The 144,179-nt window shown below is 47.0% G+C and overlaps 1 protein-coding gene and 2 long non-coding RNA genes across 10 annotated transcripts in view; all 3 read right to left on the bottom strand.

Annotated features, from left to right (window-relative positions):
• Positions 1-5,908, bottom strand: part of LOC135982457 (uncharacterized) — a 16,169-nt gene extending 10,261 nt beyond the window's left edge. The window contains exon 1 of the long non-coding RNA XR_010599816.1: positions 5,802-5,908. This is a non-coding gene — a long non-coding RNA (uncharacterized LOC135982457). The remainder of the gene's footprint in view (positions 1-5,801) is intronic.
• Positions 5,909-37,850: 31,942 nt separating this feature from the next.
• VEGFA (vascular endothelial growth factor A) lies at positions 37,851-62,684 on the bottom strand. 8 transcript variants are annotated; one of them, XM_065589234.1, is made up of 8 exons: positions 61,682-62,684; positions 55,049-55,100; positions 49,751-49,947; positions 47,596-47,672; positions 47,081-47,113; positions 43,866-43,937; positions 42,616-42,747; positions 40,144-40,332 (listed from the first exon to the last, which is right to left on the bottom strand). In XM_065589234.1, the coding sequence occupies exons 1-8, from the start codon at positions 61,745-61,747 to the stop codon at positions 40,311-40,313; spliced, it is 651 nt and encodes a 216-aa protein (XP_065445306.1). In that variant the 5' UTR covers positions 61,748-62,684; the 3' UTR covers positions 40,144-40,310. The 8 variants fall into 8 exon arrangements, with proteins under 8 accessions (XP_005296366.1, XP_023966881.1, XP_065445306.1 ...); XM_065589236.1 differs by having other exon boundaries at positions 43,884-43,937; XM_065589237.1 differs by lacking the exon at positions 42,616-42,747.
• Positions 62,685-74,253: 11,569 nt separating this feature from the next.
• On the bottom strand, positions 74,254-99,802 carry LOC135982456 (uncharacterized). Its single transcript, XR_010599815.1, has 3 exons — positions 99,660-99,802; positions 75,997-76,168; positions 74,254-75,196 (listed from the first exon to the last, which is right to left on the bottom strand). It is a non-coding gene; the product is annotated as an uncharacterized LOC135982456 (long non-coding RNA).
• Positions 99,803-144,179: the final 44,377 nt, after the last annotated feature.

Below are 144,179 nucleotides of genomic sequence, written 5' to 3'. Positions count from 1 at the left end.
GAGGTGGTAGGAAACCAGGCAGTTTTCCCTTTGAAACCTGCCTGGTTTCCATCAGAAGATTTGACAAAAATCAACACATTCCTGTGAAACATTTTGACAAATGGGCATTTTCTGACAGAAAAATTCAACTACTCAGCTGACACAGGGACTTGAGAACAGGGCCTAGAAGGAAGGACTGAGGGAATTTGAATAGCCTGGAAAGACGTCATATAAGAGGAGAATAGCAATTCTGTGGAAATATCTACAGGGTGATAATGTAAAGGAGATGAAGGAATTGCTCATACTGGAGATTAGCATCACAGGGTGAACTGGGCCTGTAAGGGGTAAAGGTCCCAGGTCTGATCTGTGCCTGAATCAGGTGACCAAGGGTCCATGTGTGATGGCAGCCCAGAAGCAGCACTGACTATTAGAGGCTGCCCCTCTCATATAATGAGAGAGACCCACAGGGAGCAGAAAGTGTTGGGAGGCTCTCCAGCCATAGAATCAAGGGAAAGGACTGTGTTGGCCCCAAGGAGAGCCGGGAGGAAGGAACCTGCAAACCTAGCCCCTGTGACCCAGAAAGGACTAGGTCAAGAGGACTAGAGGGGATTAACTGGGAAACTCTGCTCACCAGAGAGAGAAGGAACTGCTTGCACTTCATGGGCCCAAGTGAATTATTTCATGTTATGTTTCAATAAACTAAGCCTCAAGAAGAGGGGAACCTGATTCAAACCTGTGGGATGGATGTGGTTAGCCCTTGGAGAGTCAGAGAACAAACAGGCCAGGATGACTAGATGCCTACCATTCCCTGGGTCTGATCTAAATGCCTCACTTGATACATCCCAGGATCTCATTTCCCTTTCTCACAGCCGTAGTTCAGGTTTCCACTTAACTGTATGGTGCTCTTCTAGTGTAGACAGGTGGACTTGAGACGGGATTAATCAGAACAGTGAAGACTGAGTAACACCCTGGATTATTCCACTAGCCTTCCACCTGTGACGATCCAGGTTCAAATTTAGATTTGTTTGATTATTTCAACACAATCTTTAATGGACATTTTATCCACATTGCAAACCATCTTCGTAACAGGGAGTCTGCTGAAGAGAGACCCCTAATGCAGGAATAGCTGGGAGCTGCAAATTAGAAGGGTGGTACAGCGTGATAGCCAAAGAGTGGAAGAGAGGAGTCCAGGGGAATGCTGGAGGTCAGGTTTGAAGCATTTTGGTCAAGCTCTGTACAAGAAGTTTACATGGCCCCTACCTGACTCTGTTTTTATTAGTCCTCCTCACTTCCATGAGCACTAGATTCATACTCATTTGCAAGGGAGAAGCAGATAACATACATAACTAACTGCCCATTTCCCCCTCTTTTATAATTCTGTAGTTCCTTCTTAAAATAACCATGTGAATCTGTGGTAAAGATCCCAGCTCACGTGGTTGGTTCTGTACTCGTAATAAAGGGGCAATAAAGGGAAATGTGGCACTTTAAAGTTTATCCTGTAAGGTTAGAGTGATGGTTATAAAAAGAAACTGACCTCTCACCTATACTATGTCCAGGTAGAAGAAAAGTGGTGCTGGTTCTTTAAGTGTGTGTGTCAGATGGGGGGCGGGGGGTGAGGATCAGTGACAGTAGGTTGGCCAGAGCAGAGTATTAGCAGAATTGCAGACTAAAGTCCAATGTTCTGCACCCTGGACCATACAAAGAGCATGAGCTGGGAGAAAAAACAGGCAAAGGGAAGGCACACAGGTGCTTTATTTTCACAGGCCAGGGCTTCTCAGGTTGTTCACAGCAAGTGGTTTTTTAGTGGTGCTGATCAAATAATCAAAAAGTAATCCACAGTATGTTAGTGAACAAGCTGGTGACAAAATTTTAACTAGCAAGGCCAGTGGTTCTCAACCTTTTCATACTGTGACCCCATGCTACAAAAGAAAGACGTTTAAGGACTCTTCTCCCATAAGTTCGAGTATGTCCCTCCCATATAGCCATAAAGAAAGAGAGGATGGTCGTGACCTCCTGAAACCTGTTCAGAACTCCCCTGTGGTTGCAATCTCCAGTGTGAGAGCCCATGATTGGAGTGCTGTACAGCCCTCCCCCCTCACCTCTTGCCCATAGTAAATGAGCACCTCTTAGACATCAGTGACTTCATCTTCTCAACACCTTGTAAGACAGGGAAGGATAGTTATCCTTATTTTACAGATGGGGAAACTGAGATACAGAAAGGTGAAACTTTCCTAAGGTCACACAGAGAGTCTGTGTCACAGCCAGGAATTAAAGCCATATCTGAGTCCTAGTCCAGTGCCTTAACTCTATGGGCTTCTGTGACGGGGTGGGACTCACCACTTCGGTGCCTGCTGCTGGCCGTGCTGGGAATTAGCTCTTGGTTGCTATTGCGCTTTCCTCTAGTGGTGTCTCACACCGTCACTTCTGCTCCATCTCAAAGACCCATGTCGCTCCCCAGACTGCAGCCTCCTCTTCTGGGCACAGCCCTTCGGCTGTGCCCCACTCCGCTTTCTCCCCCCTTCCGGGGAAACTGGCTGTCTCTAGTTCATCCACTTGCCGCTGTGGCCTACTGCAGACATCAGTCTAGCCCCTCACATCAAGGGGTAAACTGCAGTCTGAATACTGGTCACCCACTCTATAACAAGTGGGGGGAAAGAGGAGGGGGTGAGCCCGCCTGCTACTCTGGACCCCGTCCCCGGAACCCCATAGCTGGCGGCCACATGCTGCTGCTCCTCCAACTCCTGCCGCCTATTTGCCTGGGCCACTTCCCCATAGCCCTAGTCCCTGCCAGGCCCTTTGTATCAGGGGCATCAGTATGGCAGTCCTCAGGCTGGAGCTCCCTACTGCTCCATTCACCTTGCCCAGCACTGCTCTATCTATGGTACTCCTCTAAGGCAGCCAGTTCTTCTCCCTTGCAAGCCAGGGAGAGATTGCCCCTGCTCTGTTGAGCAGCCCTTCTTATATGGCCCTCCACCGGCCCTGACTGGCTGCTCCAACAAACCTTCCCCTGACTGGCTCTCTACAAGCCCTCCTCCCATTGGTTGGGTTTTGTGCAGCCTCCCTGAGGGCTGCTTTAACCCTCCATCTATCTGTGTGGGGCAGCCGCCCCACCACAGCTTCCTTTTTCCCCTATTCTTTTTCGGGTCACATTATTCATTGTTCAGGGGTATTTGGAAAACCACCAATTTGCGAAAATTTTCACAGTTCCCAACGCCTTCACCAATGTTCACAAAAGCGGATATTTCACTGACAATTTTCACAGGAAAGGGTGTTGTCCATTATTTATACAAGGCCTATGAGTCACTTACAGACTTGACACAGGATGTATGTGTTGCATAGGCCTTGTTTGGGCCCTCTGCACAGAGATGTAATCACTCTGCGGGCCCAGTCCTGCAGCTTATTTCCATGAGTAGCTCTGCTTTGGTCAGTTAGAAAGTGGGGAGAATAAATACAAAATAAACAGAACCAAACCTATACCTAAGGCTAAGATTCCTCAGACTCTCTTATCCAGACCCATCTTGAAGGTTCAGCAGGTAGGATGCTCCCACCTTTAACATGTTTGCACCTGTAACAGCATGGCTCGCTCCTAATCGGTGAAAGACTGGGGCTAGTCAACCCTGATTACAGAATGAGCCCCACCTGAGAGGAAGCAGGTGATTCCAGTATAAACGCAGCAGAAATCCTTAGGGAAAGGAGGAAATCCAGGAAACTGGGCCTATGCCTGTAAAGAGTAAGATGGCACCTCAGGACCCTGAGTTGTTATGTGGGAGGACAAACTCCAGGTGGGAAGTGCTGGGAGGCCTTATTGGAAATCCTTGGAGGTGTCCGCCCACATCTAAAGGCCCCTCCCCCAGCCTTGCGTGAGGGACCACTGGACCTGGGAACCAACCAAATGGGGGGGACAACGAATGAATAACAGGGTCAGGAGTGAAGGTCACAGGTTCAAAACTAGGGATCCAGAGGGAGACACCAAGCAGAGAACCCCGGACAGCGCCCACTGTGCCTCAAAGCTGTCCAGGGAGCCAGCAGACACCGCCCAGAGGAACTCTGCCCAGAAGCATGAGACTAGGGAGGAGCGGAAATAGGCCCCACAGTCGCAGAGCACTCCCTCTTCTAGCATCTTCCTCCTGGTGTTGAAGATGGCCACTTTGGCCGGGGCCAGGAGGAGGTTAACGAGGAGGTCTCGCGACTTCATGGGGCCATGGATCTGGTGTAAGAATATAAACAGGTGTGGGGAAAAGTGCAGCCAGAACCTCAATAGGAGGCTCGGGAGGAGCTGAATAGGGGCTTCAACCTGGCGCATTCGAGATAAGCATGCACCAGGTTCTCCCTCATGCCGCAAAAGGGGCAGGCATTGCGGATGGGGGTGAACCATGCCAGGTACACACCCATTCTCATGGCTCCATGAAGGAGCCGCCAACCGATATCCCTGGCGGGACCAAGGTGGAATAGAGGCTGGCCCACTAGGGTTCCTCACCCTCCACAGGTGCTGGGAGGGAGAAAGACAGATCCTCAGGGAGGAGTGGCTATGCCCAGATGAAACTGGGATGTGGACTGTGTGAGCTTATGTTCTGGTTTGAAAGACTTTGTGTTACTTTGGATTATTAGGAAAGATGCTGAACTGGGTTTAGAGCTGGAAGGCCAGTGGACCTGAGGGCTGAATAAATTAATGTTTAATTTCCTTTGGGCTGTGTAGAGTTTGTTTGGGAAGCCCCAAAGAAGGGCAAGAGAGAGGCAAGGCACTCCAGGAGCTCCCCTGGCCATGAGTGGTGTTCTAGAAGCAATAAGTGTTACAACGCCGATCAGTTCCTTGGGCCCTCTCTTCATCTCACCCTCTCCAAGTTCCAGTCCCTCTGTCTGTGACATACACTCTAGCAAAAGGACTTGCCCTCAGTCTTTCTAGGATCTCTGCTCTTTGTCATTCCTCCTGTACCCCGGGAGCCTCCCTCTTGGAACTTGAGCTTGGAGTATCTGGCATAAACATTCTTGCCTTGATGCATTTTCACATTGAGAGAGGCTGTTCAGGTCCCAAACCTATCCATGGTCTTGACTCCAAGCACAGTACCCATTGCATGTTTTGGTTTTATTTAATATGATTCCCTGGACAAACATACTGGTTTTTCACCTCCTAGGCCTTAACAAATATTGTTTCAAAAGTTCCTTTGAATTTGTACATATGGTCTTCTGTCTTTCCCCCACACAAAGATTTCCCATCCCAACTCCTACCCTTCTAAATAATGAGCTTTAATATGTGGACAGCTCTTCATGTCCCAGCCAAAATTAGCATCATTTCCCTCCTACAGTCCCCAGATCACCTCTTGTTAATTCTTACAGGTTATTGCCCTTCAGTCAGCACCTTGAAGTTCCTGTATTTCCAATAATTCCCTATTTCTCAATAATGCCAAATGACACATGAATTCATGAAAGACAGGGATCCGTCCTGCCTCACTGGGGTAACTAGGATCCAAGCTAAGGGACAGCCAACTGGTGTTCATTTCATTACATGAAGAATTGCAGCATTCTGCCATGGTGAATTATACTACAACAAGAGAATGTCAATATGAAGAGCTATAGAGCTTAGACAGAAGCAGTTACTCCATCTATCCTTCCCTGGAAAATTAGTTTCCAGTTCTGGAAACATTTCTGAAGAAATGCCGGAAGGACACGCTGAGATCGCTACTTGATTGCAAAGCCCCTGTGAAATAAGGAAGGGTTGGAGACCTCTAAACTGTGCCAACAGATATTTCTTTACCCATGAGCAGCAACAATAAGAATGGACTTAACACTATTATCTTTCCTGTACATGTTAGCTGCCTACATACCTTGAGCAACTGCACTAGAGCAAACAGCAAATAAGTGGAGCAGCAGCAGCAATCTGTTTTTCTTCTGTGCTAGTCTTCTGCTTGAGCTCACCTTTGCCCCCTCAGCAAATCCTTACAAACTATATGGCACTTGCCTGAACAGCTGAACTGTAAACATAAGGCAAGAGAAGACCAAAGGTGAGACAAACATGAGGCTGTGAAAAGCAAGCAACATATCCCAGCAGCTCGTAATGATCCAGGAACAGGAGACAGAGCTGAAGTCCAAGAACTGGACTGAAACTGATGTTTGCTTGCCCCTACGATCATAAAACACAGTTTGTTTTGAAGATCCACTCCTACTATGAAGTCTATCGAAAATTGACTGACTAGTAACAGCAAGGTTGGGAATGGGAAATAATTTAGATAGTTAATAATAGTATTTATTTTATGTTAAATGCATGGCCAGTTGTCATCCTGGCCATTTAACCTGTATGTTGTACCCCTTTTGTTTACCCTTTGTCTGCCTCTTTTATATTATAAGCTCTTTGGGATGGGGGCTGTACCTTCTTCTGTATTTGCATAGCTTTCAGTACACTGTGGGGGCCACTGGAAACATATAATAATAAATACTTATTGTATTTCTGAACATAGACTTCTGCATACTTTGCTGCTCTTGACAGCGTTGGATACAGTTGACCATAGAACCCTGTTATCCTGTCTTGGGGACATGGAAGGGGTTAGCAGATTGCACTAAGATAGCTTCCATCATTTCTCATAGGCTGCTCTCAGATGGCTATCTGCTGCTCAGCCTCCAGAGCTGTCACCTGTGGAGCCCACAGGGATCCATGTTCTTCCAACTTCAACCTCAGATGAAACAATTAGGGGAGACTGTGAAACAGTCTGGTCTAAAATTCCTGTGATATGCAAAGCTCTACATCAACTTCTCCTCAGAGGCAACAATACACCTCTGACAACCAGCGCTGTCACCTTCACATCACATCTACCAGCCCTCCAAGCGACTGGCTAAGAGCAGCGACTGAAGGAGAATCAACTGAAGCTAAATCCTGGAAGGGCGGAGGTGGTACTAAGAGGGAGGTGTTTTGAAGAACTTACCGTCTCTGTATCATCACCTTCCAGAGCGATCCTGCTTCCTCAGATGACTAAGACAGTCCACAGCCTTGGTGTTCACCTGGAGATGTCATTGCTTCTGGAGACCCAAATAGCCACATCTACTAGATACACCCTTTCCCACCAACCATTGATAACAAGACCACACCCCCTCTTGTCGGATTCAGACTTAGATACAACATTCCCAGCATTTATCACTCCCAGGCTTGCATATAGTGAATCTGTACCTAGGTATGAAAACACTGATCTTAAATATCCTCACTTGCTTCAGAACAACACAGGCCCCCTAGAACTCATCAGCCCAGTGCTCTATTGTTACCAGTGGCTCCTGGTCAAATTCTGGGTGAAATTCAAGGTTTTTGTCCTCATCTTCAAACCCATCCATGGGATTGGCTCTGGCTACCTGGGGGAACCACCTCACCCTCAATAATCAATACCTCTGATAACCACCACGGGCCACTGGAAAATGTCAGCTCGAGGGGAAGAGACTTGCATGCAGCAGATGGGAGTCTTCTCTGCAATTGGCTCACACTTCTGAAAGAGATAAGGATGACCACCTTAGCACCTTCAAAGCCAAAAGCAAATCTCACTCCTTCAGTCAGCCACCTCCCTCCATCACCCCACAGTAAACTACACTCACACCAAATACGGCCCCAAAGTCCAGTCCCTGCGCTGAGATGGAAGAGAAAGAGAAAGAAGGTATAGCTCATGTGGGCACCATAATTTTAGAGGCACCAGATACCATGGTGATGGGCACTTTAAAAGAACCCAGATAGGTAAACAGGGAGTGAAAAAAAAGTGGATCAGATCAGAAGTCCATCTAGCCCACTATCCTGTCCCAGTGGCCAATACCAGAAGCTTCAGAAGAATGTGTGAAACCCCCAGAATGGACAATGTAATAACCTGCCAAGAGGGAAGATTTCTCCTAGCTCTTGATTGTGTGGTTTATGTCCTGAAGAAGGAAGATTTATCTCTCTTGTAGATTTTCAGCTAACTGATGTAAGGATAGATGATATTTTTGTTATTCCTATAAGGCAAATGTCCAGTGTGTTTTTAGCCCCACAAAGCTTGTTGCCTCAATAATATTTTAAGGCAATTAGTTCCATGGGCTTCACAGTATATAAAAAGTTCCTTTACCAGTATTAAAACTGTTGTCTTTTAATTTCATTGTATGTAACTTTGTTTTTGTCAAAGGATAAGTAATAGTGTCCGATTCATCTTTTCTAGATCATTCGTTATTTTGTATACCCCTATTAGGCCCCCCACCTCTCCAAACTAAATGGTCCTAATCTTTTTCAATGAAGCCCTTCCAGACTCTAATCTCTTTCCTTTATATCCTTCAGATAGGGTGACCAAACCTGAACATAGTATTCCAGATGAGGATGCACCTTTGATTTATAGCAAGGTATTATACTATGTTCAGTATTATTTTCTTTTCCATCCTTTATGCACCCTGACATTTTGTTTGCTTTTTAACCACACTGAGCAGAGATCTGAATTCAGCCTGAAAGAGGCCTAAGTATTTTCCGGCATAAATATAGTTATTTCAGGACCCATCATTTTGCATGAGTAGTTCAATTTGATCCTTCCAATATGTGTCACCTTGTACTTGTCCATGCTGAAATTAAACTGCCAGTTCCCTGCCTTTACTGAGTCTTTCTCACAATTTTCCCCACTCTTGGCTGTTCTAAACAATGTAATTAAACACTGAATAAGAGGGTTAATGATACCGGGTCCTGTGGGAATGCACATCTCAGAGCCTTTTTATGAGGAAGAACAGATGCCAACACAACCCTCTGGACCCTCTGCAAAATCATGGCAACATCTCTCATGTATGAAGGTGGCTTGGAAGAGCTGGTATTATCAGGAAGGACAGTTGACCTCCATCCATTGCTGAGGAGATCATTGTCCAGCTCTGTCTCTATGCCACAAACAAGCCTCAAGACTGAGTGACATGGGTCCAAAAATTGGAGAACATTAATTGCTATTAGAGTTCTTAGATTCATAGTTTTTAAGGCCAGAAGGGACCATTAGCATCATCTAGTCTAATCTGCATAACACAGGCCAAAGATTATCACCTAGCAATCTCTGTATCAAGACTATTGAGTTACAGCATATCATTTAGAAAGATATCCTATCTTGACTTAAAGACTGCAAGATATATAGAATCCATCACATCTATAGGTAAGTTGTTCCAATGAGAGGGCCCTGAGCCCAGTGAAGGGTGTGTTTTGGTTGCTCCCGCAATGAGAAAAGGCAAAAGGACATGACAGGCTGGATCACGCAAGTTTTCCAGCCCCCATAGGACTTCCAGAATACACTTGAGGTTTCATGGGATTTGGACCATGATTTGGAGCCATGATAAGCGTCGTGTGCTCAGAGCCACTTCTCATTTGCTGGTTTGCAACAGTCAACCCACCCTTCCCCAGTTATCTAGGTCGCCGTGGGCTGTGTTAGTCACCTCTTTGGGGCTGGGAAGGAATTTTTCCCCATACCACCAGATTAGTCAAGGCTGGTTGGATTTTTTCACCTTCCTTGCAGTGAAATCTAGGGGTTGGGTATTTGGCAACCAGAGGGCAGGAATTCTTCCTCTCTTGGGGGTGTCCAGAGACCCTCCTAGTGTGATGGTTGGCTCCCCCCTGCAGTGGGAACCCCCAAGAATTGGCAAAGGATCAATGGGGTGTGAGTGACTGCACTGGCTGTCCCCTGATAGGAACCTTGTAATTTGCCGTATAAAGTTGCAGCCTTGTTAATACACATACCACATGCCTTTGCCTTTTTCCATGCCTTTTTCCATGAGGGCACAAAGTAATTACCCTCACTGCTAAAATGTGCGCCTTATTTCTAGTCTGCATTTGTATAGCTCAGTGGTTCTCCACCTATTTATCATTGTGGGCGGCATCTAATACTACCTGTATGGCCCTGAGGATGTAAGATGGCCTGCAACTCTGTGCTGATTGGGCAGCAAGCGGTCTGCGGGCCGCAGGTTGAAAACCACTGATCTAGCTTGAGCGTCCAACCAGTGGTTCTGCACTAAACAGAAAAGGACATAATGTGATTCAATGATTAGAAGCTCAATTCACACTAGAAATAATAGGCAAAGTTTTAACAGTGAGGGTTAAACCTTTGAAACCTCTTAGCTAGGGACATGATAGTTTTAGAGATTGGATGATAACTTGCAAGGACCTGAGTGTCAAGTGCTAGGTATGCAGAAGATGACCATATCGCTCAGCTAGGTCTGTCCCCTGATATGTATGCCTACTAGCTTGATAACAGAGCTAAGTAGAGTTGTTTCGATTTACTTGGCCGGATCCTCCATTGTTAGTAATCCGCATAGATCCAATTAATTCAATGAAGCTATGCCAATTTAAACACCAGCTCAGGATCTGTCCCACTCCACATTCTGGAATCCAGCCAGTTTGTCTGTTTTCCACAAATACCTGGCTAGCATTTTTTTTTCCCCCAGCCAGATTCCCTGCACATACCTCCTCTTGGAATCCAACAAACACCATATTCTCACTCACTTATTGTGCATGACATAACATCTCAGTGTTAACCCCATAAATAAAAGCAGCACACATGTTTTCACAACAGAGACCCATTAGCAAGTCAAAGCAACAGCTTGGAATGGTGGAGGCATGAACCTAAAGAATCTGTGGTATTTGTGAGAAATGCAGATAGCAGAGTCTTTGAGTTACTTCCAAATACTTAAGCAACTATTCTCCTAATTCATATGGCCTGCTCGGCCAATTGCAGGGCTTGATACCTACTGTACCAGTAGATGTATGTGTATGGAGCAATGGGGCGTTCAGGGAAAGGAGGGCTAGAAAGGTCTAGGGGCTTCTTATGCCTTAAAGTAAAACAGCAGTAATTCAGTCTTGTAAAGCATCTTTCCCCCAAGGATCTCTGAACACTTTACACACAATTATTTAAGGCTCAAAACATGCTTGTGAGGAAGCTAGTGTTATTGTAGAAAAAGAGAGGTTAAGTGACTTGCTTCAGGTCACACTGCAAGTCAATGGGGGAGGCAGGAATAAAACCCAGAACTCCTAAGTCTCAAGCCCTACTTCTACTCTTTATGCAACACTCCTCTCCCAGAGCTGGCAATAGAACCCAGGAGTCCTGACTCCAAGCACCCAGCTATAATTACTAGACCACACTCCCTCCCAAAGCCAGGAATAGAACCCAAGATTCTTCATTCCCAGGCCCATCCTCTAAACCAATAGACCTGTTCCTTTTTAAGAAAGCTTTATAAAAGAGCCATCCATTTGTTTGTAACTGTTAAAAAATCTAAGCCTCCGTTTGTTTTAAGACAATGCGGTGAACTGCAGGCCCTGTCTCTTTCACCCATTTCTTCTGCCTTAATTTGTTTTGGAAGGGATACCCGGGAGAGGAGGAACTCAGGCCTTCCAATGAGGGCTTGCTGAAATTGCCTGCCCAAACCAATGTATGGGTTGAATCACATACTAGTCACAATGAAATCACAATCCCTGCTTGCATTTGACTAGGGCATTTCAACTCAGCTCTCCCTCTTTGAAGAAAATTATCATTCCCACCCTGTTGGCATCTCCTGATCCTACTTTCTTTTTCCTTCTTTCACTCTCCCTTTGTCTTTTGCCTCCTCTCCCCGTCCCTTCCTCTCCTTCAGCAGCCATCCCCGCTTGTCAGCTTATCCTGAGTCCGGCAACCCCCGAGCTCCAAGAGCTGGGCTCCATCTTGGTTACTAGTAGCAAACGCTGTCACCTGCTGTGCGGCACCCCCCGCCCACTGCTCCAGCCCCTGCCCTCTTCGCCTAGCCAGGAGAGGGGCGGCTCCTGCAGCCAGGGGCCGGCAGTGCATGTGCAGAAATGCTGCACGCAGGCACGTGCTGGACTCTTGCAACATCAGCACTTTCCTAAACTCAGTCACAATTTCTCGGCTTGACGCAAGCTCATGGTGAGTGCTGGAATGGGGCTCGGGATGTGGCGCACGAGCCGCTGCGGGGCTGGCTGAGAGCAGAGAAGCCTTGGGGAGCAAAGGTGGGGGAGAGAGAACGGGAGCCTTGCCAGGGATGCTAGAGAGTGAGGGGGAGAACAGGGCTAATGTGCGGGAACGCGTTCATCCTTCCCTGCCCTTCAGTCACTCCCATCCTGCAGAGGAGACACGTGGGGCGGTCACATGCCCTTCCGCCCTCCAACCTTTACATTGTGCCCCCCACTCTCACCACTTATGTGTCAGCTCTGGCCAAACTCTTCTCTTTTTCCCCTTTTCTTTCTTTTCTGTGACTCTCCTGGTCCCTCTCCATCCTTATCCCTCCCTTCTCCACCTCTTTCTTTCTTCGAGTCCAATCCAGTGTCCACTGAGGTCATTGAAAGGACTCCCACGGACTTCAATGACCTTTTGTCCCCAGTTCTCTCTATCTATGTTTACCGCGGCTCCCCCTTCCTTCCTCACAGTTTGGGTCTGAAATTCCAGGTGGCTTCCGGGTCACACATGAACAATGCCATGAGGAGTGGAATTCCCTCCTTTTCTTTAGCTTGTCTGTAAATATTTGTCCTCCTTCCAATGTCTTTACATCATTACTATTTATGTTACACACGTGCTTAGAGACTCAGGCTGAGCTACTGTGCAAGGTGCTGAATACAGTAAGAAAAAGTCCCTGCCCTGGAGAGCAAGCACTCTTCATACACCCGGTGGGCACAGAGTTTTTCCCAAAGTCACATAACAGAGCTAGGAATAGAGCCCAGGTTCCCTGACTCCTACACCAGTGCCCTAGCTACTACACCATGAAAACTCCCACCTCTTGCTCTTTTTTCCCATCCCTCTCCCCTCCCCCGCAGCCACTGCCCTCCTCTCGTCTTTTATTTTAAGAGTTGACTCTACCGTTTCCCATCTATAAGGTGACAGACAAAAACTTTCTTAGACAACAGTCATAAAAGGAAGAAGCAAATGAAAAAGAAAGACCCGATGGAGAGCAGAAAATTACAGTGTCTGGGGCAGTATTTACAATAATTATAACTATTCTAAAGTACAATAGGCTGTAGAAACCCATAATTCTCCTGGTGCTTTCTGATTTTTAGCTCTATCTTTAGAACGTGCACGCCAGAGAAAGAGTCAGAAACGGAATGTCACTTTCCTCACTGTGCTGTAAAAGTGTTGGGGGGGAGGGGAATGTTTGTGTCTGCAGAGACACAGGGACAGGTGGCTTGGAAACGGGAGGCATGGCCATTGCTCCAAGTCACCGGCAAGGGTAAGTAAACAGCCTGGGTATCTCGATACAGGAGTAAGGCGTTGCATCTGATGGCGGCTTATACCCATGTGACCTTGCTCTAACAGCTCATTGGTCTGGATTTCCCTCACTGAAATCCTCCCTGGCTTTTTTTACAGTAGAAAACTAGGACTTTGACTTGTTCTTTGCGTTGCAGGTCACCTGGTAAACTGCAGCTCCAATGTCTCTGATAACTCTTTACACAGAGGGGATTTAATGTTTCTGACCCTCCCCACTTATCACCTCCTAGAAGCAAGGATTACTCCCTGTTTCTTGGGTCACTCTGAAGCCCTCTGTTCTAGGTTCTTGTACCGCCTTCATCACCATAGTACCTGAGCACCTTCCAGCAGCGCACTAACCAACATTACTAACACCCATCATGGGTGACTCGTTCTCTCTCTCCTCCTCTCCCCTGGGGCAGAATTGGATGCGCCGTGGAGGGGTTTGTTCTGGGCGGTGGGTTCTCCACATGTACACATTGCTCTGTGTTTGCGCTGGAGAAGGCAGGTTGAAGCAGTGCCCCTTGCACTTGGAGTGGAAGGTACTAGAGGTTTGTGATGGCCCTGAGCTTCTGGGGGAGTTTGTTCCACTGTCTCCTGCATAGACGAGCTTTCCCCTTGTGATATCCTGGGCTCTGGCCTTGAACACCTTGAAGAAAGAGACTGAGACTGAAGATAGTGACTTGACTCAATATTGTATGGCAGGGATCGGCAACCTTTGGCACGCCAGCACATCCCTCAGCCCACGCCACTTCCCGCAGCCCCCATTGGCCTGGGACAGCGAACCGCGGCCAGTGAGAGCTGCGATGGGCCGAACCTGCAGATGCTGCAGGTAAACAAACCGTCCCGGCCCACCAGTGGCTTTTCCTGGCAGGCCACGTGCCAAAGGTTGCTGATTCCTGTTGTATGGGAAGCCAGGAGGACAGGTGTGATGTATTCACAGTTGCCCATGTTGCTGAGGAGATGTACTGCAGCATTCTGTACTAGTTGACATTTCCTAAGGTTTATCTTCACGACACTCATCACTGTGGGATCTGAGCACTGTCCATAGCGCATTACTACTCCTGGGGGCATTCTGCGCCAAAAATTTAAAATTCTGTGCACAATATTTTAAAATTCTGCAAATTTTATTTGTCAAAATAACACTATGCAATCATACCAGGTTTCAATTATTTTGGTAATTTATTTCAAAATACCTATCAGCAACAATACAGACACACATAAAATTTCCCCCAAAAGTAGAGAGTTAAAGAAACCCCTATGACAACCCAGTTCCTGTTTCTCTGCCCCCTTCCCTCCCCTCCCTCCCCCGAGCCCAGCTGCAGGGCCTCCCCTTGCCCAGATACCCTCCCTTCCCCGTCAGAGCCCAGACGTGCCCCCCCCCAGCCCAGACACCCACCGCCCTCTCTCCTAGGGATCCAGAGGGAGAAACAGACTGATGCTCCATCCCAGGCTTGCAAGGAGTTTCCTGCGCGCTGCCTTCTCCTTCCCTCAGCGTGTGCTGGGAACTGCAGCTGTCAGGAACCCTCTAGCTCCCTCTCCCCACTCCCAGGCAGTGTCTTCCATGTGCAAGCTGGGCTCTGCTGGGCCCAGCAGCCCCTAGTGACAGCCAGCAGCACTGCAGCCCATTTCTGTGGGGTGGGGGAAGGAAATTCTGCGCGCACATTAATTTCTGCGAAATTCTGCATAGCACAGTGGCGCAAAATTCCCCTAGGAGTACGCATTACTTAGCAACGTGAATACCAGCTGACATGTGGGGGTCACTAAAGGCTGCTACAATGCTACTTCCTAGTCAACAGCAAGAATGGTACTTGAGATTCACTGGAAGAAGCTGTGCCTCCCTTGGGGAAAGGAGAGTCATCGTCTTCTCTGTCTATATAAAGCTCTTTGGGGTAGGGACTGTCTCTTACCATGTGTTTGCACAGCATCTAGCACAGCGAGGCCCTCCTCTCAACTGGGGCCTCTAGGTGCTACTGGAATACAAAATAATCACTTGGAATAATTGCCAGCACTAAACAATAATAAATCATCCTCACTTCTTGCAGTGCTGCCTTGGGGAAATGGGACTTCTGGTGATAACGTTGCAATATCTAAATAATTGATGTGCTAAAACTATGATGTCATTGCTAAAAGAGCCTGTTCCTAACATTGGCTTTCCCAGGAAAGATGTCAGAACATAGTGGGTAACTGGGACCTCGACTGGGTACCCAGATGTACGTGCTGGGATATGGTGTGATGAGAAGTCCAGGCAGACCTAGGTTCTTTCCTATGCTATGCAGTTGGAAGCAGACCCCAGTACATATTAACATAGCTGTTACTCCACTGATGGCCTCTGGGAACTTTATAAACAGCAAGAGCAAAGTTCGATTAGAGGTTCGTAAAAGAAATGAACCCTTTCCCTATAAATATATGATTGGGTGGTTTTATTTGAAATGTATGTGGGAAATAGGAAAACACATCCAGGCACGACACACATACCCATGCAGTTAATGTAGCACTATGGTTATCAATTATGGGCCAACTCTTCAGCTGGTTAGCAGAGCTATGCCAATGAACACCTGCTGCAGATCTGGCCCAAAATGTAGGAAACTGACTGGGTACAACAGCTGGGAAGGCAGATGACACTCTCTATTGTTTGGTCAATGTACTAGTGCAGTGGTTCTCAACCAGCGTGTACCCTCGGGGGTACGCAGAGGTCTTCCAGGGGGTTCATCAACTCATCTAGATATTTGCCTAGTTTTACAATGGGCTAAATAAAAAGCACTAGCGAAGTCAGTACAAACTACAATTTCATACAGACAATGACTTGTTTATACTGTACTAGATACTATACACTGAAATGTAAGTGTAATGTTTATATTCCAGTTGATTTATTTTATAACAATATGGTAACAATGAGAAAATAAGCCATTTTTCAGTACTAGTGTGCTGGGACACTTTTGTATTTTGATGTCTGATTTTGTAAGCAAGTAGTTTTTAAGTGAGGTGACACTTGGGGGGTACACAAGACAAGTCAGACCCCGGCAAGGGGTCCAATAGTCTGGAAAGGTTGAGAGCCACTGTACTAGAGTAAATATACCCTTCACTCAATGATTAAGTGTCAGTGTGCCTGTGAGCATGAGCATTTCTGTACATGATGTGCGTAAGTATGGACTTCTGTGATTGGCTAGCCCCATGTATGTGATGTGTTTGTATTGATCAAGGGAATCATGGGACCCACAAGCTTCACACAGAGTAGACAGTAATAGCCACAAGTGAACAATGTTTGCAATATTAATGGTCACCTGAAAAGTCTCTTCCTAATGTGAAATACAGCCTGGGCACAGAATCATAACTTTCCGGGTGAAAAAAGCCATGTGACTATGCTTCACCCAATCACATTCTGCCAGAATCATTACAACAGTGTCGCTTGCGCGTTGTTTCCACGGCTCTCTAGTGAACTGGCCATGACACCAGAGTGTTATATAATGAAGGGGATGGCAGTGTTATGTACTGAGTGGCATCAGGGCACTTAGTGCTGCACAAAACAAAATGGAATAACCTGCCTTGGAAGCTTGTAGTCTAAACCCAATGGACCACGTGTAACTTGTACATAACCATCGGGGTGGCTCGCTACTGCAAACACTTAGGGGTACGTTAGGGGTTCTCCCTTTTTGTACCTTAGTATTGTCAATGCCAAAAAGCATGAGTTTGTTTTAAAGACTATACTGTGGGTTTTGCTCTGTCTTTTGATTTTTGAGCTCCCCCTGCCCACCCCCAGTGTGTGTGTGAGAGACACAGTTCATGTTGCCACTCTCCCAAAGATACACACCATGGTGATTTGGGCCCTGGCCGCAGGCTGCCTGGTGGTGCAGGGCTTTCAGCTTCTCCCCAAACCCCAACGTCCCCCGGCACAACAGTTTATACCCCAAGTCCCACCTCTGCTCCTGCTGCAGCTCCAGGGCTCTTCACCCCCCTCTGCCAGACCTGGGGAGGCAGCTGCAGCACGGTCCCCTCTCCCCATTCTCATTCTCCCCATTCTCTCCCCATTCTCATGCCTGGGGCAAGGGACAACTCTGGGGGCTCTTCACTCTCCTCTCCTCCTTCCCAGGCCTGCCGTTGCTGGGATGGAGAGGGGGAGGGGGAAAGATCAGACTGACCCATAATTATTCACAGGAGGGGAGTGGAGAGAGGAGCTTTTTTTTCTTCCAGGGGAAGAGCTCTACCTGATTCTTGCAACAGCTCTGATTGGCTGCTCTTCCCCAGAGCTGTGAAAGTGGGAAAGGCAGCCAATCACAGAGGGCTTTCCCCAGGTAGGGCTAAAATTCCCAGGAGGGCTGGAGCTTCTCGCATCATTGCAAGACTGGCTCCGAAACCCCCACCAAAATTAAGCCTGATGGAATGACAAGAGTTGGAAGCAGGTTGTTGGGCACTTCCAATTCAACCATGGGCCGGGGTCAATGAGACACCAGGGCCAGGAGGACATGTTTAATTTTCCTGAGATTTTAAGCTAGATCAGAAAGTTCAGCTAGAATAGAGAAACCAAGTGAAATTGGCATCTGCTAATTTCAGCTGAGCTGCTTAATCACCTGCTGTACCCTCAGCCAATAAGGAACAAAAGCAAGATACCATGTTCCTTGCCACTGCTGACTTACTCCAGCCAACAAGCCTTGACTGCAAAATGCAAGGTGAACAGCAATTTAATACATATCTAAACGGGGCAAAAAGAGTTCACTACGTGATACTGCAGCCGGCTTACAAATACGTACACATCTAGTTGCTTCACAGCAGTGAGTCAAACTTGAACCAAGGCTGACTGAAGTGCTTTCAGGGTTTGGGTTGAGCAGTTCGTGAAGCTCTGGCATGCCTGTGTATGTGACAGTTTACTGGAATATGGCATGGGATTGTTGTGACTTATTTTCACATGTGTGCTGAATGCAAGTACATGTGAGAGTCTGAACACATGGGCATACCTATGACACAGAGAGACGGAAGGACACAACATGCACCAAGGGAAATAGAATCAGAGGACAAGATCACAAAGATCCTCCTGACAAAGGAAGGACATTTTGTGGGGGACATTTTCTTCCTTTCATTACCTTCTTTATTCCAACTGGCTTAACCGTGTAATGATGTCTATGGAGTTGTGTCTCCCCAGCTCAGGGGAAGTGGTTCATTTTGCATACTGAATTCCTACTCTGCCCATACTTTGGGACTCTCAAGAGAGGCAAACCTGGCAGCTTCCAGTTAATTGCCAGTATCTGGAGCAAATGCCCAGTTTGCTAAGCTGTGTGAAATAATGAATGAACACTTCCTCAGTCTTTTCCCTCTGTCTCAAAGGTCAGTGCCGTGTTCTTTTGCTGCTTCCCCTTCCTCCCAGGACCTTGGATCCCTGTTTAAAGAACTTGAAATGACAATAACATGTAAACTGTTTGGCCAGGGTGTGTAAGTAGAGGTCTTTGTGTATCATAAATACATAATAATGGGGCAAAGGAGAGGAACAGAATAGTAGTACTCTGTATTGGTAGAGTCTTTTTCTATGGACTCTCATTCTCACCTACTCACCTATGTGGAAAAGTCTGATGAGATAGGACTGGGTCCTCAGCTGGTATAAATCAGTGCAGCTCCATTGAAATCCACGGGCGACATACCCAGCTACTATAATCAAGGCAGCTCTGCTGAGGTCGATGGAACTACACTGATTTAGGAGGATGTGGCCCATACGCTGAAGAGAAGTGAGAGGAGAACATATTAAACTCCGTTGTTTTTATTAAAAAAAAAAAACATGCCCTGGGGATAAAGGGGGGCTGTCAGGGCTGTGTTACTGCACGAGCCCAGGCCTGGCATCCATTACAGTATGTGGGGCCTGCTCTAATTTATGCCACTGGCAGCAGCTCCTACAGGACCTAATGCTAGGAGAGGATCAGCAGAGCAAGCAGAGATCCCCATGAACCTACCCCCTCCATACCGCTCCTTCTCCCAACACCCCCCCCTTCAGTGGGGGTATTCTTGCTGCAGGAGTCAGCTTGGCTACTGTTACACCAGTGGGAGTTCCCCTCTGCCAGGGCCGAGCAGCACAAAGGAACTGGATTATAACAGAGGGTCTCGCCCTTGGTCCCTGTCTATCTAGGCACATCTATAGCCCCAATCACCATAGTATCTGAGCAATTAGTACAAGTTTTGACAACACAATGGTCTGTTTTGGTTTTTTGGGAGCTGGAACCTTCATACACAGTAACACTACATTTTGTATCAGTTAAAGTTGCTGCACACATCACATATTTAACACAAATCTCAAAAGCAAGGATTATACCTTCAACTCCTCTATCCAGAGACACATTCTTTTGCACTTGCACAGCTATTTATAGACTACAGACAATGAACCATAACCTTAACTCTGCCCTAGTCAGGATGCCAGCCTTCCAGCACATCCTTCCCCAAACTCCCCCTACTATTACCATCACAAATGGACCAGGCTTCCCCTTCTACTGTTCCTTCCGCACAGTTCCAGGAAATTGCGCTCCTGTTTTGGGAGTGGGGTGCTGGAAGGCTGGCTCAGTGGCAAGCCATCACTGGAATATGAGGCAAGTGTGCTGAGGAGGCAGTGTGGGCCAGTGGCTAGGGTTCCAAACCAGCACTCTGGCCACCTGGGGTCTATTTCCAGCTCTGCCGCTGACTGCTTTGTGACACTGGACAGTGACTTCACCCCTCCTTTCTGTTTTCCTTCCTATCCTTTGTCTGTCTGGTTTATTTAGACTGTAAGCTTTGCAGAGCAGGGACTGTCTTTCACTATACATTTACACAGTGCCTAGTACAGTGGGATCCCGGTCTTGACTGGGTCTGCTAGCCAAGACTGCAATACGAGTAATGAATATTCAATCAGGAGAGGCACGACAGGAAAAAGATGGCCTCAGTGAGAGCAGACAGTCTGTAATGATCTTTTGTCTTGTCATGGAGCAAAAGTTTAAAACTTTCACATTCTGGTTTAAAAGCCTAGTCTCGCCTCTGAAGAGTTTCCAGCTTAGGGGATTTTCTATATTTAGCACCATGAAAGCAGGACATCAAAGCTTTGCTTTCTCAGGTGCTGCAGGATGCAGCCACGAATGCTACCATGAAATAAGCAGCTCTGTGCTGAGTTCTGTGGACTTGCCTGAGAACACAGAGCTGAGATCCTCTGTCAATCTTTTGGGACTATAACACAAATGCCTTGTAATTTCCCAGAAGATCAGTGAAAGGCTTCTGGCTCCAAGCCTATCATTCAGGTAGTGGCACAGGAGAAACAGACAGAGAGTGACCCTGACATGGTTCTAAACAGGGGTGAGGGCCACTTGCCTGCGTCACTATGGAGATAACATCAGTCTGTTGGAGATGGCCTTACAGCAGCCTAATCACTCCTGCAGACAGAGGTGAAGCTGGACCCCAGGAGTAGCTCCCCTTTTCAGCTAATCTCTGGGCAGCTGAGGGATCAATGCAGGCGGGGACACTGTTTCACTGGTTTCAGCTCCACTAAGCCAGCCAGTCTCACAGGCTTCTGAAGATGCCACAGGTGCTCAGATACCACAGTGACAGGCATAGTGTATGTACTAGGGGGTCTAATGGATGGAGCGGCCCTTGGTTTTCCATATCTGCACTATGTGCACTATGTGGAAGAGTCACTGCTCAGTCTCTTGCTCCCTTCGGTGGGGAGGGGTGAAAGTGGGCTGGCAGTGCTGCAGAGGTGGCCTATGCTCAGCTTCTCAGGGGAAAGGGAGCACCTACTCCTGCCCAGCTTTAGAGAGGGGCTGAGCTCTGCAGGGTGTCCTTGGCCAAAATATGGGTCCCAGAGATAAGGGGCCTTGCTGGTGTCAAGGGTGCAAAAGAGGGGACCCCGAGGGCTCCCGAATCACACAGAGGACTGTCTCCAGGCCTTTGCTACCCTCATAATCCTTTAATGGTTTCTGCACCTTTCTGTGTGTGGCTCTGAAGCCATCACACCCAGAACATATTGAGGCTGATGCCATCACAGACCATGCCTACCTGAAATGCAACCCCAGCAGGGCGCAGCACAGAGCTCTGCCGAGTTCTGCAGAACTCCAAAATCAAGGTCTGTGGACCTACCTGACCCAGCCTTTCCCTGGTAAAATGCACACGCCCAGGATGTTTCCAGCATAACTCATTGGCCTTAAATATTCAGAAACCCACAGTTATGTCCTCTGGGACGTAAGCCAAACAAAAGAAACTAACCAAAAAAGTAGCAGGTTTTTGACTTTTGAGAGTTGGATGCTACAACCATTGGTGGCCTGAGAAGTAACATTCACCATTTGCAGAGCAAACCCATGGAAAGCAGGGTTTGTGTCAGGCTACAGGCTGCTGGGAGTGAAATGAGAGATGAACGGTACGCTTGCGTGCTGGATAAACATCCTCATCCTAAAGCCTTTTGCTGCCCACTGGTGAGAGGCCATGGGCACATGCACCGGCAGAAGATGCAACGGAACCTACTCTTCCCTGAGGCAGAGCCCATGCAATCCTGTGGACTTCAGTGAAGAATCTGGCCCATCATGAAGGCTGTTGAGCAGTGAGGGCTGGTGTGTTCAGAATACAGTCAATGGTACCCCAAAAAGGGTGGCTGGGACAGCACTTGCACACACACACACACACGCACACATACAAACTTGGTTCAGTTTCCAGAACCCCTTCCCCTCCCCCATAGACTCATCAAAAGAGTCTGGAAATTGTCTGAGGAAAAGCCCGGCTGGAACTCAGTGCCACAAGCTATCAGTGATGCCAAGAACTCCGTGGGATTCACAAATGGAGCAGAAGTTTAGCTGCATTGCAAGAACATCCAGCGTTACATTAGATAGGGTAAAAAAACAAGAGGTGTAAACTCTTGTCCTTTGGGACATAAGCCAGCCACTGACTGACAGGGATTAAGCAGAAACTTCCCTTATGGGCAGGTTATTCCAGAAGTGCCTACAGCTGGGTTTCATGCACCTTCCTCAGAAGTAACTGGTACTGACTAGTTTCAGAGTGGCTACTGACTAGTTTCAGACCGTGTTAGTCTGTATCAGCAAAAACAATAAGGAGAACTTGTGGCACCTTAGAGACTAACAAAAGCTTATGTTAGCATAAGCTTTTCTGGGCTAAAACCAACTTCATCAGATGCATGGAGTGGAAAATACAGAGGCAGGTATATATACACAGCACATGAAAAGATGGGAGTTGCCTTACCAAGTGGGGGGTCAGTGCTAATGAGACAATTCAGTTAAAGTGGAAGTGGGCTATTCTCAACAGTAGAATACCAAGGAGGAAAAATCACTTTTGTAGTGGTAATGAGGCCAATGTAATCAGGGTGGCACATTTCAAACAGTTGACAAGAAGGTGTGAGTAACAGTAGGGGAAAATTAGTTTTTGTAGTGACCCATCCAGTCCCAGTCTTTATTCAGGCCTAATTTGATGGTGTCCAGTTTGCAAATTGATTCCAGTTCTGCCGTTTCTCATTGGAGTCTGTTTTTGAAGTTTTGTTGTTGAAGAATTGCCACTTTTAAGTCTGTTATTGAGTGTCCAGGGAGATTGACAGACAGAGAGGACATTGAATAGGATGGTCTGCTGGGCCGATCCAGCCTGGGAATTTCTGTGGAGCAATGAAAGGAGTGGGAAGAGGCTGGGAAGGGGGAGATATGGAGAAGAGCTGAGGAATCTCTATTCCTATAGAGCAGTGGTTCTCTAACTTTTGTACTGGTGACCCCTTTCACATAGCAAGTCTCTGAGTGCGACTCGCTCCCCTTATAAATGAAAAACACTTTTTAATATATTTAACACCATTATAAATGCTGGAGGCAAAGTGGGGCTTGGGGTGGAGGCTGATAGCTTGTGGCCCCCCATGTAATAACCTCACAACCCCCTGAGGGGTCCCGACCCCCAGTATGAGAACCCCTGCTATAGAGTGTGGTCTCCTTCTTTCTCTCACTCTTGTTTTTGCCAAGCATGTAAAGCTTTGAAAAAAGAATTGCCTTCCTAGATAGAGAGAGAGAGAGAGAGAGAGAGAGAGAGATTTTTTAATTGTCTGCCCAAATGAATTCCCAGGTCAGCTGCCCCATGCTGTCCCATCCAGGGATGGCTGATCTTCCCCAAACTAAACAGACACTTGCAACAGCAACAATAAGCAACAGAATATTAAACACTAAATCAAAGCATGTCCGGTTCCTCCCCCATGGGGGTTATCATTCTCCTTTTGTCAAAGGATAGAAAAGAAATACTGCGGGAAATCTAATCTGAACCAGGTAAAGAAACTGCCTACAAGATATTTTTGAGAGTGAATTCCTCTCCAAGAGACTTTGTGTGGAAACCATGACTAAGGAAGGGGTGATCCATAACATGCCTGGCGCACCCAGGTGTGTAAATAAATAGACCCAACCATGCCTCCATGTTGAATGGCTGAGAACAGTGCACATCCAACTGCTGGAGCCAAAGGAAAGAGAGAGCGTTCCTCTGAGCAGCTAGCTTTGCAGCACAGGCAGCTCCATAGAGCTGGAGAGAGGCCATCTAAGTCAGATTCACTGGTCGTGAGGGGCATGGGCAGAGCTGTGTGTGGGGAGCTGAGTACTAGAATAGCAGGGAGTTGGAGATGGGGTGTTTCAGATCACTGTTACCTTCATTCTCCTTCCTTCCCTCTCATTTACGGTGTCTTGACTCAGATTATATTGTAAGCTCTTTGGGGCAGGAACCATGTCTGCATAAATGTGCAGCACCCAGAACAATGGGGCCTCCACCCTGATTGCCAATCATATATACATATAACTGAAAAGAAATCCCTCTAGAGCGGCACAGTTCCCCATCCAGGCATCTCCCCCTGCTCCCATCCTACAGTGGAACAGCAGTTAACGTCTGCAAACACAGTTCACTCCATCCTTCAAGCGGCATTTTGGCTGTGGCTCTGGGAAAGGGGAGACAATCTGAAATCAAGGAGAGATTAAGGTGCTCAAGCGTCTTCCCTTCTGCTCTGCCAGGCACCTGAGTAGGTGTGCCACCACTCATGACTATTGAGTCATGCTGGCCAGGGCTTCCTCTTATAAAATCTTTAACTGCCTTTGTGGGTGGCTGTTGATCTGCCCTCTGGTAATTCAGCATCAGGTGACTGGGGTAGCACAAGTGCCTGCAACATGCCTTTCATGCAATATCTGACCCATTTGCCAGAACAGGACCTAATCAATGGGTTTTGCTGCCTGTCTGCCATCTTATCACCGGCTTGCTTCTCCTCCCTCTATAAATCTCTATCCAACAACCATGTCCATTGCAATGAAGGGTACAAGCAACTGAATTCACAAGCTCAGCCTGGGAATGTAGGGCACTAGTACTTAGAGTCACACTGCATGCTGCTGAGATCATCAGGTTCCCCACCCCAGCACTCCAGTGCCAGGAGCCACACTCCCAGCCCCGGAGCACAGGAGCCACCCACGAGCACCGTGATTGATACTGTGCCAGAGCCAAATTCAGAGGTATACGTTGGTTAGACTCCTCCACACTAACTTACATTCCTACCTCCTCGGGTAGCTTTCCTTTTACTCCCTCACCAGACCCTCTCAGGGCTCGTCTACACTGAAAATGCTGCAGCTGCACCATTGCAGTGCTTCAGTGAAGATGCTACCTATGCTGACGGGAGGACTTCTCCCATCGGTGTAGGTACCCACCTTCCCAAGAGGCAGTAGCTTAGGCGGAAGGAGAAGCTGTCCCGTAGACATAATACTGGGGATTTGGTCAGTATAACCGTGTTGCTTAGAAGTATGGATTTTCCACACCCCTGAGCAACGTAGTGATACCGAGATAAGTTGATAGTGTAGACCAAGCCTCAGACCCACTTCCTGATCTATATTGGAGTCTCTAAGATGGTGTAGCTTGCACCTCAAGGACCTGGAAGAAAATATAGGTTACAGTAGGGCCTGGCCTACTTCAGATTACACTTCCTTGCAGCCTCCTGTAACCCACTAACCCCACTTTTTATCCTATGACTACAGGGGTGTTAACGGGCCACTTCTCCTTGAATGGTCCCTTAGATTATGCTTAACTATCTGTTCCACCTTGCATTTAGCTGTGATACTGGGAGTTCCTATCCCAGACCTGGAGAAGAGCTCTGCATAGTTGGAAAGCTTGTCTCTCTCCCCAACAGAAGTTGGTCCACTAAAAGCTACCACCTCACCTACCTTATCACTCTGATGTCCTGGGACCGACACATGGCTACAGCAACACTGTATATTACAGCCTCCTGTTCATTACTTTTCTTACTTCAGCCTTCTTTTCTGACCTTTACACCTGGTTAGTCTCCGAGGGCCAAATGCAGAGGTAATGGGTAAGTTGCGGAGGTGTAGGCTATACATTGGTAAATTATGCGTAAATGAATGAATCTAAGCTGGTGTGACATACTCTAACAGGGGTGGAAGTAGAGCAGGGTGAAATTTTTTGGCCACAACTTTTCTCAGCAAAAAATACAGATTTAGCAACACCAAAATGTTTCTTGAATTTGTTGTAGACAGTGTTGTAGCCATGTCGCTCCCAAGATGGCAGAGCGACAAGATGTGTGAGATAATATCTTTTATTGGACCAACTTCTGCGGTCAAAGAAGAGCTCTGGGTGGCTCGAAAGCTTGTCTCCCTCCCCAACAGAAGTTGGTCCAATAAAAGGTATTACCTTGCCCACCTTATCTCTCGAAATTGTGTCTGTCTCACCCAACTGTTCCTGTTGAAAACAAAATCATTCCAAAAAAGTTAAAACCTTTCATTTCAACGTTTTCTAAAGGTTCTAATTTTTCATTTTGAAGTGACTTTTTGGTTTGAAATTTCCTTATGCTATATCTTTTAAAAATGCAAAAATATTTTTGAAAGCTTCAAATCTGAATGGAACATTTTGTTCAACAAACATTTTTTTTAACTTTTTGATTCACCAAATGTTTAAAAATATTCATTTTCAGTTTGACTCAAAACAAAGTTTTTCTCTCCAGTTTTTCAGAATTGCCGGCAAACTGATAAAAAGCATTATTTGCATAGCTGTAGTTCAGGTTCCAGTACCCTGCATAAGACTACATGTCTCTCTGTCAATTCAGACTAATGCCAGCTGCCAACACCCCCCTATGTAGACATGCAGAGTTATGTTGCTGACTCTTGCTAGCTGGTGGATTCTCTTAGCTCAAATGCAGGATGTAAGAGTGTTTGGAGGATCTCTGTGAGGCACATGGAATTGGAGGAAAGTGTCCCGCATGAGTAAGTCCAACCTCTAATTTATGTTGTTATGGAAGTTAACAATAAAGGAAACCACAGATAAGCTTGGACCACATCTAATGTGTAGTTACTCTGTGCAGAGCAAGATGGGAACTCCACTGGGTACCACAAGCACACTGTGAGGGCTGGAGGAAGGTTACCCCAATTTAGACTCACAGCTGAATCTGGCCTTCAGTCTCTCAGTGGATCCACACAGCAGGGCACGGGTGTTCCAGCTTTATAAATCCCAAGGGCGGCAGATAGTGTTTTGTTAATAGCACGAGAGGTGTTTCTTGCTGAGCAATGGTCAGAAGCGTGGAGATTACTGCTGTTACATGCCAAGGTACAGACTGAGTTCCGAGTCATTTTGGAACTAGCTCATTCTTTCATTGCTATTGTTTCATTCTCCAAATGAGGGTCCCCCATCTTTAGAACAAGATGCAAAGTCAGGAGACGAGCAGATGGTAGGCTCTGACCCAATGGGAGGAGCTCCCTGCTGCCAGGTGATCGGTTTACAAACAGTGGCTCACCTGAGCAGTGAATACATTTTAATAGACAGGGAGGCTCCACTGACTTTGGAACGGTGACCTGTGTAACATACAGTAGCTCTGTGATAAGAGGGTGCAACACCTTCAGGCATCCAAAGGTGAGTATCTCCTTTATTGTAATTGCCCAAGATTGTAGACTGCACCAGGATAGGATGCTGAGGGATCTTAGCCATCATTATTGAAGGACCACCCGCTTCCCATGAGGAGTTGTGGGCCTTCCTGTAGTTGATTCTGGTCACAATGTTTCTCCTGAGACCAGCAATACTGCTGCTATTCCAACCCTGCAATTGCTTCTCACCCCTGACCTGCAGCCACCTGCTATTCCAGCCCTGGGCTCCCCCCACACAGCTCTGCCAGTGCCCCTCACCCCTGACCTGCTGCCCCCCTGCTATCCCAGCCCTGGGGTCCCCTCACACAGCTCTGCCAGTGCCCCTCACCCCTGGCCTGCAGCTCCCCTGCTATCCCAGCCCTGGGCTCCCCACACACAGCTCTGCCAGTGCCCCTCGCCCCTGACCTGCAGACCCACTGCTATCCCAGCCCTGGGCTCCCCTCACAGCTCTACCAGTACCCCTCACCCCTGACCTGCAGCCCCCCTGCTATCCCAGCCCTGGGCTCCCCTCACAGCTCTACCAGTGCCCCTCACCCCTGACCTGCAGCCCTCTTCATTCCCAGTCCTGGATTCCTGCTATTTCAGCCCTGGGCTCTCCACACTGCTCTGTTGATGCCCCTCTCTCCTCATTCCTGAATTCAGTTCTCCAAAAATGAAAGGCTAACCCTGAAACTCATTGCATCCTTGAATCTGTGCTTTTAAACCCAAAGATCCCAAAAGCCACTTTGGGCTCCATCTTGCTTCACAGGAAGAAAGTAGCAATAGGATGGATATTTCATCCTGAAACCACAGAAGAAATAATGTAACAAAACTCCCAAGCCTTAATCAAGGGAGAAACTTCCTTTCCAAAGCAACGTTGATGAGAGTAAAGGCTCAGGAGAGTTTATTAATTCAGGCAACAGTTGCACATCACATGCATGTGAGGCCGTTATCTTACTATGCTAAGAGTTTGCCCCTCTACATCATACGTGATCTCAAAGCATTTTACAAACATTATTAATTATGCTTTAACGATTATTCTTTAATTTTCCTTTTAACCCAGTGGGGTAGATTAGTATCACCATCCCCATTTTACACTTAAGGAAACAGACACAGAGTTGGGATGGCCCAGATCCTCAAAGCTATCTAGGCTTCTAACTTCCATTGAAATCTGCACCAAAGCGACTTGCCCAAGATGACACAGCAAGTCAGTGGCCGGAGCTGGGAATAGAGCTGCGGAATTCCGGTGCTGTCCTCTGCTCTAGCCACCAGCTCCTACTCCTTGCCTGGGTTCGAGGAGCCCACTGAAATCTTCTCTTTGTATCCAGAGACGGGATCTTCTTGGGTTACCTCAGTGCAAGTTTTCTTGTGCTGTTTTGCCATCGCTAGCACCCTTTTCTGAGTCAGAGGTCGCTAAGTGTATGCACCAGGCCCAGAGCTTGCACTAGTATGTGTGTAGTCATTCGGTGGTGTAGAACAGTGGTTCTCAACCAGGGGTATGTACCCCTGGGGGCACACAGAGGTCTTCAAGGGCGTACATCAACTCATCTAGATATTTGCCTAGTTTTACAACAGGCAACATAAAAAGCACCAACAAAGTCAGTACAAACTAAAGTTTCAATGATTTCTTTATACTGCTCTATATACTATACTTTGAAATGTAAGTACAATATTTATATTCCAGTCGATTTATTTTATAACGGTATGGTAACAATGAGAAGGTAAGACATTTTTCAGTACTAGTGTGCTGGGACACTTTTCTATTTTGATGTCTGATTCTGTAAACAAGTAGTTTTTAAGTGAGGTGAAACTTGGGGAACGCAAGACAAATCAGCCTCCTGAAAGGGGTCCAGTAGTCTGGAAACGTTGAGAGCCATTGATGTAGAGTTCTATCTGCTTTGCTACCTAGTCCCAGCTCTGAGACACCCGTGGGCTGATTTGGTCATTAACATTCTTGATGTTGTAATTTGAATGAGAATGAAGGATGCACTTCAGTCTGTGGGTATACATGAGCATATGTCCCAGAGTGAGCTGAGCATCACGGCACGTATATAGTGTGTGATTGCATGGACGTGGAGGCATGAAGTATTCGTACATTCAAGAACAATATCATTTGGTAGTGATCAAATATCATGACATTTCACACAGTGAGCTCACAGGGGACAATGCAATTAGTCTGGGAAATGTTCTGACACTGGATCTTGTGATACAGCAGAGTGACTAATGATAGGTTTATAGCTGCTTAATGTCACTGAAGAGGCACAAAACAGCCAGCGTGTACCTGTGAATTCTGCCTTGAATTATTTAAAGTAGAAAAATCTTGGTTCTGGTTCTCTTCTTACAGGCAATTAAAACTAACAATCAGTAAAAACAAAAACACTCTTTGTCCCTACTCTGCCTGAAGGAGTAATGAAATAGCTGTAATATTAATATGTGTATACACACACATTTCCTTTTCATTAACATAACAAAAAACAGCTGCATAGATTTTTGCTGCCACACTTGCACCCAGCTGCCCCCTCTTTAAAGTGCTAATCTTACTGAAAAGACTGAATTGGCAGCCCTAAATCAGTTCCTGATTCAGCTTGGTGGCATGAAGCAGCCCAGTTGGCTGAAGTAAACTGCAGTTTCTCTCTGATGCATCATCTCCAGCGCTTCTCTAGAAACAAACCACCGCTTCCTCTGCAGCCAAAACTCCAGCTCTCAGTAGTGCTAGATGTAGCTGGAAAAAGTAACAGAGGGTCCTGTGGCACCTTTAAGACTAACAGAAGTATTGGGAGCATAAGCTTTCATGGGTAAGAACCTCACTTCTTCAGATGTAGCTGGGCGGCTTAACTACATCAGCCTGAATTAGGAAGCACTTCAAGGCTTCCGATTCACCTCTTTAGGTGAGATTAATAACACATTATAGGAGCCTGTCTGTTTGCAACAGGGGCAGCTGTGTTTTCCATTGGCTAGCAGCCCATGCTGGTCATGTGACAGGATATTGACCTTTGTGACTGGGGCCAGGTTATAAAGTTTAGTCTCTTAGCAGTATTTACATGCGTCCTACCTTTAGTATATGGGATTATAGATTTTGTCTTCTTTCTCAGCTGTAAAGCCTGTATAACACTGTCAATAGCTAAAATTGGGGGAGGGAGATTCAAACCTTTTTATCTCCTCTCTCCTCCTTAGCTTTCCACACACATGATCATTAAGCACTGGCCCCACTGAAATCAGTGGTAGTTTTGCCCTTGACTTCCATGGGGCCAGGATTTCAGCCTGTGTGTGTAGGGATTGTTTGGGAAGTATCGCAGCCCTGTTGAGAGTTAATTGCGCCCTGCTGTGCCTGTGAACAAAAGGAGAAAGGGCTGTCTAACCTGCAGGCCCTATGTTGGAAAAAGTTAGTCAGATAGTAAATAAAACTAACCTGGTGGATGTGATTCACTTGCATTTTCAGAAGCTTTTTTATAGGACTTGTCACAAAAGGCTGTTAAGGATCATTAATAGCTGCTGGATGCGGGGCAGAGTCTTGTTGTACATTAATCACTTTGCCAGCTTTTAAAGAAAGAGTCCTAGTCAAAGGCTGGTCCTCGGAGCAGAGGGAGCCAAACAGTCAGGTTCCCCAGAAGTTTGATGGTGCCCCAGGACTGGAGTGTGATGACAGTTATTTAAAGTTTTTATTAACGCTCTTGCGAAGGAAGGGGCAGAATCTCAAGTAGGAGCAGAGAGGTTATTGTACCTTTGTATTTGGCACTGGTGCGACCGCTGCTGGAATGCTGTGTCCCATTCTGGTGCCTGCCATTCAAGAAGGATGTTGATAAATTCAAGAGGACTGGGGGAAGAGCCACGAGAATGATTAAATGATTAGGAAACAGGATGTATAGTGGTAGACTCAAGGAGCTCAAGCTATTTAGCTTAACAGAGAGAAGGTTAAGGGGTGACTTGATTCCATAAGTACCTACATGGGGAACAAATATTTGATAATGGGCTCTTCAGCCTAGCAGAGAAAGGTACAACACACTCCAATGGCTGGAAGTCAAAGCTTGTCAAATTCAGACTAGAAATTAGCTGTACATTTTTTTGATAATGAGAGTAATTAACCATTGGAACAATTTACCAAGCGGTTGTGGTGGATCCTCCAGCACTGACAGTCTTTAAACCAAGATTGGATGTTTTTCTAAAAGAGCTGCTCTGGGAATGATTTTGGAGCAGTTCTCTGGCCTGTGCTATACAGGAGGTCAGACTAGATGATCACAATGGTCCCTTCTTGCTTTGAAATCTATGAATCTGGGAACTTTATTGTTGGGACTCAGCTGTTTGAGCAGTTTGAAGTGGATTGAAAAGCACAGGGGACAAAGCAACATGATGCACTTTGAAATTCACCTTGGATAGGTGCAAGGTGGCATTCCCTGGCACAAAATAACCTATTTTTCTCCTATCTGCCAAAGTACTGTGAATTTCCTCTGAGGAAAAATATTGGTGCCTGCCCTGAGTATAGAATCCGCCCAAAAAATAAAGCAGGGGCTTGAGTGCATTAAAAACAGGACAGGAAATAAGCAAGAAATGTTTCTGATGGCACTAGGGTACATTGAACAATCCTCTTTTGTCTTTAAGAAAGCTCTAAGACTGACGATAGGCAAGACAGATGGTTAGAAGTGGAGTGAGATTACACATGAAGGGATGCAACAGGAAAACTAGAATTTTGTAGCCTGAAAAGGGTTGGATAGGATTTAGTGGAGGAATTTAAGAGTGTGAAGGAAGCTCAGGGTTGCCAACCCGAGCATTTAAAAAGCATGTACCAGGCCTCAAAATATTGTGGGATTGGCTTAATAATAAAAGTTGAGTTTTTTGTTTTTGTTTTGTTTTTTGCCTCCTGGCTTCTGAGCCTTCAGGGCACCCTGTGGTCACACTGTCAAGCTTTTCTCTGCAACCATAAGGGCTACACACTTTTTTTCCCCCTGACATCTAAGATGTTCATCTAATCACATGACTCCAGGAGATAGGGCTTTCAGAAGAACACCAAATAGCATGAGACTCACAGTAAAGTCATGAGAGTTGGCAACACTGGAAGCAGATCAGTGCCTGCTTTTATATGTAGTACCATGAGATAAGAACATGGGGTGACTCAGTGAAATCAATACCCAGGAGAGTGTCAGTGGAGAATCTGAGCGCATTTGGGACCTTCCTTTGAGGACTAGGTCTTGCAGATTTTGACCCAAGATATAATGTGCTGAGACTTAAAGGCGGCTGCCCAGTGCAGGCTCAAAGGCTGGTAAATGTCACTGAGTGCCTGGGAGTTCAAACATTCCTGCAAAACCTAACTGGCAGTTTCCAACTCTCAGAGCAATTTACTCAAATGATAGCTCTCTCCATGAGACTGGAAGAGATTTCATAACTGCACATGGGGTGGGGTTCCTTGTGCTTCACGGCGGACAGATTATCTCACGATCGCCACACCCCGCTTCTGAGACAGTCACCCTATGCCGTCTCCTCTCAACGTCACAGGTCACCTTTCTCTCCCTTCACCCGCCCTCTTTTTGTTTCTTGTCCCACCCCCCTCCCTAGCCAGGCCAGAATGGACTCGCCTGAACTGTATGTCACACAAAGGGGTTTGTCTCCCCTGCCATTTCCTCCCCTCCCTCTCCCTTTCCTGTCACCTACACTTCATTCTATCCGGGAAACCAGAGCGCAAGCATTAACCCCTGGACTCACAGTGATCACGCTAGTGGAGATTGCCCTGGCAACGCTGAGGACTCATGTCTCCCCTCCCACACCTGAGTCAGGCAGCAGAGCATCACCCGATCAGGGAGCAATAGCAATACTGTACAATTCCAAGGAATCACAATTGTGATTTACACACAAAGGCCCCAATCTGGCAATTTACAGGGCCTGGGCAGCCTGCTGCTCCTTCACAGCATCCCCATCCACATGTGTGCATTGCAGGACTGGGGCATAAATAGGCAGGATCCACTTTGCCCACCGCAGCCTCGTACGGGGTGGAGTATGCAGCCATTTGAAAGTGGAGCAGTTGCGGACCCAAAGTGCAAGCACATCCTCTCTGCAGCATGGAATCTGAGCTAGACTATGGCCACGCAATGGGAATTAACTATTGTGAAAAGTGCGGTGGCATCTTCAGTGATTACAACTAGCCAGGAGAGCATCTCTCTTGAAATATAATAAAACTAAGAATAAGCAACACAGAGCCTTTCATCGGAGCCTCGAAGTGCTCGGCTGAGGTGAGGATTAGTCTTATTTTAAGAAAAGAGCCTCCCACAGATAACATGCTCCAGATTTATCACACCCTTTTCCTGGTATCAGCAGGTTCCCACAGCTTTTTACTTCCTGTGTGACCCTGGATTGGTGGATTCCCAGTCACTTCTGAGTTTTCAGTCAAGACTGACTGGCTGTCTAAAAGCTATGCTGTAACTCGCCCAGAAGTGATGAGTTTGGTGCAGAGATTACTCAGGGAGGTTCTTTGGCCTGTGTTATACAGTAGGCCAGATTAGACGATCACAATGATCTCTTCAGGCCTTAACACTTATGAATCTATTAAGAGTTGATGGAACCATAACATTTGTTGACCCCAGGACCATTGCAGGGTACAGCGTACAACTACTGAGAGGAGGGAACCTCAGTGGCCTCACGCGGCCTCTCCTGAGCTGTTCCATAGGGACTGCAGCTAAGGGGCAGGAGCCTCCCCTTTGATTTGCATGTGCATCTTACACTCACCTTTGAGGGAGTTCTGTCAGGAGTGTGGGGAACTGCACCTTTAAGAGACTTGTGTTGTGTAATGTAGAGGCAGTTGACGCTGAGACATGAATGAAGCAGATCTCTATCAAACACTTTGTCTCTGAGTGCTTACTGCACACTGCAGAGAGGGGTAAAGGCCCCAAGGGATGTTTCTGAGACAGCCCTTTAATGCTCTATCTACCAGTTTGGCTGAGTCTTTGTGATGCTGCTGTCTGTATCAGTCAACATCAGAGCCTGGCACCGGTTTTATGTCACTCTCTCAGCTTGGCAAGTCAAGGGACCTTTGCCAAATTGGACCTTCCCATCCTCACCAAGAGGCCCAAAGCAGGTGAGGGAACCCTTGCAGTGCACATGGAAATAGTGCCAGGAAGAGCTGGGGGAGAAAGGCTTGAAATAGCAGAGCTGAGCCCTTTCCATGTCGTCATCAGCCCTGTACCTCAACACCTGGCATCTGCAGTCTGAAAATCACAGGTTTTGCCATCAGCCCAACGTGGAGTACGGTGGGAGTGCACCTTCCCCCATGCTGTACGGCGTATGCTGGGCTCACACCTTCAGACTGTAATCCTGGAGGTGTCTTCTGTCTATAGCATGTTGCGCCAGGCCACTTCTGGAGGTCGCATGTGATCTGGATGCCTGAGGAGTCATTCGAATCTTGTGTTTCTGATGACACATCCAAAAGGGCAGGGTTCACATTGTAAAAATAGACTCTTAAAGAGTTTCAGCCAATAAGATTACATCATGCAGGTAGAGTTGTGTAACTCAACCTAAGAGCACAGGTACTTCATAGTAAGTCCCCATGTGATGTAGGTGTGTCATGTACCCGGAACTACATATACACCACAATCATCAATCAGAACTGAACACTTCTGCCACCGTTCTGTTAGCTGTAAGTGGTAAACTTTTATAATCCCTGGGGCAAGCCCCTAGCAGTGACATGCGCTAAGCCAGTATATTAGCCAGGTTTGCCTGCATAACCTCATAAGCAGTACAGGTATCCTTACATAGGTGGGCTGCAGCTTGAGAAGGTGTCATAGCATCCGCCATGCCAATGCGTGAACCCTGCAGTATTGACAAAGAATCAGAGAGGCCATTAGTACACACAGCCTCAGAGTGCATGTTCCTTAGTCCTACAGCTTGGCATCAGATCCCAATCCATGTCCCCTCCATGGTGCAAAGCCTCAGGACCATCTCAGTCTAACCAAGGTCCATGCTCATTGAGCAGAAAGCAAATCCTGAAGGAGGGTCATTCAAAATACTACTGCTAGGGTCACCATCACTCTGACCTCATCCTCTGCCCCTCTGAGGATCCCTCCCTCATTTCTTCAACCTTTTCTGCATCATACACAAACTTCTTGTTCTTATCTTCTAGGCCTTTTACATTTTAGCCCATCATGTCTATTTGTCCTGTTACCTTATAGTGACGGTCTTCTATTTAAGGCACTGGACTGGGACACAGGCTATTTGGCCAGCATTCAGTCCTGAAAACTCCCTGTGTGACCTCAGGAAAATCATTCATCTCTTTGCCTCAGTTCCCCATCCTTTGTCTGGCTTGTTTATTTACACAGTAAGATCTTCAGGGCCTGGACTGTCTCTTCCTCTGGGTTTGTACAGTGCTTCGTGCAATGGGATCCTGAATTTGGGCGGGGAGAGGGGGGTGTCTAGGTGCTACTCCAATACAAATAAATAGTAATAATAAATTCATTCCCGTGCAGAGGGCCAGCATAAGGCCTATGAACTACTTAAATCCTAATGCTTAAATGGGACTGTAGGGCATAGGTCTTGTGCCTATGCACTAAATTTACCCATAGTGAATAGGAATTTGCTCATGGGCCTGATCCCTTTCTCAGCAGCACAGTGGAGGGGCAGGGATCACTTGTGCTATAACGTCCATCCTAAATCTGGTACCATGGTCCTAGTCGGTTCAAGGTCATCCCAATCTAACCTTTTACCAGCACAGGGCTCTCTCCTTTCTTCCATTCAAGGGTGGGCAAGCTGCCCCCAAAGGCCAGGGGTTAGCAAAGTCTAGTCATTGTCCAGTGGTTAAAGCAGCTTCAGGGTGGCAACCAAGGGAAGATTGTGAATGAGTTTAAAACATCTCGGCATCAGCGTGATTTTGTCACAAGTCCTATGCTGGATGGGCCCTTCCCACCTTCTTCAGGTACCTCATCGCCTTTAATACTGCTGAGTAAATGAAAGGGGCGTCAAATGCATGGACAAGCTCCATGATGCTGCACAAAGGCAGCCTTTAATTTACTGGTGAGCACCATACGGAGTCCTCAAGACAAAATCCCATTGTGGGGGATGAAATATTGTACGCCTAAGTTTGAGTGCAAACTCAAATCTAGCCTCCCATGCATAGTCTTTACTTAGGGAGTCACCCGACTGAGCTGCGCGGGATCAGGCTTGTACCAATGGGGATAAGCCATCCCAAGGAATGGGGACTTTAGCTGCACTCCGAAGGGCACCCTGATGGCGCCACTCCCTCAGGGGTCTCGTATCTCGTGAAGGGATCATTCCTCAGCCACACTATGGCTGTGGCATAGTCTCTGAGCATGTGTGCATCCAAGGCAGCTGCAAAAGTTCTTTTGCACCCAGCCTCGGAGAAGACGCAAAGGAGACTTCCAAAGAGCAGAAAACCTTGGTGGGAAGATGTGGGATCTTACCAAACAGAGCCGGTTCGCTCAATGAGCAGCAGGACACCGACCAGGGCCGGCTCTACCATTTTTGCCGCCCCAAGCAAATAAATAAATAAATCCGCTCGGACTGCCGAAGCACAAAAAAAAGGCACCCGGACTGTGCTGCCCCAAGAATGGACAGAATGCCGCCCCTTAGCATGTGCCGCCCCAGGCACGTGCTTCCTCTGCTGGTGCCTGGAGCCAGCCCTAACACCGATGTCCCCTAGCTTTGTAAACGTGTTAGTTCTCCAATCCCCTAGTGAAGTTTAACATTAGGGGCACGTTCCCATTCCCCTCCCCACCAGGCCCCGTGGTGCACAACCAATGGCTAATGAAGAGCAGAGTGGGTAACAGTCTGGGTTTGTCATGCAGCTTCCCTGAGGAGAGCTTTAGTTCTCCATCTTGGAGAAAGCCAGTTGGGTTCCTTCGTGTTGAGATTTCACTTTCAGAAGTGCCCCTAGGAGCAGCGTGGAAGCATGACAGAGGGCACCTTCTTGGCTTCCAAAATAGTGGCAGCCAGGCAGACAGTCTCTGCATCTTACACAGATGGGAGCATCCACCGCATTGCTGGATGTACAAGATACTTGTGAATGAAATCAGTACAGCCTCCTAAAATACTTGCTCCCCTTCCCCTCTGCAGCACAATCTATGTTCAATGGGCTCTGTTAATATCCAGTGCTAGCGCGTCATGTCAAATATGCCAACATTCATGGGTGACATCCAATACACTCACCTCCAGGACAACCAGAGGATTAAGTCCATCTGATACGCCCACCTCCATGACAGAGGAAGAATGGAAAAAGGATGCTGGTGGTTTAGCCCATTACTTGGCACCTGCTAAGTGCTTTTGATCGGTGGATACCAAAGGTGTGTCGGTATCATTCTCCCCATTTTACAAAGAGGTATAGTGAGACACTGAGAGGTGCCAGAACATGACGGCCATGGCTTGGCTGAACCATTGCTGATAGTGTTGTGTTGATGTAATACAATACAACTTTTATTAAAATGTGCACAATGATCGGCTCCCTCTCTCCTCTACTTTGTAGGGCTCTCCTCTTCTTAGATAGTAAGTCCACTGAGGACCATTAGGGTCACATCTGCATCTATGTTTCTACTCCACCAGTACAATGGGGCTTCAATCCTGATACTAGTGGCAGAGTTAGAAGTAGACTGCTGGTCTCCTGCCGCCCAGGCCTGTGCTCTAACCATTTAGACAACACTCCTCTAACAGAGCCAGGAAGAGAATCTAAGAGTCCTGACTCCTAGTCTCCTTTGCTCAAATCCACCAAACCACAATCTCCTCTTAAAACTGGGAACAAAAATCACAGAGTCTAACCACTGAATCCCAGGTGCTCTCTCACCTTGAGGCAATACTAGAGGGGGGTATGTTTACACACTGGAAGAACAACAGGCTGCAAAGCAGAAGGAGAAGCCAAAGAAAATCAAGATCAGAATTAAATTCTTTAATACAAAAAAAAGTTTGTTTGTCATCGTTGTCGTTGTTTTTAAAGATATATCTGTACTTTTGTGTTGGTTTGTTTAAAAATAAATATGTACTACGGAATATCTTGAAAAAATTCACTAGACACAATATGTATTGTTAATATCTTTTTCCCCGCAATTATTACAGATAAACAGTAGCACCAATAAATAAAATGATAACAAATATTAAAATTAAAAAAGGAGAAATTCAGGATGTAGAATTTTCTATTGTTCCTTTTTTTTTTTTACATATATAAAAAAAATCGTAGCGTCTATTTAATCCGAATCACACATATACATAGACATATATATATATATATACACACACACAGCCAAATATATATATAGTATGTAGATGTATATCTAACCCTTGTCTCAATAGGAATGTGTAGGGGTGTCTGTTAGAGAAACTCAATTAAATAACTACCTAGAACATGCTACTGAGTCTGCCAACAATTGGGGAGATGGGTTGGGGCATAAAAGGGTTAAACTTATACACAATCAGTTAAAAAAAAGGAGGTATGGTTTATAAATAGTTGAAATTAAATATTAACAAGAAATACTGAAAAATCCCTACTCTTTAATTAAATTATGTTTAATTTCTAATTTAAAAAGGGATATTAAATAAGTATATAAAACACTTTCTCTTCCCGCCTTGGAAGCTTCTGTCTTAAGCATGACGCAGCGTGAATATATACATGATGGATGCAGGCACACACCCGCGTGTTTTCCTCCTCCTGAAAGCCATCAGTTGGCTGGGGAATTCGTAGTGGTTAGTAGTCACTTGTGGTGAGTCTGTTTTTAGACTGTCTTGTCTTTTGGGACGCTTTCATTTGGTACATTATTAGGCGTTGAAAGTTCAATTGCAGGTGGTGGCTGGCAGCATTCTGACACAAACCAAGTATCCTTTTGATTATTGTTTTTTTAATCACAGAACTCGATTATATATATCCACATAGACATACAAACACTCATTGGTGTGCAGGGGTGTGTGTGTGTGTGTGTGTGTGCATACTGGCGCATATTACAGATATAGAGAGAGATGGCCAAGATTTTCAAAAGAGACTAGTGATTTGAGGTGATGGGTACCCAACTTGAGCCTCCTTAAAGAGGCCTGGTGTTTCGAGAAAGGGGAAAAATCAGGCCTCCTTAGGGTATCTCATATGAAGCACTCAAACAATGAAAGCATCCTAAATCACTAGGCACTTTTGAAAATCTTTGCTGTATATATATATATATAAAATAAGTACAGATAATTAGATATACAGACACACAAACACACATACACACACACCCCTACTGTGTATATACTTTTGATTAATATCCCTTTCCAGAAATCCGCATCTTTGACGCTCTTCAGTGGCAGCGCTGTGCATGAGGAGAGCAGACCGTGCTGTCTGGCTATGCACGGGTTCCCATTCTTGCTTCAGCGCCCTGCAGGCCCATCTGTCGTTTTGCAGCCACCAGGGTGAGAAATCGAGTTTCTTGTGATACCTTCTCAAGGGGAACGGTTCGTGCGTCAGCTGCCCACCATCCTTAAGGCCAGACTCTACCCTCAGCAGAGTTTCTACAGCAAGTCAAATCAATACAAAATGTACACTGACATCCCGTGTCCCAGCAAGGCAGGTCGTGAGACGAATAAGGGCAAAGGTTGGAGGGAAGGAGGGGGAAAAGAATCCTCAACCACGTAGAGGGCCCAGCGTGCCAATCCGTTTCCTTGACCTTTGACCCATAACACCCCAAGGCACCGCTCTTTGGAATCCCCTGCCCCTCCTCTCTGGTTCCTCTCCTCCCCGGCACGGGGAAGAGAAGGTGGTTTGTGGAACAGCCCACGCAACAGAGAAACAGCGGCGGCCGCACAAGTCAGTCAGAGTTAAGAAGGCTACACCCAGCGCTTTCCAGTCTCAGCTTGTTTCTTATGCCCCAAGTAGCCCACTTGTGTCCACAGCAGTCGAGTATATCCAGTGAAGACACCAATAACATTAGCAATGTTAAAAAAATTCAGTGTGTGTACGTACACACGCGCGCGCACACACACACACACATACAGATGTGGTTAAAATATATACACATATATAAATGTATGTATGTATGTATATATATTTATACCTACATATAGGTCTGTATGGGAATCCCATAAAATACACCCCTATAGTCTTCCTGGCTCTGTTATTTAGCAGCATGAAAAGAAAAAAAAAATAAAATAAAACAGTTCAAAACCCAAAGGTGAATCCTGTGCGGCGGGTGCCTCGGGGAATGTTCCTTCCGGAGTCCATCGTCCGTACTGAAAGTGCTGTGCTCTACCGATCCTTCATTTTAGGGTTCATTTGGATTAGGGTTTGTTTTTTTCTTTCTTTCTTTCTTTTTCCATCCAGGCGAGAAATCAAGCTCCAGAAACAGGGCTGTTCCCCCTTCTTCTCCGCTGCTCACCGTCTCGGCTTTTCACATCTGCTGGGGAGGAGAGGGAGGAAAGAGAGAAAAGAGGTTACATTTGTGTGGCAGGGAGGGTGCTGACAAGTTTAAGACCGTGTTGAGGCTCTGCGGGGACAAGCTGAAGGCACCGCAGGGACCCAGGTAGTGATTCTTCCCGTACTAGAAGAGGGAGAAAAATCACTGAGAATATCAACCCAGCCAAATCACATCCCCCTGGGTTCTTAGGTTGTGGGGTGAGTTAGGAACAGAATTACAGCTGAAAAGCACCCCTTCTCCCTCCTCAACCTTCAAACCCACCCTGCTTCCCATCTGCCCCTTCTCACACTCACACACCAACTCATGCATAGGGACTGACCAACCCATGCAGAGACACACACACACACCCCCACCCCAACTCCCAACTCCGCCTGTGGTTCCCATTGGAAGCAGTGCAGCCAAAACGGTCTCATGCAGGCAAGAAGATGAAAGGAAAGTGCGTCTCATTCCACTAGCTGCTGCGAGCAGGGGTTAGTGCCAGAGAACAGTGACAGCCGCTTGTGGAAGCAGCAGGAGAAACGAGAGCTGGCCCTGCCCCATAGGGCCCAACTTCAGAAACTCCAGCGGGGAGAGAGGGAGGAACTTCAGCTTAACCAGCTTTAAATCCGGAAACAGCTAAATCACCCGCTCCCATGGCTCCATCCTGCACTCCCGGCCAATGCACTAGCTCTGGAAACCTCTAATCATGCCACTCACCCCACCACAGGGAGGGCTTGGCAAGAAAGACTAATAATCCCTCAAGCCAGGAAGTTTTTTTTTTTTCACTTGGGAATATTTCCCACCCTTGAATTCTGAGGGGATGATTTCCAGCTGCTCCTGGGAGGGGGGAGGAGGTGGCGGGAGATAAAGGTCAAGGGCAGGGAGCTGTCTGGTCTCACTCTCTGTAACTCAAGAAGGGCTGGCTTGGCTCTGCCCACAGCACCAATCACTCTCCCGCTCAGGTTACACCTCCCCCCTCCCCCCAAAATTTCCTCTGCATTCACAAGCCCTGGCAGCGCCAGAAGTCTGGGCTTCCCGGGGTTTGGCACAAAGCAGGATGGCACGATGCTTTCGGAGTGTGAGCACCTCGCTCCCAGGGATGGCTGTAACACACGGACGCTGATCAACCACAAAACTACCACCAGGCAGGGGACGAGATGCCTCAGCTTCCAGCCGCTGGCCACGCAGGACCCTCGTTTTCATAGCCGCTTGCCCTCTTCGCCCCCAGCAGAAATAGCCTGACACCCTCTTACGGGAACTGAATCTTTGTGAATCGAGGCTGGAGTTTATAGCCACAGGCTGGTCCTTAGCAGTTCCTTTTACACATCTATACAGAGATTCTCTCACACACAGCAGCAGGCTCCTCAGCTGGTGTCAATCAGCATAGCTCCATTGAATTCAATGAGGTGACACTGATTTTCACCAGCTGAGGATCTGGCCCACCGTTTCTATGCAGGTCTGTCTCCAGCTATAGCTATGACTGATAGAGAAGACGTAAGTAGGCTGAAGACACGCACACAGGATGAACGGCTGGACAAACCGCACTGTCTCTTTGTAGTCCCATCACACATGCAGCCAGCAAGAGTGTCCCTGCCTTGTGTACACTATGGACAGACACACACATACCATGTCTCGTGGCAAAGCCTCACGTGCTCTCATTTCGTTGTTAGGGCATGTAGGGAGCTGTGTGCACACCACAGGGCAAGAGTCCCCTCCCTGGCATTTAGGAGCATGAGGGCAAAGAGAACTGCCGGCTCTAGGGGTGCGTGGGGGAGGGCTCGGGGCAAGGGAGGACTTCCTGGACTGTTTCCCGTCTCCCCAGAGGGTGTGAAAGAGTCACCCTCCAAACATACCAAGGGATACATTGTCTATGCAAAAGGGGGAGTGTAATCAAAGTGCGATAGAGGAGCCGTGTGCCTTTCCTAAACCAACCAATGGGCAGTATGTACACTGGGACATATATGGGGTTACAGGCTTGTTCCCTGCTTAACACAGCAACACAAAATCCACCAGGGTGTCCTGCTAGTGGGTACACTGGCCCCAAATGCCCCGTCTGTGGAAGCGTCCCATCCGATCCCTGCCAGCGCATTCGAAGCTCACAGCAGACAAACGGTAAACGCTGTCCCCTTCCCATTGCAAGGTGTCCCTCTGATCCCTGGCCCTTAGTACAGAGGAAAGGAGCGACCACAGAGCATTGGTGCCAGAAGCCAGCAGGAAGCAAGCTCCCTCTCTCTCTCTTTCTCTCTCTTTGTGTGTTTCTCTTTCATCCTTCAGGACACAAACCTGCAAGTGCGCTCGTTTAACTCAAGCTGCCTCGACTTGCAACGTGAGTCTGTGAATTTGCAGGAACATTTACAGGTCTGGGGATCTTGTACAAACAAGTGCTTTCTCCTCTCTGAGCAAGGCTCACAGTGACTGCAAAAAGGCAAAAGGAAAGAAGTCTAAGCTACAGCGCTTCAGCAGGAAGAAAATACACATGCAACACCCTACACATCCAAGCAACCCCAAGCCCCCTCCCTGCAGCTCCCCACGGCCCCATTGGAGCGTCACTGGCTGACGGACTCGCACGGCAGCGCTCCGACAGGCCCGGAACCTAGTCGCGACAACACCCACTTGCGTTAGCGTAAAGAGACAGAAAACAGGCTCTCAGCATGGTATTCACCAATCCCGCATTGGGGCCAATCCGCACGGGGGCAGGGAGGTGAGAGAACCACCCTGACTATGGCTGGGTTAGCAACGGGCCCCTGAAATGGAATATCCAAGCTACAAAGAGGCCAGCAGGTAGTCGGTTAAACCCCCGTGGTCTCTCCTCCCCTGGAGAGGCAGGCAGGGCTCATCTGTGCAGTGAGGGCAGAGAAGACCCCTGCCCCTTTCTGCTACAGTTGAGTTTTGTCTTGTCCTTCCTTGGGCACTGGGGGATTTAATTCATTCTTTAAGCCCCCAGCCCACTCCAGACCTGCCACCTGAGAGACTATTAGGAGAAAGGGTGTGAATTTACAATGCAGAATTGTGTGAATCAGAGTGAGAGAAAGAGAGAGAGAGAGGGAGAAGCCACCAAATACAGCAGATGCAGAGAGCCCCCTTAAGACACCCAGCCTTCCACTACTCTAGGCTTGTGTTTTCATCAGACACACACGCACATGCACACACGCATGCACAGCTGAGGCCAGTCTCCTGTCGCCCGCCTTGCAGCAGGGACTGGCGGAGGACGGAAGCCGAGATGGGAAGGGGGATTGCACAGGCGCATTATAAGGAGTGATTAGAGCGCAATGAGCCCGCCCGGCCACCACATTCCTGTGCCCTCGGAAACGACTGCAGCCGCTCGTCATAGAGAGGAGATGCCAAGCAAGCAAAAGCCACCTGCCCTGAGCTGCGCTACCCCTGCCCAGTGCCAGAGCTGTGCCACCACCAGTGCTGCCCCGCAGGGCTAGGAGCCAACCATTGATTCGGAGGCGAGGGGGGAGATTTTGAGTGTGCTGCAAGCGGGCTGATTGGTTTGGGACAGAGTCTATGAGCACATGACACAAACGTACAAGCTGAGCGGTTTGTACCGGCTTTTCTTGCGCTTTCTCTTTTGCCCCTTCCCCTTTCCTCGCTTTGATTTTCTGGAAGAAAAACCAAAAAAAAAAAAACAGAAAAAAAAGAGAGAGAGAGAGAGGAAGAGAGAGAGAGAGAAAAAAAACGGAAGAAAACGGAAAGGAAAAAAATACAGCCGTGTGTGTCCATTTGGGGGAGGGGGAAACACCCGGGGCAGGGCCAGGGAACCGGTCTCTGGGATGATGTGCTCATCACACCATTCACACTGGCCTTCTCTCGCTCCCCACCACAACCACAGGGCAGAGAGGCCTTTAGATCAAAGGCAACCTGGACCAGTCCCAATAACAGCATCCTATTGCCCTGCTGCTACTGCCTCAAGGGTAGGAGGGCTTTGCGGGCGGGGCGGTGGAGGGGGGAGGTGGGGAAGGGTGCAGAGAGACTCAGCAAGCGTGGCCCAAACTCTGGGAGGGCCGGCAACAGAGCGTCCGTCACTGACGGACAAGAAGAAACCAGAACAGAGAGACTCCCCTCCTCCTTGATAAACTAAAGCGCTGGGCCCAGACATGCCCAGGTGTGCAGGACAAGCTGCAACACCAGCGCTGCCCCATGTGCCAGATGCATCGCCAGTATTCCAAAGGGAACGTCGGTGCTGCAGAGAATTCCACCGCCGTGACCAGCCAGGCCAGAGTTAATATATGCTGGGACAGAGAGTGGAAGCTGCCCTCTGTGAGGGCGGCGGGGGGGGGGGGGGGGGGGGGCGGCGGGGCGGGGGAGGAGTGTTAAATCTTTGCCACGGGAGCCTCGCTACTAAGGGGTAACGAGTTGAAAGCGTTTGGTCAAAGCTCTCCCAGCCCTTTGCCCCGCACCCACTGCCCTCGTGGCAGCCTGGGGCAGCTTGGCATAGGCAGTGGCCCGCTCACTTGTGGGGGGACGACCTGCAGCGCTAGGCACATCGGGCACCCAACCTGTTTCCCTTCGCTGCGGCGGCTGCATGGGCAGATCGAGTGAGTGATTCCTGCAGGCAGGTGAGCAGCGGGGCAGGAGGAGTCAGAACCTGAGTGACTCACTCGCTCCTCCTTGCTGCTGGCTGGCTCCCAACTGTCAGCCCATGGCTGGGAGCTCTAGGGATCCCACCCACTGGCAGCTTCCTACCTGCTCTGCATGAAGGAGGAAGAGGCCTGACCTAGTTCTGACACCTGGGAGGGGAAACAGACCCCTCTTTGCCAGCCAAGCAGTTTTCAAACCCCCCCCCCCCTCCACCTGGTGCTGCCCAAGAGAGGAGCGGACGGAGCCAAGAGACTGACTCATTTTACACCTTCTTCTTCCAAATCCATCCATCGCTTCTGATTGGCAGGCGGGTCTGGGAGGAGCCGGCACCGATCTGGCTGCCAATGGCAGAGCAGGGGGACAGCCTGCTCTACCCTCTCCAGCTGCACTAGCACCAGCGCAAGGGACACACGGGACAGAGACAGCAGACAAAGTCCCAGGGTTTGTCAGTCGAGTGAGCCCTTGCACCAAAGCCCTCCTCCTCCCCAGCTCTGCCTCCTTCCTCCCTTCCCCGGCTCAGTCCACCTTGGCTGGGTGGAGAAGGGCGAGGAGAGGGGGCGGGAGGACCCTGAGGGTAACTGGCAGGGCGTTTCTTGGGCCCTGTTCAAGCCTGTTTGCTGGCATCAGCAACTGAGCGTTAATTTCCTTCCAAACTCTCTCCTAGCTGCAGGCAAAGAGAGCGTCCCAGGAACACAAGGAGAGTTATGGGGTGGGGGCGAAGGGAGGGAAATGTCCTTTGGGGGAGATTTCCACGCCTTGCCAACTACAGAGAGACGTTAAGGACAAATGTACTCAGCGGGTGGAGGTGGGGACGGAAGCAGCAAGCACAACAGAGACTTCAGTCCGACCCAAACCAAACTGTTGCTAGCGTGCAGGAATGGCATAGAGAAGGGGAGGTGCTGCAGGTCAGGTTAGAGGAGAGGGAATGTTGCACAAACAGAGGGGAACAGGCTGGCTGCTTCGCCCACCCCCCACGGCCCCAGCGCTCACACGGCCCCAGCTCTCTCACACCTTCGAAGCACAGAGTCATTCGGACTGATCCACCACTGCACACACTAGTCCAGAGAGGAGGAGCCTTGGGCTGAAGCCTCGGGAATGATGGCCTGATGGAACCATGAGCCGAATTCCAGGGAAGGCGGGAAGCAACTCTGGCTGCACAGCTGACCAGGAGGGCGTTCTCTCTCTTTCTCTCTTTCTGCCTCATCTCCCCATGCCCCAGCTCCATCACTTCCCTAGCTGGCACTGTGCATCCAAAGGGCAGAGCCGCTAGCCCAGCCATGCGCAGTCCAGCTCTCCCACTCCCAGGGAGGGGTCACACTTTCCTCTTTATGGATTGATTTGTGCTGGGTGAGTGCAGGATCCTTCGTTCCTCCCTCTCTGTTATCGTTGCCGTGAGCAGATGGCGTCAGGGTAATTTTCGTGACCATTTTTGGAAAAGTTCTACCCTGACCCCTTCCATGTCACCCGAGCAAATCCACAAGTTTGACCGAGATTCTACCTCTTGCTAAAGCCTCCGCCGGGAACGTTCACACATGCCGCTAGGCGAGCTAACGTGGCTCCTTTCCTTCTCCCACCCGCCTCTCAATGAGCAGTGTCCAGCCCCATATAGTGTTCGCCTTGCCTCCACCGGGCCTCGAGTGCAACCTCTTCCTGATGCCAAGCACGGCTCTTGTTCAGAGAGAGAGGCCCTGCCAGGAACCAAAGCTGAGATGGATAGTCTGGCTGCTGAAAGAGAGTCTCTGCGCAAGCTGATGCAAAAGAAGCCAGCAAGCTCTCACCAAAACAGCGGGGAAAAAGAAAGGCAGCAATTGCCAGTGACCACAGCAACACCCGGGTGCTGCACCAGAATCCATTCCTGAATGGCACCGAACTCCATTCCAAGATTTCTCTGACACTTTATGTAATGTGTCAGGGAGCCACTGTCATGTGGGGTCAGGCAGGGAGCAGACTCCTGCAGTCCAGAATAAGACGGAAGAACCCTCGGAACTGGATTTCTGTGCTCTTCTGGAATGGATTCAGGGTATAACCTCCTAACAGCACCACTTGCTTATTAAAGAAACAACGCCTAGATCTGAGCATCTCCTGCTGTCAAAGGAGCAAAGAGGGGGAAATAAACCACCAGCCAACCACCAGAAGAAAAAGGAGGAAAAGGCTCGTCACTTACTTTTCTTGTTTAGCTTTGACGTCTTTCTTTGGTCTGCGGGGCAAGAGAACAAATGCTGGCTTAGAAGGGAGCCAGTGGCAAGCCCTTACTCTACTGTCCTCCCCTTCACCAGCCCAGCCCCCCCCTCCCCAAGGATAGCAATCCCACCGCTGTGCCCTGGGCACTTTGCACATAGGCCCCATCTATCCCGACTGGCTGAGTGACCTCCCTGGAGGGGTTTGTCCTCCTTTTGCAACCCGTTGGCAGCCAAGGGGCTCCACGGGACAAGGGCTATCATCGGCCCTCCCCGTACTCTCCTCCAGCCCCCCGGCAGTCTCTAGAAAGGTGGTGACGTCACCAGCGAAGGACCCTTTGCTCCCCAGCCCCTCTGTGAACCAGCTTGGAGCAGACCTGCAGTCTCAGGGCAGGGTCCCTAACCCCCAATGCCAGTAAAAAGGAAAGGCCAGCTCCCCGTGGGCAGGTGCATTCTGAGGGCAGCTGGCACCCTGGAGATCCCAGCGTGGCTCCATCCTCACCTGCATTCACATTTACTGTGCTGTAAGAAGCTCATGTGCACTATGTGCTGACTCTGATGGGGTTTAATTCTCATTATCTGGAAGGAAAGACACAGAGAGAGTCACAATCATGGGCCAGTTGGGGCTGATCGGCATCTCTGCCAAGGAGCACAGATAGAAGAAACATTCCCAGCCCCCACTGTCTCTCTGAGGAGGGCACCAGAGCTCCTAGTGGTACTTCCAGGCGCATCCCCATGGTCAGTGGAGCCCTTTGCACGCTTGGCAGGAAGCAACACCAAAGCTCAGCCTAGGGCTTTATTTTTTCAGATGTGAAGTGGAGCTGGTGCTGGTGACAAGTGCAGAGTGACAGCCCTGGACACTGGTACAGGAGCAAGGGCAGCTGTGCAAGCTTCCCCCATGCTGCCCTGTCCATAGACTCCCTCCCTAGTGACATTTCTAAAGGCCGACACTTGCTTCATCAGTACCAGGCCCCTCTAAGACTGACAAGAGAACAGCTGATTTCACAGCCGCCACAAAACTGCCCTCAACTGGAGACGAACTTCAGTCCCTACCAACACGAGTGGCATTTAAACCAAGATTCCACAGCCCACTCCTGATCACCTGCCCCATCCTGGATTCAAACTGGTGCTTTCCAGGTGTAAGGCTCTGGGAGCAAACTCTTGATCCCCCGAGTCGCCCAGGCCGCTCATGCAGAATGAAAGCCGCTGCGTAGCAAGACATGGGACCCATTCAGTGCTGCAGAGCCACGATTCCTGCACTCAGCACTGGAATCATCCCTGTAGGGCCAGCTCTTCAGCTGGTGTCAATCAGTGCAGCTCCAGCAAAGTTACTTGAGCCACGGATCAGACCCTCTGTATTTATATTGCACTCATCACGGCGGTCTCTGAACCCAGCTGGGACGCTAGCACTGGTGCTTCCAGCAGAGATCTGCTGATGTGCTCCTGCTCCCAGTGCATGTGCACACCGGCCAGCTACGGTGAGTCCAGTGTGAAGGGGCAGGAAGAAATGCGTCCCTATTTACAGCACCTTGCATAATGGGTCCCCGATCCTGATCGGAGCCTGAGCTGCTGCTGCAATATAAATAATACTGCAAGGTTCTCAACACACAAAGTCAAATTTGGCTCAGGAGTGTGTTTAGTGTCAACATAGTCCCATGTGGTCTCTTGTCCATACCACAAAGCCACTGCAATATTTACAGTCTCTGCTTGAGGGGCCCCGGGCTGGAACGGGGGTGGGAGGAGGCTGCAGGTCAGGAGTGAGGAACTGTGTATGGGGAACCCAGGATTGGAATAGCAGGGGTAGTGCTGGTCAGGCTCAGGGGCATCAGCATTGCTGTGGGGGTGAGTGGTGGGAACCTGGCCAGTGTGGAGGTACAGTGGCTGATCTATATGGGAAACGCTTTCACAGAGAGCCTCTTGCCAGTACGCCTGGCCTTCGCCAGCCTCTGACTTTCCTGAGCACTGAATTCAGCAGTTTCAGAACAAAAGCGAGAAAGGCACAGAGACTTTTCCACTTGACACTGCAGCAGCTGCATTTCTTAGAGCCCCTTCCCACCCCTGCTGGGCCATTGGAGCTAATGGCCCAAATCCCCAGCTCTGCTGGTAAAGGCTGACCTGACATGCCCTCCAGGGGAGAGTTCAGAGAGGGCATCCTCTTTTACACTACACTCAGCCGCCACAGGAGCACGTGCTGCCTGATACAAGTACCAGAGCAAGAGTTAATGTGGAACAAGGGGCTGGGAAGATTCCCTACCCGGCCTCCGAGATAACACCGGGAAGTCATTAGAAGTGCTCCCTTTATAATGCAGCTTCTCTGTCTGTGGCTAGCGAGTTAACTCCACTGACCCAGAAAATGGATTCTCCCCTTAACCGTAAATGGAAGCAACTCCTGTTAAATCCACTTGGTGCAGCCATTGGAGATCAGACCCCCAAAGCAATGTCTCATCACACCAGCCTATGGCTAGAAGTGAGACTTGACCACCCCCCTTTCTCCTCCATAAGACTCCAGAGGAGGCCCATCTGCCTTCTCTGTAGAAGTCTCCCTCCTTCTTCTCCTTGGCTGCCTCAGAGTGAGCAAGTTACAGTGACAAAGGGGATGGCCGAGGGCAGGAGGCATCATCCCCTTGGCCATCCCCATTCTCCAGCCATGCCCTCACCTCCATGGTGACGTTGTGCACCTCCATGGGGACGCATTCTAGGCCCTCGTCACCACAGCAGCCTGCACACCTCAGCAGGGGTACGCAGGACGGCTTGAAGATGTACTCCACCTCATCGGGGTACTCCTGGAAAATGTCCACCAGGGTCTCAATCGTCCTGCAGAAGCTGCGCTCATAGACCTCCAGGAACCTGATAACTATGAGGTGGGAGGGAGGGAAGGAGAGAAAGAGAGGGAATGAATTAACAGCAGCTCGGCCTGGGAACACTCACACCTTCCCCTTAAAATGAGACAAGCAGTTGCAATTACTGATCCCTCTGCCCTTTGCTGGGGGCCCTGCTGCCCTGATCTGCCTCTGCAGTACAGAATCCCTCATCTTCACCCCACCAAGCTGAGGGGGCCCCCATTGGTGCAAATTAACTTCCCAGATATCCTGTTAACTCCTTAGGGGAAGGGGGGCTCTTGCCTGAATTAGCTGCTGCTTCTGGGTAGCAGAGGAAGGATGGAAATGGGAAGATAACTGTCTAGGCTGATCTAAGTCACCTGGCCCCGATGCCTCCTCTACCTGCCTTCCTACCCCTGTTATCTGACACACTCCATCGGACTCCCTGCCACTAAATGCCTTAGCTCAGCCAAAAAGCACCTGACGCTGACACGGATGGTTTTGGGTGGGGGTGAGTCATTAGTAGGATTTATCTTTCACCCCATTCAAAGTGTCAAATTCTCATCCAATGGACATGGGGAATGCCATACTCTAAAGTGGGAAGTGACTCCCAAAAGGTCAGGACAGAGGGGACAGACTCCACCACTGCTGATCTTTGGGAACAGAAGCTCCCTTGGGGTGAAGGAGAATGGGTTTGAATCTTTAAAAGTGCATTCCCACTCTTCCGTGCTGTCCCTCCCCCATTCTACTTTCCTGTCCACCCACCCAGAGCCTGCCTGTCAGATCCAGAGCATCCATTCCAATATGCCACCTTCTGCAGCACTACACTGCCTGTTAATGACATTTGCCAGAGGATCAGTCCCTAATTCCCCGGATTCTCTCAGCCAAACCACGGTTTCTCAGCCCAGGAAATCCAGGGTCAGCGGAGTGGAGGAATCAAAGCCACCCCTCAGCATCCAGGGGTAATAACTGGGCCACATACTAGAATGAGACGGAGTGGGGTGCAGATCTGCCTTTACTTCCTCCCTTTCACTCTGAGTACCCAAACAAACTAAATATCAGGTGCTGGGACCCTCTCTGATTTCACAAGTGTTTCCCAGATTCATCTCACTGCTTGGGCAAGGGGTGGAGAGATTTAAAGAGGTGATAGATGAATACACAGACAAAGCCCTGTTCTGCGGATAGCAAATGCACGGCACCCTACAGTCCAGCATGCGTTCTAGAGAGGAAGTTTCAAAGAGCAGAGGGAGAGTGTATGCATAGGGAGACAGTGGCTGGCCTGTGCTGTTCCACATTAGAATGACACGCCTGCACTGTATGCACACAGTCCTGTAATGGTGAGGTCGATAACCCCATGTGATAAGCACAAACTGCTTGCATCATGGAAAAAATGGTCTCTACTAAGCGTTTCTGGAGCGCCCTGAACCTGTGACAAACTAGCATAAAGGTTACTTTGCCACAAAAATATAAAAGCTGCAGGGCTCTGAGCTCAGGGCCCACAGTTAATTGTTGAAAGTTAATTCTAGGTCATGCAGAGCTGACAGTGTCACAGTACTACCGGCAGCGGGTGCGAGGGGGAGGAGCATCTGTTTGGGAATTGAAAGTGTCAGAGAGCACAAGCACCTATTAAAAAGGGAAAGTGGCTCAGGGAAGGGAAATGTGACCTGCAAGACAGGGACTGGTTGCTAGCATTCTTCCTCCAGAAGAGTCATTCCCCCTCTCCTCTGCAAGCCTGCCTCTCATCTCCTTCCCTGTCTTGTCTGTGTCACCTCCTTCTTCTTGTTCCCCTTCAGGGTGACCTTAACCTTAAAAGAGACTACCTCTATACAGTAGATTTAAACAATTTAGCCCGTGGGAAATTACACAGGTCCAGAGACAGCCATGGTGGCGCACTGCTGATTATTCACACCCTCCCAGTGTTAAGGATCTGGGAACTGTCACAATATAAATAAGTCTGGGATAAAAATGCGGATAGATCCATGCAGGGGTGGAATCCCTACATGCGCAAACTAAACACTATTGCATGTGCTAGTCTAGTCATGACAGGCAGAAACTGAAACTGACTAGAAACTAAAGTGAAACTGACCAGCCTGCTTCCATTGTCCAAACTGAGTGTGTCAGAAGGGAAAACCAACTGCATAAATGGTGAAAAAATACATTTGGCTTTTAAAAATTCATTTTTATTTTTTTATAACCTAAGGGGTGATTAGCAACATAAGGAAGGCGATTCCATTTCTAAGGCCAGATTTATTGGTGGATTCCAAATACATTGCTTTGCCAGAACAGCACCAAGCAGCTGAATCATGCCAGTGACTGTGGTCTATAGTTTGGTTTCAAAACTGCATGTGCAGTTTCCTTTGCAGAGTCTTTTGTTTCATTTGTACAGTCTCCGGTCCTTACACGTTCAGCAGTGCCCTGACCATAGTGCTGGGGATTCATGCTGCCAAACCCAGAATGTCCCCATAGGAAATCTCCAGTAGAAGCTGCAGCCTTTACTTGCTGCTGTTTTTTTGTGTTTGAATATGAAAGATTATTTTCAGGACCATGTGTCAGCTTCTGAAGAGGGGGAGGGGAATCTGTACCCAAATTTAAATCAGAATATCCTGCCCACAAAGGGGCAGATCTCGCCAGATGCATTGATTTATTTGAGTTTAAGGTGCTCAGTACTTAGCAGGATCAAGCCCAAATTTGGAGCTGAGTGGTGGAGAGACACCATGCTAGAAAAGAGGGTGGTGCTCACAGAATGGGTCTGTGATTGGTTCACTGCTGTGCCCATCACTGGCTGAGCAGCTATATATACATACTGTTCTTTTAAAAATAAAAAGCGCAATCACAAGAGCTGGTGGTTTCCTTTATTTATACCAGAAAAATCTTTTCTCGTGGAGCAAACAAAGAGTGTTTGTCTGGCTTCTCTACAACAGCCTGTGCCACAAAACCACATGGAAGGATCTCTGAGCAGCAGGGGGGCTAGGTCTACAATTACAAATAGTCCCCAAATTGGATCAAGTCCATCCCAAATGTAATCCTGGCTGAAGCGGGTGGGTCAGTGAAGAGGCCACAGAAACAAAATGACCTTTCGTCCCAGGACTTTTATAAAGCATGAAGCTGTATGACTCCCTTGTGGAGTAGCTGAGTATTATCACCCCATTTCACAGAGGGGGAAACAGAGGCATGGGGAGGGGAGCAAGGGGGAAGGAATGGGATCTGACTTCCCAAGATCTCGGAGCAAATTAGAAGCCGAGCCAGGAAGATAACCCATGACTCCTGATTTCTACTACCCTGAGCTAACCATAGACATATTTACATCGCAAAACCAGGAATAGAACCCATGAGTCCTGATTCTTAATCCCTCTGCTCCAATCAATAGACCAATCTCTCTTCCCTTCCCATCGCCATTCTTGTGATGTGGAACCAGGAGTGGGTGGAAATTAAGAACCCTTCAGGACAACGGGCACCGTTCAACTCCTCCTCTCACCAGTAAGATGGATGGGAGCACAAAGGGGGCACAGACCAGGGTATTAGCTGCTACTCGTTTCTACCACTAGCAGAGGAACTGGGTACCAAAATAAGCCTCGCAGCGGGCTCAATCCTGCTTCCTCTGAAGTCAATAAGCCTTTCACACTGTTCACGGGGCAGTCTGCCAGCAAACCAGAAATGGATGACAATGCAAAATGGACACCTTGTAACAAATCTAGCCTGCTGGAAATCTCTGGCAACACTCCTCTGGCTTGTCATGCCAATAAAGTTATTGAAATTGAAACTGAGTGTGGCAGGGAGGGGTTCAGTCCCTAGGTGCACTGCTAGAGCCCCCTGCTGCCCTGCTGTGGGAATAACACCGAGGGTCACAACCTGCCAGGCCTTGCCACTCAAGATGAGGATAAAGACAAGCTGGGGCCGTGGATAGCCATTGCCAGCGTGACAGTGGCTTTCTCCAGCATGAAGGTGGAAAAGAACGGTAACCCTGTCTGAGATGTGGCACAGAAGGTCACCTCACCCTACTGCTCCAAAGTCCACAGTGCTGTAATCCCCAGTCTGAATCAAGAACTACAGAGAGAAAGCTGAGCCATTAAAATATACGAGTTCCCACAAGTCAGAAGAGGGCTACCAAGGCTTGCCATCTGATAGCTTGGTGCCTACTGCGGTTCTAGTCTATACCCAGATGTATTCAGCCCTCCGTCCAAACACCTGATTTACTACCCATTATAGTCGTTGAGCAGCTAGCGTTATCTGAGATAGCAATGACTTGAGAAGCACCAAGGTCTCACTTCCTTTTCATCTGGTATCCCCATAGGTACTAGACTGCCAGCAATGAACTGAATCGAATCAACTGGGCTATGGTACCAACTAATACACTCTCTAGGCCTGCTACCTCAAACAGAGCAAAATGGAATGTGCTTCAGGTCTGTCACTATATAGTGCAACCCTCTCCTCCTTCCAAGAGTTCTGGCTGAGAGTCTGGAAAATTAGCCCTGGCTTCTTCTTCTTCTTTTTTTTTTTTTAAGATGAGCTATCTGACTGGCTCAGGAAGATCCAGGTGCTGATTGGTCCTTTGTCTGATGATCAGATCTTATCACTGAGCAGGGCACAGGGAGTGCGCATGGGAAAGAGGAGAGGGAGACAGGCAGCAAAAATGACAAACTCCTTCCTGTGACATTAGGGAACTACTCATAGCCACTCAGCTTCTGGTAAATTGTTTTTTCCCCCGGCATTCTGGGAAATGGGCAATGGGTTCATAAGGATCTCTGCAATATCTTCCATTGGATTGATACAGCCTGTGTCCCTCTATCTCTCCAGAAAAGATGAAGGAAGAGAAAAGCCTGCTCTTCAGACAGGCCCACCTGTTTCACAAAACAGCTTTCCAAATTAAAGAGCAGTTCTGACTAATATGAAGCCACAAAAGGGTTAAATCTGGTGTCTCACATTTCAAGTCCTAGTCTCTTCCCCCCCACCCACCCCCGCCCCGCACACTTTGCTCCTGCTTTCCAGAAGGTGGCAGTATTGGTCCTCAGGTTCTTTCCAGCAGCTTGGCTCAATGTCTCCCCCAAAGCACCCCATTCCCCACCTCCCAGAGATTCTGCTCTTCCTAATTGCTTGTAAGCCCTGTAGCTGTTGAGAAGAAAGAGGCAAGCCGCTTACCTTCATTGGGTTTCCTCTCCCCATCCCCCAGGGTCGGAGCTGCCTGCGACAACTGCAAAGATAATAGAAAATTAGTCAAAACACAAAGTCATTATCCTGTCCCCAGGGGCGGTTAGGGAGCTGAGCCGCTTCCCAGGATTCCACCCTCAAGTTCCAGAATGCTGCGGTAACAATGCCACTGGAAGCAACAGTGTTTCGGAGCATTATTGTAGCATTCGGATGCATTCCAGCCCCCCTAGTTCCATCCCAACCCTCTTCTCCCCTTGGAAAATAAAGCCGCCACAAAGGAGCATGTCTGACTTCCCTGTTACAACCTTACAGGGAGAAGTGTTGCATGTGGGGAGAAGTTATTAGTAAAGGCTTTTGCCGGCTTTAAGGGGAAGTGTTCTCCCCCCCCTCCTGCCCCATGTGACTGCAAGACAAGCACAGAGAAACCTTTGTCTTCTCTTTCCTCCAGAGCAGAAGAAAATGAAATAAAAATAACACCTTTGGCCTGGGCTTAAAAGGGGAGGGGGGCAGAGACACAGCATCCAGGCAAAGGCAATTCACCCCAGTGTGTGTATGAGAGAGAGCCAGAGAGGGCACTTGGGAGTGGAGTGGAGTGGGTGGGGATCTGGTTTAATGCAACATCACTTTAAAAAAGAACACAGAGAAATTAACTGCTCAAAGGCATTTCGAATTATTAAGGTCAAAAAACAGAGCGGGAATCTGGGCGGGGGAGAAAAACAACATTGGTGACCTTCTAACGCTGACATGACAAATACACTAGGAGATTTGTCCACGTTCATGCTCCAAGGAAAGTTAGTGGAAGGTATTTCAAAAAGGGGCCTAGGTTACAAAGCAGGCTAGCAAGTGCAGACGGATTGGGTACTGCTTTTAAAGGGACAACAGCCCTTTTTTTTTTCTAGCTTCCCTCTCGCTCCTAAATTAGTCTCTGTTATAAAGGTAAATCATTTGAGCTGGCATTATGTGGCGGGGGGAGGAGGGTGAGAAAAGTCTCATGGTTTGAAAGGTCATCTCTGCTCTTACCATGTTTGCCGCTGAGTGGTGGCAACGGTTGGGTGTCGATATTTAGCTTTATGTCAGAGTGATTAACTGTTACGTCACTCCCTCACATAATAACTGCCCAAAACTACCCTTGCTCTCTCCCACTCCCCCGGCATGAAGGGCATTGCGCACCACAGTACAATGGGGCCACAGATCTGGGCCAGAGCCTCTGTGCTGCAGAACCAAGTCTAGGCCCCTCAGCTCCCTCTGTCACACTTTCCTAACCAAAAAAAAAACCCACCCCTCCTGCTCTTTTTGTAATGACAAGAGACACTTCTGAGTAACTGACACAAGCATTAATGGAATTAACTAACCTGCCCCCCACCCAGAGGGAGAGATGGAGAGAAAGCATTACTGTGTTTTATCAGAGAACTGTTTTAAATTTCAGGTGAGACCTTAAAAACCCATCTCCTGTCTGCTCGGTGTGAGCATTATAGCTCTGATTGCCTTTTCCATAAGGCAGACTTCACCCTGCTGTCCTTGACCAAAACCATCCACTCACTCGCTATTTGTGCAATGTGCTGCCATCTGCATGTCCTCCACCCCAGAGACAGCTGCATTTCAGAGGAGCTGTATTAAAGTTCTTTGGGATGAGTGATGATATATAATGCAATATATTATTTATCACTGATCATATTAGGCTTTTTAAAACAATAATCACTGTCATCTCACAAATGGCCAGGTACGTGACTGGAGCCAGCCAGCCCAGGACAGTGTGAGGCCTGCCAAATAGATCAGCTACCTATATGCTTCCACACAGACCCACACACAACCTAGCACCACCAGCTTTAAGAGGAGGGAGGAGATGGAGCTTCCAGAGCAGGAGAAGAAACCCCTCTCCCAATTATTCCCCACGGCCGGTGTATAGTTCCCTCTAGCTAAGGTTCCCCTGATCTGCCTCCCAACGCCACTAAAGCACATAAGCTCCCGGCCCTAGGTATAACATGCAAATCCAACCTTCAGTCATCCAGTTAAGGGCCTATTCCCCCTGGGAAGAGAAGCTAACTGCCCTCACTCTGTGTTAGGGCTGTGATATCAGCTTTAAAAGAGGACTCCCAGGAACACTTTCATTCCTGAAGGGTGAAGGTCACTGCAACAGCACAAACAAAATGGAGGAGGAAGAGGCTGCAGCAGCCCTCCAGAACCAGCCCAAGCCTGAAGACCAAGGGCCAAAAGGGACAGAAAAGCATCAGCTGTGCCCTAGCGAAGGAAGGAAATCACCAACCAGATCAGTCTGTTCAATCTACAAGGCCCAAAAGTACTGTTAGGGTAGTGCTCTGAGTCAGGCACAGCATGACCATTGCCCGCTACTGAGAACTGGCTTGGAGACATCTTTACAGCTCAGCTGTGCCTACTCACTTTCTGGGGCCACTAGCCTCCCCTGCCACATGCCCCCCACCTTGCCGGCAGGTGTCAGGAAACAGGTGTAAGCAGCTCATTTTCACTCCTCACCTGCAACACAGCCCATACCTCGTTCTTCAGCAGAACCCACCGTCTCACAACCAGCACCTGGCGCAGCAGCTAGAACCCATTCTAGGAAGTAACCAAACTCTAACCCGTGATTTTACTGCTATCAAGATGTGTGAGTGCGTGTGCAAACTGCTAGCTAACAAAGTCTGCAAGCGTGTTAAAAGTCATACAACAGTCTGGGAAGTCACCTGAACTGGATTGCGGTGCCTGCCTGAAATCAACCCCTCATGCCATTCCTGACTCCCAACTGGCCCGAAAAGAAGGTGATTTCACACCAGGCTTCTGGAATGATTAATAATACAAGGTCTCCCTAGAGGCCCTGCTCCACTAGCATATTTCTCTCACTCCTTTTCCCTTTCCAATCACTGGTACCCACGGAGCCTGTGTGTTGAGGCAGCATTGCTTGGATGGAAGGGACCTTGCCTCACATTAGACCAGGCGGCTATGTATCACAGAAGACGCAACTGAAAAACAAAAACGGAAGAGCCCTTCAGGGGACAAGAAGGCCCAGTGCCCTTCGGTGGGAGCCTGAAGGTCATGCTGCCTGGGCTCTCTCTCCTCTACTGGCTTTTGGAACTACTCATCACTTCCGTAATACGATTGCTTTCCATGTTTTTCTATGGCATGGATGCAGTCCCCGAGCTAGTGGCAGGTAAATCGCCTTGGGGTAGGGGCTGTACAAGAAGAAGCTTCTTTTGTGCTCTGTGCTCTTTGCAGGTTGTTGAGAATTTGTGGTTTGAAATCAGATAAACACTCCCCAACACAGTCAGCTCCTGACTCACCCTGTCTGTATCTGCACCTTCTCTGTCCCTTGTCTGATTGACTGAGGGATCCAGTTCTAATGCGAAGCAAGTTATTCTCTTGAGGAACAGAAAAGGTTAATTCAATCGTTCCCCCCCACCACAACCCTTCTCTTCCTTCCCCTCCCCCTAATCTCTGCAGGCTCATTAAAAGAGCTTTGTAACTGTTTGGGGCTGGAACAAACAATCCAGCCACTTTGGGAGGGACTCTGGGACGGGAGTTACGGCACTTTCAGTCTTAGGCGCTAGAAATTCTTCTCAGAGGTTTCTACGCAAGGAGGAGGCTTTACTGCAACCTTTCCCCATTGTACATGCAGAGAGAGGTCAGTAATCCTGCAAGCCGCTGGCAGACAGCATGGGGACCTCTGAGACAGAGTAAAAAGGGGCAAGAGAATCTAGGTTTGTCCAAGAATTAGAGATCCTCTGGGATGGCAGTGCAGAATCCCCCTTTTTGCTCCCAAGACCTGCTCCTGTTAGTTTGTTCTCAGAGCAAGAGCAAGAAGCAGCTTTGGGGAAGGTGACCCGCTGTGGCTTGTCTACTCAGCGTGGAAGAGGCTGGGGAAGTTAGTTCTCCTGGCGTTTCCAATGTGGCCTGGCTCATAGACACACCAAAAGCAGGAGCCTGGTGGGTGTGAGATCATTAACAGTCTAGTCACAGGCTCTCTTTCCCTCCCTCCCTCAGTGTCTGATCACTGCCGGATCCCTATGGCAATACAGCTGGTGTACCCAAGTCTCTCCACATTCCACGGCAGGAAGGGAAGAGCTCGGGCTCCCAGGATAGTCTCACCCTGGGGTCACTCCCAGGAGGCTGCAGTTTAGAATCAAACCCAACAAACAAAAAAATGATGGGGCTGGCCTGTGCTTCCTTGCTTTCTAGGGAAAAGGGGCTGTCGGAAAGTCAACTTACCCTCTCCCCAAACCCACCAGCCCCACCTGACCCTGAGAGGAGTGAGGACAGGGTGGCAGGGCAGGGCTGGCTAACATTTGGGAAGGGTGGTATTCTAACTGCATTCTCCTTCCACCCTCCCCCTCATTACAAAGGATACTCCCCACAAGTAGACCGGAATACCTGCAGCAGCATCGCCCATCCCAGGCCACCAACTCACAATTTCCCACTGTCCCAGCCTCCCAGCAAGTAGTGATAATAATAGTAACAGCCTCAACAATGAGTAATTATAACTCTGCCTTTACTAAAGCGGCATTGTAATACCAGCCCCTCTCCTCTGCATTTATTAAAGCAGCATTGCATTACCTGTACCTTGCTTTTCCCATGAGACCTGGGCCAGAGCTTTATTTAATTCTCCCCAGCGTGCCTGGCTAGGCAGATAAGTTTATTCAGCACCACTGCTTGATAAACAGTGGAGGTAAAATATTATCATCAAAGCGCGAACCTCGGGTCCCAACACAAAGAGTCATGTTTTATGACATGCCCACGGTCATCGCCATGCTGCCTACGTGAGATCTGTCTAGCACCAGTATTTCTAATGTTCCCACCACCATAGTATCTAGGCGACCGACATACAAATAAGGGCAGAACTCACATCTGTCTGCAGGAACCTGGCGGTCTGTCTGTCTAGGCACTTATCTGGCCCCCATCTCTGTACTATCGGAGGAGCATCTCACAATCTTTAATGCCTTAATCCTCACAACACTCTGTGAGGCAGGGATGCCTCTTCCCTGCCACTCTGTTATTCCTCCTTATTTGTTCCTACCTTTTCCCTCTGTCTCCTTCGTACCTTGTCATTATCCTCCACTGGTGAGGAGAGACTTTTGCAGAAGGCTTTTTGCACTGTGTTCTGAAAACGGCCAGACTTGGATTCTGTCCTATCTGCCGGTTTCAAAGTTTTTTGGTTGCTGTTTTTTTTTAAACCACCTTAACATGAGACAAGCCAAGGACAGGCCAGTGATATCACCATAACTTAACACATGACACTCTCCAATAGGAGAGAAGCCTGGTTTTCTATCAAGTGCAGGCTAATTTGCTGCTGTCACTAAGAAAGTGGCAATATAACAGGCTAGCAACAAAGCGTGTGATGCCTGCCAGACTTTAGTTACATCTGAAATGGCTTCTAATTGAGGAGTTACCTTCTAGTGTCAGTGCTGAGCAAACAATGTGAACAGCAGTTTAGTTTACAAATTAGATTTATTTTCACACTGGAGGGCCTGGCCCTCAGTGATGGCCTCCCCAAATTCCTGAAGACAAATAGCAGAAGAAAACTAACTTATTCTTATCCCTCCAATTATAATATATGCCCACCTAGCCAATGTACACCACAGTCACCTGGACGCTCAATCTAACCCGTTTAAAATCTCTTGGCAACACATCCCCCTTGACTCCCTTAAAAAGAGACAGGTTTGTACAAAGAGGTGTATTTTTTTAAGGAGGCCAAACCGATTTCGGATCCTTGGGAATACCAGGGAGGCTAGGGAGAGAAGGGGGAAATCGGAGTTCTGAAATCTCAGCGGGGACATGTATTTTGCAAATCAGTCTGGATGAAATACAGAATCCATTCTGTCCCCTTTGATCTCTATTTGTTTTTCCAGCGAGGTGTTCTCGGAGCGCCAGGCAGTAACATGCCCGAGAGATCTAACTAAAGACAAATAGGGCAAAACAGCCCTTTGCAATGTCAGGAGACAGAGGACGAGGCTTACAGCCCAGGCACGGTGCTCCCAGAAGCTGATGCAAGAAGTCAGCGTGCCGCTTACATGCCCGGGAAGCGATGACGGGGCCAACACGGGGATCATGTCCGCCTTTGGATTTCAAATAAGGCTCCCAACTTCTACGAAACTCCACGGGCAACAGATCCGTCCCATTCCCAAGGAAGAGGAGAGTGGAGACGGGCTGAACAGCGAGTGGGAAACCGGGACTCCTCCAGGAACTCATAAAATCCCGGATCTCTCTCCCCATCTCGCCCCCCAAGTACAAGGGTGCCTGCTGGCCATTACACTCAAAGTGCATCTGTGTGTGTGTGTGTGTGTTCACTGTAGCTCACGCACCTTTCTCGGTGTTTATCTGAGGGCGTGCGGCGTCTGGGGGGCTACTTCTGAAGGAGATGCACGGCACCGCACACACAGTCGTGCCCTTGCACACGCACGCAGAGACAGCTGCATATGTGACTTCCATGCCCCTAGCCTGGGCGCGGGGCAGGCAAGGGGTGCTCGCTCTCCCCACGGGCATCCAGGAGTTCCCAGCCTCGAGGCACAGTCGGTGGCAGTCGCAGGCGGGGGGGGGGGAGGAAGACCACGCCGGGCAGGGGGAAGGCGCCCCCTACACACACACACAGACACACACACACAAAGCCCCCCCCCCCCTTACCTTGGCGTTGTGAAGATAGAGCAGCGCCGCCAGCCCCCAGTGGATCCAAGTGAACAGAAAGTTCATGATTCCTGGAGCAGGTCGGGGGTGGCTTGCTGAGCTTTTGCTGTCTCTCTCTGGCCGCCTGTCTCCTTCCCTTTCTCTCTACTCCTCCGTGCCCTCGTCCTCCCTCTCCTGGAGCCGCTCCCCTGGGCGATTTCTGCAAAGCTTGCGGCCAGGGGGGAACTCTTCAGTCTCGGGTTTCACCCCTCCATGAGCCCGGCTCTCTAACCGCCAAAGGAACAGACACCCCCCCTTTTCTTCCCTCTCTCTCTCCCTCTCTCTTGTTCCCTGCACAAAGCTCAGCCTTCTCCGTCCGGCCCGGTTCCGATCCGACCCCCGGAGGGACAATCCACGCTCCAAACGGCACCGATTTGTAACAGATTTCCCCTCGGAGAGGTAAGAAAAACCCACGCGCGCGCACACAAAAAAAGTTTGCCCGAAAGTTTCAATGCATTTTCCAGTCTTCGGGTTGGTTTCCTGCGGCTGCTCCCAAACTGGAGTTTCCTTTCAGGGGAGGGGGGCTGATCCCCGCTTTGGATCCCTGGCTCAGCCCGGTTCTGTTCTCCTGCAGCTGGGAGGGATCGGGGGTGGGGATCGGATCCCTTTCCTTCTTTCCACCGCTTTCAAAATCCAAACTGGCCGGGGAGTGGAGGGAAAATCCAAGCCGGTAAGAGTGGGGGCGGGGGGGGGGAATAAATTAATGATTGGGTAAAAATAATAATTAATAACAAATCCCAGCGCACAGGGAGAGCTGCTCCTCCTAGTCTGCTCTGCTCCCTCCTGTGCTGCTCTGGCTCGCTCGCTCGCCTTTCTTGGCGGAGAGTCTGGCTGCACTTTGCTGTCGCTCGCTCGTGAACGTCAGGCAAGAGCCACAGCCCAGCGCTCTCTTTCTCTCCCTGCCTCGCTTCGCCCTCCCTCTGCAACTGCAACTGCACGGCTCAGCCAGCGCCGCTCCTGACTCAAAGAGCTTACTAAGCCCCGCCCAGCTCCACCCTCTCCCCTCCCTCCTCTGGCAGGGGGCCAAATTCTGCGCGGGGGGGGGGGGGGGCGAAGTTCCAATTCGCACACAGCCTGCTCCTTCCGAACGCTCTCCGCAGAGTCGTGTGGTGCTGGCAATTGCTTGCAGCCAGAGGAACTGGGGATCCGCTCCAGTGCCCCCAGCCTCTTTCACTTTCCTTCCCCCCCCCCAAGTCACGATTGTGTTCCCCCTTTTGCCAGCCCCTGTGGGCACGTGTTCAAAAAACCAGAATTCACCTTGTGAATGGGGCTTGCTCCAAACCAAAGCAAAAGGCATGGGGGGGGGAGCTATATCCTCACCCGCTAATCCCCAAAGGACCTCTGACCCCAACATCCTATGATCTCTTAGCACCTAGGTAAGGGAGCATTCGCTCCTCCTGTGTATGTTTGACTTCCCTCCAGCCTGTGTGATTTCGTGTCAGCTCAAAGGACCTGTGGGTGCACACTGGTGTGCTGTGGGGACCATTCTGTCAGACAAACCTCAATCCGCTTCCCGGGGGTTAAAAATCTGTGCAGACGAAATGTGGACCCCACACACATTCCCCAATCAAGATCCTTCACTCCTGCCACCCACAATATTTCATCCTTTGGAGAATACTGTTTTTATCCCTTCCTTTTTCTTGCAATAATTTGCATGTGTTAAAATAGAGAGAGAGAGAGATCTCCTGCCTTCTGGCCATCGGGTAGATTGCACGTTCAACCTGAGCAAATTCCTTGAGTTCACCACAGAGTGCTGAAAGGGGAAGGGGGTGGAAATGGGGAAGGGCATATTCTCATTAGAAAGCAGTTTATTTCCAGCACAGTGCCACTAGGCCTGCGATGATACAGAGAAGCATTGACTCTATAGAGGCACCTGCTGGTGGAGGAAAACACACACACAAAAATCATTTTATTTCCCTTCGTGGTTCTTCGATTTGCTCTTCTTTTTGTTGGCTTATCTTGGAATCCCTTTTGTGTTGCCATCTGATGCAGCATTCGCCAATGGGGGGGGCTCAGTCTTGCTGATCCGGTCTAGGACTTGGCCTGAGTAAGGACTGACTCACTTCCAGCAACTGCAGTGGTGGGCTCCTTGTGTGCACTGCAGGATTTGCAGCAGAGGGGAGAGGTCAGAGCTTTGTAGAAGCCTGAGGAGGGTCCGTGGTCCTGCTTGCAACAGGGCAGGAGGGTTGTTCAAACATTGCAAAAGACTCCCTCCTTTTTTCTAATTGTTACAAAGACTCCTTCTGAGGCAGCAAATTACTGGACTTTCCTTTAAATGTCACTGCCAAAAATTGCCTCAGGGCTGATAGGCGCACAGGAGGGGGGTAGGATATTTCTCTAAATAAAGCTAAAATAAAAGGTCCCACATTCTGGACCTTTTCCAACAATGTTTTGTGCAGATCCCTATATGCAGTCCAATCCTCCTGTCCTGGCCCCTGCATCTCTCTCCATGGGCAGCAGACAGCTGGGCCTATGGGGAGGGAGAACTGCACAGTTTTCTTTATTCCGTGTAAAGTCCAACAGACTTTTTTTAATTAGTTTTTTTATGAATGAATGTTGTTATGAATCAAATAATCCATAACTTTAACAATCCTGTGTCTGGGTGAAATTGACAAGGCCTACGCATCACAATAATCTATCAACATAATTTTCAATCCACCAATGGGTCATATCCCCATAAAGCTACAATGTACTGTAAATAATGTACAGCATCCTCACTTCTAAAATTACCCCTATAACATTGCTCACCTGGTCTTATGTTTCACCTGGATCTTTATACCGGCAAACATCCTTTTACCAAAAAAGCAGCCAAACTGAAATCTGACCAAATGTTCATGTAGCTGCATGAATTCAGGCACAAGTGAGAAGACTCATGTGCCTTCCCATGTTAAGGTTCTACTGCAGCTAATGTGAGGCAATAGCTGTGAGCATTTCTATGGTGCCTAGAATGTTTATTAGAGGTGCCATACATCAACAAAGAAACTAAACAAACGTTCATGCCATATTTCCTGTATGGTTCTTATTCTTTTACTCACGATAACAAGTCATAAGTAGCTGGAGGATGGGAGGAAGAATTTAATGGCCAAGATGTTAAATAATGGGTACCTAAAAATCCTAAACCCATATTTAGGCTCTTAAGTAAGTGGCCTGGTTTTTAAAATGTCTGAGCAGTGACTTATTTGGTACCTGCTAGGTGCTGAGTACTTTTAATAACCAGGCCATTTAGGACTTATTCTTGTACCATTGAAGTCAATGGGAGATTTTCTCTTGACTTCAATGGGCACAAAATCTAGGTGCTTAAATATTAATTTAAAGTGGTCTGAAAAAATGGGGGTGTCTATCATAATCTGGGAGCAGGAGTTTCACTAAGACAGTGCTTGAACTGCATCCCTCAGTGATCTGGCTCAAATTTTAAATATTTATTTTTGCCAGATCTGCGACTCCCTTCTTCACCCCCCCCCCCCCCCGCTCACACATACACTGTAAGCACTGAATTTCTAAGCCTAACCTTGGGCCTCCATTTTTGGAAATCTTGACCCACGCTAGTAATATTCTTCAGTTAATCACTCGATTAACCCTGAAAACATGCAGAAATATCAAGCCATTTTCAGTAACATTGCACTAATTGGAAGAGCTGGCCGTTTGTAGGCTGGAAAGCCAGGTTTCCAAGAACTGTATTCTCATTGTTTTTTTTCTCCCCCTGCTTTCTGACCCCTGAAGGAACAACCGAACAATTCTAAGGGATCCCTAAGCAAATTTCAAAATGGAATGGGAAGTCTGAGAAAAGTGGACATTAAAAACCAAACAAAAGAGTGTTTTCTTAGAATTCCATCTTGTGGGCAACTCTGATTGAATCTGGATTTGGATAATCTAAATTGGGAGAGAAGTCAGGGAAACAAAAAATTATTTTAAACATTTTAGTGCCAGAGCTATTTCTTAATACACAAATCACTCTCTGATTTCATATAAAGTCCCCCAGTGCCAAGCCTGGAGCATAGCACCAGAAAAAGATGTAGCTTGGTCAGTTCTCCCATCAGATCTGCAAAAAAAGCCAAAAAACAGTATTGTACCATACTGGGAAAAGCTGTGAGTTGACAGGTCTGAATCCTAATGATTCAAATATGTTTCAGTTGATTATTTTTCCTTGAGAAATCACAGCTATGCAATATATAGTAGCTTGAGTATGGTATAGTCAATTGCTAAACTGTGGGTGCGTGGGGTAGATAGATCAGTGAATCGTTCAATCCTTTTTTTTTTCTTTCTTCACTTGCACTAACAGAAGCAACTCTAGGTGTAACAAAAGGTTTTCTTTCTGCGATGCTTTGCCAACGCTCCCTCTGGTGTGGTATAAATAGAATACAGGCAGCGGGCAATGTTAATACAGTTTGTATTTGCAGTCATTAGAGATGCCCATGCACCACCCACTGGCAGCTTCACTTGCCTCTGTCATTTGGGAGTTTATGTGGAAATTCTCAGTTTCTGGAAATAAAAAATGCATGGTACACTGTGCACCATCACACATGTTGTCACTATATATTACTTTTACATCTTGGGTGGCTTTTTTCCACTGTCAGATGCTAAATCGGGCACATCTGGAGACCCAAAGAAGAGCTCTGGGTAGCTCAAAAGCTTGTTTCACCAATAGACATTGATCCAAAAAAAGTTATGACCTCACCTGCCTTGTCTTTCTCATGCACTGGGACCAACACGGCTACAGCAACACTGCAAACAACATTTACAGATAACAGCTTTAAGTTTCTTAGGGCTTTTAATCACAGACTGCACACACTCCAATGAGTATCCTAATGAAACTATGTTTAGGACTGTTTAAATCTAGGGAGCTTTCTTAATGATGGATGCCTTCTCCATGTGAACTTGATAGGTTCTCATACACACATGCATATATACAGCCACACTGTAAAAACCATCAGATTAGGAAATTAAATGCTGGGATGCTTCCCAGTTAATAAAAACAAAAGATACAAGCAGAAAAAAGGAAAAATGAGATACATAAGATAACGGGATTGTAAACTCTTCAGCTCTCAGCATCTTCTGCATGACCTTTGTTTTTCCTGGTGGGTGCTCCTTTCCACCTCCTCCCCCTTACAAGCTGCGGGCAGGGCCTCAGGGAGAAGAGACTGAGCAGGGATGGGGCCTTGGGGCGGAGAGGTGGGTGGCTCCTCAGGAAGACACCGAGTAGGGGCTTGAGCCCCGGAACACTCATGGAGTCAGTGCCTATGGTCTTCTGGACTCTCAGGATACATCTACACGTCAATTAAACATGTGTGGCTGGCCCATGTCAGCTAACTTGGGTTTGCCCATCTAGGGCTGTGTGGCTATAAAACTGCTGTGTAGAGGTTTGGGCTAAGGCTGCAGGCCGAGCCCTGGGACTCTGCAAGAAGGGAGGGTCCCAGAGCCCAGGCTCCAGCCCAAGCCTGGATATCTACACTGCAATTTTTAACCTCACATCCCAAGCCCTGCGAACCCGAGTCAGCTGACAGGGGCCAGCTGCGGCCACGCCACAGGGCTTTTATTCCAGTATAGACATACCTTCATAAAGTAGCAGCCTGAAATTGTAGTCAACAGGGTTTTCTGCTGCCACAATGGAACTTTAGTGGAACTTCAGGTGCAAGGAGAAACTGATCAAAGTCTGGCGTAGCCTGTTTGTTGATGTCGTGACTTCCTCTCCCCAAGGCAGCCGGACTTGGAGATTCTGGAAGGTCAGTCTTCCCCCAAATGGCTCATTGACCCAAAAGCCGAGCTTCTGGGCCTTTCTGTTGATCCTTATAGTATGCATACTACAATTGCTCTGTCTTATAGCCCCTCTCTTCAATGTCTTCAGTCCAATGAGGTTCAAATGAGGTCATCTTTAGCTAGTATCGGTTCTGGAAAACTCCACTTTAAATCAGTAATTCAAAAGGATATTTGGATGTTTGCCTGCTGGCTGCCACAGAAGCTGAAAGTCCAAGTCTCATACAAAAAAATGCAGACATGCCACTTTTGAGGAAGTTGGCATAGTCTTCTCTGGGGAGAATATTTTAAGCTGTCATGCCACCAATTTTACAGGAAGGTCAATGTAAAAGAAACTCTATAAAAATAGCTGAATAAAAAAACATCCGGGCAACAGCTATTCACCCAACAGTCATCTATCAGCAACAATAAAAATAAATTCAGACTTATGATCATCTTTTCCCTTTGTTTTCTACTAGTCTAAAAATAGACTAATGTTCTTTCTGGAACTAGGCTATAGGTGAAACAGCTTTACCTTCCAAAATCTACATCTTGATAGAGAAAAGTTACTTTAAAGCTTACCCAGTGAACACCCATTAAAAAATATAAATGTTATATTTATATCAGGTCTGTATTCCCATATACACAGTTTTTCACACACAGGGACTACAATAACTCTTCCAAAACTAGAAGGGTAAGAGGAAAGGGACTTTGGTTCATAGAATCATAGAACCATAGGGTTAGGAGGGACCACAAGGGTCATCTCGTCTAATCCCCTGCCGTGATGCAGGATTTGTTGTTTTCACTATGTGTACAGCATGTTAAATTCTACCTGGGAGTAAAAATGAATGGAGCTTTGCCCCATTCCCTTGCTGCATGTTTCATGATGGTTACAGTGTGGGTGAGCTAACATTTTAACTACCCAAATCATGTATATAATGCAGTGCGTCCATGCACGTGCACACAGAGATTCAAAATCCCCTGAGAGAGTAGGGCAATGGCCTGTTGTTGTTATTATTTATTGTGGTAGCCACCCAAATGGGCTACGTGCTTTCCAAGCACAGAGGACGACACAGTCCCTGCCATAAAGAATCAATCACATTCTGACAGAATATTTCAATAAACATCTGGATGTCTGCTTTGCTCTCTAGGGAGTTGTACGCTACACTTCCACTGACGCATATTATGTCTCTGATTGTTTGCCTTCCTCCCCAGGAGAGTTTAGCCAGTTTGTAAATGCAATAGAGAGGACGTTGGGTAAGATGTAATGAAGCTGCCGTCACAATTTTGAAATGAAAGTACCCCATTTTCATTGAAGCATAAACACCCTTCTGCCCTCTTTCACACAAAACAGTTTTCAAAAGTGCCCAACCTACCATCTCAACCAGAGGTTAGGTTCATAGGCCACTCAATGTTATGAAACTTGAAGATTCGGATCCTGAAGTCTACTCCTGTCCCTTTAAAAGTCATTACTCTACTTTGGGATGATTTAGTTGGGAATTGGTCCTGCTTTGAGCAGGGGGCTGGACTAGATGACCTCTTGAGGTCCCTTCCAACCCTGATATTCTATGATTCTATGATTCTATGAACCTTCCACGATTGTCCTGGAGTCTCTAGGAATTAAAGATTAATCTTTAATTAAAGATTATTGCATGTGATGAAACCTCCAGGACTATGTCCAACCAAAATTGGCAACCCTAGAGTTGGGGCGGGATCATTTTCTCTGCCCCACCTTTGAGATTTATATCACTGATTTGTATTGGACTTGTTTTTATGTGTCTCAGTAGCAAGGCATGACACCCAGCTCCGGCCTGGACAGCATTGCCATAGGAACAGTCCAGAGTCAGAGGCAGGACCAAAACGCTCCTAGAGAACATTGTGTGCTCGTTTCAACTGCTAGGTACCGGGGCTGTCAGATACACGACTTTCACCTCACACATGATGGGCACAGTGGCAAAATAATCCAGGCAGGCTTTTGTTCCCGGCTAACGTGAATTTCACAATCTAGTGCTATCTAAAAAAAAAACCTGAAGCCAGCCTCATTGCACATACCGGTAAGTGTATGTCACATAGAGGCACCCTCATATCAATCACATTGCCTAGGGGATTGGGAAACCTACTCAGTCTGCACCGCGAGGTACTGTTTCTAATTCCCTGTTAACATGCCAGGCTGCCTGTACTTTCCTGGCAGTTTTGCTATACCACTCTTTGGAGATTTCTCTCCTGGTTCTGGGTGTGCTCAGCTAGATGGATATTGCGATATCTGCAACTGACAAAAGCCTCTCTTGAGATGGAGTTTTTCTTTATGTTTCAAAAAACAGATTTAAGAGCAGCCTGTCATCTTGGAGGTCGGCATTAATTGTTTGGAAGGAAAACATCTTGTGGTGACTGGGAGGTTTATTTTGTACCTTATCAGTTCATTTATTGATTACCATATAGCTAGGTCTCTCTGTCCAACAGTCCCTGCTCGGTTAATGTTCATGTACTGTGGAGCACCAGATTTGCCCTGGGTAATTATGGGTATACCATGGGGACAGCGCTACCAATCAGCTTGAGCGTGTAACATTTCACTCTGCCACATCACACCAATGACCCTCGGAAGCCCCTGAGTGTTGAGTGGATTCTGCTGTGCAGGTGCTTTTGTCTGATATTTGAACTATACAGACTCTCTGTGGTATTCTTGGAAGGCCTACCTAGCATCAAAGGGACCATCTGAAGAGCAGGGTGTATTCCTGGAAGATTTGGGGGCCTCTACAGGCTCTCCCTTGTTTAATGATGTATGCTAGGTCCAAGATGCAGTTCTGCTTTGATGTTGGATTGCATCCTCCAGTGCATGGAAGTTGGGACTAGTGGCAGGCAGGGCCGGCTCAAGCATTTTTGCCGCCCCAAGCACACACACACACAAAAAAAGCCGCGATCGCAATCGGCAGCAGCTCTACCGCTGCTTCATTCTACGGCGGCAATTCGGCGGCAGGTCCTTCGCTCCGAGAGGGAGTGATGGCCCCGCCACCAAACTGCCATCGAACGGCCGGACGTGCCGCCCCCCTCTTCACTGGCCGCCCCAGGCACCTGCTTGCTACGCTGGTGCCTGGAGCCAGCCCTGGTGGCAGGTTTATTCCTTCCTGCACGGTTTCGTTTGAAGAAGCTGCCTTTTATTTCTTTATGAAGTGGGCGGTACGAATGGAGTATCCTCATTAGTTCACAAGACTCTGGGATGCAAGTTATTTGGGCCTGCTGACAAAGAGACCATCTACTGGTAAGCAAAGGAAACACAAAGTATATGATGCTTATTCCTGGCTGCTCCGGTGTCTCTCAGCTGCAGTCAGACAAGACCAGAGAAGAAGAAAAAACTCAAAGGAGGGGGGATCTAACAGCACACAATCCCTTTCCCCCAAACTCAACAGCATGCAAACAAGCCAAGCCAAAGTCCATCCAACCAAGAAGAAGCAGACCCTTCTGCCAGCGCTGCTGATAAAATGAGATTCTTAACACCATCATCTGCAGCAGACCCAGAGACTTCCAGACATCCGCAATACTTCAGCACTGAGATACCCTTCTCTACAGAGCAGCAGATTATATGACAGGAGGAGTGTTGCTGCTGCATATTGTACTTTGACTTGCTTTGACAACACCTAGGTTGAGCTAGAAGTAAAAACCACAATAGTTCTTACATCACAGTTGCAATAATGTGTGGCATGCAGGCCTGGTCAGAAAGGGGTGATGAGAGGATTGGATGAGGGCACAGTCTCAATGTCCCAGGAGAGGCAGCTCTCGCAGCAGAAATATATTCTATATTAGACCTCATCTTGACCAATCGAGGAATTCGTCACAGAACTAAAAATTAGTGATTGCTAGGGTGCAAAGTCCCAACTGGTCATATATATATGACTTTATTCTATATAGATATAGATTAGATTTGGTGCTTTAAAAAGGCCAATTGCACAAAGCTGAAAACAAGTCTGAGCCAGGTGGAATAAAGTCAAGTCAGGTGGAATAAAGAAAGAATAGAATAAAATAGAAAAATGTGAATGATATTTGGGAACTATTTAAAAACACTTTACTAGATGTTCAAAAAGCCATAATCTCAAAATTTGAGAAAGAAGGCCACACTTATAAAAAATAAAATAAAAAATAGCCTGGCTTAGAGGGGAAGCAAAAGGAGATAGAAAAAAAATGGGAAAAGGGGAACGTTTAATAGCAATGAATATAAATCAGAAGCTAGGAATTTTAGAAAATTTGTAAGGAAAGCAAAAGGACACATGGAGAAACCCATAGCCAACAGAGTTAAGGACAATCGGAAGGAGGGTTTTTTGAGCATATTAGGAACAGAAGGAATCCTAACAATGGTATAGGTCCATTATGAGATGGAAATGGTAGAATTGTCAATAATAATGCAGAAAAGGCAAAAGTGTTCAATAAATATTTCTATCCTGTGTTAGGGAAAAAGCCAGATGAAGTATTTATATCATATGTTGATGAAATACTTTCTATTCCTACAGGAACTAAGGAGGATGTTAAATAGTAGCTACAAGAGACAGACATTTTTAAATCAGCAGGCCCAGATAACTTGCATCCCAAAGTTTTAAAAGAGCTGGCTGAAGAGCTTTCTGGACCATTAATATTGTGTTTTCAATAAGACTTAGAACACTGGGGAAGTTACAGAGGACTGGAAGAAAGCTAATGTGGTGCCAATATTTAAAAAGGATAAATGGGATATGACCCGGGTAGTCATAACCCTGACTGCTTGATGTCGATCCTGGGCAAAATAACAAAACAGTTCATATGGGACTTGATTAATAGAGAATTAAAATGAGGATAAAAAAATAATGCAAATCAACATGGGTTTATGGAAAATTGATCTTGTCAAACTAACTTGATATCTTTTTTTATGGGATTACAAGATTGGATGATAAAAGTAATAGTGTTGATATAAAATAGTAAGACTTCTGTAAGGTATTTGAATTGGTACTGCATGGCATTTTGATTAAGAAACAAGAACAATACAGAATCCACATGGTGCACATTAAATTGATTAAAAACTGGCTAAGTGTTAGGTCTCAAAATATAATTGCAAATGGGAAATCATCATTAAGGGTATGTGATTCTAGGGGTGTCCCACAGGGATCACTTCTTGTCCCTACATTATTTATCAGTGATTTTATGTTTCCTTCCAGGTCATTAATAAACATGTTAAAGTTTGCAGATGACACAAAGATTGGGAGAGTGGTAAATAATGAAGAAGGCAGGTCACTGAAGCAGAGCGATCTGGATCTCTTGGTAAGCAGGCTGGGGTGGGTATGGGATTTCAATATGGAAATCAGACTTCAATATTAGGGTTTTGATTAACTATCGGTATAGAAAAGTATTGGTAAGTGTAACAGGATACCATCCTAAAGGAGTTTTAACTGCCATTCTGGCTGACACAAACTAACAGCAGGCAGAAAATCCAAAGTTGGGGCTGAAACCTATTCATCTCACAATGACACTGTGAAGCATAGCATGCTGCTCTGATAGTGAATTCCCTGACTGGTCTCAGGCTGTGTGACAGCCTTAGCGGGTTTTTGTGCCCAGGGTGTGATTGGAATTCTCATAATTCTATCTAGGTACTTATATCCTCCCCCACATCCCCTCCTTGTGATAGTATCTGAGTACCTCACAATCTTTAAGATAGGGAAGTACCACTATCCCCATGTTATAGATGAGGATCAGACCACTGGAGCACCTCTTGACTATAGCACTAGCTCAGACTTTCACGCTGTCTATATTTCCTTCTGCCGGGGGTGCAGCGGTTGAGACGAGATACTCGGCATATGATCAAATCTACACTAGGACATTCCCCAGGGGACTACCCATTTGTGATTCTGTTAGTTTTTCTCGTTATCTTTATTTATAGAAGCTAGATATAGAAAAGGCCCATGAGATCAGCTGACACCCTTTCCCACCCCCAAGACTGCAGGAATAAAATAGCCTTCACACCCACAGTTAGACTGAGTGTGAATTTGAGCCTTGATGAAGGTAGCTATTAGGATTGGCTACTTGTTTGGTCAATGGCATGAGAAAATAGGGACTCTTTGAACTTTGCCTTCCAAACCATGTAAGCCACTGCCTGAAAACTCAATTATAAGACAGGCCCAATGGGCAGAGAACTATACCATCTACCTGCTTCTTGCAACAGGGTAGCTATGGAATGCCATCAAATAGGGATGTGGATTGGAAACATCATTAATTTACTGGGAATCAGGGATGTGAGTGTTCTTTGGAATGTTTACACACACTTCGCAATGGCACGTGGCTGGAAGAGGGGTGTGATTCCATGACTCGAGTGCCCTGATACCATGCTGATGGGTGCTGCAGAAATGCATCAAGAAGAAGCCAAATCCTGACATTCTTACTCAGAGGAAACCCCACTGAAGTTGAAGGGAGTTGTTTGCTTGAAATATGGACTGAGAACAAATGAGTGAGGATTTCAGGATCTGGGAGAGTTATTAAAACTTCATAATTAAGGGCATGTTATTTGACTTTTCAAGGGCATGTGTGCTAGCTGCTGTGGATGGAAACACGCCCAGGTGAAATGTACCTCATATTTCCTACACCCCCAAAATCACACTGTGCAGCCTGTTCTAGTAAAAGCTGTATAGGGCCTTATCCAAAGCCCAGGGAAGTCAATGGGAGTATTCACATTAACTTCAATGGGCTTTGGATTAAGCTTATACAGGGCTGTTAAGCACCCTATCAGAAAAAAGGTACCACTCCCCTGGTTTCTGTTGCAGACAGCAGGGAACATAGTAAGTCTGAAAACACTCTTGAATCCCATATCTTTAATGCAGTACATTGTGCCAAAACAACCCTGCCATGTATGGCTCAACTCCCCACACCTCTGCTCTCTTTTTCAGCAGAACTTGGTACAATTGCCTCGGCAGCATTCTCCGTCTTTCATCCAGAAGTGTCCCAAAGTGCTTCACAAACTGTATACTGTATATACTGTGAGAAATCCAGCATCCTCTGGGGTAGAGCTGCATTTCTGTCACACACAGCCAGCAACGCCACACAAACAGGGGAGGCAAAGAGCAACAACTCACAACTGAGAGTTTGACGTGTTTATATACAAATAATAAAAAAGGCAGGGACTTTTGCTATCATTGTTTACTATTGTCTATGCAGCAGGTATATCTATAGATAATGTAAGCAAAATAGTGGAGGTCATACAGGCCTACAGATTCGGGGGTATTTATATGGGAAGAGATAGTGCAGTGAGGAAGGATAGATAAGGCAGTGTAGGAGGAAAAGAGACAGAGGAATTTTGAGCAGTATATTTGAGAAGACCTTGGGAGTGAAGTTAGAACCTTTCAAGACAATATTTTAAATAGCCCTGAAAATGAGAACAGATTTTTCTGCAGAACAATTGTCTTTTTTTTTTCCAGGTAAACATAGACGAAGGAAGGATAAATTGACAAAAACTCGATCACGTTAACAAATATATGTAAAAATACCAAACAAATCCTAACTGAACATCACATTCCAGACCCTCTCTGCAGCCCTAAACAGCCTGAAATGCACAAGGGTAAAGAGAGTAAAGGGCCTCTAGTAATTCCAAAATCCAGTCTCCTGTGATTACCGGCCAACCTTTAAACAAAATGCCTTCACACACTGTCAACCGTAACTGTAATTCCATTGTCTTTACATGCTGGCCATTGAGCTCCCAGTTGAGAAAACAGTCAAGCAGAACACAGTGTGTAATACAGAAATCTAGAGGAGACAAAGAGAAAGTCCATCAGGGAGAGAGAAATATTGTTCAGTACAGATCACCAAGCAAAATCTACACAAATTCCAGAAGATAAGAATTGTTAATAATTTCCTCCTCTGAGTGGTCGGCCCTGGCCTCTTCTGCAACCTCTTGTTCCCATGAAGATAACATTTTTGAATTAAAAAAATCTTGGCACCATTCATGTATATCCATATATATATGATATAAACTATTGCAGAGTTTCCCTGGATAAAACACTGGAACATTTCCATCCCTGTGCTAGAAATCTTTGACTTTAGACAATCAAATTTCTATTATCTATGATGGGTTGTATGGGACATTTGAGGAAATATGGACATGTCTGAAAAGTTAAACTTTCTGCATTTTCTTTCAAGTAAACTCCAAGCTCTGTCTCCAACAGACATACCTACAGTACTAAGTGTTCTTGGGATCGGAAAGTGAACCATTAATTCCACCACACAGCAAACACCTGCAGCTGCTCCTGTAATCCAAAATACTGGTTAAGGTCCATCACATTTTTTTCTTTTAAGGATCTGATTAAGCTCCCAGTGGGGGCTAAATCAAGCCCTAAAATAGTATCTGGACCTTCCAGAGGATTCCATGCCATTTAAACTTTTTTGCACATTCCACTACTCAAAGGTTTGTAGCCCCAGTGTTAATTTCCAGTATTTCCACGATTGTATGTGTTTTGGTAACAATGTATTTTCTTAAATAAATTGCTTTTCAGGGACTGGGTTGTGGCTCTCCATCTCTGACTGCAATGTCCTGGATCTGTACTCACTGTTTGCAGACTTTTCGGCACACAGTTCAGCAAATCATCCTTCATGTGCTCAATAATCCTGGAATAAAAGCATCAGTTCCACTTTTGTCAATTCTTTCCATTGCCTGGTGCCGGAAACTTCATCCTCAGAGACAGCCCCCAGCCAAATCACCAATTTCAGAAGTGGACTTGCCTGATATGAAGGCAAATGGTAAACTGCTTGCATCTCCAGATATGGGAAATGTGACCAATAGTGTACAGAATAATATCATAATCACAGAGAGTGTTTGGCTTGTGGGCTGCAAAGGAACTGTAAAAATGGGCATTTCTTACTGTGCAGCTCTGGTCCCTTTGTATATTTAGATTCATAGTTACTTACTCTACTAACTAAAACACATGTGTATTGCTTTTTGCCTGAGTTAGCTGTCCAGGAGCCATACAACTCTGAGAGAGCAAGCTGGAGTCTGTTCACAGAATTATCAACTTCATTCCAGCTTTATTACTGTCATGAATCAGAAAGAACCCAGCTTGACAATCAGATCCCAGACTGAGATTGCAGGGCTAACACTTACTGTAAATAAACCATTGTTTTACTTGTAAACTGAAAAAAATTCATCTGGAGTCAATGGTAACATGGGGTACCATGGTACCATTTTTAGAGGCACCTTTAAAAAGCAATATAAACAACTTATCCTCTCTTGGAAGGGAAATAGGAAAAGAACATAATCATAATAACGTTGCATATCTATAGCTCCTTCAATTCCAGGATCTTTACAAATATTAATGAATTAAGCTTTATAAGCACCCTCTATAAAAGGTACCATTATCTTCATTTTGCAGATAGGGAAACTCAAGCATATAGAGAAATGATTTTCCTAAAGTCATCCACAGAGTTTGTGGCAGGGCTGAGAACAGAACACAGATCTTCTTGCTCCAAGTCCTTTGGTTTTTAACTGTAAGAGCATCCTTCCTCTCATATTTTATACTGTAGTTTATAATTCATATATAAAACATCTAGGTAAAACAATTCTTTCTATCTGTCTGTCTATCTATCACATTTATATTGTTTCTCCTTACAATAGCTGGATAGCTAATTACTGCAGCAAAAATCAATAAGAAATATATAGCTATATATAAGCAGTCTCTACTGATGTTCTGTTTGGGGCAAGTGCCATTAAAACTCAAGTTTGAAGAGGTGGAAAGAATGTGGTATCTGTGTGATGGCAGATCAGAGAGGAAAGGGAGGTTGCAGAGAAGAAAGGAAACAAATTTTTTTCAAGTACTCAGCGAGCATGTAAGAAAGCCAAATCTCTCATGGAGTAACAACACATGGCTCCTTTATTGGTATGAGCTGATAAGGGAAGTGTGTTCTTTGCTTGCACACCATCTAGTACTGTCTCTGTCGAGGAATGACATTTGTTCACAAATCCCAAGCCTCTAGCCCCTTGGCCATGTTTATTCCAAAGGATTTTGCTTCTCTTGTGAATGAGGACAGAGAGTCTTCACTGGAGCCATGATTTTCTTTTCTTTTGGAATACCATGTTATTTTCTTCTTATTATTTTTTACAGCATCCAAAAGTGTGCTAGATACATCACACGTAACAGTTCGTGCTGTAGTTTCAGAAAACTGGAAGTTTTCAATAGATAATGTGATGACCTAATTTACATATGATTCTTCAGAGACAATAAAAAAAACTCCACCTTAGATGCAACGAGCCGTTTGTGCAAAATTATACAATTGAGGCACAGTGGATTTTTCTCCTGATCCCCAAAAACATGATCAGCTCAAGCCTTGAAACATGAGGATAAAAATCTGTGCCCTTGAGAGAGGAACACATATAACTTTTACATGAAATATTACCTCACCACATTGCTGATAAATGCCTACAATGATCAGCATAAGTGTGTTATTGTCGCCTACTTCATATATATATATATATATATATATATATATATATATATATATATATATATATATATATTGTATATGTACACACCCATGCACCCGGGAAGTACAAGACAAGACCTAGATTTGTCATGTAAAGAACCATCAGAAACAACCTTTTTAAAAAGTGTGATATTTCCTATTAAGGTGAGATTTCTGTGAAACTATCCTCCTTCTGCTAAGGAGGATAGTTTTGCACCTCCCTCTTCCATGAGGAGGAAACCCAAGACTTACTCCTAACACACTGAGGGACAGATCCAATCTTTCCATTGACCTCAGTGGAGCTGGATAGGGCCCTAACTTAGCAGAAGGAGGATAGTTTCACAGAAATCTCACCTTAATAGGAAATATCACACTTTTTAAAAAGGTTGTTTCTGATGGTTCTTTACATGACAAATCTAGGTCTTGTCTTGTCTGGCATTCTATGGATGGCTGGAGATCTACTGGTATTATTACCTCACAAGAAAGTGAAAAATGCAGAGAGAGGTAGAGATCTTTTTACTCACAGTGTTTAAAACTTTTGGGGTTTTGTTTGTTTTTGTTAACACCTAGAGACAGCAAAAAAAAAAAAACCCTAATAAACACTTGGGGGGAACACCTGAGATCCCCACTTCAATTAAGGCATTAGAAAACTCTCAAAACACAACTGAGACATCGATGAAGATTTCCTCCAAGGAAGACCAGACTATTCTGGAATCCCTGCTATTTCTAAGGTAAGAAACAGGCTTCAAACACTTCCTCTTCCCGTTTTTTTTTTTTTTTTTGGGGGGGGGGGGGGGTTGTTTTTTTTAAAGCCCACTTTTCAGGCTTTTTTTATGCAACATAAACAAACAAAAAGGCTACAAACCCCATTTTATTTTTCATTTGCAGGGCACCTGCAACATATTTGTTATTACTCCTACATACAGTACACATACAAACCCCAGGTCATGGAGCACTTCTGGGAGTTCATTGGGTCATGGGGGATTCATAGTCAAATGTGTTGCTCTTTTTTTTATTCCCTGCAGTTTGATGACATCTTTCTGATATCAGGATGCCCAAAGCTGTACACAATATACTAGACCTCACCTTCCAAGTGCTTCTGAGGGTGCTGTGCTGCCAGGGAGATCATTGCAGAGGGGAAGGCTCTCCCTGCGGAGGCTGAGGGATCAGTGAGCTTAGGGGCAAAGTTTCCCACAGATCCCCAGGCTACATGAGTTTAAGTGCTCACATGTCTCTTCCGTGGCCCCAGTGTTCTCCCCCCTGAGGGGAGAATTTGAGGAGATTTTGTGTGGTAAATGTCATGAAGTTTCCTGGAACCCATGGGAGAATTCAGTATGGCCTTTTGTAATCTGAGCATTATCTAGAAGGATGTGTTCTTTATAATGCCCCCATGCTGCTTACACTGAAGAGTCCTGTCTGCGGTAGCATAATTACCGATTGTTGAGAAAAGGTGCGGCTGAACCTGGTCTGAACACAGCCAAATTGCAAGAGCAGGCCAAGATGAACTGTGTTCGGTACCTTTTCAGGAACCACAGCTCACCTTTTGCTACAGGATAGTTCTTTGTTCTCATTATTCCAGTTGGAAGTATAGGCCAGATTTTTTTTTAACTTAAGCAAAAATTCTCTCTTCTCTTGCTACCTGTTCAAAGCTCTAACAAGCCCTGACGATTTGGAACCTCATTTAACTAGAGACTGTTTCATCCAGACATTTGCCTGTTACTGCAGAAGACTCTGATGCTCCATGAATCCCAAACCTCTCTGCACCTTCCCTACATCCATTCATTGGTCTCTGTCATGTACTTCTAGTACACTCTAGGTTGCAGGGCTGCTAATAGCAGGTTATGCTCTTGTACCAGATATGTACTGGCTACAGATATTCCTTTACAGAGAGAAATACTAAAGATTTGTCCCTGAGATCTTTTAATGCACTGCTAGGAATGGCTGTTGTGTGCTTAAGTATACTATAATAGTATAATACAGTATAATTAACATTATAATACAGTTTAACATTTTATTACATCTCCCTCATTACATTTTAAGTTCCTAGCATTTACAAAAATAGACACTATCATGCTATCTTTAAAGTTCAGTACAGATCAGTCTGCTAAGTGTCTCTGAATCACACTGGTTTTCTAATTGCACAGCCCAAATATGTAACAACTTGGTCATCTGGCTGTCCATTAGTTGCAACCACTGCCTGTAGTCAGTTTCGAATCTTTAAGTCATTGTCTTCTTCTTCTGCACCAGCCATTTGTAGAGTTTGCTCTGTTGATTGTTCTTTCTGAGAAAAAAAATGTAGCTATTGATGGTTTCTGTGAACTCTCCACCATCAGTCTTGATCACATATGATCTGGGCACTGCATTCTTTTTCTTTATGACAGCTGGCATTCTCCATCCATTTTCCTCCATCCAGTATGACACAAACATGGTCCCCAGGTTCTAGACCCTGAACTATATTCAGTAGCTGTTATTGGTGTTAATCTGTAGTTCAGAAGAGCAAGGAATGGAACTTCCTGCTGTAGGATTTTCTTGGCTGTCTATACAACTCTCCCAGCCTCTCCATTTGCTTGTGGGTAATGTAAGCTGCTAGTAACATAATCAAAATCATATTTTGTTCAGAATTATTTAAATTCTGCTGCAGTGAATTGTGATACGTTTTCCATCACTAGTTGTTTGGAATACCAAGATGAGCAAAAGTGCACTTCAATTTCTCAATAATACTGCAAAATGTTTTGTCTTTCAAGTACCTTATTTCTATATACCCAGAAAAATAGTCCAGTATGATCAGGTCATGATGTCCTCTGAATTTGCATAAATCTGCAGCTAGTCTCTTTCAAGGTCTGTCTAGTAGAGGTATTTGTATGGTTCATCATTGTCTCTTGAGGTTATTTGTACTAGATCTCCTTTCAAAAGTCCAGTGTCACCAAATTCTCCATAGAGTTCTTCCACTTTTCTCACGAGGCCCATCATGGCTTCCATGCTGCAGCTGAGAACGATGTTGGCATTTGAGTTTTTGATCACATGTACTCTGAATGCAAAGCTTTCGTCTTTGTAAATTGTTTCTGTGGTGAACTGGTCCATACAGCTCAGAATACCTCCAGGGCTAATCCGGGCTGTGTCAGGTGATTTCAACTCTGGGAGGGTTGAAGGTAATTGTCAATCCCTCCTGAGATGACTGTCATTTTTGCTCCTGAGTCAATTTTAAAGACAACAATCTTTCTATGAATACTCGGTTTCACTCTCCAGGCAGGCTCTGTGTCATCATGTGTGATAGTTACCAGAAACAATGGCCCTTGATTGTCTGTAATATTAGTCAACTTCCTGACTGCCTTGATATGGTAAACACCTCCAAAATGTCCATATTTTGTACATTTATTACACCTTGTGCCTTTGGCTAAATATTCATCTGTTGGGCTATGAATTTTTCCACATCTTGTATATTTAGAATGAAAGGTTTTGTAATTTGCCTTGGACTCCCGCATAGATTCAGGGCTTTTATGGTAATGACTTTTAGCTCTCATGTTGTGTCTATTTACAGCTTCTAAGTTAGTTTCAGGTTTTTCAAGTTGCTCCGGCCTTTTGAGCCAATGTATGCAGAGCTCTTTCAAAAGATTCAACATTTTATTTTGGTTCTTAAATTCTCTGATGAAACCATGCTCTTTCATAAACCACATTTCTCTGAGGTATAAAGTGTGCATCAAACACCCAGAACCCTTTCATAGTCCTCTTTGTGACTGTCTTCAGTAAAGGCAAAAGATTTAAAGATATGTTCTGCCTGCTTCCCCAGAACACAAATTAAAGAAGATACCTGAATATCTCTAATTTCGAGGTGGAGTTTTGTAACAATGCAAAATCTTGCAAAATACTTTTACCAGTCTGTCCATTCTGAAGGTGTATCAAAGCTGAAGGTCTCTGGGGCATTGAACAGCAACATGTTCATGAGCTCTGCATCCTTTGTTGCTTTGTTCCTGCTCTCCACTGCCAACAGTTAGGTTGCCCTTACTTCTGACACCATGTCATGTACTCCTTGTATACAGTAGGTTCCATGGCTGCTACTAGCAGATCATACTCTTGTACCAGACATGGACTGGCTACAGAGCTTATTTCCTAGAGAGAGCTACACCAGATGTCTTCAGTGTAAGATCCTTGAATGCACTGCCAAGAATGCACTTGTTGATGGAAGGATCTCAGACATTATTCCTTGGAGTCCATGTCCAATTCTCTTCCCAGGTGTCACAGGGTCCGCACAGGTTCCCTCCTTCTCGCCCTGTGCCCTGTGCTTAGGCTGGTAAAATAAGAGTTCTCACGCCTTCTTCCGGTGTTTCACCCTTGTGCTTTATTTTACAGTGTCACCATGTAGTCCCATTTATCCCCCAATAGTTATCCTCTTTCTAACCCATTCCAGGGTCTCTTGGCCCTTGAGGCTCCCTTCCTGTGGTGAGGAGACAGAGCTGTAGCCTCCTGTCCCCACCCAGGCTAGCCTCCTAACTGACTTTTGTTCAGGGATTTTATAGCCCTCCTAGCCTTTAGCCCAGCTGTCGTTGTTTAGCTCAGTCTATTGCAGTGAGCCAGCCCTCATTAGGGCCCACAGCTGGGCTCCCTGCTGGCTGCTTTGAGCCTCTGCCCCTGGCCCCTCTGCCCGAAAGCAGGGCATAGCAAGCATTTTAGCAGGGCATTCAAGGGGTTTTACCCGTGCCCTGCCACACCAGGTCTTTGATTTTATCCCTTCACCCATTCCCCTGAATCTATACCTCTGGCCTTGGCTCCTAGGAAACAGCATACAATCCTGTTTGGATTACAGGATGTCTCTCTTCTGTAGAATGGTTGGCTTGGTTGGGTCAGCATAAAGAGGCTTCTTTGGAGCAGAATGTAGAGAGGGCTTTTATTAGTGGAAAAGTGGGTGTGGACAGATCAGCCTAGGCTGTGCACTTGTGGCTTGGCTAATGTGGTGTATCAAGAGGCAGAGCAAGAGTTATGCCCCTGGAAAGTGGCACATGGTTTCATCACAGAAAGAAGCACCATTAGAGTAACACTCTAAACTCATTTTTATTACACAATCACAACGCTTTCCCTGAACCCAATGTTCCGGTGGTGTGCTTATGAGCACAAATCTACTAGTTCCTCTTCCTTAGATTATTATGTAAGCGTGAATAATCATTTTCAGAAGTTACAGTTGAGCACATCATTACTGAGAGACTGAATCAAACAGGGGCCCAAATGAACTTCAATCACGTCTTCAGCTTCCACACATACACAACCACACTCTTTCTCTTCCTCCATTCTCTCCATCTCCCCTCTCTCCCTCCTCCTTGCTTTCCCTCTCAGCCATCTCCACTCTCTCTTTCTCAGTTTCTCTTCAGATCCCATTTCATTTTCTGCCCTATTCTATGGCCCTCAGCTCTTACCAGCCTGTCCCCTATCAGGCTCAGCAGTTCAGGGCATTGTCACTCTTCCCTCCACTGATTTTCAAATATACCTGAACAACAGTATACTGATGCCTTGTCTAAATCATACCAGAGCTACAACAGAGACAGCAGGGGGTTGCTCATGGGGGAAAAAGGGCCACATAAACTCAAAAGCCACTAGAACAGATCCTGAAGCCCTATTTTCTTTGATGGCCATGGGTGAAAACCAAGCAAGGACTGCAGGATTTACCTCAAAAGGCCTGTAGCTCGCTATTAGAGAAACTGAACCTGTGCCACCAAGCAAGCTAAACTAGGACTGTTAAGTGGGACATTTTCCTATCAATCTCCCATGTAAAACCCTCCTTCTAAGTTTGTGAGTGACCTTGAAGTAGATTGTTAGAGTTCCTTTTGGAGAATAAGATCAGCTGGGTGGGGGAAGGTCAGGGAAGACCCATAGCTGGTGGCTCCTTGTTTGCCTGCCTCACTGAGCTTTGTGATGACCACTTTAATCACAGCTGCACTGACCCAAGTGTCTGGTTCATCAAAAGAAACCCGAGCTCAGTGTCTATTCTGGGAAATTCAGTGGGAAGGGAAGGGGGTGGAGGTGGGGGGTGGGTGGGAGTCTGACAAGAAGATACTGTTTCCATGGTTTCAGGCCTCTTTCTTTCTTAGTGCTCCCTCTCTCCTCTTCAGCAGCTAATTCCTCCTGCCCAGGCCTCAGGCCCAGCTCTCTTCCTTCTCACTGGGATTCACCTTTCCAGGCTAGGCACTGGCTCACAACACAACTCATCAAATCCTTCACTGCTGGAACAAGGGGGCAAATTCATCCCTGGCATTGACATCAATGGATTTGCATCTGCTTACACCAAGGCTGATTGTGACCCCGCCCCCTCCTGGTGTATATTATTTGTTGTTCTTCCCACTGAGCTTTCAGGTTGTGCTGCCTACTGCCAGCCTTCTCTTTCCCTCCAAATTGTGCTGCCCTCTCACATGGGTGAGGCCTGGCTAGATACACAAATTCACTGCTCAGAGACTTGCAAGAATATGGGGGGAAACCACTCCACCACTAGCATGGACAAAGCTGCCTCTCCCCTGCTCTTTCTCTTGGGGCAGGGGGTTCTCCAAGTTCACTCCATTTCCCTCTCTGAGCTTCCCCTTCAAAGCCCCCCCCCCCCCACTACATCAACCGTCTCTCTATTTTGGAGGAGAGCTGGACATGGATCCAGCTCTGCTCCAGGTCGCTGTGGTGGAAATTCCTTCCCAAGGAACTGAGTCTCAACAGAGCTCCCAGCCCCTGCCAGGCTGGAGAGCTAGTGACCAGGTGCAGGTCATTCTCTCTCACTCTCTTTCTCTCATTTTCAGCCCCCCCCCCCCCAGCTCCCATTCCAAGCAGGTCCTTTCCACAGAACACAAGAAGCAGCAGAATTCCTCGCTGGAGACTGTTACGGCAAAGAGTCGATGCAAAGATATCTTTTCTGTTGCCCCAGGGTCTAGCCTTTTTTCACTGGGAACACCCCCGCCCCCTTTCCCGTGAAGGAGTGAGCACAGCAGAGCTTAGAAACAGGCTCATGGATACAAGTCCCAACACAAGAGAGGGGGAAACGGGCCTGTAAAGCAGGCTACCCTGTCATTAAAATATGAAAAGGATTAAGCTTATCGTCTGCTTAGGAAACAGAGGAGAAGTGGGAAGTGGCAGTGTAAGGGGCCTAAAGCTTAGCTAGCTTTGTTTGTCTTTTATCCCTGGTGGGGAGAACTAAGCAGTGTTTACAAATATGCTGACAACCCAGCCCAGCCCATGCTCCAAAAACACAACATCTCCGCTCCTGGCCTGCAATCAAGCCTCGGCATCGCCTCCCTGCAGCCAGCAAGGAGTAATAAATCAGAGCAGCGATCCAAACCATGACACAACTTTTGAGTAACAGTTTGCTGTGCCTGGTGGCACAGAGCAGACTGGTGTCCACACATCCCACTGGCAATTGCTCCGGTAACAAAAATATTATTGTCTGTTCTGCAGTGGGATATTAAAGACCCCAAGGCACTTTGTGTAAGAGTTGGGATTTAGCCAGAGCTCTGTGTTCCCTGTCTCTAAATGCTGTGATGCAATAACTCTGCCATGGCCTGGGCACCCATTAGCCCCCATCCAGTAGGTATTTAGACCCTGTAAATGAGCATGATGCATGAGCTGGCCCCTCTGCACAGGGGTGAATTACACCCAGAGAGCGCTTTGAAGTCCTTTGGGATGAAAGGCGCTGTATAAATCATTACAATTTGTTATGATTAAAGATAAACTTTCCCTCTCCTCTCCTTCCCATGTACTCATCTTGTGTCTTACTTACTGGAAATTCACTCCTCCCACTGCCATTAGTTCCTAAGACCTGTGTATTTTGATCTCTAGAGGGTGCTAGAGAGCAATGTTTAACTTCCCTGACTAACAGACTATTTACTTGTGGTCCCTGTTGAGCGTAAACTAAGAAGTACCTTGGGGTAAGGGTCCCATTACACAGGTGGCTCTCTCATTCCTCGTCACTCTCAAACTGAACACAAGTGGGGAATAGCCAGGGGCAGGGAGCGTGCCACATGTGTACAGTGCAGCAGCATTCCACACGAGGGTACTCTTTGCCAGTCAGAGACCATGGGGACCTGGGATGAGAGTGGAGGGGCCTTAGCACAGACACCTGTCAGCAACATCCAGACTCTACATGCTGTTAGTGGACCCTTTAGTATTGCCCGCTTCAATCCCTCTGAAACACATATGCCTGGAAATTAGGTGCTTGGGTGCCAGGATGATGGGTGCGGTATAAGACCCAGAATACAATAGGGGACAAGAAACTATTTTGTGTAATTGTGTTCTTCCAAGTCTTGGAGCAATGAACGGCTGTATCCAGCCAGGCAGGGTAGCATGGAGTGAGCCTTCGGTCACATCTACACTGGGATCTGGAGGTGCAATTCCCAGCTTATGTAGACATATCTGTACTAACTCTGATTGAGCTAATGTGCTAAAAATAGTAGTGTAGTTGCAGTAGCATGGGCAGCAGCAAACAGCAGCGTGGTCTAACCACCCCAAGAGGACACTCACCTGGATCCCATGGGTATGTACTCGGGGTGGCTAGCCTGTGCCAGCACTCACCACTGCCTGTGCTACCATGGCTATGCTACTGTTTTTAGTCGCTAACTCAACGTCTACATGAGCTGGGAGTCACACCCCCAGCTCCAGGTGTAGATGTAGCCCTAGCATGAACACACACACACACACACACACACACACACACACATACTGCCTGTAATCTTATCCATGAATTGGATCATTCCTGAACCCAACTAGGAATTTATGCAAACTTCAGGCACTTTGCAAGTTCAAACATAAAAGAAACATTTTTGCCCTTTGCACTTCCCCGTGATGAGAATGAACAACTGAGACCAGGCAGAAATGAGGTAGGGTTCACCCTGCCAAATTGATTATTTGAAAAATGACCAGTCCTGGTGGCTTTCATTCTCCTTTCTGTGGCAGGACCCAGGTAGAGTCGTGAAGCTTAGGAAAGCCCTTCTGCTTCTAGTAAGAGGTGTTCCTCATTTTATTCCTTCACACTGTGTTTCCTGAAGGACACGGGTGCCCAATATTGGCCACGCTAAGGGTATGTATTGGCATTTTTCCAGACCCTCAAGGCCTGCATGTTAACTACATATAAATGTACATAAGGTTTTAATCAGAGCTAAATGTTCATAGTTGTTATTTTTTATTTGGACAGTAACAGCACACTGCCCCTTCCAAAATACAGAGGAGAACAAACTAGGCTTTGAGAATGGCAGGGGAAGTTGTAACAGGAGAAACTGGCCCAGATTCTCTGGAAGCAACTTCATCCCCACTTTTACCTTGGGGTGGTGACACGCATTATGCACTACACAGTCAGTTAAAGAATCCATTTGGGGTCCTGTGACCCTAAGAGCATCCCAATACTGGAGGGCAAGGGGCTCACTGGTATCTGGTGGTGAGTTTCTGCTGGCCTGACCAATTCAACGTACCCCAATTCACCTATGTCATAATCTGTATCTAATAGGTGTCATGTAAGGTATCATTGGAAAACCAAGAGCACATTGATCATTAATATTCTTGCATGGTGTATGTATGATAAACGCCCTAAGGACTGTACAAATGTGAAAGAAATATGGGATTAAAATGTGTTTGAACCAGAAAATTCTGGGGAGTGGGTAAACCATTTTTTTCCAAAGGAAAGGCTGATGCCTCCATCCAAGTGCCATCACAGACAAATGGCAATCACAGTCCAGTGGCCATTCAGTGGCCTATCAGCAGCTGCAGGCACAGATCAATTTGCAATGTAGAAAGCACCAGTGGGGAAGAAATCCACATGGAGCCTTCTCTTTCATATGCCATGGCACCTTTCCTCACAGCAGGGGCAGTGAACTTCGAGAAAGATACATTTCCAAAGTTCCCTGGAGTGAAAAAGAGAGGGGCAAAGAACCCAAGTGATCTTTCACCTAAGAAGACAAAGGGCCCGAGCACTTTGGACTTTGTGGAAGATCCTGATCAAACGGGTGGTCAGCCATCTTGCTGGAAGGAGATGCAGTAAGACTCTTAACATGAACCAAGACTGGACTTTTGTTATGTCTTAGTCACTAGAAAGTGTTTTTCACTTTTGTTTGTTTGTAACCATTTCTGATTTTATCCCTTATACTCAAACTCACTTAAACCAACGCACTATCTCTTTTTGATTAAATAAACTTGTTTTACTTTTATTCTAAATCAACCCAGCACTGGTTTGACTTGAAGTGATTATTATCTCCAGTTAAAGCATATGTGCTTTTGTCTCTTGAAAGGGGCACAGGACCTAATTAGACTTCTGAATGTTCTAGGAGAGGGCTAGGCATTTCAGGGCAGGCAGGTTTGGGGAAATTCGGGCCTGGGGTGTGTCAGGGTCACTTGGCTAGTAGTAACCAAAGCTGGTGGAGACTAGAGTGTGACTGTGGAACAAGCAGGCTGCTGGAGTCAGAGTTGCTGACCCAGGGCTGTCCAACACACCGAGATTCAGCATGTGCTTGTGGGCTGGCTGTGAGCTTCCAAACAGGGAGCTCCAGCAGCAGAGCATTTTAAGGCATTCAGAGTTACAGGACCAATTGTGACAAAATCTCTCACTGGCCTGATGCACCACAATCTGTTCCCAGAGCAACCAGCGGCAGAGCGTAGCAGAGGGTGGCGAATTGCACAGTGAGAGAGCTCTGTCGATGCAAGAGCACTAACTGTAGATGCACTCTGATGACAGAAGGAGCGTTGTGTGGATGTGCACAACCGATGTAATTAAAGCGGCTTATGATCGTCGACATAACTTACATCGATTTAACTCTATAGTGTGGACGTGGCCTCAGGCAGGGGCGGCTCCAGGCACCAGCGCACCAAGCGCGTGCCTGGGGCGGCAAGCCACGGGGGACAGCCTGCCGGTCGTCGTGAGGGCGGCAGTCAGGCGGCCTTCAGCGGCATGCCTGCGGGAGGTCCGCCGGCCCCATGGTTTCGGCGGCAATTTGGTGGCGGGTACGCCGAAGCCACGGGACCGGCGGACCTCCCACAGGCATGCCGCCGAATCCGCGTTACCAGCGGACTTCCTGCAGGTGCGCCGCTGAAAGCCGCCTGACTGCCGTGCTGGGGCGGCAAAATACATAGAGCCGCCCCTGGCCTTAGGTTTGTCTTTTACCTGTAACCTTATATTTCTAAACCCTTCTATTGCTTTTATTTGAATCTTTAACTCAAGCTCTGTTAAATAAACTTCAGTTTGGTTTTACTATAGATATGTCAGAGGGCAGGTCTACACTACCGCTTAACTCAATCTAACTTATGTCGCTCAGGGGTGTGGGGGAAAAAACCAAGTGAAGCAAGTTTTGCATTGTTCACACCAGCACTGTGCCGATGAGATAGCGCTTTCCTATCAACATAACGTATCTTCACCAGACATGCTGCAGCCGCAGTTTTGTTGTATAGACTTGCCGTAAATGCCTTGTGCTAAGGAGGGTATTGAACTGACGTGAAATCAGTGAACCGGGGTGCACTGCCTCCACAGAGGCAGTGGATCGGTGTATGTTGTGGGTGTCCAGAAGACAAGGGACTGGGCACTGGAGTGTTACAAAGTGAGGTGTATAAATTGCTAGCTACCAGAGAGAAAGAGTGGGGCTTGAAGAGTGGAATGCTTGTGTTGGAGGATTTCTCAGGTAGGCACAGACAAGATCCTCTCATCATAGAATATCAGGGTTGGAAGGGACCTCAGGAGATCATCTAGCCCAACCCCCTGCTCAAAGCAGGACCAATCCCTAGACAGATTTTTGCCCCAGATCCCTAAATGGCCCCCTCAAGGATTGAACCCTGGGTTTAGCAGACCAATGCTCAAACCACTGAGCTATCCCTCCCCGCATAAAATATATGGAGATATACCTATCTCATAGACCCTGAAAGGTCATTGAGTCCAATCCCCTGCCTTCACTAGGCAGGACCAAGTACCAATTTTGTCCCAGATCCCTAAATGGCCCCCTCAGGGATTGAACTCGCAACCCTGGGGTTAGCAAGCCAATGCTCTGATTTACCCCAGAAACCTCAGGTAACTCCAAAATGTGTCACAGCTACCATTAGAAGGAAATATCACTGTTTGACGCAGACAGACCCTTCTTTGTCATAATGTAAGCAGCTACAAGGATCACCTGGAGGTTCTCCACAGACCTCCATTGGTGTATGAACCACTGATGAAGAATCAGTTTGTTAGGTAACTGCTATTTTGATTTGTTCAGTTTCATAACAGAAAAAGTATGTTCGCAAATCAAAGTAATTTCAAAGACTCTTACACAAATATCAGTCCTCGTGTAACTCTGAATATCTGTCACTCAGCAGGCATTTATAGAGACGCATTAAGTGTTCTCCATCACAAAACCTCAGTCCAATTTTAGCAGAACATAGGCTTCAGGTTCAGCTGGAAATGGGTCTGCAAACAAGCTGAATGTTTTGTCCCTCTGAAAGTCTTTGAATGGTTGAACAAATTAATCTTGATGTTCCTTGATCTTTTCAGCATGGGGATTGCTGTAACTTTGGTATTTCCTGAGAACTTGTTGGAAAAAAGGAAGGGTCATTCTACTGAAGACGTCCATGAAAAAGCGACCTCTGTGTTTGGAAGACTGTCACCTTGCATGCAAGAGCAAGGAATATCTACTTCTGGCCTTGAATTTGGAGATTCAAGTTACTATAGGAGTGTGCTGCTGTCCATGATAGAGGCAAGATCACAGAACCCTTTGCAATCTTCAAGCACATCAACACTTCAGCCTTCCTGATTAAAAATGCCTCCATCTCTTTCAGAGAAACAATAAACCTTACCAAAAAACCCTCCCCCTGCTAAGCTAGCGGAATGCCAACCAGTGCAGTAGATCATGATATTTACCTTTGATTTCTTTCAGGAATGCCTTAAATTGGGTATGTCTTAGGCTATGTTATCTAATAAGCCCACTGGAGCAACAATAGTTGAGGCCTTATATCTTCCCCCCACAAGTTTGCCTGCCATATGATGCCAATGGCACTGAATTCATTTCTCTTCACACTCACCCAGCTGAGCAATGAGATCACTGAGGAGACACCAACTCTTGTGATGCCAGCAAATAGTCATAAATCAAAGCCCAGAGATTCTGCATGTTCCAGCAGATTTTTAAGAAGCACAGCCCCCATAAAGAAAAATAAGTATTTGGGTTACAGAAGCACAGTCAGTACATTTGTTTTTTAACATGGATAAGTAGAGAAATTCCCTCGTAATGTCCTTGAGCATCTCTACAATGTTATGAAATACTGTCAATCTGTTCCTCTTTATTGAATTGTTATTTGGCTCAAACTCAATTCATCATTGGCTAACTTTATTCAGGGCAACAGTTTTTACTTAGATTCATATCTTGGGAGGCCAGAAGGGAGCATTGTGATCTTCTAGTTTGATGTCCTGCATAACAAAAGTAGGGCACTGCCAAATTCACGGTCCATTTTGATCAATTTCACGATCAGAGGTTTTCAAAATTGGCCGATTTCACGTTTTCAGATGTTTACCTCTGGTATTTCAGGGTGTCGTAACCATGGGGGTTCCAACCAAAAGGGGGTCGCAAAACTGATGTAGGGGGGTCGCGGGATTGCCACCTTCATTTCTGTGCTGCCTTCAAAGCTGGGCTCTGAAGGGAGCAGCCACAGAGCTTCCTGCAGCAGGGGAGATTCCCGGATGTGGGTCTGATCTCTCCCTGAGAGCAGCCATGCAGGGGAAGGGGAAGAGGAAGTCCTGTCCCTCCCCAGCCTGGTGGACTTGCAGCTGGTGCCCAGCGAATGGTGGGGGCCCCCGGCTGGAGCGCCCCAGCCCTGCCCATCCCCCACCCCTCTAATAGCTAGATTGCACTGGGGAGATTTGATTTCACAGTCCATGACATGTTTTCATGGCCATGAATTTGGTAGGGCCCTAAACATTAGGCCATATAATTTCACCCAGGCCTTGTTTCACAATATGCACGCTGATAGCAGGGCTGGGAAAAGTCAGAAGATTTTCTTTGCAAGCAGGACACTAATTTAAAAATAAAGAAAGTCAGAAATCTTAAATTCTGCAGAATCTGAGGGGCACAAGGATGTAGTGATATGGGGGATTCTGCATCACTTGCAGTCTTCCTAAAATATATGCTCCTAACTCGACCAGAAATGATGGGCTTGATGCAGGAATCACGGGGTGAGTTTCTATGGCCTGTGTTATGCAGGAGGTCAGATTAGATGATCATGATGGTCCTGACTGGCCTTAAAATTTATGAATCTAAGAAAAGAAGTTCCTTAGTGGGCTCTGGTTTTTCTACCACAGCTCTAGAGCTTCTAGGCATCTCTACAATAGAATTTGTCTACCTAATAACACATTTTCAGCCTCTCTTCCATTTCCTATGTGTCCCTCCTCCCAACCCCATCCTCACTTTTAGGAAGGCCAAGGGATCTGGTAGCCTGTGAAACATCAGAAATAACATCATTTTAGAAGTACCTGTCATGACCCTACAAGTCTTGAACCTGGGTCCACAGTCAATTGTTGGTTTTCTCCTCCTACTGCTACTAATCAATTGAGCTGGAGAAGCCATGAAACCTGAAGTTATACCAGGGATGACTTCCCAGGGCCTGATTGGAGGAACACTGGGAACTCTGATTGGTCAGGCCTTCCTATTTAAACCCGAATTGAGGCACAGGAAGTTATTTGCACATCTGGGCTCTACCTGGTTGCTACGTTGGATCCTGCCTTCTTGCCTGCCTCCTGAACCCTGATTCCCTGACCTATTCCTGGCTCCTGCTTTATTCCTGATCCTTGCCCCTGGTCCCTGAATCTGGCTCTGACCCTTGGCTTGACTCTCCAACTCTGAGCTGTGGCTCGACTCCTGACTCCAACTCCAGTTCCACTCATTGGTTTGACTTTCCGACTCCAGTTCTGAGCCTTGGCTCAACTCCTGACTGTGACTCTGGCTCAATTCCTTGGCATGAGCCTCTAACTTCAGCTCTGCCCCTTGTCTTGACTCCCAACTCCAACTCCTGCCCCAACCACTAGATCTGGCCACCTACCTCTTGGTCCTGACAGTTTGTGTGGACCACTGCCCCAAGAGGTGGGCCCAGGAAAAGATTGAAGATGGAGCCAATCAGTCAACCTCAGCTTCAAGAAGAACCAGGCTTACCCTGACTGCCCTCAGGTGGACAACCAAGCACTATATCTCAAAGTGCACAATTGACCACTAAGAACCAACTGTTGTGGGAGCAGGTGAGCCAACGCCATAACAAGAACACAACACTGTGGGCACAACACTGTGGGCACAACCCACAGTTTCTGCCCCAGAACAGGGTCCCTCAAACCCCTGCCAGAATGGTTTGACAGAAGTTATTGGGATTCCGGGGGGGTTATGAATCAACGCCACCTCCACTTCCCAGTCCATTCCCAGGCTTATGCTCCGGACAAGGCCAAAATAGGCCTGGTAATTAGTCTATTGACGGGGGAAGGTTTGGATTGGGCCTCCCCTTTGCTGGAAGGCAATAGCCTGGTATTGTCAAACTGGGACACTTTTCTTCAGTCAATATTGTCAAAGTATGTTGACCTTCATCATGCCCACTTAGCAGAAGCTGCATTAAGGAAGCTTCAGCAGAGACAGGGCATCACCACCTCTTACATGGCGCACTTCCACCGGTGCATTGCAGACATTCAGTGGAATGAGGCAGCATGATGATACCAATTCCAATGAGCCCTGCAGGAGGAAATTAATGATGAGTTGGCCCAGATAATGAATCCTGCAGGTCTGGACACTTTCATCAGCCTTGCTATGAAATTGATGCTATTGCTGAATTGATGACCAATTGCAAGAGCAGAGAGAGGAAAAGAAGGGCTCCCTCTAGTCCCGTTGTCCCCGTGCAAGTCCATCAACACATACCCTGCCTACTGAACCAATGTAGATAGATCTAGCCTACAGGCAGCTTGCCCCCAAAAAGAAAGAATGGCACAAAAAATGCCACCTATGTTTTTATTGTGGTGAATCTGGTCAAGCTGTAGCTGCTTGTCTCATACAAATCCCAAAGAACTCAGGAAATGAACTGGCCCATGGCACTGGTTGTCTTCATTAAGAAGAAAGATGGCAGCCTCCGTCTCTGTGTATATTACCTATCCTTGAATCAAATCACAATCAGGAATCAATACCCTCTGCCCCTAATTCCTGAGATATTGGATTGTGTAGGGATTGCCCAAATATTTGCAGAGCTAGACCTTCAGGGGGCCTACAATTTTGTGCAGGTGATAAATGGAAAATGGCATTTAGGATCCATTATGGCTGCTTCCAGTATTTAGTAATGCCATTAGGCCTAATGAACACCCCAGCCACTTTCCAACATTTCCTCAGTGATGTGTTACAGGATATATTACACTACAACATTTTGGTCTATTTTGACAACATACTCATTTTTCCAACAACCCAGAGAAGCACAATTTCCACATCAGGACAGTCCTAGAGAGACTAAGGCAACATGGCCTTTATGCTAAATTAGAAAAATGCACTTTTGATCAAACCACTATTGAGTTTCTGGATTTTATCCTGGCTCCTAAAGGAATTAAGATGGATACATACAAGGTTCAGGCTGTTCGTGATTGGGCCATTCCCTGAAATGTCCATGACCTGCAATGCTTTCTAGGCTTTTCCAACTTTTATCATTGGTTCATCCCAAATTTCTCAAAGCAGATCATACCTCTCACAACACTACTTGGCAAGAACATTCTGTTCCATTGGCCCTCTGAGGCCCAAACTGCTTTTGAACCATTAAGCTACCCTTTACCACTGCTTCTATATTGGCTCACCCAGACATCCCACAGGATTTTGTTGTAGAAGCAGATATCTCCAGTATGACGACTGGAGTGTGATTCTCACAAAGACACTGGGCTGAGCATATTTTACATCTCTGTGCCTATTTCTCTCAGAAACACACCCCTGCAGAGCAGAACTATGAAATCCTGGACAAAGAACTTCTACCCACCAAAATAACCTTCCAGGAATGGTGTCATTACCTCATGGTGGCCCACCATCCAGGCCAGGTTTTTATTGACCATAAAAATTCAGAGTACTTGCACAACGCTAGTGCACTGAATCAGTGACTACTTTGATGGGCCTTGTTCTTTTCACAGTTCAACTTAATTATTTCCTAGCATCCTGGAATTAGAAATGGCAAAGCTGATGCCTTATCCCGGAAGGGAGAATAATACACCACCCAAAAAGGTCCAAGCCAGGAACCATCTCATATATTTTAACCCCATAATTTCATGAATGCTGCCAGCTGATAGAATTTATTTTCTTTACTCTATTCTGCCTCTGCTTCAGGAATACCTTTCAGTGAGTTAGCTGCAATAAACAAAGAGGCACATGACACTCGGGAGGGAGTCACATTTGTGAAGGGCCATATCGACATTCCCTCTGGTCCTCTATGCATGATGGCACTACAATTACCACACAATAAACCCTCCTTCAATGCCTGGAAACCCCACCTAGGCCTGGGGCAACTATCACATTAAATTTTATTGTAGAACTTCCAGAGTCCAACAGGTTTACTATAATCCTGACAGTTGTAGACCACCTTACAAGAATGGCCTCTTTTGTTCTCAGTGCCCACCTACCCTCATCTGAAGAAACAGCCTAATTATGGACAACCTATGTTGTCCGTCTCCATGGTCTCCCAGACTACATTATCTCTGCTTGTGGCCCACAATTCATCGCTTGGTTCTGGTGGGAGGCACTGTAAATTGTGGGGTCCACATACATCTCTCCTCTGTATACCAACCTCAGACCAATGGCCACATGGAGAAAGTAAACCAAATCTTGGAGCAGTACCTACAATGCTACATCAACTACCATCAGGATGATTGGGCCTCATTATTACCATATGCAGAATTTGTATACAACAGTGCAGAGCCCTTTCTTTGCAAACTATGGGTTCCACCCAGAGTTACCTGCATTCTCCTCCAACCCAGCTACATCAGATGGAGTTCAACAAATCCATCAGACCCAGGAGAGACTAAGGGACCATCTCGAAAAGCAAAACTGCATTATGAAAGGCATGCAGACCAGCGTCATAAACCAGGTCCCCCTTATTCAGTAGGTGATAAGGTGTGGCTTTCAGCAGAAGGTCTTTGTACTGATAGACCTTCCTGCAAACTGAACCACCAGTTCCTGGGTCCCTATCAAATCAGATGAGAGATCAACCCAGTCACCCTCAGGATCCAGCCTGCTTCAGTGCTTAAACCATACACAGAAAACCCCTTCCTTCATTGGAATAAACCACCGCCTCTGCCGGTACATGTGCAAGGTCATGAAGAGTACATTATCCATGAGCTCCTAGACTCCAAGATTCAGTGGGGCAAATTCTGGTACCTAATCAAGTGAAAAGGATGTGGCCCAGAGGAACATATTTGGGAACTGACAGAAAACATTCATGCCCCTGCTCTTCTCAAGGCATTTCATAAAAAACACTCACAGAAACCCAGTTCTGTAATGCCCTGAGGGCACCTCCAAGGAGGGGGGTACTGTTACGATGCCGCAGGACTTGAACCTAAGTCTAGGGAGCTCCCAGCCAAGTAGTGCTGCCCTGCTCCCAACAAGCAGCTCATTACTAGCTAGTTGAGCTGGAGAGATCATGAAACCTGAAGTTACATCAGGGACGGCTTCCCTAGGCCTGATTGGAGAAACACCATGAATTCTAATTGGTCAGGACTTCCTATTTAAACCCAGGAAGTTGTCTATGTAACTGGGCTCTACTTGGCTGCTATATTGGATCTTGCCTCATTCCAGCCTTCCTGACTAGTTCCTGTTCCTTGTCTCCAAAGCGTGCCCTGACCTTTGGTTTGACTCTTAGACTCTGGCTTGGACCCCTGGCTTGAGTCTCCCACTCTGACTCTGGCTCTAACCACTAGACCGGACCACTTACATCTCAGCCCTAGCAGTAACTAAAGAAACTTAGTACTAATTCTTCACACTCTCTTCTTGGGGCTCTTTTCCAGGTCAGTCATTAGCTGCTATTCTGAAGGAGCTCACAGAATTGCTTAGATCAATAAAATCCCAGAGCAGGGAAGGCGCAAACACAGCTTGGAAATGACAGTTTATCAGAAAACGGAGAGGAATAGGAGAGTAAAGGGAGGAAGGGAGGAAGAAAGGAACAATGAGACAAAAAAGAGTGAAAGGGAACGAGAAAGAATAAAGGAAAAGGAAGGAGTGAAAGGGAGAGAAAATGGGAAAGAAAGGAGAAAGGGAGAAAGGCGAAGAGCAGGAATAAGAGAAAGACGAAGAAGGGGAGAGGAAAACTGAGAAGGAAAGAAGAAGAGCAAAGAAAAGCTTGCCAGAGAAATAATAATAGTTTGCATGTCCCAGTCTGGGTACAGAAATATTGCCATGTGACTCAGGAGACCAACCAGAAAGAACAGGAAAGGCCACAGTGTAGCTGGTGCCTGTACAAACCGGAGGGTGAAAGTCTCTACCCATGGAGATCATTAGACAATCATAGACAATGAACCAATTTGTAAAAATTGTGGGAATTCACAAACAGAAAAAAGGAATCATCCGGGCAAAGATTCACAGTGAACAATGCCATAAGCTTCAATTCTCCCCCCTCCCTATTGGTCTGGCATCAGCTCCCTGCCTCACCAATGTATTCCCAGCAAACCTCCCTTCCCTTGTCAAGAAGAGCTGTGAGAAGACCAGGACGACTTCTCCTTGAATATTAAAGTGAAATAGAAAGGGAATGATGACTTACCATATTCTCAGCCCTTTTGCGTTCACTTTTCACCAGGGGTGGTGTGAACTGTTTTATTGGTACAAATGTTCATGGCCAAATTCTTGTGGCCAAAATTCAGTCTGAGTAGAGCAGGTTGAAAACCAGAATTGGGGAAATTGGGATATTTGCAGTGGGAAATTGCAATATTTGGACATTTGTTTTCATCTCAAATGAAAAGTTGAAATATCAAAACCGTTCACAGAATGAAAAGCTCCAAAAAATTTCCATTTGTTTGAACATTTTCAATTGAAATGAAACATTTTGACATTTCGGAATCTAAATGTTGTGATTTTTGCACCCAACATTTCAGCTCCCATAGGGGAAAGACTGTGCTGCATCATACAAGATGTAGGAGCGTAGGGGGTAGTTCTCAATACTGTACTCAGCAGTGAGTACTTGCCTTTCTTCCTCAGTCAGGTTGCCCTACAGAGACAGCTATGTCTGTGTAGCAGATGGCTGTGGCCTGCCTCTTCCAGAAGTCTCAGGTTGTGAAGCGGGAGCTATGGGTGGGGCCCATGTTATGGTTTTCCTCTTGGGTGGGGCCTACTTGGCAGAACACTTTCTCCTTCTACTGCCGCTTCTCTCACTCACTGTGTGTGCCGATGACCGGTAAAGGAAGTAATAATTGACATAACAGAGGGACAGGCTCGTTGAGATGCTCCTCAGAGATCTGAAACGGAAACTATTCCAAAGAACTTACTGTGCCTTTCCCTCCAGGACAGTGGATGTACACCCACGCTGCAGTTATTAGCGGTTAGATTGCGCAACCCTTATTGAGCACTTACACAAGTAACCACCCGGCTTCTTTCTGTGAGTGCTCCCCAGAATAAGTAAGGGCTTACACAACCTAGCCTTCACTTTGTGACAAATGGGACAGTGACAAATGGGAGGAATGGAGACAAGAAAATGGGTAGCTCTGTGAAATGTTACTGCATAGGGGATAAGGCACAGTAGTTAACACAGTAACCTCCTTAAGGACTGTGTTCCTCAAATACCAGGCTGGAGCCTTGGTACTAATCGAGTTAAACAACACAGACAAGGGTACGTACCCACACTTCTCAGAGCTGAGATCATACAATCCACCCCTCACCCCAGGCAGATTCTGACCTAGAGTCAGAATAAGACAGCAAGGGATATAGCTGTGTCTATAGCTGCATGCACACATTGCTCATGGGACTTCATCTGCATGTGCCAAGAGAACATTCATTTTTAAATCTGACACCCCTCTCCCCCAGCGCCTGCTCCCAGCCCATACTATTGCAAAGCCCCACATCTGGAGGAAAACAATTTTGGGAAGTAGCAAGTATTGAAATACCTAATGCCAAAGAAAGAAATATTTCAGTTAAAATACAAAGAATTGCACCACAAAGGAAACTGTGTGTGATAATTATTCAGATACAGACAAAACCAAAAATTGTAACAAACCACTGCAAATTCTTAATACGGATGAAAGAGCAATAGACTCTCTGGTTTCCAGGCATATACTGTAAAACCAGTAAATGGAGCTCAAGTAGCAAGATAACATGATAGTTGTTATTGTTATAGGGCTGTGTGTTTCCACATAGTAAGGATGCCCCCTGCATTACTGAACCAGATGCTCCTAGAATTGTGAGAAAACTTGTTGGTTTTTTCTGGGCACACGGGGGGAATTGTGGGAAGGCACTGGAGGATTAGCAGCACCCAAGTGGAGCTAGCCTGCATCCACACTATAGAGTAATCATAGTAGCTGCTGAGTTGGGCTCACAAGAGCTTTAGCCTACACACCCTGACAGGCCAGGCAACTTGAGTGAAAAATGCCATCACACTTTTGTGTGTGGACAGGACTCAAGTTAGCAGCACTCAAATTATTACTTGAGTTAACTCTGCAGTGAAGACAAGCGCCAAGAGGGAGGACAGCAGGGAACTGCAGGTCTAAAGGGAGGAACAGTAGAGTAGCCCTGCCCTGTCCTGTCCTTCCTGAACATTTATGGCCCTTCCACTCTCACCCCAGCAAATTCCCTTCGCGCCACAAAGCCAATGAACTCAGCAGTACCTGGGCCAGGTGGGGGCCGGACATGGGCTTCCTGCCAGTCTCCCACGACAAATGATTTCAGCAACATGATATGTTCCCAGCTACATTCCTGCAACTGCCACCCACTCCCCAAGAGACATTCCAGGACTAAAGCATACCGCCAGCGAAAGGAGCTGTCGGTGCAATTGCTTTCTGGGTTTCACAACCACCTGTCACAGCAGCTTTGAACTTTATCTACTCTGGGTGTGCAAACGCATTGTGTGCCTGAGAATCTGGCATGCCTCTGTGCGTGTTGGTGTGTCTCTAGGAACACGTGTGTTGTGGCGTGTATGTGTCTGAGTGAATGGGCATGTGATGTGTCTGTGCGAGTGAGTGTGTTGTGCCATGTGTGTGTTGTTTCTGGTCCCTCTGTATATCTCATGGGCATGGGAAATTCCTGCTGGACTCTGGCAACATGTCCCTCCCTTGGCTAATTTTTAATGGCAAAGGTTTCATAATCACCCTCTGAGCTTGAGGAGCAGGAATTCCTGGGAGGTAATTGGCTTTGTCGGTCTGTTGAGCGCACTCGGCCTTGATCTCTTCAATTACTGCATGCATGTACCTTCTCTCACACTGACATGCCGCTAAGGGGAAGCCTGCCAGCTCAGGGAATGGATGCATGTGTTCAAAAGGCACGACTGTCCTGGGAACTAATCCAGTGCATGAGACACGAGGCAATGCTAGCAAGGGGGATGCCAGTCCCAGCTCAGCAGTAGCCAGGTGGCTAGTGACAGTGTACGGGCCCTGCTAGCCACGCAAGAAGTGGCTTGATGGCTATTGCGATGTGACGCGTTTCCACCAGCCCCCTTATGCAGTACCGGGATGGGCCACCGGTAACTCTGGTTCTGTTTCAGCCACACCACTCAGCTCACATTCAGTGGAATTGGGCCTTCCCCATTCACCACAATTGATACATTATGGGCCTTATTCTCATTCACACCAAGGCCTCATCTACACTAGACAGCCTGGATAGTGTAGCACTACACTGGCAAACCCTCCTAGTGCAGACGTAGCTTATACCAGCCTTCGCTTGTGCAGCTTAAACCAATTCCCCGAACAAAAACAGCTGTGGAGTTTTTTGCCTGCATAACCACATCTCCACAGGGGCTTTTCCTGGCATAGCTGTGTTGGTTAGGGGGGTGGTTTTTTCACACTCCTAACGGACAGCTACGCTGGCAACGCTCATAAGTGTAGACCAGGCCTAAGACTCCTTTCCGCTGCTCTGGCAATGGAAAGAGTGGGTGTAAATGCCATCTAAGCACATTTGAAGGCCCCTTTACACTGCCTTAATGTCAATGGGAATCAGGCCAAATGTGTTTTATGTCAAATGATACATTAAATATCACTAGAAATATGGTGCAGGGCACACTAAGTTGGTATACATCTGAACCTCATGTTGATGGATACAGCGCATTCATTATGGTCTAACAGCATCTCTCTGTTCTCCTTGTCGCCTCTGCCTTTATTGTCCTTACCTTCCATCATCACATCACCTTCTTCACCCTCTGTCCACGTCAAACATCCTCAGCTCCATCCTCATTGCCTCACCCACCTGTGAACTCTCTGATACCAGCTTTCGCTATATGGCCTTTGGGTCCATCCCCAATTCACCGTTCGCACCAGGGCCTGTTGTCTGTCCTCTGATTGCCATCAACAGATATCTGGTTATTCCCTCCCAGCCATCTCATGGCTATGCAGGCTGGAGTTCACTGAATGCAACTCTAACTCCCTCGGTTCCTTTAATTGCAGTCAGCATTCCCCAAGCAGAAGGGACAAGGGGCTCGTAAATAGTGCTGACATTCTGAGGGAGTTTCCCAGCCAGTAATTGACTGAACTTTCCAGCTGCAGTTCCAAACAAGAAATTAAAAAGCAATGTGACCTCTGTCAAGGGCATGGGCAACCCCTGGCAACATAAACACTGTCTCCCAGCGTCACTCCATCCTCTGCAGACACTGAGCTGACAGAGACTGGCTGTTTTGCATTGGAGTTGGGATGGCCAGGCCAGACATCTTCTTGAAAGTCTGTGTTAGGAGAACTAAAGGCAACATCACAGCCTGTAAATCAGGCCTGGGCCAGAGGTTTGCCCTGGCTGTATTCTCCATAGACCCCTTATCAGAACAATTTGACATCACCCATGTTAAGGGAGGGGCAGGGAGAGCTGCCAAGCGACCTCAGATTGAGATAACAGTGTAGGCAAAGCAGACTTGGTTCTCTTGAAAGCCTCCAGAGCCCACTGATATGCAGGCCTGGTCACCGCCATCCCACTGCTCTGGGGAGCCTGCCCACCCACCTGCAGCTTAAAGAGCCCTGGGGTCCTCTGGCTCTGGGTGTGCTGGATTTCTACAGATTGTTTCAGGCTCACACAGCCTCCTTCACTGGACTGCAGCTTAATCATGCAAGCAGAGAGTTGATAAATGCAGGCAGCCAAGAGCAGAGTGAAAAGGGGGCTCTCTAGGCCCAGACTCCCTCGGCCGATCCCCTCCTGCAGTGGATTAGCAGAGAAACATCACTGACCCTGAAGTACTGCACAGAGCTCAGAATAGCTACATAAAAATGGAACCTTTCCCAACAGCTGCTCTTTTGGCAGAGTTTCCAAGGGCTGCTGTCCCAGGTCCACCCTTACAGAAGCAAATAGGTACTATGGATGCCTCCACGATCTGGAACGTTGTGTGGTGTATGTTAACCCCAATCTTACACCTCTTCTCGGGGCCAGGGGCCAATGATTGGAGTGCAGAATGACTACAGTTAAGGGCACATCCCTGCATATCCCAGTCTCAGCCTTCCCCAGCAAGAGGTGCAGTAGGGAATGATGAAGAAGTACAGAGAGCTCCCATCTATTCCAGTGCTTGCATCACCCGGCAAGAAGAACTGTGGTGAATGATGCAGTAACACTAAGAGTTCCCGACTACTTTAACTCCCAGAGGGAGGCACTCTAGGGAACAGAGCAGAAGGACAGGAAGTTCTCAGCTATCCCAGCCACTCCCAAGAGGACAAGCTGTAGAGAATGGGGCAGAAGCACTGGCTGTTGGGGGAGCTCTCAGAAGGAGGTGTGGCAGAGCAAGGAATAGTTTCAGCTTCCACTTATAATCTTTGGCCTGAACTGGCCAGTGTACTGACCTTCTAACTTCCTGCTGTGCCATTTGCTTCTGTGTGTCAGAACCCGGTGTGCTGGGCATCTCCTCATCTCCCCCCTGGGCCCAGATACTCACAAAGTTTGAAATTAAAACCTAATTATGTGGCCTTTTTCTCCCTCTTTACAATGTGCCATTCAACAGGCCTGATGGCTTAACCAGGTCAGGCTGCTGCCTCTCTACCTTCCCCCAACCCTCCCTTTTGTCCCCAAAGAAGTGGCCATGGGGCCTAATGAAAAATAAACAGTCCGCGAGCTTTATCCTCAGCAAATGAAATGGCAGTGTTTACAAATAGGGATTACAATGTGCAGCTCTCACTTCCCCCCAAACTCTTCTGCTGCCTTCAGCCACCCCCACTGGAAACAAGGAACCATTCAGATATCCAGAGGGTCCCCCGTGCCTGGCAGGGGTGCCGGCTTCAGAACTTTCCCATCAGCTCCCCTGTCAGCCACACAGTCATTTTTTTAAAAAGGTCTTTCTTGTGCCACTGATTCACTGTAGTAGGACCCTGGAGAAAGCCAGGCAGTACAACCGGTTTCTGCTCCCATTGTGTCCCTCTAGACACATGGGTCCTATAGTTCTTCAGGATCACAAGCAAAATGAGTTGGCTTACTCCGTTTGGTCTCCAATAAATATAGCTCCATATCACAAAACAGCTGGGACACTTGGTTTTCTTGAAAGCTGAAGACCAGGAGTGGAATAAGCATTCAGATACTATGGTGATGAGTGCAGTATAAGATCCTGTATAGAATAGAATAGAATAGAATAGAATAGAATAGAATAGAATAGCAGGGGGCTGCACTTCAGAAGTGGGGGGCATTGGCAGAGCTGTGTGTCAGGAGCCCAGAAATAAATAATGGGGGGCTGTGGGTCAATAGTGAGAGGCATCAGCAGAGCTGTGGGGGTGGGAAGACCTGAAATAACAGGGGATGTCCAAGGTCAGGACTGAGGTGCATTGGCAGGACAGCATAGGGCTGAGGTCTAGAACAGAAGGGGCTACAGGTCAGGCCTGAGAGACATTGACAAAACGTTGTAAGGGACACTGTCTTCACCTTGCCTATATGTAGCCAGCACTGTCAGTCCCTCACTGTTTCTGTACAGTGACAATCAGCATACAAAAGAAGCTTTCCCGCTGCAAAGCTTGGTCATTAGAGAGGGGAATGAAAAACATACTGTAGGGTGTCACTAGAAGAGAAGTTTGGATTGGAGAAACAAAAAGTGACGGCACATTCACAAGAACAAGAAAGCCTCTTTACTCCATGTGAACCATGGTTGAAGGTGAACCATGAGGTGAAGATTGTCTAGGGATGGAGAAATAGGGGGTCATTCTAGGGCAGAATTGGATCTGGGGAAAGCAGCAGAGAAAGGCCTCTGCAGGGCAGGGCTGGGGTGCATTAGTAGCGGGGTGGTTAGACGTGCCCCCAGCCTGGAGTTGGAAGCAGTGCTAGGGATTCACAGCATAGTGCTTAAGAACAGATAAGTGGTCGAAAGGTCTAGCCCTGCTAATCCCATTTCCCTTCAATAGCTCTAAATCCATCACTTAAAAATTCAGCATCTCTGTGCTGAAGAGCTGGGTGGCCTGAGGGATGAATGAAGCACTTCACCCCTGGACAGCAGGGAGGCTGCAGACCCCAGGGCAGCAAAGGTCTCTGAGTGTCAGCACATAGCTGGGCTGTAATTTACACACATATGCTCCCATTAGCAACGCCGGGTAGTGTCCAGCACTAAGGCTTAGTCTCCTTCCACCCTGGTTCCATTAGAGGACTTTTGGAGGCAACGGTGGGAGTGTTTGGCTGCTGGAGAGAGGTGACTATACTCAGAGCTTTGCCATATTTGTCCCAAGGATGTTGTGGATCTAATTTCCTGCCTGTCACAATAGACCTCAGGCCTTCTCACTTGCTGCCTCTTTATGTTAAAAATATGGGACAAAGTGGCAGATCTGTTTGAATGATCTCAAACTGGCCGGCTTCCCTAAGGAATTCTCATAAACGGGATGGACACGATGGGCCAAATACTTCCCTGCTGTAAATCCATTGACTTCAGGACTCTTGCAAGAAGGATAATTTGATCCAGCATATTTAAAATGCTGTCTCTTTAACTGAATGCCCAACACGTTTAATACTGGAACCTTGGGGCTACTTTAAAAATGATCACATGATGCACTAGTGTTATTGACTTATTAAGTGTCAGTAGTAGCATTTGCCATAGGAGTCACCAAATCCTGCCCCTCCAGCTGCACAGAGCTGGCGCTCCACTAGGCGAGACACATCCGTCTCAGCAGTATCCACCTCCTGCAGGGAATGAACTGCGAGGGCAGGGGTGGGGCCCTCAGAGACAAAGATCCTGGTTTCATACTAATGCTCCCAGTGATAAAAGCAGCAGGGTAGAGAAATACAGAGAGTGCCTGGCCTATGGGCAGAGCCATCTCTAAGCCCCTCAGTCACTTATCAGACCCTGCACTTTTAGCATCTTCCAGCTATGGCTCTTGGGGCATCACTCTCCCCAGCCCTCTCCTCCCCTCCATTTCAGCTGAGGTCTATGTCTCCATAGTCTCCAAGTACCACAAAGCCAGTGCCCAGATCTGTGCAGTCAGAGGGCCTGGCCCGGCTCAGCAAGGGGGGAGCGCTGACTCTGTGTGTTCTTCCAGATCCCTCCCTTATCCACTCCTCCGCTCAGTAATATCCCCACTCCTATCAGCCATTTGGGAGCTGACGTTCTTTGTGAGGCTGATAGTGTGCAGTGAAGGGATTATCTCCCCTCCCACTGGAATCGTCAGAGAGCTCTCCGCTCCGGCCCGCCAGCGATTCCGCTGCATACCTGGCACATTCTCAGAGCGCCAGAGCCTCTGAATCAGTGTAGTTCCATTGACGTCAATGGAGCCATGCCGATTACACCAGCTGGGGATCTGGCCCCCTGACTTCAATGGAGCTGTGCTGATTTACACCAGTTGGGAATCTGGTCCTGGGAGTTGCTTTCGAGGTTCTATTTCCCCCTCCAAGCAATCAGGCATTTCCCTTCCCCAGAGATATTAAAATCAATGTCCAGGAAGTGAGCAAAGTCCAGTTTGCCTGAGGCTGGGACCATGAATACACACAAGAAAAATGCTCACACCAATGGCGCTGGAACTGGGGGGGGGGGGGCGGCAGGGGGCTCCATGCCTGCCTGAGGCTTGCAGTTTGGGGGGGGGGCAATGCTCATATTAAGTGGACCCTCATATTATGCCCATGCTAAAAAGTGAGGGGGCATGGCTGCCTGCCCCCCGCCGCAGTTCTGGCACAGGTGGCCTCTTCCCACTTCTACAGAGGTTATGGTGCCCTTGGCTCACACACTCGTTATTTCCTCCAATCAGGTGGCAGGATAGGGAGGCTTGCAAGCCAGCCATCACTCACTCACTCCCCCAGGAGGGGGCAGCTCACTGAACATCACATCACTCCCCAGGCCTAGTTTGAAGGATGCACTCCTATGGCTTCTTCCTTCATGTTCTTTATCTTGTGGATTCAATTTGGCTGTAACCCTCTATAGGTGGGGAACACACAGGAGGGGGAAAGGGCTAAGAATTTCTCAGGCGGATGCCAAAAGCCAGGTTCCTAAGTCCCGCAGTGCCCCCATCTCCGCAAGATGCTAGGGCCCCGGCCTCTCTTGCTGCTCCCAGGGGGAGAAGCCAAACTCTCTTGTCAAACCTGACCTGCAGCCAAAATCTCCCTCCCCTACAGAGAGCTGGGCAGCTTGGAGCCATTGTGCACTCCTCCGCTTCCTCCTCCTTACCCTGTGCTGGACAGAGAGGATCCTGGTCTTTCCCTGATTTCTGTCCCCAGAGCCCTCTCTGTTGAGTGTTAATTAACCCCCAGGGGATAGCTGGAGGGGAGGAACAGAGGATGGAACATGAGGAGACCTCTGCTTATCTCTCATCTGGGGAATTTGTCACTTCTGCTCAGCTTAGCTGCCCGGAATGAGCCCATCACAGAGACCCTGCGTGGTCTGCCCTGCTGACAAAGTCACAAGAGATGCCGAGTGCAGCAGGAGATCAAGGCAGGGCTGGGAAAGGGTTTAAGCCAATTCTCCCTGCTCTGCTCCCCAGAGAAAGGGGTTACCTTCTGCACAGCGGTAAAGGCCAGCACAGAGCTCAAGCTCCTGCAGCCCCTCCACCATGGCCTCTCACCACAGCCTCTACCTTCCCTGGCCAATCAAAGGGGCAAGCAGGTACAGGCGGCACAGAGTTTATGGCTGGAGACACCATCCTTTCAGAAAGGACGCAGCCAGATCATGCCACGGCTCACTCGTGACTAAGCAGCACCAGCAGGTTCCCAGCCCAGCCACTCCACCCAGTCAGGATCACAAAGGAAAGGCAGCCCTCTGGCTTGGGAACTTAACAGTGAACTGGAGTCATTTCTTAATGTGCATCTACAGACACTAGGGATCCCTTCTCTGAGGGCAGACAGGCTTCTCCACCCTCCCCTCCTTCCTCACACTTCCTCTCCTGCTCTCCTCCTGCAAGGTACTGAACAGCTCTGAAACCCAAACCCCTTATTCAGGTGCCTCTCTATGGATTTTAACAGCTAATTTTAAGACCCCAGGTCTGAACATTTTTGGCCCGTGGCTCAGGTTCCCCATTTGTAAAGGCTAATGAAACGGTACCTACCTGTCAGGGGCACTGGGAAGGTTAGTTAAAGTTTGCATGGTGCTTTTCACATGAAACCACACTATCTACTACAAGTGTCAAGTATCACGCTTAGAACGCGGTTCAGTTGTCATGAGGGGTTTATGCAATTCCATACATGCTGGATGAATAATAATAATAAATAAATACATAAATAAATAATTTAGGCCAAGATTCTCCAAAGTGACAGGAGAATTTGGGGAGCTTCTGTCTTGTGTATCCAATTTGAGACATCTCTAAAGGGCCTGGATAGTCATAATGTGCTGAGCACGCACCTATGTGTAAATGATTGCCCCATGGGCCAGGCAGCAGCGGTTCAGGCCCAATCCAGGTGTGTGGAAAAACAAACACACCGTGGATGTATAAACAGGGAAATCTCAAACAGGAGTAGAGAGGTTATTTTACCTCTGTATTTGGCACTGGTGCAACCACTGATGAAATACAGCATTCAGTTCTGGTGTCCACGATGCAAGAAGGATGCTGATAAATTTGAGAAGGTTCAGAGAAGAGCCAGGAGAATGATTAAAGGATTAGAAAACAGGCCTTATAGTGATAGACTCAAGGAGCTCAAATCTGTTTGGCTTAACAAAGAGAAGGTTCAGGGGTAATTTAATCACCATCTATAAATACATTGGGAACAAAAGTTTGATAATAGAGGGCTCTTCAATCTAGCAGAGAAAGGTATCACACGATCCAATGGCTGAGAGTTGAAGCTAGACAAATTCAGACTGGAAATAAGGCGGACATTTTTCACTTCTAGTGCAGACCTGGCTTTAGGCTGTAATGGCCAGATGTCCACAAGTGCTCAGTTTCCATTGAAAAAATGGAGAATCCCCTCCCCCAGAGCAATCACAGCGGCAGCTGCCAGATGCTGAGCATTGTGGAAAATCTGGCCGTGAGCATCTCAGGGCAGAGACCTATCTTTTTCGTTGTCTGGAAAGCCCCAGGCAGAGCTGGGCCATTGTAGGACAATTCATTGAGGATAATGAACTAATAAGTCTTTCCCATCTCAATCTCAGTTACTCTGTCGCATTAATATTGTGGGCTGAGTGTGATTCTGGTTTCAGTCCAGCAGCATCCTCCCTCAGATGTGTGGGCAATAAGCCCCTTCCAAGTCCAGTCCATCAAAGACCCTCTCTACTCCATGGGCATGTTCTTCAGACCTTACTGTGCTGTGCTTCTCCCTCTCCAAAAATATATATACACTCCATCCCTGTGCCTTTGGTGGCACTGCTGTTGGAACCTTTTCCATGCTGTAGGCCGGCTGGTACGTGGAAGTCCTGGCTCTTCCCCAGGTGCAGTGTCTCCTCTTGCCATCAGTGATGTCAAATCACTGAGTTGATTGATGGAGACGCACCCTTAGGGATGTGGGAGGAACAGAGCCTGGCACAACTCACAGCCAAAGCCAGGTCTGACTTGGCCTCTTCGGTGTCACCACAGAGAGCAGAGCCCCTGCTTTTCTTCACCTTTCACATTTATTTTAAACCAAAACCCCAAGATCCAAACAAACCTCCCTGCCTGGAAATCCAGGGCTCAGACTAGCTACAGGGGCTGGGGGAAGCCAGGAACCAGGGCAGGTGTATACGATTTCCTGATGGTTTTCTCTTCAGCAACACTGATGGCACTGAAGTCCTGCCATCCACAATGACAGGAGGGCGGGTCATGTTACTATGATGCTGAGGCCCTAGAAATTGGGGGAATAAAATTGGAAAAAGGAGAAATATAGGGGATCTCAGAGGCCACAACCCTCCCTGCCCCCCACCAACAAAAAATTCTGAGTAGCGCAAACACTGAGGAGCTAAGCGAAAGTCCCAAGCCAGAGGAGCAGAGTTCCACCCAGCCTGACTCATCGGTTCAGAGGAGGAGCCAGTGCTAAGCTGGCAGAGCCAGCCTGCCGCTTACTGTGCTGTGACATCAGCTTTCAGGCGTGAAGCCTCTTTGGGGCTGTTCTGACTGGGTTTGAAAAAATCCACCTCCTCTGCCTTTTCCAAACCCCAGGCCCTGACAGCTGCTCTGGACAGCCGGGTGACTGAAAACGTACAATGCAAACCAGCTCAGAAAGGCCAGACTCTCACTGCTGGAGCCCCAGCCTGGCTTTCAGAGTGTCCAGGATTTACAAGGGGGTTTGAAACCTATTCATGACTTATGATAAGAGTCAGCACTAGGCATAAGCAGACTAAGCAATTGCTTAGGGCCCGAGTAGCTCAAGGGGGCCCTTATTAATTATTAATATGTGTTGGGGGGGGGGAAATATCCCTGCTTAGAGCCCCCAGTGGGCTAGCATCAGCCCAGTTTATGATGCTTTATGATTTCAAGGGAAGGCTGTGTGTGTTTGTGTGCGAGAAGAGATGAGGGAATAGGGGAGGGAGGGATGTGTGATTGAAGGAAATGGGGTTAGGGGATGTAAGGGGTCTGTGTGTTAGAGCAGGGGGGTTCTAAGAGGAGTTGGAATAGGGGAAAATGGGGGAGATGAGCTAAAGATGAGGGGGGTCCAGAGAGGAGAGTGGAAGCAGGATATATGTGTGATAGTGCCTGAGGATGAAGGGAGGTGAACAGATCAGAGTGGGGGTAGGGGATGCAAGGTGTGGGTTGGTAGGGGTGAGAGAGACCATGCATTGTTAGCTTGTGCATGCTCACGTGCAGAGGAGAACTGGAGACATGCTCATATTTTTTCATTTGTCCATCTATCCTGAGCCCCAGAAACCTTGTACCTTTGTAAACTCCCTCGCCGAGGGAAAGTATTTCACAATATCACACTCAGCAAAACTGACTTTCCCAGAAAACCAGGTCCTTGCATCTCCAAACATTTCTCTGTGTGGTTGTTTTGCTGCAGATCTATGACTCTTTCCCCTCGTGAGCCGGGGAAGCAGCAGCACTATAGACTTCCTGTGCTTAGATATGCAAGGAAATGCAAATGGCCAGAGCAACATTAACACTGAGATTTTGTGTTTTGTTTACAGAGAGCAGAAATGCCGCGCCTTTGGTAAAGGACGTGGAGATTGAGGAGCACATGGGGACTCCATCTACAATGCAGAAGGCAGAGTAAGGTCTCCAGGCGGGACTCTACTGTTACAAAAGGACATTACACTTCCAGACAAGCGATCTGGAAATCGCTTCCGTTGTTACTTACCCAACAAATCCCAGGTGAAGACTTTTGCATTTCCCATGCAAGAGTTGGTGCTGTCACTCATGCCTAGGACTTGAGACCTAGCTGGCCAATGGAGAGGCCTCTCTCTGGAGCCCACCAATATCACTTCTGCAGTGGCTGGAAGGGGCTGGGGTGTGAAATGCTCCCTTTAACTAGGAGTTGAGCCCATTGCCGGCCATTGCTCCCAGCTGTGGAGTGTGATGAGAGTGAAATTGGAGAAAGAGGATCACTTTCCAGGAGGAACCTAAAGTGGTGTGGGACCAGAGCTTCAGGAATGCAGGACTGGGGCTGGCTGCTGGGAGATAAACAGAGAGCCACAGCATTAAGGCTGGCTTCTCATCATGTCTAATAATGCTGCCCATCACCACAGTGTCTGGGCACCTTCCGCATAAAATCAATAGCAATAGCACTGTCCCTAGTAGACTTCATGGAGTCTCTGGCATGTCTCCCCTTTTGGGTTAAAAACTCTGTAACTTACAGTTCTGCCTCGTCATTTATTTCTAATGAAACATTGCTCCCCTGGCTCCACCCTCTGTCAGCTGCTGCTATTGCTAGATTACTGATCCAGTCAGAGCTGCTCACCCAGAAACACGGTGGTCATTTCCTCTCATTCCTTCTTCATGCATGAAACGGCCAAATTCGAACCCTGGGCTCCAGGGAATCCAGATTGTGGTCGCACAGTGGCAGAAAGTCTAGTCAGAAGTGAGTGGCAGTGGCACATACTGCTCAGAAGCCCTGCCTCACCTGGTGCTCAGAAAGTGAGCAAAGCTGGCCAGGGAGTTGGCAGGCCAGGGCACAGGGGAGATGTAACATACTGTCATCCACCCTCCCCTGGAGGTGAAACCCCCTCTGTGAAAACGATGCTGTGAGTGACTCAAGCCACAAACCTGGTGATCAATAACAACTCAAGCACATAAACATAGGATGGGCCTGAACAGGGTGTCCTGCTTAGAAGTGCTGTCATATACCGGCATCTGGAGACAATCGTAACAGGCTCATTAGAAACGCCATGGACGGAGCGAAACTCATCCGCCGTCAGGCCTAGTTTGGAGGCTCTCATTTCTGATGTAAAAGGTTGCCATAAAGAGGGCAGCGATTGATTGTTCTCCACATCCACCGGGGGTAGGACAATATGTAATCAGATTAGTTTGCAGCAAGGGAGATTTAAGTTAGATATTAGGAAAGGCTTTCTAACTATAAGGATAGATAAGCTCTGGAACAGGCTACCTTAGGAGGTTGTAGAATCCCTGTCCTTGGAGGTTTTCAAGAACAGGTTTGACAAACACCTGTCAGGGATGGTCTAGGTATACTTTCCTGCCTCAGACTGGGGAATGGATTAACTGAACTCCTGAGGTCCCTTCCAGCCCTACATTTCTTTGATGAAGCTTGCAAATTCAGGGGAAGCTGCAGTCCATCACCTGTCGCAGCCTATCAGCTATATACAGCACTGAGGCTAAACACACACTACCCTCCACTCCAAAGCCAAAGATTGCAGCTGGAGAGGTGAGAAAGAAAAAACATTCTACTGAACCCACAAAGGACCCTAGCCCTGATACTAGGAAGCAGATTTGCTGAGCATAGATGACCCCACAAAAGGGCCAAATGGATTGGGATCTGAGACAAAGGCATAGATTTGCAAGTGACTCAGAGTTGTGCCTCCCAATGAAGGGGAAACCAAAAGGAACAGACACCAGAGGACATGGATAAGAGGAAAGATCCTCTCATGGATCAGTGACTGGTGAAAAGGTAGGAAACAAAGGGTAGGAATAAATGGTCAGTTTTCAGAATGGAGTGAGGTAAATAGTGATGTCTCCCAGGGATCTGTACTGGAACCAGTCCTATTCAACCTATTCAGAAATGATCTGAAAAAGGGGTAAACAGTGAGGTGGCAAAAATTGCAGATGATAGAAAACTACTCAAGATAGTTAAGCAGACCGCGAAGAGCTACAAAAGGATCTCACAAAACTGGTTGACTAGGCAACAAAATGGCAGATGAAATTCAATGTTGATAAATGCAAAGTAATGTACATTGGAAAATATAATCCAAACTATACATATAAAATGATGAGGTTTAAATTAGCTGTTACCACTCAAGAAAGAGATCTTGGAGTCATTGTGGATAGTTCTCTGAAAACATCCATTCAATGGGCATCCACTCAAAAGCTAACAGAATGTTGGGAATCATTAGGAAAGGGATAGATAATAAGATAGAAAATACCATATTGCCTCTATATAAATCCATGGTATGCCCACATCTTGAATACTGCAAGCAGATGTGGTTGCCCCATCTCAAAAAAGATATATTGGAATCGGAAAAGGTTCAGAAAAGGGCAACAAAAATTATTAGGGGTATGGAACGGTTTCCGTATGAGGAGAGATTAATAAGACTGGGACTTTTCAACTTGGAAAAAAGATGACTAAGGGGGATATGATAGAGATCTATAAAATCATGACTGGTGTGGAGAAAGTAAATAAGGAAGTGTTATTTCTCAGAACACAAGAACTAGGAGTCACCAAATAAAATTAATAGGCAGCAGGTTTAAAACAAACAAAAGGAAGTATTTTTTCACACAATGCACAGTCAACCTGTGGAACTCCTTGACAGAGGATGTAGTGAAGGCCAAGACTATAACAGGGTTCAAAAAAGAACTAGATAAATTCATGGAGGATACATCCATCAATGGCTATTAGCCAGGATGGGGAGGGGTGGTGTCCCTAGCCTCTGTTTGCCAGAAGCTGGGAATGGGCAACAGAGGATGGATCACTTGACGATGACCTGTTCTGTTCATTCCCTCTGGGGCACCTGGCACTGGCCACTGTCGGAAGACAGGATACTGGGCTAGATGGACCTTTGGTCTGACCCAGTATGGCTGTTCTTATGTTCTTATGGACAAAGGGAAAAGTTGATGCTGTAGAGGAGATAGAAAAACAGATCTCCACAGAGGAAAACTGCCTCAAAGTGCGTCTCCAGACCTGAAGTTATTGTATTCTGTTCTATTCTATTCTAGGCAGAAAAGGTAGCAACACTTCTAGTTAAGCTTGCCCAACACATTCCATTGTAAGTCCCTGTTTTCTGTTGCTTATAACTTTGCCAAACTTTAACCATCCAGGCTGAGATTTTCCATACTGGGTGTTTGTCATAGGCTGACTTGTTTTTACATTTCAGCTAAAATTGTTCAGTGATTTCTCAGAATGAGATTAGGGGAAAACGTGTTGTTTTTACCCATGTTAAAAAAATTCGTACCGCTTTTTCATTGAGAAGCTCTAATTTTGGAGCAAGAGCTTGACATTTGGCAAGAAGTCACCCTTGTGTCAGAGATGTGCCTTTTGCTGTCCCTGTGAAAATTTGCCCAAATTTGGTCAAGTTATAAACCTCTAAAGATCTTAGTTCACACATGCTCAGTAGAGATCTCTTAGGGTTTGGCAATGAAACTCTGAACATCTGCACTGAGCATGCTGTATCCCCTCGCAGCTCCTACATGACAAACTGAACTACAGCTCCAATGAGGCTCTGTGGCAGGATATCCAAATCAAAATATTTTGGGTTTGGGTGTTTGTTGTTTCATTGAAAAACCAACATTTTCTGCAGAAAGCAGGCACTTTTTGTGAAAAACTTAGTTTAGCTGAAAGTCCAATTTGCCATGACCAAAACTTTTCAACCAGCCCTAGTTGCCTTCCAACGTCTGCAACAAATGAGGCAGGGGTCCTACAGACAACAAATTCCTTCACTGCACAACCCCGATTCATCCCTAGAGTGTGGTGCATCATGTGCACTGAATGTTGTGAAGGCCAAAACTATAACGGGGTTCAAAAAAGAATGAGATAACTTCATGGAGGACAGGTCCATTAATGGCTATTAGCCAAGATGGTCAGGGATGCAACCCCATGCTCTGGGTGTCCCTAGCCTCTGCTTGCCAGAAGCTGGGAGTGGACGAAAGGGGATGGATCACTCCATGATTGCCTGTTCTGGTCATTCTCTCTGGGGCACTGGCATTGGCCACTGTCAGAAGACAGGATACTGGGCTAGATGGACCATTGGTCTGCCCTAGTATGGCTGTTCTTACGTTCTTAATGAAGGATCCTGTTGAAAAAATAGTATGTGACCATATAATTAAAGACTGTATCAGAATGTATACATACAAGGGGGCCAAACTAAGGTTGCACAGGCAGCTTTAATTCTGGCATTTCCTGACTTCTGAGTGCTTGGCTTTGCAATCTTAATAATGTTCTTTTAATGTAGGATTTTGGGGATTATATGTAGGTTCTTATACAGCCCTCATCACCATAGTACCTGAGCTAGTATTTATTCTGCCTCATGCAGTCACAGGCCTTGAACTGCCATACTGTCCAGCACTTGGGGCAGGAATGGGACAATAGGAGACAATGATATCTTTAACCCACCTTTTCACTTCCCATATTCTTGCATAGACAGGGGCCTGTCTGGCTTGCAGTGTAAGTCAGAGCAGCTTCCAGGTTGCTGTAACTTATCATCTGCTTCCTATGTTTGTCTATGGGCTCTGGGAAGCAGAAACTGCAGTAGCACCATGTTCTCCACCACCACCCCCCTACACCAGAGCCCGGAGCAGGGCTATCATACAGCTCTGATGCCAGCTCTCTGCCTCCCAAGGAGCCCACCAGCACAAAGGGGTATTCTCAGGGGCCAGTTCCACTCCCTTTAAGAGCAGGACCCTTAGTGTAACCGCAAACCAGGCCCATTGACTCTTTTGGATCTCAAGAGCCTTCCAGTGGGCCATTTAGTCTCCTGTCCTGCATCATTTAAAGATTGAGCCCATCGTCCTGAAAACAGTCCTGACAAACGAGTGTCCAGTCTTGGCCCTGAGTGTGTCCTGGAATGGGGACTTCACACACTGCTCTGGCAGCTTGTTCTATCCCTTTCCTTCTGATATAAAGGGTAGAACCCACCATCTAACATCTTTAGAGTTCCATGGAATTGTGCCTGCCATCTATCCATCTCAGATGAATGAGGGGGACGGGGTTGAGAATGGGGGAGAAAAGGAGGTGTCACTTGCTTTTCTGATTTGGAAAAATCCTGGAAAGGCTGAGTCAGTAGCCAAGTCTTCCACGGACCCAATGGCTGAGCCTGCTTCAGCCTCCATCGGCCTGTCACCTGGGGAGAGGGAGCAGTTGTCAGCAGCTCTCCGATTAAGTCATGTGGCATCAGCTTTGAGAGCAGGTCAGAAGCAGCGGCACCTTGTGCTTAAGCCATGGGCGCTCAGGCATCCTGATGGGAAGTGGCACATCAAAGTGGGATTTGTGAGTAGGTCCGGCAGGCGGCTTCTCCTCTCATCTCTGCTGGGGGAGGGAAAGGCCAGTTCGCCAGGTAACTTCCGAACCTCTTGCGTCAGGATCACACTGCCTGCAGATCACTCTGTCCAATGGAGTTTGCTTGCCTCAGCCTTCTGCATTCAGGTGCATGGCCTGCCCCTAAGTGAAGCATAGAGAGAATATGGCCTGGAGCTCTCTAAACCAATTAAGTCTGGCTATTAACACAGCAAACCCAGACAACAGAGTGCACTGGACACGCCTCAGTCCCTAGAGGAGAAAGTCAGCGCAGTGAAGGCCCATGACACTGCCAAGAACTCTGTGGCCCACATCTTTCAATCTATTTGAGAATCATGTTTCATTGCTTCAGCTTTCTCTTCAGCAGGCACGGAAAACATAAAACAGAGTGAAAATACAGCACTAACAATCCACCATCCTGCTCCAGTGCCTGCCGTACCAGGATCTCAAAGCACTTTACAAGCAGCAATTAAGCCTCCCAACAGACCAAGATTATCTCCGTTTTCAGAGTGTAGGCACAGAGAAATTATGCAAATTTCCTACAGTCAACAAGTGAGTCATAGGCAGAGCTGTGAATAGAATCTAAGAGTCTTGATTCCCATTCACTTATTTAAACCATTACAACAATACAAGCCACAATAGCAAATGCTATGTGAGTGCCCTGTATAGTAGATATAATGCAGCTTTCAAACCCAGCCTAACATTTTCCAAAGTGCTGCATCCGGTAATTTTAACAGAGGAATTTTTGTCTGTGCTAAACATTTCCTGTTCTGCTGATATCCACAACTGTACCTAACCCCTCAATGGTGCTCAGATACCATGATGATGAGTGTCACATAAAAATCTGGACAGACAGGTAGAAGAGCATCTGTGGTGATAGGGATAGATAGATGTGTCTGGTGACAGACAGACAGACCAGAAGCTTTTCTCTCCCTTTCTGTCTTTTTGTATCTCTTAAGCTGTGTCTACACTTTAAAATCTGTGATGTTTGATACCAGGTGGTACGTAGGAACTACCATAGCAGATCAAACCAGGGCTCCATCTAGTCCATTATCTTGGTTCAGACATTGGCCAGCACAAGATGCTTCCAAGGAAGGTGTAAAATCCCCATATTGGACAGTTTCTTCCTGACCCCAGCTAATGTTGGAGGGTGCACCCTCCAAGAGCTTATCCTCTTCTTTTTGCTTCTTACTGCTTTTCTGCCTAGCCATGTCTGTCTTTGATCGGTTTGTTTTGAGTGTGATCTGACTTTAGATTGTAAACTCCTTGGGGCAGAGGCCTTGCACTGCATGTGGCTCCCTCAGCAGGGGTTACAAATGGTTGTCCTCGATGTAGATAGGGCCAGCTGTATTCACTCCCTGTTGTCAGAAAGTGCTATTGGCCCTCATAGAATTAGGGGCCAGCCATGCTTTGTTACAATGGATGCTCAGCTTGGCTGAGCCCGTCTACAGCCATGGGACAGCTATTTTCAATTCCAAGAGTGGGGGGATGAGCCGAGCCTTCTCTGACAAGCATGGGCCCTGTTCTCCATCACAGGATCACAGTAACACCCATTGACAAAGGTCCCTGATGACAAGCACAGCAGTGCAGACTGTCTTTGTCCTGGTTGTTTCCCCTTTCCGGTCTGTGTCCCTGTTTCAGACTTCTCTCTGGGTCCTCCTCCCATCCCTCTGTCTCTAGATCTCTGTCTCATTGTACAAAATTCTCCACCAAAATATTTCCACAAATAATTCCTGGTCTGTAGCTCAGTCATGAATACCTCATGGCACGTATGCTTGAAATGCAAATGATCGTGATTGGACATGTAGAATCCTTTTGTTGTCCCTGATTGGATAAATGTATCAGTGTGATGCCAGAATTTGCTCTCTGAGAGTATTTTCTAGTACCTGTGATTACCCCTTCCACGGATTGCAAATGCTAAAGGGCACAGCCAAGGGCAGGGCAGGGTGAGGTCACTAAATGAATAGCCGCAGATTCGCTCAGCTGTACTGATCACCCGCAGCTACCCACGTACGAAAATTGGGGGCAATTTTGGCAACAGCTGTGGTAGCACCCTGTTCCCCAGTAGGGTTGCACAGCCCTACAGGAAATATCACCCTGAACCTACACTATAGCAGTAAGGATCTGGAGAATCCAGCATACACTACCCCCAATCCATTCTTTCCTAGGAATTCCTTCAAGGATATAAACAAACAAACCAAAGCCCTTCCTCAGGCCCATCCCCAGTGCCCCAGCTGTGTTCAACTCCAGGAGAAATCATGTTGGAAAGCGTTTCTCGGGGTGACGGGGCTGCTTAGAGGCACTTAAAACAAAACAACCAAAGCCACTCAATTAGAGTTTGGGGCTTAGGCTGCCCTTTATCTCATGAAAAAAGGATTAAAGCTCTCTGATAATTTATAAAGCGCTTAAGAGTTTAAAGGGGAATTGAGCTTTTATCTGAACTATCAGATAACAGAAAGCACGCAAAGACCACGCACAAGGCAGCTCCATGCTGCAGTCACTCTACAGAGCAAAGAATTTTTGCCATCAGCCCGGGGATCCGACCCCACTCCCACTGAACGTAATAAACAGACTCCCCTTGCCTCACTTGTATTTGTAGCCATGCAACTACGGCATGTCCCATCGCCTCAGATATTCAGCCAAGTAACTCTCACTTGGATCTTGGAAGGCTTCAAGCATTTGTTACTTAGTAGCTCAACTGCACTTCCTTCCTGAACCAACCCTCGTGTGTAACTCAGGGTTAGGTCAAGATCAGTCACTCCTCCTGCGTCTGACACTGAGGACTTGTTCCGCCACACCGTGTGCTGATGTCACTATTATTTATTGAGCACTGTCAATGCATTCAATGCTGTGCAAATATATTAGGAAACACAGTCCAGGACTCAGAGATCTTATAATTTTGTTCAGCCTGTTTTTATTTGGTTGATATTTCATTCAGCCAGTTAATATTTGAGTGGTTGAAATTGTCCTTCATTATTATCCTGGTAGATCTTGCTGCCTTCCCAGATCTCTCTCTTTCTGTTCACCATCAGTGATGACCTCCCCTGACAGCTACATTCTGGCAGAACAATGATTCTGTCAACCAACAGAGGGAGGCACAGGAGTGCAGGACACTGAACTTTCACTGGCTCTGATCCTAGACAGTGGAACTCACTCCCACAGGGTATAAGAGATCATGGGCCTCACTGCCATCACAACTAAATGCAAAACACACTTCAGCTTAACTGTCCCTCAAGAAATTCTACACACACACACACACACAAAGAAAACAACCCTATAAACTTACCAGTCTCTTTCCTCTTGTGCTGGCCCTCTGCCCAAGCGTGGATTTTGCCCAGCAGTGAACAAGATGCTCATGTCAGTAGCCCCAGTGTGAATAAGCATTGCACACTTGGGCCTTTTGTCACTAAAGCTAGCAGAATCTTCCACAAGGAGTAAGGCAATTGAAAATTGTCACCTCTTTCCCGTTTCACAAACCGTCTGCGAGAAGGTCATGATATTCTTGAATAAATTAGTTACTCAAAATTATTTGCTGAATCATCATTTGTAGGAGGGCTTTCAAGGACAGGATGAGGCATGAAGGTTGGCTGGGGAGAGACTGTGGGGGCTATTTACAGGAGACAGTGAGGTCTAGTGGTTAGTTCACTGGTTTTGGAGACCTGGGCTGGAAATCCAGAAGTTAGCAAGAGGTTGTTCAGAAACTCTCAACATCAATGTCTCATCACAGGAAAGGTCCATGAATGTTTCTTTCACTGTATGTGACATAACAGCACTTGCAGTCACTTTTGCATGAAAGGGATTTCTAATCCACGCCTTTGTTTTCCAATCCTTTTCAGAGAAGTACTCCGGAAACTGCAGTTAAAACTTTCCAGGTGGTTGCTGATAATGGGTTGCAGGTCATGCTTTGGCAAGGCATTTTGATCCAAAAAGTCATCCAGTAACAAACAAACAAACAAACAAACAAACAAACAAACAAACAAACAAACAAACAAACAAAGTTTCAAAACTGCCACTGTCCAGAACATACCACAAGGAAAGTTTCTTGAGCCAACTTTTGATTTTGTCAGTGAGAGAAAAGATGGAAGCATCTTGCCCTTCAAGTTAGGTATTTAACCCATTTAGGCATTCAAAAATATCTGCCAGGTAAGCTAGCCAAACAAGCCACTTGGTATCTGCAAACTTTTTGGCCAGCAGGGAATCTTTATCTTAAAGAAAAATACTCACTTCCTTCCTGAGCTCAGACAAATGATGGAGAACCTTTCCCCAAGACAACCACCAAATTTCTGTGTGGTAAAGTAACTGATGGTGCTCAGCTCCCATCTTAGCTCACAAAACTCCACAGACATGGAGCAACTCTTCATGAAGTTGCCTTTACAAACAGCTTCTTGAGAACTTGTTTTAGAATGGGTGGCTTTTTTATTGTTGCAACTATTGCTATAATACAATACAATACCAAAAATATAATAGTGAGTCCAGACTGCTTGTGGTGCAACAGCCTGCACTCGGGTGACTAGCCCACTGTTTTTTCCAGTCATTGTACGAGCACCATCCCTGCAAATTCCTACACAGCACTGCCATTCCAAGCCAGAATCAGAGACAAAAGCAGCCAAAAGCGCAAAGAGCTGCTCCCTTGTAGCACACTGTGGTAATGGCCGACAGAACAGAAATTCCTCTTGGAGTTTTTTGTCATTCTCAAATTTTACATATATCAGCATCTGAGCAGCAGCTGACACATCCATCGTTTCATCAAGTTGAACGAGAGGAAAAAAGGACTCCACTTGATTTTGGCAATCACTTGTTCAGTTACGTCATTTGCCATACTGTGAATATGCCTGGCAATAGTATAGTTAGACAGGGTAATCAAATCAAGTTGAGTCGCTGCACCTTGCCCCGTCATAATCAGAACCATCTTCTTGGTATATGATAGAAAAAAAAATTCTCCAAAAGTGTGCGGTTTCTCAGTTTTAGCTATCCAATATAACAGCAAAAGATGACTCAAGGGCTTTCTCATTTGCTGGAGCTGCTGTTTTCAGTACTGTTGTCTGGCACTTTAGTGCTCCCAGCTTTCACTGAAAAAAATCAAGCAGTTTTGTTTGAAGAGAACTGTGCCATGTCTGCAAGTGCCACAACATTTTAGATGGTTTTAAGCTCTCCTTTGCTAGAACTTCACCACACACCAAACGCTGTGGCCACGGGTCAAAATCAGTCCATGTAAATCCATATTCCAAATAGTGTGGATCATATTTGTGGTTTCTTGGTTTTTTACTGCTGTTCAGATCCTCATTGACAGCCCTTCCTTTGCTGCGAGTGGCAACTGACTCCCCTTCATTACCTCCCTTTCTCCACTTTTCTTCAGAAAATGGTTCATTGCTAAAATTATTTCCGCAGCAACTTTTCAAACTGGCTTCAGCCACAACGTGCTCAATCTGTTGCTAGGAAATCGTTTCAGACAGTTCCGACAGGCGCGGGCCTGAGAAAGGAAGTGGTGCACAGGGCCGGTGTTCCGGGGTGGCAAGCAGGGCAATTGCTGGGGGCGCCATGAAGTTAAGTTGCTTGGGCTTTGGGTTCAGTCCTGCATGGGCCGCGAGGCTCAGGCTTCAGCTTTCTGCCCTGGGCCCCAGCAAGTCTAATGCCAGTCCTGGTGACCCCATTAAAATTAACTTGTGACCCATTTTGGGAGAACTGCTGAGTTAGACTATAGGGTCTTTGGGTGGGGATTGTCTCTCAGTAGATGTTTGAGTAGCACAATGGGGCCCCAATCTTGGTTGAGGCCTCTAGCGGGCTACCATAATACAAATGATACATAATGAGAATTATGGGCAGTCCTTTCTCTGACATTGTGTGTTTTATTATATGGAATTTGGGCCCTGAACATAGGATGGGCACCTAGAGATATTTATGTATAACTGAATAAATACATATGTAATAAATATTAATGAAAAATGAGGGCAGAAGCAGCATAAACAAGGAGGGAGTGAATTTGTTTAAAAATTTGGAGACATAATCTTGGAGCCCATTTGGAAGAATTCAGCCATCTCTGTGGTATTTGCGATATGTATATTGGGCATGGGAAGCCCTCACTGATTTGCAGCACATGTGTACTGGAGTTCAAAACACATCTGGGATTTGGGTTCAAAACAAATCTAGGATTTGTGACACTGGGTCTGAACATACAGTACCTGGCTTTTGTGACATTTACTGAGGTTTAGGACCACTGCCAAAGCTGACTAAAAATAACTCAGTGTGATAAACCCCCGTAGTTCACCTGGTCAGTGTACTAGCACGTTCATTCTTACCTTGCACAGCTGTCAAGTACGAACAAAATCCCTGTTAATTGTGTCTGACTAAATTTCAGCCTGTCCGCTAAATCATCATTGATAGAGGCTCAAACAATGAGTGGGTAACAAGCTGAATCCTTTTACAGGAAATGTACAAGACATTCTCTTGTGTCACCAGTTCAATGAGGAGGGGTGAAGTATGCTCCTGGTTAGAGCTGCCTGAATACCTTAAAAACTTTCGGCTTCAATAAAAAATTGAATTCATGTCAGCTGAGTTAACACCTCATGCATGTTCAGTCCCCAAAACTGTCCTAGCCAATGTGTTCGCAAGTAGGAATGTTTGTGAGAAGAGGAAACTGTATGTGACCGTTGGTGACCATTGGTGGAAAACAAATCTTTGTAGCATTCTAAGAGTTATGTCCATTCAATAAGGGAGCTGATACCACATCATGTGAGTTAGGTATCCAATCAACATTAACCATCATAACTGGAATCTTGACCATCAGATACTCACAACAAACTTCTCCCAAATGGGCTAAAAGCTCAAAAAATGTCAGCAGAAATTATATGGCAAATAGTTAAGAATAATCAATACATTCAAGAAATCATAAGCCTATAGACAATTTGCAATCATTAAAAGAGGCTAAATTCACAGGATGCATTCGTGGATATAAGTGATTCATCTACTCTACTCAAGGCTTTTTAGGTCCATGTGGTGGCTGGGAACTCAGCCAAGGTCTCCCCTTCGGTTGAGGAACCTGGTGTGCCGGCTCCAAGCCCTTTCACTTTGTCTAGTTCTTTATGCAATGCATAATGACTTATTTGTGATGAAAGCTCTGTCTCAGGCTTTGCCAGAGTCCCTCTCGGCTGTAGCTCACCTCCAGGCAACACATGGCAAACCCTCAAAACAAGAGCAATGAGAAAAACCCGCTCAGGTTGCCTTCTTATCTCATAGCGTGTCTCTCCACTGCCCTGCGGTCAGTGCCAGAGCCTCTGGCTTTGCGTCCAAGTTCCCCTCACACACAGAGCTGAATCACCCCCTCCCCACTCCCCGTTTCTGCTTTAACTTCCTTACATAAGAAGTGGAAAATTCTGAGAGGGAATTAAGCCTTGAGGAACTTTACAGACACCAAAGACATTAATAATTTCCCACTTGCCTACAAGAGACATGTTACTGGCAGAGAAAGAGCAGACCAGTTCAGCTAACACGGGACACACCACAGCATGTGTGTTACCCTGTAATAGCGCTGTGCCCCCAGTGCAGTAGCACACATACTGTGTATTACATCTCTATAGTAGCTACAGGTACAACACAGAACAGCCTGTATAATGTTATGCCTTTATAACAGCCGCACGCCCCAGGTACAGTAATGCACAGTTCAGTTTGCATGATATCATGTCTTTATAACAGCCTCTGGTGTCTGATGTGATAACACACAACAGGCCATAGTGTGTGTGTTATAATGCTGTAAAATCTTTATGCCTAGAGTGCTATAACATACAACAGGGTGTGCATTCATTAAAATGTAATATTCAGAGATTCATCCCGCTGGTGTGACAACAAAACAGGGTGTGTATTAGGTAACAACAATATCCTTATGCCCTAGATACAATAATATTCAACAAAGCATATGTTACGCTGTAATAACAGTGTCCCACCTCTGGTGCCAAAACATACAATAGACTACATCCTACTGTGATAGCCTTATATCCAGAGCTAATAATAGGAAAGTGTCTCCTTAAGGAAAGAGCAATACACGATGTCACAGTTTCAGAGTAACTGCAGCTGCATTCTTCCCACCCTCCCCCTTCCTGGTCATCTCCAGGAGTTCCCAGTAAAGACTCCTGCCATCACTTTCTCTTGGCAGAGATCTTTTTCTCACTCCCTTCTAACCAGGGCATTTTAAGGCTCAGCATTTCCCTGTATTACAAGATGATATCTACAGCAAGCCAGTCTGCTTTGCGGCCAGTGCCTGGTCATTGCTTTCTCTCCAAGGGCTATGAACAGTGTATTGCCAGCAGTTACAAGTTACCACACAGCTCTTTCTAAGCAAGCCCATTTATTTCTGAGGTAAAAGCATTCCAGACAAAACATAAAAAACAATGAAAGTTCCTGTTCACATGCTAAAAGCTCACCAGAGGTCACAGTTAGATGGAATATGTGGGCCAAAGTTAGAGGGAACATACGGGCCAAAGATGTTAACATAACCCCATCATTCTCCAGCATTAAACAGTGTTAAACATGATCCAGGGCTAGGTATACAGAGACCTCAGCCTGCTTAGTGCCATGGCAAACACACCATTACATTCCTTTTAACCTTTTATTAAAGATACCGAAAAAGAAGAAAAACCAGTTAAAGCATTTGAAATATAAAGTATTAAATGAGGCTTTCATTCTAACAACATCCCTGTTCCCTTTACCGTTAGCTGGAGAGAGCATTTAGAAGGAAAAACTCTTTGTTTGACAGTCTCTTAGATGGTATGAAAGATGGTAAGTTAGTTGAGATGGGCAGGAGTTGCTGTCGCTGCTGTTATTATGGGCTGGTCCCATTTTCTAGAAGACAAAGCAAGACAAGCACACACAGGAGGGGAATTAAAAGAACAGAAAAGATAGCGAATGCAGCTTCTGTCTCTTGTGTTGACTCTCACTTGCAGCCTCGCAGCTGGAAAAGCATACAGTCTTATCAGCCACTCTGAGACCTGGCAAACTCGTACCAGCATTGGGCTGTTTAGGGCATTGCTTTTAGCTGCCTCTTTCTGGTCACTGGCCTACAGCAGTGTTGCAATATATGCAGTCTTCGGTGGCTAAGGCAGATTCTTATTAGACAGAAGAAAAAAGGAAAGAGATGGGAAAGAGAAGAAATAAGGTGAAGAAGGAAAAGGACACATTTGTGGGGAAGAGAAGGGACAAAGTCTCACCTCCCAGGTAATGTTCAGGATTCAGCTGGAGCCAGTAGACATTGCGATGTCATCTGAGTGGGTCCCTCTCTCTGGCCTGGTCTGGTATGGTCATCTCTCAGGATCAGGATGAAGAGGGCCTGGAATCTCAGAAGATGCTGGGATTGGCAGCAATGTTAGAGAAGCTTGCTCCAGTAGCCAACTTTTCTCCCCAAAATCTCTTTCTTTAAGGACCCAAAAAGGGTCTGGTGGGCACAATAGTCCATCCTCTCATCATTTTGTCCCACACTTTCCATATTTACCAGGCATGAGCTCAACACAGTCCTTGAGTTATACCAGGAGGCCTTTTTGTTTGGACTAATTCACAGTCTTTCTGTCTAACTTTTGCACCTTTTCCCATCAGCATTTGCTGTTATAGGTTAGTGTGACACTTTATGAACTTTTTCTCACTTCTTACAGTGGAACTCACAATTAGGGTAAATTTGAAGGCCCAATTATTACAACATCGCCCTTATGTTTTACGGTATCCTAATAGATTAAAGTCCTTCTAAACCTTCCTCAAGGGTTTGCGCCTTGGGACAGAATGTCCTTTTTGTTTGCTGCGTCAGAAAGAAGGCCTGGAGTTAATTTAACCACAGCCTTTTTATGCCAAAAGCCCTTTCTTTGGCTGTTGGTCTCTGAAACACCCAGTTTGAACTGGTGTATGCAAGCCTCCACAGGGGTGGTACACCTCTGGCGGTGTTTACAACCTAAATGATTCACTTCAGCAGCTCCTCCCACATTTTTGGTTCCAGGAGGAGTTGTGGTAACCCTTCCCCATGGACTAGAACACAATCCTACATACCATTCCTGGTCCACAGTGACACAAAAACCGAATACAATATGTTCCCCCAAAGATACTGCATGTGGTTGCCATATCTGTCACATCTCCCCCATAAAGAATTGAGTGTAACTAAGTTGTGTGACCGGCAGCCTAGGGGAAACCACGGCGTATTCCCTGGGTAGTGTTTCTGCCATTGCCTTACAGAATTTCACATTTCTACTACTCATATAATAAACATTCTGCTAACGAGCTGGCATACATCATTCGTGTAATTTCTCTCTTTAGAACATATGGGGCAGATCTGTAGGGGGAGCTCTCTTGTGCCCCCTTTTATTCCTGTCACCCCAAAACCTTTGGGTGTGAACTTGAGACCCGGTCATCCCACTCCGACCTCCCATCCCGTTCCTAGGGAGTGTGTGAGCTGTCCCATTGCCCCTCAAGGTGTCAGTTGAAAATTCCCCATCCCCTCTTTAGAGTATTCCAGGAAGCAACTCTTTGAACAAAGGAGAGAAATAAGGCAGGGCTGGCTCCCTGCAACATAGCTCTTAGCTCAATGGTTCTCAGCATATTTACCATCATGGGCTGCATATGCAGCTCTCTGTGTGTTATGTGGGCCGCATCCACACAATATATATACTACCTGTGTGGCCCTGAGGATGTCACATGAGCCATCGCTGTGTGCTGACTGGGCCGCAAGTTGAGAACCACTGTCTACTGTGCTTAACAGCATAGGGATTGGGCAAGGGAGATTCTTCAAACCTCTCCCATAGCCAAATTCCTTTCTCTGCCACACCTCCTTCAAGGTGAGGGCCTGGGCACCCCTGTGGCCTGACTTCAGCTTCTCTGAGGGGCGGGGGAAGAATATTGAGCCCCCACCTCACTGGGTAGGCCTTTTGATCCCTGCACATTGAGTCAAGGTGTGCAGCAGTTCTTCCCCCATCAGACTTGGGGTACTTCACATTTTCACATACCATTAGGCATCACAGACTCGGGGGCGGGGGGAATTCCCCTTTCTTCCTGCCTGTAGTTACCTCCGTCAACTCCCAGGTAGCTGGCGTTCATTTCACTTGAGCATTTCCCACTGTAAGGCATGTGTCATAGACTTGGCAGCACACTGCAGCCGCCTCACTGTCCCCATCTTTGGCTGGAGACACTGCCATCACCAGGCTGTGTACTGTCTCTAGTTCCCAGGTATGGGAGGGAAGAGACCTTATTTCCCTGGCTTGGGCATCAGGACGTAGAGAATTTCCCTTTAAGTCCATAAGACTCCTAGCTCCCCTCAGAAAGAGGTTGTCTCATCCCCTCCTCCCTCAGTCCCTGGTATTTGCTGAGGAGGTAACTTGATCTCAACAGTGTTTCCTCTCTCATACCAGTGGGGATTACACAACCCCCTCCTCCCTGTCAGATACCCCATTTGCATGTTGGCTAACAGCCCTTTGCAGGTTTGGAGCTAACTGAAGGGTCCTGCTTCACCCCCTTTTGCCTTCAAAGTCATAATAGTCCCACAATAGCAAAGGATATGGACTGTCTGCTAGCACACCTGCAACTAGCATGCCTGCCCCTTCCTGGGTCTGTATAGGAATCGGTGCTGTAGGTAGAGCAAAGGCTTTGACACCGGGAACTGTTACCCATATTTCACACCCTGGGTGCATTTTATGGGGTTTTACGACATGGCATTTAACTATTGTATTAGCAGTCCCAGTGTCTCTCCATCCAACAAATGTCTCCCCACAGTCTACCACCTGCCATTGGGGATCAGCTAGGCCTGCATGCAGGACGGCGCAGCGGGATATGGGTGGGAGAGGGATGGTTTGGAGTGCGAAGGGCTTGGCATGAACATCATATGCCATTGGTGGACCAGCTGTAACCATAGTTAACTCTGTGAGGTTGGGGTGCCGTGGCCTTTCCAGCACTTCATGGGGCCTTAGTGGGTGGAGTTGACAATCCTGGGCAAAGTGACCTAGCTAGCTATAAATGAGATACTGCTTTTCCCCCACTCGTCCTGGGGCAGCTTGGGGTGGTTACTCTCCACGTTGGGTGTGGGTCTCATCTTGGGCCCAATCACTGTTCTCTGATCCCATTTCATTCCTATTAGATTTTCTATCAAACACAGGCCAAGTATCCACATAATGGTCCTCCAGTGTCCCAACTATGGTTACAGCTCTAGGATCTTTTTCTGTCAGCAGTGATTTGAAGTCAGAGTGGCAGAATTTATAGAATTGTTCTAAACTGTTAATTTGTAGGTCTTATCAATTGTGGTAACCCCCAACCAGTTCCCCATTTTCTTATGCAACCCCTAATTTGGGCTGACATCTGAGCATAAGTCATCTCCCCTTTTTACTAAACTCCCCGAAACTTCTTCCTCTATATTTCAGGAGTCAGTTTAAACTTTTGCAACAAAGCTTATTTACACAGCCCATAATCTTGACAGTCCTCTCTGTCCATATGGGTAACAATGGCTAAGGTCTTTGTCCCTGACAGTAGTGGAGACAGATACCATACCATGTCCTCCTGCCCCACCTGGTTCAATTCAAACCCCAATTCAAAACACATCCATGTTGTCCCCTTTCCTAAAGTAAGGGAATAATTTGGAATCTATGCCTGGGACAGATTCATGGAGTCTGGCTCCACCTACCAGATTAGAGTTTTGTTGGTGCAGTCTTTCCATATCTAACTGTTACTGACGATGCTTGTCCTTCTCTTTCTCTGTGTGCTGGTGCAGTTTCTTCTTCTGTCTCTTCTCATGCTGATGCTGCTTTTCCAGGTCTGCCAGCAACTGGGTTTCCAGACTCATTTTGTCTCTCTCCAGCTGCAGCCTCTCTTGCTCTACCTGTCCATTTCTCCATGATCCCTGTTGCCTTGGTGCACTCGGTCTAGATGGAGCTTCTATTTCTGTCAGCCTCCTCCCTGCTTCCTTCTCGGAAGGTGTCTCCAAGACTTCCACCCCCCACTCACCCGCACTCCTGCCAGTGGTCTGAATGTCCCATGCCATCCTGGATCGCCATTCCTTTTCTGGTCCTCAGAATAGAGCAAATTGACTAGCTGTGCCTTAGTCCAGCTCCCCAGCATTGAGCTGCCTTTCCCTGCATATTTCAATCAGCTGGCTTTTTTTCAGCTATTCATAACTCATTTTCCCCTGTCTCTCTTTTCACTATTCCTCACCCAAAAAGCCTATGAGACTTTTCTCTGTGCTTTTTTTCCCTTCCACAGCACTTGCTTTCACTACTGTTGGCACTTAACTGGCAATCCCCCACTGTCACACATAGCACCAAGAGTGGCTGGGTAGGAGAGCCGCCCAGGAAGAATACTGTAACACACGGTTACCAGGAGTGCTGGAACAATTTGTATAGTGGGGGTGCTAAGAGCCATTGAACCAAACTGTAAACCCTGTATATGGTGGAAACCACTTCAAGTCAGGGGGTGCGGCAGCACCCCCAGCACTCCTAGTTCCAGCACCTATGGGTGTTATTGAAGAGAGCTTGAATTCTCCCAGCAGCCAGTTAGCTGGGGAGCAGCGCAAACAAGCCACCAGCGCCGTCTGAGGCACTTGTCGCCTACATGACACAGCTAATAAAGCAGGCTATCAGAAATACCGCTCCTGAATTAGGTCTGATGACAATGTAAAGGAATCCTGGGAGCAACATATGCAGCAGGGTTTGCTGTGCAATAAACCCTGTCTCAAGCACGCACTAAAAAGACTGGCAAAAATGAGTTGCTTTTAATAGAAGGGTCTACTAGCAAGGGTGGAGCAAAACTGTGCTCAATATGGCCCCAGTTGGGGAAAGCAATTAAGCATGTGCTTCACTCCCTTTGACTTTGATGGGACCTATGTACATGCTTAAAGCTAACCGTGTGTTGTCTAAGCTCTGTTCTGGATAGGATGGTTCCTGAAACAGGGCTTATGTCTGGAGATAGTTTAGGATTGTCTCTTAACCTAGGAGGTTATCTAATATGAGCTGGCTCTGGTACATGTTTCCCTGCACAAGGTGGCAATGGATATGGTGCCAGTGAGCCGAGTGAGGAAAGAGGCCTTGTTAATAACTGTAAATGGTGCAGAGGCCCTAGGCATGTTCAGTCACACCCACAGATAGGGATGATTCTGAGAAGCGGTGACTTCCTCTAAGGTTTTATTGTGCTCCCTGATTTTCACACAAGAGCCCCTAAATGCATAAGAAAGCCTGGAGGAATAGGTCACTGATAGAAGCCTGGAGGAATAGGTCACTGATAGAAGCCTGGAGGAATAGGTCACTGATAGATAAAAGCCTGAGGAATAGCTCGCTGCCCCAGTCTTGCAACTTTAGCTGCTAAAGGTTCCCTGATGTGATAGTTTGAGGAAGGGCTGCCGTGATAGGAAAGTGCATGTTCATCTGTTAAGGGACCAAAACAAACCTGCCTGGTGACTGAAGATGCCTCAATGAAAATTTATTCAAGTGGATTATTGACATACTGTGCCTGAGGTTATTATGAGGCTGAGGAAGAGGTAGACTCAAATCAGTCCGCACAGGAAAAGACAACCAAGTCTTGTACCAGATTCCAGTCTACATAACTGTTTGGGGATTAAGGACATGGCATACATATAAGATGCTAGGGCCCTGCATAAGGATGAAAGGCTTCTCTGTTGTGTCAGCTAATTATCAGGTACTTGAACCCTGCATGATTTCAAGGATGCTGAAAAATTGGAGTGGGTACAGGAAAGAGCCACAAACATGACTCAAGGGCTGAGAAAATATGTGACAATGAGAGGTTTAAGAAACTCAATCTGTTAAGTGTATCAGAAAGAAAATCAAGAGATGACATGATTATGTGTAAATACCTTCACAGGAAGAAAATACCAGGTGCCAAAGGGCTCTTTAATCTAGCAGAGAAAGGCATAATAAGAACCATTGGCTGGAAGATAAAGCCAGACAAATTCAAATTAAGAATAAGGCACAATTTTTAATAGTGAGGGTGAATCCTCTGGGCGGCACTGGCTCCAGGAAAGGAGGAGGGTTTGGACCCTATACAGTATGTGTATATTCTAGTTAGAGCAAAGTGGGGACTGCTCTTGCATCAACTGAACATTGTCCAGTGTTTGGGCAAAAGTGCAAAGTGCACCATTAGTCCAACCATTTCCTAACTAATGCAAACAAAAGAAATCCATGAATGCAGAGAAGGAATCCAGTAATGCTGTTCTGTCCATTCACCCTGTACATCATACTTTGCAATAGTACCACCAAATTGCATGGAAAGCAGACAGGTGCTGAAATGAATGTATCACCCTGCCACTCTGCTCCCCCTGAGAAACACATCTCCGCTAATGAAACTGACAAATATCTGGAACACATACAATGGACTCCCTATTCCCTGATGGGAAGATGCAGTCTCAACCTGACCTATACAAAACAGAAAAATAAACATGTCTTCAATGATGCCAGGGTAAATCAGGAGTAACTCCACTGAAGTCAATGAAATGATGCTGGTGTAAGAGCTGAATCAGTCACAGGGTGTGTTAGAAATAAGGAAACTCTTGGGAACATGAGGGAAGTCTGTGATCTGCAAAACTGAATTCCAGTGTTTGATTCTATGTTTACATTTCCTTTGGCTTCCTTAGATCATTATTAGTTGATTAGTTTCTTTATTGGTTACAGTTTATTTACATAGTTAATGAGCATGTGTCTAATCACACAATGAAGATACTGAAGTGTAATCACCTCATTACAGCATGCAACTATGACACAGATTACTCGTGTGACCCAAAAAATCCTGTCTACATTCAGCAAACAATTTCCAATCTGCCACAGCTGGGGCATTTTCAAACCGCTCTTTTGCCAGGTCCCAAAGCAATGAGTCCAGAATGGGCAAAGCTCCCAGGGACATTTTGGTTTAAAGGGACCAAGATGATCCTTCAGTTACTATTGGAAAGCAAAAAAAAAGGGTATGAACAATGGGAGCAAGTTTCTTTTTCATTCATAGCTTTATGAGTAAAATCCATCAGTGGGCAGAGGGCCAGTGCAAAGCTTATGCACCAACCACGTCCCACTGAAACTGAGGGGGTAAGTGGGAATTAAGTGTGCACAGGTCTTGTTCTGTCTCTCACCCCAAGTGAATTTAGCCCTGATGAAAGATACTGAACAGGTGCCCCTGGAGATTCATAGATTCATAGATTCTAGGACTGGAAGGGACCTCGAGAGGTCATCGAGTCCAGTCCCCTGCCTGCATGGCAGGACCAAATACTGTCTAGACCATCCCTGATAGACATTTATCTAACCTACTCTTAAATATCTCCAGAGATGGAGATTCCACAACCTCCCTAGGCAATTTATTCCAGTGTTTAACCACCCTGACAGTTAGGAACTTTTTCCTAATGTCCAACCTAGACCTTCCTTGCTGCAGTTTAAACCCATTGCTTCTGGTTCTATCCTTAGAGGCTAAGGTGAACAAGTTTTCTCCCTCCTCCTTATGACACCCTTTTAAATACCTGAAAACTGCTATCATGTCCCTCTCAGTCTTCTCTTTTCCAAACTAAACAAACCCAATTCTTTCAGCCTTCCTTCATAGGTCATATTCTCAAGACCTTTAATCATTCTTCTCTGGACCCTTTCCAATTTCTCCACATCTTTTTTAAAATGCGGTGCCCAGAACTGGACACAATACTCCAGCTGAGGCCTAACCAGAGCAGAGTAGAGCGGAAGAATGACTTCTCGTGTCTTGCTCACAACACACCTGTTAATACATCCCAGAATCATGTTTGCTTTTTTTGCAACAGCATCACACTGTTGACTCATGTTTAGCTTGTGGTCCACTGGCCCTAGATCCCTTTCTGCCGTACTCCTTCCTAGACAGATGAAAGCCTTAATGTATGTACAAAAAGGTCACATCAGCATGAGCCTCCAATGCACCTTGCTGCCCCACAGCTGTGGCTGGGCCTCCATCTTGTCCTATCAGGAACACGTCTAGGAGGCAGTTCATCTCCATGCCTATAAAGGCACCAATGACTTCCCCCTGTGACAGTGGGTCTGTCATGTGGAAACTTATCTACTTAGAGCAAGACTAGGAGGGAATAACTAATTATTGTATAACTATTACACACAGACCACCAACCAACTGTCTCTCATTGTTGACCTGCGGCCAGATTGTAGTCAGCACTAAATTCACTTTAACAACGGCTGGTCTCAGTGTCATGGGAAGGTAAAGAGAGCCAACGTCACTGAAGGCTCATCCTCACAAATCGTAATGGAGGACTATGTAATAACACAGCGATAGCCCAAGCATTATAACACCGTTTGGTGCTTCCTGTGGAGAAAGGATGGAGCCATGTTAGGGAATTGTGGAACAGCCCTCTACAGAACATGTGGCATTAGCCTCTCCACAACATCCAGGCAAGTTGAACTCCCAGGGGCTTCCCATGTGTCTCTGGCCTGACAATGTTGTATGGCTGGGGTGTTATTGTAATGCATAACTAGGGGTCTCCCAGGTAGGAAGCTGAGGGGCTGGAGAAGGTGACAGAGTGTTTTAAAGCAGCTAACGATCAAGAGGAACAGTGACTAAAGGAGCTGTTGTCTTGACTAGGACAGCAGGGGCGTCTCAGGTGCGGTTTCTGCAGAATGGCATTGTCTGTGTGCGGTTTTGACCACCTCTGTTCAAGATAAACAGGACTTGTGTACATTTACACAGGAAAATACCCTGCTGGACACTGTCTCACTGAATTCTCTGCCAGCAGGACACTGCCCTGCCAGGGCAATGATATGTAGAGTATTCTTATGCACCTGTGAGGATCTGGGGGCCCAGTACCCAGGCTTGCAGGGCTCCACGGGAGTGATGCTTCCATGCTGCCACCCAGCAGCCACGGCAGAGCTGTGATCAACACACTGTAGATCCTGGGAGACTAATCCCCACAGGAAGTGCCACCCACAGCAACGTCCCTCCCACCCCACCCACCCCACCTCTGATTGGTTCAGTTGCACTATTTAATCAAGGAGGGAGTTCCAGGAAGCTGTCTGTGCAAGCTGGCAGTACCTGGCCTGCTGCTACGACAGACCCCCACCCTCCTTCCCTGCTCTGAACTCTGGCACCGTTCTCTGGCTTTGACCCCTGGCTCCACTCCTGACTTGACTTTGACCATTGGTTTGACTCCTAACTCTTTGCTCTGACTCCAACCCTTGGCCTGACTCCCAACTCCAACTTTTGCTCCAAAAACCAAGCCCTACTCTTGTTCGGACCACTAGATCTAACTCCTGGTCTTACCCACTCGGCCAGACTGCCCAAATCCTGGTCATGATAGCACCTCCCAGAATACTGTCCCTCCCACACTACAAGAAAAACTCCTACTCCTAGCCCTGGGACCCCAAACCCATGACACGGAACGTTCCAGACAGAGCAGCCCAACCACATACAGGGTCAGGCAATAGTTTGCTGGGATATCTGTCCTGTGACTACATTTGTTTATTATTTTTGTTTCATTGCAGCTATCACGTGGTATCTGAGTACTATCCAACAATGCAGTTTGCAACATGACTGTATCTGTTGCAAATGATATGGTGCCTCCTCTGTTCCTCTTCTCTCCCCAGAGGGAAACATTATGTGTGGGGGGTTTGTTATTGTTATGAGGTGCTTTGTGTTTTATTAGCGAAGGCAAGGATGTCTTGCAGTTGGAATGGAAAGCGGAGAGGTTGGAGGTGGTTCTTAGTTTTAGGTAGAGTGCACCTACCATGGCACAGATCATTCTGGGTGAAGCGTACCCACCATACCATGGAATATTCCAGATACGCCTGGTTCGAGTGCACCCACCATGGCACAGAACAGTCCCGGCAGAGTGTGCCTGCCACACCATGGAACATGCTGGGTAAGGAGTCCCCGCCTTGTTACAGAACATTCTGTGCTCTGTGTGCCCAGACAGGGGGAAGAGGTGTCAGTCAGTGGAGAGTAACAAACAGAAGCCATAAAGATCGCACCGTCTCTATGGGTCACCAAGTGGGCAAGCCAGCAGCAGGTTCCAAAGGCCAGCCTGAGTGCTGCCATGACTTCAGTGCCCACGTGCATGCAGGCCCTGCCTGCCATCTCCAGTTCGGGCTATTTGTTCCATCCCAAATGCAGGACCCTGAGCTCAGGTTCCCAGTGCCCAAATTCAGACCTCCAGGGGTGTCCTAGGTTTGACTCCTGACTCCTGTGGGTCCATCCTTGGACTGGAGGGACAAACATTCAAACTAAAGCTATGTGAGAATAAAATGATAAATGATGTTTCCCAAAGCACTTCTGGGAATTCCCAGCCTGACCTCAGATCCCCTAGGGGAGAAGCAAAGGAACCAGATCTCTGACTTCCCCCTCCTCTCCTGTGGAGTGCAGGCTGACTTAGAGAACATACTGATTCATTAAATGTGAGGACACTGGCAGTTCTTTGTATCCCTTGTGCAGAAAGAGGCCCTGAGCCCAGGCTGCTGAGCTCAGCTGAAAACTGGGCATCTCCCACTACCATCAAGACAGGGAAATTTGTGTCAGATGAGGAATGACCCTGCTCTGAGACCTCCAGCTGCTTCCTATCCCCAGCCAGGCCCAAGACAGCACTAACTTTCCAACTCCCTTTCCCTGAATCAATTACCACATTTATCACAAAATACATTGGCCTAAATAAGTGCCACGTCGCTGACAAATAGGCAAAAACATTACACAACTCAAATAAATGAGACAAGGTCAGCACACAGCAGAAGGCTCTGTAGAGAATGGCTCTAAAGGAGCTCCCACCTGTCCAACCCCAGCCTCTCCCAGCAGGAAGCGCTGTGGGGTCTGCAGAAGAAGTAGTGACTGTAGGGGAGCTCACAACTCTCAGCAGGAGGTGCGGCCAGGAATGGGGCAGAAGCACTGACTTGCTGGGAGCACCCAGCTACTCCAGTCCCAGCCAGCTCAAAGTGCACTTATGCTGTGCACAGGCCGTAATAGGATTTATGGGGTTGGCATGTGAAAACGTCAGACTGTAACCACCAGCACCAGATCAGGTGTGACTCTTTAGTGAAACCACAGGTGTGGCCTCATTGTCTGTGCCTAATGTGTGATTTGATGGAAAAGTTTTACTCATTTGTTCCGATTGTTCCTTCATAGGCTGATTCAGGCTCTTCACTCTATGTTTATATAAGGATTTTGGTGTGATCAGGAGGTCAGGAAAATTCCTCTTTTCCTTTCTCAGTGCCCTCCATGCCCTGCAGTTGCCCCTTTCCTCTCCCACCCCAAAACACTCAATTTCATACAGTACGATTTAATTATGACTAGCATTGCTCATTCATACAGAAGGCTCCATAGTCCATTAACACTGGCTATGTTGCTTAGCCTGTGTAGCCTGCAGGGAACCGCTGTACATAAGTGTCACACAGTGGCTGGCCCTATAAGGGAAGATGACTCTTAACCCCACCTGTGACACAGGTAACACCCCCTCCCCAGATGGGGAAAAGAGGTCACATGAGCTAATCAGACGTCTGGGATAAAAGAGGGGGAAAGATGGGAAAGAGAAGGAAAGCCTTCAGAGAAGGAAGCCAGCTCACCTGCCTGCCCTGGGAGCGAGTTCGCTAGAGAGCAGGGAACAACCTCAAAGGAGTTCAGGAGGGGCTGAATGGGAGAGACTGAAAAGAGCCTGGGAAGGGTGGAAAGCTGCTAGGATCTGGGAAGGAGGGTGGTGGGACTCCTTTGTCAAAGAGTAAATCTTGCTTGGGTTAGTGAGACAAAGAGCTGGGACTGTGGGGCCAAAGGATCTGTTGTTGATTAAAGACTGAATAAGTAAGATCCCACACAAGGGAATCTTTTTGTAAGGATTCTGGTCTTAGAGTCATCCATTGCAAAGAACCTAAGAGGGAACTGAGGGCAGGGCTAGATTTAGGGGCAGGTTACCCAGGCAACCGCCTGGGGCGCCGGGGTCGGGGGGTCCTGGGCTCGGGGTGCTGTAAAGTATTCAAACGTTTAAGAAATGGATGGGGGGGGTGCCGAAGATGCTCCTCGCCTGGGGCACCATTTGGTCTAGGGCCAGCCCTGACTGAGGGCAGAGTGCCTGCAGGGTCATCTCAGGCTACAATGGCGCGGGCTGGGGAAGCACCCATTCACAATGAGGTAGGGAAAGACAGGGTGTCATAACTATAAAGGGAAGGGTAACAGCCCTCCTGTGTACAATACTATAAAATCCCTCCTGGCCAGAGACTCCAAAATCCTTTTACCTGTAAAGGGTTAAGACGCTCAGGTAACCTGGCTGATACCTGACCCAAAGGACCAATAAGGGGACAAGATACTTTCAAATCTTGGTGGGGGGGAGGCTTTTGTTTGTGCTCTTTGTTTTGGTGGTTGTTCGCTCTTGGGACTAAGAGGGACCAGACATCAATCCAGGCTTTCCAAATTTTTCTGAACAAGTCTTTCATATTTCAACTTGTAAGTAAACAGCCAGGCAAGGCGTGTTAGTTTTGTCTTTGTTTTCTCAACTTGTAAATGTACCTTTTACTAGGGTGTTTATCTCTGTTTGCTGTAACTTTGAACCTAAGGCTAGTGGGGGGTCCTCTTGGTTCTTTTAGTTTGATTACCCTGTAAAGTTATTTCCCATCCTGATTTTACAGAGATGATTTTTACCTTTTTCTTTAATTAAAAGCCTTCTTTTTAAGAACCTGATTGATTTTTCCTTGTTTTTATATACAAGGGGGTTGGATCTTGATCCACCAGGAGTTGGTGGGAGAAAGGAGGGAGGATGGTTAATTTCTCCTTGTTTTAAGATCCAAGGGGTTTGGATCTGTATTCACCAGGGAATTGGTGAAGAGTCTCTCAAGGCTACCCAGGGAAGGGAATTAGCTTTGGGATGGTGGCAGCGGACCAGATCTAAGCTGGTAGTTAAGCTTAGAAGTTTTCATGCAGGACCCCACATCTGTACCCTAAAGTTCAGAGTGGGGAAGCAGCTGTGACACAGGGCAATGGCTGAGAATGTGCATGGGAGGATCAGGAGGCTCAAGGAACAGGTTTGCATTAGAAAGTCATGGTCCAGGAAGAGGAAATGGGATTTTAGCCAGGGAGTCAAGCTGAGAGATCCAGAGAAATTAATCCAGGGGGCGTACAAGCATGGCAATAGGATCAGTAGTGGGCCAGTGGTGGAAAACTGGGGAGCACTGGCCTGGAGAACAAGAGACTGAAGATATGGGTTGGGGAAGAGCAAACTTGCAGAGAGAAGCATGGACACTGGAGAACAGGAAGAGATGTGGGGAGGGCTGCTCATGGAGGCTCATTAGAAACTGGGGGGATTTTTTTCCTGGGTTGTGAAACCAGCTGGAAGCCCAGGGCACATTTTGGAAGCGAAATCAACAACGTGTTCTCGTTTCGTGGTCTGGGGTGGAGGGGGCTGTGCTGATGCAGTTTGGACTGGCTGGAGCCTAAATGGGATTTATGCACAGCGTCATGCAGGACGATGGCAGAAGGAAGCTTGGTCTCAGCAGAGGAGGATTTGAGATGGTGTCCAATGTGGTGACATTTCAGAGGTGACAGGAGGCAAGATGATGGACAAAGAGGGCTGGAGGGTGAAGTGGAACCGCTTGGCCCCTAACACTAGGAGTAAAAGTGGAGGCGACTTAATGAGAGTTTGCTCTTTATGGCAATTCCCCTGCACTCTCACCTGGGGCCTTTACAGAAAACCGGGGCAAGCCTCAGACAGGAGAGCTCGAGGGGAGCACCTGGATGTGTTGGGCTACAAGTTAAGTATCTAGGGCCAAAGTCCGATGAAGTTAATAGGAGCTTTACCATTGATTTTAATGGGTGCTGAATCAGGCCTTTAGTTAGCTGGCCACTTATTACCAATGTATTACATGTATTGCTGAGCACCTTGCTTAACTGAGCCATTTAGGATGCACCCATCTCTCTTTCAAATCCTTAAGAAGCAAAAATTTGGAGCCATCCTTAGAACATAGTTAAAGTTCCCATTGCAACAATGCATCCATTTCTGATGGAAACCAAGATCCAGTTCAGCGCTCTGTTTCATGATAGAAAGGGCAAAACAGGTATCCTCGGTCTAAGGCACTTTTATTTCAGATGGTGAGCACTTGTACTGTTATGTGGTCATGGAACAGATTTGTATGAACCTTCTTGGGCAGCCCAGTTTATGCAGAATAGCCCATAGACCCTCTCTGTTGACTGTATCAAAAGCTTTGGTCCAGGTCCATGGCTAGGTGCTAGTACTGCTGAAAAGGATCTGGGGATTGTAGTGGATCATAAACTGAATATGAGTCAACAATGTGATGCAGTTGCAAAATAGGCTAAAATCATTGTGGGGTGTATACAAATCATCCGTCTGTTCCATGATCACATGACAGTACAAGTGCTCACCAGTGGTGACTTTTCTGATGCTTTTGAAATCTCGAATGGAGTGAAGCCAAGCTATGTACTTGCTCCAGTGCTGTTCAACTTGTTCTTTGCCTGTGTCATAGAATCATAGAATATCAGGGTTGGAAGGGACCTCAGGAGGTCATCTAGTCCAACCCCCTGCTCAAAGCAGGACCAATTCCCAACTAAATCATCCCAGCCAGGGCTTTGTCAAGCCAGGCCTTAAAAACCTCCAAGGAAAGAGATTCCACCACCTCCCTAGGTAACGCATGTCCTCAGCCATGCCACAAGGTACTTGGATCAGGGGATATACATCCGCTATCAACTCGCTGGCTCCATCTTTGATCTTCGAAGACTCAGTGCTAAGACCAAGACGCTGGAGAGAGTTCTCGTCGAGGCACTTTTTGCAGATGACTGCACCTTGGTGGCCCATAGACATGATGACCTTTGGGTCATCATTGATAGATTTTTCTGAAACATCCCAGCTCTTTGGCCTCACCATCTCTCTCAGGAAGACAGAGGTCTTGTTCCAATCCAATGCCCCAGTGCCAGCCATCTTTATCCAAGGCATACAGCTGGAAAATGTGGCTCAGTTCAAGTATTTGGGCAGCACCATCTCAAGTGACAGTTCCCGTGATAAGGAAATTTCCTCCAGAATTAGTAAAGCCATCCAGGCCCTCGGCCAACTCTGAACAAAAGTTCTTAACCAACACAACATTCGTCTCTCCACCAAATTGAAGATCTAACATGTCCTAACATTTCTCCTGTATGGTTCTGAGACATGGACTCTTTATAGACGGCACATTAAGCAGCTTGAACAATTTCAATAATAAGCATTCACTGGCAGGACAGAGTGACCAATAGTAAGGTCCTTGAAAGAGCAAACACCACCAGCATGGAGGAAATGCTACTGAGAGCACAATTTAGGTGCACCAGACATGTCATCAGAACAGAAGACCACTGTTCCCAAAATAAATCTTGTATGGGGAGCTGAGTCAGGGCAAAAGAAAGAAGGGTCATCCATATAAGCACTTCAAAGATAATCTGAAGAGCAGTCTCCAGTGGGCTGGCATCAATCCCAAAGAACTTGAGCAAATGGCTCAGAACAGGACTCACTGGAGGTCTCTGACAAGATCAGCATGTAACAGGTTTGAGCAGGATCAACAAATTCATCTCCAGGCTGCAAGTGAAAGGTGCCACAGAGTTGCATCATCAAACATCATAGTTACAGACTTCCCATGCCCTCAGTGCAGCCGACTCTGTGTATCGCCATTCGGGACTTCGGAGTCATGTGCATAGCCATAGATGAGAACTGTGACAATATTGTCATCATCGTCAGCAGCGGACTACCAACAATCAACACAAGCACCTAGCCAGTTATTCCCCATTTTTCAGTTGTGTATCTGACTTTTCCTTCCTAAGTGAAGTACTTTGCACTTGTCTTTATTGACGACATTCAATGTTCTGTCCTGTAGGATGGGGGCCTCACTGCTATGGGCTGACCCGGCCAGCCTGCTACCACAGTGAGAATTGTTCTCAGTGAGTCACAGCTCCTGGAATTGCAGTGAGTGTCACATTCCCCTCTATACAAATTGCAGCCTTTGTACCAGCCACAGGATCCCAAGCTGGACCAGTATCTCACTCGCTGGCCTGCCAGTGTCATAGAGGGGAGCAATGGAGAAGGAGGGGAACCTCTCCCAGTCCTGAAAGTCCTTTCGGCTTTACTGAACCTCAGATACACAGGTACTCACCAGTGAGTACATGTCTATAGCAGCATACTACAGGAGAGCTCCATCCCAAAACTTCCCCTCTCGGGTATGAAGCCATGTTTACACAGTGTGGGCTGATGTGTTCCCTGCTCCAAACCTTAGGACTCCCTCGACAAATCTGTAAACCCTACAAGGAGGGGGATGAGTGAGTTAGCCCTAATAATGTCATGTTTAACTAGACTATTGCAGTAGTTTAACCCTTGGCCAGTTGGCCAATCCCACAGACCTCACATCCTTCTAGGGCTGAGCTGTTCTGCTGATGAGTGATCCCTGTCAGCTGACCCAGGAATGGGTTTGAGCTGTACACAGGGATGTCACCCGCCAGCTTTTCATTTGGCCAGGAGGATGGGTCAGCCTGGTGTAAAATCTGTCTTGGAGAGGAACATCTAGATTTTTGCCACGTAGAGTGGGTGGTTTCATTAGGTGGGGATGAGCGGAGAGGGGCGGGGTCACTTCATTAGGGAAGTGAGGATAGGAAGCAGTTCTGGGAGAATACCTGTTGCAGAAGTAGAGAAGTGTTTAATGCCCATTAGAAATGGTAGCGAGTGTGATGTAATAGGGAGTCTGGGAGTCAGGACTCCTGGGTTCTATTCCTAGATTGGGGACAAGAGCATGGTGTACAGTATTAGTGCAGGGGACTCCAGGGTTCAGGGCTCCAGGGTTCAAAGTCCAATTCTGGGAGGGAGTCTGGTCTGGAGGTGGAGAAGGAAAGAGACTGAATGTCTGAGTTCTAATCCCAGTTTCACCACTGAAGCAGTGTGAGGCCTTAACACCTAACCTCTCCGTGCCTCAATTTACCCCTCTATAAAATGGGGAGAATGAAACTGACCCACCTCACTGGGTGCTCTGGGGTGTAATTAATGCCTGTAATGAGCTTTGAGAGCCTCTGATGAAAGGGGAAGGAGAAGTGTGATCATTACATGTAGAGAAGCCAGCATGATTCAGTGGGAGGAGCTGCCCTGTCTAGAACGTAGGCCAGGCGGGTGCTCGCGGCGGGGGGTGCGGAGGGTGTTGTATCAGACTCTACTCATGTCCAGAACCAGCTGCAGCTCCAATCCATCAGGGTAATTCCCTGGCAGAGCTCTGCTGCGTCAGTGTGTGTTTGTGTTGCCTAATCCCCACCAAGCAGCATCTCTGACATGGCAGCATCATGATTAAGATGATACAGCATTGCTGTCACAACCATGTAATTACAGGTTTCCTGTGTCACTCCCTGCTGGGAGGTCAGCAACTTGCCTGCCCTGCCTCCCTCAACAGCTCCCCATATACCTTTTAACCTCCCTGCCAGCACAAGCCTCCAGCAGGGAAGGGAAGAGCGCAGCACTCAGCCTGGGGAGGGGAAAGGCAGAGGGAAAGGAGCAGTGGAAATGAAGGGGGAGGAATGACTTTGTGAGGGAAAAAGGAGGACAGAGAGTGAGTGGAAAGAAGGAAGAGAGAATGATACAGAGATCTGGAGGAGGGATAACAGGGAGAGGCAAAGAACAAGGGAGCTCCTTCCCTTTGTGCTTTGCAGCTGGAGTCTAGTGATCACCCTGCCCCTGGAGAAGTTCTGGGGGGAAGTGTAATATATGGGGGGGGGGGGCTGTGCTGTGTACAACCTGGGGTACACCCTGCAACCATCAAGGGGGGACCGGGCTTTGGAGAGAGGAAAACAGAGGACAGCTGCTGTGTGTATTTCGGGGGACTGCTCCTAAATATTTAAATTCTGACCCCAGTAGGAACTTATCTGTTCAGATCTCCCAGTGAGACAGGAGGCATTGTTCCCATGGTCAGGGCCTGCACAGGAGTTTGCCAGGTGTGATGGAAGTGGGCTATTCTGCCTGCCCGATGGGAAACCTATATTACAGTAAGTCCAGAGGGAGCAGGAGGAGTCCAAATACAATCTGCATCAGCTTGGTTCATGATCTCCCAAAGGCCATGGACGTGGCAAACCCATTCAGATGCATTAACAGCTGACTCCAGCCTTCTCCCCTAACCCAAGTAGAATGTCCTAGGAGGCCCCAACATTGCTGGTGACTCATTGGTAGTAGTACATGCCGCATACCAACAGGCAAGTAAAAATTCACAATATTATGTTGTAAACAATCTTTATCCAGCGCCACCTCATAAACTTCTTGCTTGAATGTCTGGATAAACCTTTCCACTCATCCTTTTGTGGCTGGATGGGAAGGTGCTGATGTGACATCTTTGATATAATTTCTTTTGACAAACAATTGAAACTCTTCAGATGTGAACTGAGTTCCATTGTCACTTACAATCTTTTCAGGGGCTCCTATCCGTGAAAATAATAGTCTTAGCACTTCCATCATCTGCACTGAATTAGCTGAATTAATACAGAATACTGAAGGCCATCTAGAATGGGCATCTACTGAAATAAAAAACATATGACCTATTAATGGTCCAGTACAATCTATGTGGATTTGCTGCTACGGAGCAGTTGGTCTCTCTCCCAAGGATGCAAAGGAACATATTTAGGGATGTGTTGTGTTTGCTGATAACCAGAGCTGGCCAGACAATGCAAATCCTTTCCTTTGAAAAATGTAACATTTTTGCAAAAAAATTCATCCCAAATCAGGACAGTCAGAACCTAATGGACTTTTTCACCCTGTCAGGTGCCTGCCTGGAAGGCTCTTGTCAACTGATACGAGCTCTGCAGGCAAGCAACCAAGGAGCTGTCATTTCAATTATCCCAACCGAAAATTGAAATTTTCCCATGGAAATTTTTGATTTTACAATGCAGGCATTTTCCATCGAAAAGTCATTCCAGCAGAAAATTCCCAACCAGCAATACTGATGACCTTGACAGTGTTTTGCTATTCCCTAGATTTGTATATCAGGCCTAAGCCTTCGCACCCAACTTATGACATTTCCCCCATGTAGAACAGGTGCAGGAATTTCCCATGCGATGGGAGATTGTACTGAAAGGTCTGTTGCCTTTACTTCTAGATCCCTTACTTCAGCAGACAATAACTATGTTCAAACTGATAGAGAAGCTCTGAGTTTAGTCTGGGGAGTTAAAAAGTTTCACCAATATCTGTATGGAAAATGATTTTACTCTGGTTACTGATCAGCAACTTTTAGATTCATTTTTTAACGCAAAGGCAGGAGTACTGGCAGTGTCTGAAGCATGATTATGAAGATAGGCACTCACGGTCGCAATATTGAGTTGAAAAGCACCAACCAACGTGAGAA

Source organism: Chrysemys picta, chromosome 3, assembly GCF_011386835.1.
Source record: "Chrysemys picta bellii isolate R12L10 chromosome 3, ASM1138683v2, whole genome shotgun sequence".
NCBI classification, from domain to species: domain Eukaryota; kingdom Metazoa; phylum Chordata; order Testudines; family Emydidae; genus Chrysemys; species Chrysemys picta.
Note: the sequence above shows the minus strand (reverse complement) of the source record. Positions and strands in the feature narration are given on the sequence as shown.

Bases quoted from the DNA above. Each gene is read 5' to 3' on its own strand.
- VEGFA (XM_065589234.1), bottom strand. From the start codon at position 61,747: ATGAACTTTCTGTTCACTTGGATCCACTGGGGGCTGGCGGCGCTGCTC. The intron at 47,673-49,750 runs GTGAGGGCATGG...CTTTCCTTCCAG, and splicing joins TGCACAACGTCACCATGGAG to ATAATGAGAATTAAACCCCA. The intron at 47,114-47,595 runs GTGAGGATGGAG...CTTGCCCCGCAG, and splicing joins CACAGTAAATGTGAATGCAG to ACCAAAGAAAGACGTCAAAG.